At 42.9% G+C, this 140,626-nt stretch overlaps 15 protein-coding genes across 20 annotated transcripts; 9 read left to right on the forward strand and 6 right to left on the reverse strand.

Annotated features, from left to right (window-relative positions):
* The first annotated feature begins 6,591 nt into the window (after positions 1 to 6,591).
* Positions 6,592 to 27,192, forward strand: LOC129599163 (kelch-like protein diablo). 3 transcript variants are annotated; one of them, XR_008691888.1, is made up of 7 exons: positions 6,592 to 6,836; positions 24,223 to 24,590; positions 24,798 to 25,074; positions 25,137 to 25,410; positions 25,769 to 26,373; positions 26,440 to 26,535; positions 26,607 to 27,192. XR_008691888.1 is itself a non-coding variant. In XM_055497314.1 (4 exons), the coding sequence occupies exons 1-4, from the start codon at positions 6,822 to 6,824 to the stop codon at positions 25,302 to 25,304; spliced, it is 828 nt and encodes a 275-aa protein (XP_055353289.1). In that variant the 5' UTR covers positions 6,592 to 6,821; the 3' UTR covers positions 25,305 to 25,685. The 3 variants fall into 3 exon arrangements, 1 of the variants encoding a protein (XP_055353289.1); XR_008691889.1 differs by lacking the exon at positions 6,592 to 6,836 and having other exon boundaries at positions 24,581 to 24,697; XM_055497314.1 differs by lacking the exons at positions 25,769 to 26,373; positions 26,440 to 26,535; positions 26,607 to 27,192 and having other exon boundaries at positions 25,137 to 25,685.
* Positions 20,976 to 21,466, forward strand: LOC129599164 (histone-lysine N-methyltransferase SETMAR-like). The gene has a single exon (XM_055497315.1). It carries the CDS (start codon positions 21,005 to 21,007, stop codon positions 21,464 to 21,466), a length of 462 nt encoding a protein of 153 aa, XP_055353290.1. The 5' UTR covers positions 20,976 to 21,004.
* A 1,561-nt stretch (positions 27,193 to 28,753) lies between the features above and the next one.
* LOC129599166 (kelch-like protein 3) lies at positions 28,754 to 31,519 on the forward strand. Its single transcript, XM_055497316.1, has 6 exons — positions 28,754 to 29,201; positions 29,476 to 29,752; positions 29,847 to 30,120; positions 30,193 to 30,801; positions 30,887 to 30,982; positions 31,050 to 31,519. Exons 1-6 carry the CDS (start codon positions 28,951 to 28,953, stop codon positions 31,316 to 31,318), a joined length of 1,776 nt encoding a protein of 591 aa, XP_055353291.1. The 5' UTR covers positions 28,754 to 28,950; the 3' UTR covers positions 31,319 to 31,519.
* Positions 31,520 to 32,340: 821 nt separating this feature from the next.
* LOC129599167 (kelch-like protein 20) lies at positions 32,341 to 34,932 on the forward strand. Its single transcript, XM_055497317.1, has 6 exons — positions 32,341 to 32,821; positions 33,024 to 33,300; positions 33,377 to 33,647; positions 33,714 to 34,325; positions 34,392 to 34,487; positions 34,561 to 34,932. Exons 1-6 carry the CDS (start codon positions 32,574 to 32,576, stop codon positions 34,698 to 34,700), a joined length of 1,644 nt encoding a protein of 547 aa, XP_055353292.1. The 5' UTR covers positions 32,341 to 32,573; the 3' UTR covers positions 34,701 to 34,932.
* Positions 34,933 to 36,299: 1,367 nt separating this feature from the next.
* Positions 36,300 to 43,873, forward strand: LOC129599169 (kelch-like protein 21). Of its 3 annotated transcripts, none has more exons than XM_055497322.1 (6): positions 36,300 to 36,905; positions 37,010 to 37,286; positions 37,356 to 37,629; positions 37,813 to 37,908; positions 37,968 to 38,120; positions 43,149 to 43,873. In XM_055497322.1, exons 1-6 carry the CDS (start codon positions 36,613 to 36,615, stop codon positions 43,154 to 43,156), a joined length of 1,101 nt encoding a protein of 366 aa, XP_055353297.1. In that variant the 5' UTR covers positions 36,300 to 36,612; the 3' UTR covers positions 43,157 to 43,873. The 3 variants fall into 3 exon arrangements, with proteins under 3 accessions (XP_055353297.1, XP_055353296.1, XP_055353295.1); XM_055497321.1 differs by having other exon boundaries at positions 43,157 to 43,873; XM_055497320.1 differs by lacking the exon at positions 43,149 to 43,873 and having other exon boundaries at positions 37,968 to 38,384.
* Positions 43,874 to 44,178: 305 nt separating this feature from the next.
* LOC129599168 (uncharacterized) lies at positions 44,179 to 47,118 on the reverse strand. Its single transcript, XM_055497318.1, has 3 exons — positions 46,750 to 47,118; positions 45,202 to 46,038; positions 44,179 to 44,615 (listed from the first exon to the last, which is right to left on the reverse strand). The coding sequence occupies exons 1-3, from the start codon at positions 47,074 to 47,076 to the stop codon at positions 44,379 to 44,381; spliced, it is 1,401 nt and encodes a 466-aa protein (XP_055353293.1). The 5' UTR covers positions 47,077 to 47,118; the 3' UTR covers positions 44,179 to 44,378.
* Positions 47,119 to 48,355: 1,237 nt separating this feature from the next.
* LOC129599176 (E3 SUMO-protein ligase ZBED1-like) lies at positions 48,356 to 50,666 on the reverse strand. Its single transcript, XM_055497329.1, has 4 exons — positions 50,568 to 50,666; positions 49,891 to 50,427; positions 49,171 to 49,584; positions 48,356 to 49,006 (listed from the first exon to the last, which is right to left on the reverse strand). Exons 1-4 carry the CDS (start codon positions 50,664 to 50,666, stop codon positions 48,356 to 48,358), a joined length of 1,701 nt encoding a protein of 566 aa, XP_055353304.1.
* A 7,079-nt stretch (positions 50,667 to 57,745) lies between these two features.
* On the forward strand, positions 57,746 to 64,540 carry LOC129599170 (kelch-like protein 14). The gene is made up of 6 exons (XM_055497323.1): positions 57,746 to 58,184; positions 62,072 to 62,348; positions 62,713 to 62,986; positions 63,057 to 63,682; positions 63,762 to 63,857; positions 63,939 to 64,540. Exons 3-6 carry the CDS (start codon positions 62,982 to 62,984, stop codon positions 64,208 to 64,210), a joined length of 999 nt encoding a protein of 332 aa, XP_055353298.1. The 5' UTR covers positions 57,746 to 58,184; positions 62,072 to 62,348; positions 62,713 to 62,981; the 3' UTR covers positions 64,211 to 64,540.
* A 1,828-nt stretch (positions 64,541 to 66,368) lies between these two features.
* LOC129599162 (tereporin-Ca1-like) lies at positions 66,369 to 73,945 on the reverse strand. Its single transcript, XM_055497313.1, has 6 exons — positions 73,739 to 73,945; positions 72,910 to 73,144; positions 72,555 to 72,753; positions 72,224 to 72,279; positions 66,782 to 66,973; positions 66,369 to 66,721 (listed from the first exon to the last, which is right to left on the reverse strand). The coding sequence occupies exons 1-6, from the start codon at positions 73,748 to 73,750 to the stop codon at positions 66,597 to 66,599; spliced, it is 819 nt and encodes a 272-aa protein (XP_055353288.1). The 5' UTR covers positions 73,751 to 73,945; the 3' UTR covers positions 66,369 to 66,596.
* Positions 73,946 to 75,603: 1,658 nt separating this feature from the next.
* On the reverse strand, positions 75,604 to 77,294 carry LOC129599173 (uncharacterized). The gene is made up of 2 exons (XM_055497326.1): positions 76,734 to 77,294; positions 75,604 to 76,186 (listed from the first exon to the last, which is right to left on the reverse strand). Exons 1-2 carry the CDS (start codon positions 77,247 to 77,249, stop codon positions 75,923 to 75,925), a joined length of 780 nt encoding a protein of 259 aa, XP_055353301.1. The 5' UTR covers positions 77,250 to 77,294; the 3' UTR covers positions 75,604 to 75,922.
* On the reverse strand, positions 77,257 to 78,565 carry LOC129599177 (uncharacterized). The gene is made up of 3 exons (XM_055497330.1): positions 78,239 to 78,565; positions 77,326 to 77,569; positions 77,257 to 77,267 (listed from the first exon to the last, which is right to left on the reverse strand). The coding sequence occupies exons 1-3, from the start codon at positions 78,563 to 78,565 to the stop codon at positions 77,257 to 77,259; spliced, it is 582 nt and encodes a 193-aa protein (XP_055353305.1).
* A 5,763-nt stretch (positions 78,566 to 84,328) lies between these two features.
* LOC129599178 (uncharacterized) lies at positions 84,329 to 85,500 on the forward strand. Its single transcript, XM_055497331.1, has 2 exons — positions 84,329 to 84,742; positions 85,375 to 85,500. Exons 1-2 carry the CDS (start codon positions 84,329 to 84,331, stop codon positions 85,498 to 85,500), a joined length of 540 nt encoding a protein of 179 aa, XP_055353306.1.
* Positions 85,501 to 85,596: 96 nt separating this feature from the next.
* Positions 85,597 to 96,647, reverse strand: LOC129599148 (uncharacterized). Its single transcript, XM_055497292.1, has 6 exons — positions 96,340 to 96,647; positions 94,800 to 94,908; positions 89,542 to 89,637; positions 88,350 to 89,181; positions 86,033 to 88,056; positions 85,597 to 85,961 (listed from the first exon to the last, which is right to left on the reverse strand). Exons 1-5 carry the CDS (start codon positions 96,348 to 96,350, stop codon positions 86,057 to 86,059), a joined length of 3,048 nt encoding a protein of 1,015 aa, XP_055353267.1. The 5' UTR covers positions 96,351 to 96,647; the 3' UTR covers positions 85,597 to 85,961; positions 86,033 to 86,056.
* A 4,814-nt stretch (positions 96,648 to 101,461) lies between these two features.
* Positions 101,462 to 111,163, forward strand: LOC129599160 (A disintegrin and metalloproteinase with thrombospondin motifs like). 2 transcript variants are annotated; one of them, XM_055497309.1, is made up of 14 exons: positions 101,462 to 102,112; positions 103,653 to 104,018; positions 105,301 to 105,364; positions 106,272 to 106,576; positions 106,652 to 106,750; positions 107,313 to 107,691; positions 108,340 to 108,569; positions 108,845 to 108,916; positions 109,103 to 109,246; positions 109,327 to 109,342; positions 109,413 to 109,590; positions 109,782 to 110,073; positions 110,315 to 110,419; positions 110,477 to 111,163. In XM_055497309.1, the coding sequence occupies exons 2-14, from the start codon at positions 103,926 to 103,928 to the stop codon at positions 110,807 to 110,809; spliced, it is 2,310 nt and encodes a 769-aa protein (XP_055353284.1). In that variant the 5' UTR covers positions 101,462 to 102,112; positions 103,653 to 103,925; the 3' UTR covers positions 110,810 to 111,163. The 2 variants fall into 2 exon arrangements, with proteins under 2 accessions (XP_055353284.1, XP_055353286.1); XM_055497311.1 differs by lacking the exon at positions 101,462 to 102,112 and adding an exon at positions 102,977 to 103,209.
* Positions 111,164 to 115,540: 4,377 nt separating this feature from the next.
* On the forward strand, positions 115,541 to 117,079 carry LOC129599161 (A disintegrin and metalloproteinase with thrombospondin motifs 4-like). The gene is made up of 4 exons (XM_055497312.1): positions 115,541 to 115,656; positions 115,874 to 116,072; positions 116,339 to 116,443; positions 116,501 to 117,079. Exons 2-4 carry the CDS (start codon positions 115,920 to 115,922, stop codon positions 116,831 to 116,833), a joined length of 591 nt encoding a protein of 196 aa, XP_055353287.1. The 5' UTR covers positions 115,541 to 115,656; positions 115,874 to 115,919; the 3' UTR covers positions 116,834 to 117,079.
* Positions 117,080 to 140,626: the final 23,547 nt, after the last annotated feature.

Raw genomic sequence — 140,626 nt, forward strand, 5'->3', positions numbered from 1 at the left:
GGATTATAAAAGGCAGCATGCAAAATCACAACTCGCATGAACATGGTCTCTGTGTGTATTACTGCAGCAACGTTTACGTAATAATGAGTTAACGTTTACATCGTACAGGTATGCAGTACGTACTTTATTATGTACAAAATACTACACACATCTTGTTAAGCACTGAATTGTGTCTTAACCTTTAAAATGTGCCACTTGCAAATTACGCACAACATCGGCATAAGCAGGAGGCAGATCCGTATGCAGCTCGAACAGTTCACTGTACAGTGGCGGTACGTCCAGGTATACCGACGTCTGCCGGAGACGATTCAGCAGATATGAAGGGAACAAGGCCGTCCACATCCTCTGTTACTGCCACTATTGCATTTCCTGCGGCAGTACAACCTCTCCATGTTTTGGTGCGGGTTACATCTTCGATGCTTATCTTGTTCTGTACACGTCTGCAAGCTCTCAGACAGTACCGAGGAGCGTCCAAACGGTATCTATAACTTCCATGAAAAGGAGAGTTCCTTTTGTAATGAATCCGACGATGGTTTCTCCCTGGACACTAGCTATCGCGGCGCCGATAGACATGCACACGGTGTATATCGTGGACGTTACACGTTCTGGAGAGCATGGCTGCCGGTACCAGTTGCATTGCAAAGGTTGCGCGTGCTCATTAACCGGACCGGCTTGTACAAAGGGTTACAATAACATGCACATTATGACAAAAAGTCCGCATTCGCACCATTTGTGCTGAGGATACAAGGCTACAAGCCAATATTACAACAGCCACGGCTAATTTGAAGATTAATAAAAAAAATTACATACTAGATAATCGAGCCAGCATTCGCAATTGTCTAGTTTCAACCCTTCAGCCCCTTCATCGCCATTTTGTCTGTTAAACAGAATGCGCAGACCAAGTGGTACGTGAGTACGTAAAATCTCACGTAAAATGTTTTGTAGTTTACATTTTACGTGAGTACGTTGCTTTCTAAACCGTCGTATACGGCGCGTATTTTTTACGTTTCGTTGAAGTACACGTGGCCGAGATATCTCATTCTTTCGTCCGATAAGACGATATATGTTTACAAAAACAAACCACATATGTAGGCGGATTATTAGCGCGGCACATGTGTCAAAGTGTGACTGACTCGTTGACCATGGTTCCATACGATCGGCATTGTGTGTAGTGCAGCGCAGCACATATTATAATTACTCTGTATTTGTGCAAATATAAGCCGATTTCTTCCTTGTTGACACAAATTCGTTCCTGATAAGCTATCCTATTAGGATTGCTTATCAGGAACGGACAGGAACACCAAATTTGTTATAACAACTTTGGTGAATCAACAGAGTAGTCAGTCAATACAGATGCAAATGGGCGTACACGGAGAAGGAACTCAGTCAACAAGAATAACATGGTTACACAACCAACCCATTACGCCGTAAGGTGAGCTGAGAGTACAAAAAATGCCCAAGCCTTTCACAATGATCACATTTGCCTCTAGTGCACGCAAAATCTAATTAGGCAGTAGAGGGTTTTTTCACTCTTGCTAAATATGGCTTAGCCGCTCTTACTGGCTCGCACGGCCTAATGACTGCAGGCCAGAAAGAGCCGGTAAGACAAATACTTATTTATGAAAAATAACTGTTGCTGTGCAAAAATTATTTCCGGGAATTTTTGCGTGCCTGGGAAAGGAAAGAGCGCAGCTGCACATGATGCTTATAACTATAAGGAAGCAGTCCAGCTGCCCTTCTTTGCATCTCCCACTAAAAACACTGCTATCTTCAGCATCCGCTCATTTACCGTACGTTTCTCAGTACGGGATTTCTTTGTGTGACCTTTCTCCCCAATGATGATGATAAATGTGCGTATCTGTTTTATATTATGTGTGCTGTTAGTTCGCTCGTACAGTGGAATACTTGTTGGCAGTCTTGTTGAAGTATTCCATCTGGATACGGTGGAATATTTCAACAAGTCTGCCACGCTATCCGCGAAGAATTCCTGAAGCACTTCCGCTTCTGGAATGAGGAAATCATTCAGGTTCTTTGCCTGGTTCAGGTTCTCAGATCATTCAGGTTCTTCACCTCCACCTGGTTCTTCAGCTGAATGATTTCCGCTTTCCAGAAGCGGAAATCATTCAAGTGAAGAAAAAGGTGGAGGACAACAAAAAGTAGCTGTAATACCGGGGGCTAGAAGCCCTAATATATTAGGGCAGCAGCAGCTCCAGTCTCAGTCCCAGTACTGGTCAATATAATTATATTGACTAGTATCGGGACCGCGATTGGAGCTGCTGCGTCAGCCTTTAAGTTATGGCACAATGTCCACCAACGGAATGCGAATGCGCAGGGACACGAAGAACTAGAGTAATGTCATTAAATTATGTTTATTGTTGCATGGTAATGGTATACAGAAGTCGGTAATGCAGATTGCAGGAGCCCCTTCATCCACGGCAGCGGATCTGGTTTAGCCGGTGTTATGGCGCCGCTGCCGTGGATGAGCTCTAAAGCAGCTGCGCCGTGGATGAGGCTTGCTCTAGAGCAAGCACCGATAACTTCTTCTTATGATTAATATGCACTGTTGTCCTCTACTTCGATGCATGTAAAACAGTAAAAGTGATTACAAACAATGTTACAGGACAATAATTATAGAATATGTTACTTACTGTAATGTCATCATTACTACTCTAGTCGATATTGGTGTTTGGTAGCTCTATGCTAACGGCGACCTCGCTATAAAACAATTATAATAATTATAATAATGGTTGTATATAATTATTTACGCGAAATTCAAACATAAAGCTGTTGATGTGCAACAATATACAGGCAGGTGGGAATTTCGTGGATTTTGCTCCAAACCGGCGAGATTCGTAGTCTTGAGTTTTTGAAACAGACCATCTCTTTAGCAATTCAACGTGATTCAGTATAATGTTCCCGGGAAGGCGTTATTGTCATCCGCAATGACGATTGACGATAGCGGGTGTATCTACAAGTTTGGCGGCCACGACTTTTCTGACATATTTGTTACTAGAAAAAAACCGTCTCTTGGACTCTGCTTATTGTTTTAACCCACGCGACAAAACGATAAAAACGCTGCCGAAAATGCTGTCAAAGCTTCACGAATTATGCGTCGGCGTTGGTCCCGATGGGGTAATGTATGTCCTAGGTACGAAACTTAAAGTAACTGTAATATCGTCTAGCTATCGGTTTGACTAAAAATTTTTCTTTATTTTGCTTAGGTAGAACTGGTAAGGAGGGAGAAGTTTATGTTCGTTGTTTTGAGATCTACGATCCGAGAATCAACCCCCGGCAGACGAAAAGTGTATTACAGACGACTAATTTTCAAGTTGAACTTGACCGTATACTCCCACCATTCAGATGCAAAGCGATGGGCTGGGAGGACCGACCTCTGTCGACTGTTGATATTTAATGGGAAGCTCCATGTGTTCAGCCATCAAAAGAAGTACTGTATTATGATACAGCAGGAGGCCAGTGGGCCCGTTACGAAGGCGTAGAAGCGCCGTACGGTAGATGGTTGTGTTATGGACTAGTACAGCAACACATTGCCCATTTGTCCGCAAATGGGCGCAATTACCCAGCTCTTGTGTACACCTAAAGGGTGCCATAGGTTGCTCTTTAGTTTTTAGACCACTGGTAAATCTAAAAAAAATACGCGTAAGGACCTATGCCACGAAGGCGACCAGGTGTTTTCGGCTGTTAGCCAAGGTTTGTCCGTTATTTGTGCTAATGTGACCAGGAAATCGTGATATGATAGAGTGTATTTCTTCCTGTTTTTTATGGCTACGTTTTTCGGATACAAATATTTAAATAGTTAACAAAGAAGCCAGGAATCGTTTGGGATGGAGTACAGTACATCATTTACACATTTTTCTTTTGATAGTGTGCATAGTGATCTTGGTTGTCATTTGTCGGAAATGTTAAGCAGAACACATACAAATTAAAAACAGGAAAGTGTTGCTATCCAACACATTAGAGGTTATCACGACCGTTACGTCAGGAATTGGGTAGCGGGGAAAAAGCAAGCGATTTTAAAAATCAAGGGATACATTATGGTGACCTCGAGCAGCGACGGCTTTAAAAGCTCGTCCATAACTGAGATAACAGAAAAGAAAATAATGATATACGCTATGCGGCACGGTGCGAGTAATGTAGATCGATTAAGTTTTAGGGCTTTACTGGTCAAATCAAAAACGCAATGGATAAAGATGAAAAGAAACACATAAGACTATAACAGAAAAATTTCGTTTAGTTTATCTAGCCCTTCCATCGTGCCCAGCACTGAAGCCGCATTTCCCCGTTGAATTTCGATGGACAAACGCTGTCGCAGAAATTCGTGCGAGCGTGCTTCCCGGGTGTGCTGCTGCAGTCTTTTTCCCAGCTCTTTGATGATGGCGATCGCCGCAGGTCCCCACGGGCCCAGTGTTTCGAAAGCGATCGGGACGAATAGGTAGCGGCCGGTCAGATAGAAATATAGTCCTGATTTTTTTCCCTCTGCTTGCACGGCGGCCGCTCCCGCCGTGGTGGAAGTGGCTTCAACATGCGACAGCGCAACCGTGTCTACACATGTCACGTCCCATGCAAAACACAATCCGCGCTTCCAGGCAAATGTCGTGCAGCCATCCGGGCGGCGTTCGTTTGTGTGAGAGGTGCACGCGGCTCCAGTTTTGCAGGCACACTAGCGGATACAAAGGCCCTACAAATGATGCTATTTAAACCGCCGTGGCGCGGATGCCGTCCAGCGGAGAAAGCACACGATAACCCATGGTGCCCGTAACCACCAACGGGTTTGTGGCATTTGACGCAGTCGTGCGGTTCACAGATCGTGGCGCCGAGTCGGAGGCCGATGCTGGTCTTCCGTTCGTCGTCGCCCAGTAGATTGCCGATGTGAGCGGACGGCAAGGCGTTCAACCAAATTCCGAAGGTTACGCTTTAAGTTTACGCTTTAAAAGTTAGGTTTAACTAAAATGAAGTAAGGTGCCAGCGCGAGCGATTATTGGTATTTGAGTGGCTACTGCCAATTAAACTTTATGAAATGTGGTTATACTCGTAAATGAATTATTGAGCAAATAGAAAACTGTTGTAGTTCTGAACGGCCCGCGCTGAACCTTGGATTCGGATTCGGAGTTGGATTACTCAAACTTGGATTCGGATTCGGAGTTGGATTACTCAAACTTGGATTCGGATTACTCCAATTTGGACTTGGATTACTTAAATTGGTTACATAAGTTGGATTACACAACTTGGAATACTTGAACTGGAAAACTTGTTTTTGGGCTTGGATTACGTTTTCCTATACTGTTTCCTCGTGCTTATTCTTTTCCTCCTCTCAGGGTATGCTTAGGCTTCTTAGGTTTCTTAGGTTATGCTTAGGTTTCTTAGTTGGTAGGTTTCGTATATTTTTTAAGAAACCTAAGAATAACCTAGGAAACCTAAGAAACCTAAGAAGCCTAAGAATACCCTGAGAGAAGGATAAGAATAAGCACGAGAATACAGTATAGGAAAACGTAATCCAAGCCAAAAAATAAGTAGTCCAGTTTAAGAAATCCAAGTTAAGTATTCCAAGTTAAGTAATCTAGCTTATGTAATCCAAGTTAAGTAATCCAACTTATATAGTCCAAGTTAGGTAATCCAAGTCCAAGTTTGAGTAATCTGAATCCAAGTTTGAGTAATCCAACTCCGAATCCGAATCCAAGGTTCAGCGCGGGCCGTTCTGAACGTACTGCATTTATCTGGCCATGACTTATTGCACCGTAACTGTACCACTAGATCGATATCTTACAGTGTCGGTAACAAATTATTGCATGCGCCATCTTGTTTCCCGTAAAGTAGCTGTAGCAGGCAAAGGATGTTTCAGATAAATAATGTTACTCGCTGTTAATGTATCATTTTGCAAACTTTAAACTAGGAACTGACTGCTTAGCGAGCCAAAACAGTTCGTAGATCTACATGGATCCGGAAGAAACACCAGTTAAACATTCCTGAAAGGTCACGGTGCTTTGCCGCGGTCGGTTTTTTCTTCGGTTTCTAACATCTTAAGGTTTGTGGCAAGGCAGCTTGCGAGTCATAATCCCATACAAGCGGCATTATTGTTGTGTAATGCAGCACATATAGAGTGTCTGTACAAATATACGCCGGCGTCCGATTTCTCCGTTGTTGACATAAGTCTGTTCCTACATTCCTGGTAAGCTATCCTAACAAGTTCGTTGAACCTACAGAGTATTCAATCAATACAAGTACAGATGCAAGTGGGCCTAGACCGACAGAGGGAGAGCTCAGCCAACAAGAAAAACATGGTTAGACAACCAACCCATTACGCCGTAAGCTCAGCTGAGTACAAAAAATGTCCAAACGTTTCACAGTGATTACATTTGCCTCTGATGCACGCAAAACCTAATTAGGCAGTGGGCATTTTTTGCATTCTGACTAAATATTTGCCTTAGCCCCTCGCACGGCCTAATAAAAATTTACTCCAGGAGGAACCGGTTAAACTACGAAGTTTAACCGGTTCCTCCTGGAGTAAAGTTTTATTAGGCCGTGCGAGGGGCTATACGATGAAAAATAATTGTTTCTATGGAAGAAATTATTCCCGGGAATAATTTGGGAGCATGGGAAAGGAAGGAGCGCAGGCTGCAACTTGCTGCTTATAAAAAGCCGTCCAGCTGCGCTCATCTGCATCTTCCATTGAAAATCTGCAGCCTTACTGTCACAGCAGCCATTCTTTGACGATTTTCCCATCTTGAGATTCTTCTGGCTTATAGTTTTTCCTCAATACGGGATTTCTTTGCTTGTGATCTTACTCCAACGTTTTGTGCAGCACAATGGTGATAAGGAAGGTACGCCCCTGTTTCAATGTTATTTTTGCAGTTGGTCGGCTCGTGCATTGCGGAACAATCACTGGAAACGAAACTGCGATACTCCGCAGTATCGTTGTCCGTAATTGTTCCGCAGTGCAAGAGCCAACCGGCCACATTGATCCGGGAGGAATTTCTAAAGTAGTTAAGCTTCTAGAAAGCGGAGATGAGTCACCTGAAGCAGCAGGCAGAGAGCAACATAAATGAGGCGCTATTCTGGGGACTGATAGCCCTAATTTTGACAAACATCGGAACCGGTAGTGGAGCCACAGCTTTAACACTTACTCTGTGCTTTAACATTCATTCATTTCGCATTGCGGTGATAGAAATATCGCTGATACGTCTATCACCGGAATGCGAATAATCGAAATGCTCACGCCCACGACGATCCAGGGTAATGTCGTTAAAATAATGTTCATTTGTTGCATGGTGATGGTATAAGTCGGTAATGCAGACTGCAGGATCCGGCTCAGCACCGTCATCCGCGGCGCCAGAGCACCGGTTAAACCAGAGCACCGAGCTCCAGATCACTTCGTCTTAATTACTACTGTTAGTATTGTCCTCTGTGCATGCAAAACAGTAAAAGTGTTCATACCAAACACCAATCGACTAGTAATGATGACATTACAGTAAGTAATATATATTCTATAATTATTGTCCTGTAACATTGTTTATAATCACTTTTACTGTTTTACGTGGATAGAAGTAGAGGACAACGGTACATATTAAGAGACACTATAGTACGTAATATATTCTATAATTATTGTCCTGCAATCTTGTAGAATACTATGCTGATGGCGACCTCGCTATACAACAATTATATATTACAAGTATCGGTCGCGCTAGCGCGCGACCAGTTGTGTTCGAGGTATGGAAGAAAGAAAGAAAGAAAGAAATTACAAAATGTACATACTTCGCACAGCAATAAAACAGATTTTGAGAAATATTTTAAATGTAAAGCCTCAGCGAGGTCAGCTAAGAAAATATTTTCAACATGTAGAAATGCTGACAGCTTTCAAGCTTACCGGTTGAATTCGACCAGTTTTATAGAAATTGTCATCACCTCGTAATTTTTCTTTTTGTTTGTCTTTTTCACGTTTTTTATGTAACTTTATATTGCCGATCTAGCCAACTCAAAACTTCAGTTTTTTGGTACGACGGATGTAAATGGAAATTAACAGAATTAATGAAAACTGTGGGAAACAATTAACAGTTGCTCAAGTGTCAAGGTGACCTCGCAGGATTCATCTTTAGCTACTAATTGCAAGATTTTCAGCCACTCAGTCAAACTATTTAGTATAAAATAAAATACGTACATATTTATTAGATTTAGGGGTTGGTGAATACCCAAGCTACCAGCAGTATTAAAGAGAATCATAGGTCAATAAATACATGTACCCAAGCTACCACCAGTACTGCAGAGCAACGTAGGTTAGTGAATACCCAAACTACCACCAGTAGCACAAAGCCGCTACGTGAGTGAATACGGTAAACGGGTTGCGGGCCGGCTTTTAGATATTTAGAAATTTAGATATATAATAGAACAGATGCTTTAGCTCGTGAGATATTGAGATACTCAGATTTCTAGATATTTTTATAATTTCGAAACTCTGGAGACTCAAAAAATCAGAGGTAACGGCCCAGTGCAGCTGGGCCGAGCCGAAATATTTAGAAATATTTCAAAATTTTGGAAATGTAAAAGCTTTTGAGCCGACTTTGGAAAATTTATGGTTGAGGTATTCGAACGGATTTAAAAACATCTTAAAGTTCCAAGAATTTAAACAAATAAAATTATAAGTTTGATGTAATAAAAGTACTAAATAAATTATAAGTACTAAAATTATAAGTCAGTAAGTTAAGTAAGTAAGTAATAAACTATAATTAGCAAGTAATGTAATAAATTATAAGTTTTGATGTAATAAAATATAAGTTGTACCTTGAACGTAAAACTGCGTTACACGTGCAGCAGCAATTCTCCTACATTTAAAAATATGGGTTGCTAGATACAAAATATATACTCCCACAACCATGTATCTAGAACTTTCTAGGAGCTAACAACATTAATTTAGGTACTACAACGTACGTATCTATATTACTAAATTTAAGTACTACAACTTTCAAAAATTCATGATACGCCGGCGATTAAGTGATAAGTACTGTGGGTACTAGATACCGTACTACTACTTACTGCAACCTAGCAAAGTACTACTACACTGCTACATTTAAGTACAGTACTACTACCTTTAAGTACTAACAACATTTAAGTACTACAGCTTTTAAAAATGTTTTTAGACCTTCTTCAAAACTTGAGATTTTTTTAGAGATAAAGGTAGGAACGTTTGTGCGATGCTCTATTTTATAAAATTATCAACTTATTGAAAAAATCAATCCTGATTTAGGAGATAATTTTCGAAAAATAAGGACGTAAGGATATGTAATGTAACAAGTATCGGTCGCGCTAGCGCGCGACCAGTTGTGTTTGAGGTATGGAAGAATGAAAGAAATACAAAATATACTTCGTAAAGCAATAAAAAAGATTTTGAGAAATATTTCAAATATAAAACCCAGCGAGGCCAGCTACGAAAATATTTTAAACATTTGAAAATGCGGAATTTTTTCAAGCTTTCCGGTTAAATTCGACCATTTTCTGAAAACCGTGAAAGCCCCCGTAAGTTTTTCTTTTTCTCATGGTTCTTTATCGCGTTTTTAATGTAACTTTATATCACCGATCTAACGAACTGAAGACTTGAACTTTTTGGTACCACAGAAAATATTTTAACGATGATAAAATGGATTGAGTGGGGTTATATATCTGCACACGATGCCCATAAAATACCATTTTTTTAGCGCAGAATTAATGGAAACTTGCGGGGAACAGTTAACGGTCGCCCAAGGTGTCCTTGCAGGCTGCATCTGTAGATACTAATTGTAAGATTTTGTCAGCCATCAGTCAAGCTCTCTAGTATTTATTAAAATAAAATTAATATATGTTTATTAGATTTCGAGGTTAGTGAATGCCCAAGCTACCATCAGTACCACAGAGCCGCCATGTGATTGAATACGGTAAACGGGCCGCGGGCCGGCTTTTAGATATTTAAAGGCTTCGTCCCTTTTCTAAAGCGTATCTCGTTGCAATACAGCACCGTATCTAGTTTCGCTACAGTACAAAAATGGGACACTATTTGGTGCGCACCACCAAGATGCAGCACAGGCTACGCATATCGAAACTGGGCTCGCTCTCCGTTTCCTGTATCGAACCTTCAGCTTTGGCTCCGTATCGCTGTATTTGCGTCCCATCGCGTCGATCACATATCGCTTTGTTTACCAGTTTTTTTGTGCTCTCGTGGGTTGTTGGAAGAATTCTTGTGCTGCTTTTATGCCCTCATTCTAGTTAGTTCCTAGTCTGAATTGCAAAATGTTGTTCCCTGGATTGAAAGTTTTTGGCATCATTGTTCTTACTTTTTAGCTGGTGATGAGTCAGATCAGTCGCACCACCCGCGCAATTATTTGTTTTGGCCAGCATGCTGCAGTATAGTAATAGCGTTAGAGCAGCTACATAAGTACGTAGTACATACGGATCAAAATTTGCAAATTTAGATCTTCATTTTCCGAGCGCTCCTATTCAGTATTCAATGTGGTAAAGAATAGAAACTAATTTCGTATTCGAAAACACACTCGGTCTGAATAATGGTTTTTCGAAACCGTTGTTTTTCGAAACCATTCCACTTCTCTGTAGCCGCATGATGTTGTAGTACTTAATTGTAGTTATATGGTATTATTTTTTATTGTTTTGAGCTGGTCACATTTCCTGTTTCCAATTTTTTGTGCATTCAGTTGGGTTTTAAAATAATTAGAAATTTCATAAAATTTAAATAACTCACGAAAAGAAATCGTCACACAATGGCAATACTAAAAAATGCTTGCTCATCAACAAAAGATACCAGGAAAGCCACCTCTGAGGTGGCTTCGCGTACCGTATCGTTTTTCTTTGTACAAAGGCCATTTCAAAAGTTTCTTTCCTATTTTGCCTGCGTGCCATTTCAAGTGATATGCAAACGATATATTTTTTATTACGTAACATGTTCTCTGAGTTATCGAAGAAAAGAAAATTTTTAACTGTCGATGAAGAACTGCCCAGGTGAAAAATCATTTAGCCGGTGGTACTTCTGGCAGCCTAACCACTATCCTTCCAAAATTTCAGCTGTAATGTTGTCACTTCTCTCCTTCTCGATGGTTTTGAATAAAATTTATAATAGTCAAGGCTTACTATGTACTTGTTATTTTCATGATCATGAATCATTTCCGAACTTTCACAAATTAAAATAATAAAATTGTTTTTACAGACATCCGTTTTTTTTGGTTTTCCGCTTTCCTGCTATTCCAAACTTCCAAATCTTTTCCACAATAAAAACTGTATCCTTGACCCACCTCAGCACAGACTGGCTATGATTCAGTTTATCGCTAACCTGTTTGCAACAAATTGTTTTCCGGGTTTATTAATATTTTTGCCGTCTGGAAACTGGCAAGCCTCATGTTTTGACAACTGGTCACTAACACTTCCGATTTCCTTCTAAAAGCAGAAAGGGGCGAATCTTTTGATCTTAATTTGCACTGTAAAAGGAAGACTTCTGAACATAAAACCGTTTTGTGCTTCTTGAAGTTCGAACGGGAAAATGCTAAAATGTTACAATCTTGCGAGGAACCCGGAAGATAGGCTGCCAGACACCGCTGAAAGTCTTTTGGCGAATTTTCCCTTCCTCTTTGAACAGGACCAAGTTTAAATTTTTTAATAATCAGTTAGTAACTGGCATTAGTAAAAATATGGATGAAAAGGGCTAAGTGAGTTTGTGGGGTAGATAAAAAATAGGAAAGAAACTTTGGAATCGCCTTTGTATTTCAGGGTATGCGTAAAAGCGCGTAAAATTTTGGTTGATGTGAGACGCGGGGTTGGTACGGGTTCTGAGATGCGGTTCGCAGGATACCGTATCCGAGAGTTGTGGAAACGGGACGCCTTCGGATACGCAGCATACCCCGTCCCGAATCTTTGCACTGATAACCAGATACGCGAAGCGAGAACCGACATACCGTATCGCGTATCTCCTATTATGGGACGGTGGTGTCCTGTACCGTAGCTAGATTCGTTACAGATTGGGGACGAGGCCTAATATTTAGAAATTACATATAAATTAGACAATTAAGGGATTTGGCCCGGCACATAGTACCAAATTCGGGTACATACACGGGAACTTTCGCTGTCGCGCAATCCTATACACTTTTTTGCATGGCTAGGTATGTACCTAATATTCATAACGGCTCTCATACTCATACTCATAAGTCATAACCCTACTCCTTTAATTCCGAATCCATACTCATAACGGCCCACATAATCATAATCATACTTTGGTCCTACCGGTCATCAGATTAATTTATTCATAATTATAGCTCATATCTTAACCATTACTCATGCTGGTGTGTCAAAATGTAATATGCAATTACAACTATGTGTTCATGTAAGTCTACTCAACCGTCCGCTTTCATCCACTCGTAAAAATTATTTCATCTTAATTAGTAGCGAAAAAATATTTATTAGAAAATGGCTTCATTACAAAATGACTTCAGCAAACTTGAACTGAGTAACGAAAGCTAAGTAGTTTAATCTGCATATAAAAACTGAGCAAGAAAATCTACCATTGTCCACTTTCGTCCATTTTTTAAACTAGTGCTAATGATAAAAAAACCTGAAATGTTAATGGGCTTACTACGTAGCTTCCACCAAACAAAAAGTGAACGGGCTGTTAACTTTTCATTTCCACAAAACTAAATTTCGACAAAAGCATCGTGTACACTGTACAGCAATAGAACACAGGAAGAGTAATAACAGAGTTTAATTGTTGCTAGCCAGGATAAAAGCAGATATCAAAAAAAATTTTTAAAAAAATTCAAGAACGGTGCACAATTTGCGCAACAGCTATTACTACTTAGTGTCAATAATACGGTTTTTACGATTAATAAACAATATATAATGTTTTTACAAATAACATTAAGCGCAGTACCGCACTGGTATGAGTAGCGGTAAAGGTTTGAGTTATGATTATGAACAAAAATATGATAACCGGTAGGATCAAAGTATGATTATGATTATGAAAGCCGTTTTGAGTATGAATTCTGAATTAGGAATAGGGTTATGAGTATGAGGACCGTTATGAGAATTAGGGTTTGGGAGCGCGACAGCGAAGTTGCCGTGGATACATACAAATTTGGTGCTATGTGCCGGGCCAAACCCCTTAAGACCGCGAGATATTGAGGTACTCAGACATTTCTAGACATTTTTAAAAATTCGAAACTCTGGAGGCTCAGAAAATTAGAGGTATCGGTCGCGCTAGCGCGCGACCAGTTGTGTTTGAGGTATGGAAGTATGAAAGAAATACAAAATATACTTCGTATAGCAATAAAAAAAATTTTGAGGAATATTCCAAATATGAACCCAGCGAGGCCAGCTGCGGAAACATTTTAAACATGAAGAAATGCGGAATTTTTTCAAGCTTTCCGGTTAAATTCGACCATTTTCTGAAAACTGTAAAAGCCCCCGTAAGTTTTCCTTTTTTCATGGTTCTTTATCGCGTTTTTAATGTAACCTTATATTACAGATCTAACGAACTGAAAACTTGAATTTTTTGGTTCCACAGATAATATTTTTACGGTGATAAATGGATTGAGTGGGGTCATATACAGGTCGATCACACCAAGTGTGGGCAGTTGCAAAAAATAAATTAAAAATATTTCTGTAAGTCGTTTTATTGCTTTTTCGGCATATTTCTAATAAAATTTTTTTTTGCGAATCCAGCACCATCAAAACTAATATCTTTTAATGTGCTAGTATGCAGCCGAGCGGTGTTTTTGGGGAAGGGGCAGCGTCAGTTTTTTTATGGTTGTAACTACCCTTGGGAAAATCTCAGCGTTAAGATTGCTGCCTGGAGTTTTCTGGAAGTTATTGTACAGCCCCTAAGATGTTCGTTACGCGTTATTAGCAAAATCTTGCGTGATCAGTGGTCGAGGGGATCTCGAAGCAAAGGGCATCTCCCATAAACTTGTATGGTAGAAAGCACCTACCGAGAAATGTGGTTGCCTAGCGCAAGGAGCGGGGAATCTCAAACTAATAATTTCCATGAATTAGACATGGACTACCTGAGTTAATTTTGGGGTATCGACAAATATCTACAACACAGGAAAGGAGATATAAGTCCTGGACGAATGGAGAAAAAAATTAATGAAGCGATGACTAAAAAAAGTCATGACTGCTGGAGAAAGTGAGCGGATTGGAACGTCTCGAGCCTTTTGTTTTGATGAAAAGTTTTAAGCGGACAGTGAACACTTTCTCAACGTGATTTTGTCAAGAATGCACATTTGAGACACTCCATGGCTGCACTGAGACGGCGGAAGTGGGGTTGCCCACCCTTTTAACGGTGCCCGAACTGACTCTGCAAAAGTCAGGCGGGTTTGGTGAAACTCGGTTCATGGCAGGCATGTTTCGCAAGAGTATTGACTGGGCAACAGCCCAAACTTATCACTGTAGCGATAAGACGTCAACGAAAGCTCTAAACAAATTTAAAGTCGGAAGACTGCAACCACGGCCGATGGGTCAAGCCCCATTTGCAAGACGGTCGGAAACAATTTCGATATCACTGGGATTCGAAACACGTTCTCAACAGGGCGATTCAAGTGCAAAACATGTTAGACACATGCTGCAACCATGTTAAAATGAAATAATTATTTATTTGTTGACGGCTGACATTTTATAATTTTTTTGAAAAACTGCAAACACTTGGCGCGATCGACCTGTATCTGTACACGATGCCCATAAAATACCATTTTTCAGCGCAGAATTTATGGAAACTTGCGGGAGCAGTTAACGGTCGCCCAAGGTGTACTCGCAGGCTGCATCTTTAGATACTAATTATAAGATTTTTCAGCCATCAGTCAAGCTCTTCAGTATTTATTAAAATAAAATAAATACATGTTTATTAGATTTCGAGGTTAGTGAATGCCCAAGCTACCACCAGTATCACAGAGCCGCCATGTGAGTGAATACGGTAAACGGGCCGCGGGCCGGCTTTTAGATACTTAGAAATTACATATAAATACTTAGAAATACTAGAATAATATTAGAATTACTACATATAAATACTTAGTAATACTTATAAATTACATATAAATTATTAGACAATTAAGGGATTTGGCCCGGTACATAGTACCAAATTCGGGTAAATACACGGGAACTTCCGCTGTCGCGCAATCCTAAACACTTTTTTGCATGGCTAGCCAGGCTAGGTATGTACCTAATATTCATAACGGCTCTCATACTCATACTCATAATCCTACTTCTAATTCCGAATTCATACTCATAACGGCCCTTATAATCATAATCATACTTTGGTCCTACCGGTGATCATATTAATTTATTTATAATTATTGCTCATATCTTAACCATTACTCATGCTGGTGTGTCAAAAATGTAATATTCAATTACAACCATGTGTTCATGTAAGTCTACTCAACCGCCCGCTTTCGTCCACTCGTAAAAATTATTTCATCTGAATTAGTAGCGAAAAAATATTTATTAGAAAATGGCTTCATTACAAAATGGCTTCAGTAAACTTGAACTGAGTAACGAAAGCTAAGTAATTTAATCTGCATATAAAAACTGAGCTAGAAAATCTACCGTTGTCCACTTTCGTCCATTTTTTAAACTAGTGTTAATGAAAAAAAACCTGAAATGTTAATGGGCTTATTACGTAGCTTCCACCAAACAAAAAGTGAATGGGCCGTTAACTATTCATTTCCACAAAACTAAATTTCGACAAAAGCATCGTGCACACTGTAAAGCAATGGAACACAGGAACAGTAATAACGCAGTTTGCTACCCAGGACAAAAGCAGATATCAAAAAAAATTTTTTTTTAAAATTCAAGAACGGTGCACAATTTGCGCAACAGCTATTAAAACTTAGTGTCAATATTACGGTTTTTACGATTAATAAATACTATAATGCTTTTACTAATAACATTAAGCGCAGTAGCGCACTGGTATGAGTAGCGGTAAAGGTTTGAGTTATGAATATGAACAAAAATATGATAACCAGTAGGATCAAAGTATAATTATGATTATGAAAGCATTTTTGAGTAGGGATTCTGAATTAGAAATAGGGTTATGAGTACGAGGACCGTTATGAGGATTAGGGTTAAGGAGCGCGCGACAGCGCAAGTTGTCGTGGATATATAGTATATACAAATTTGGTGCTATGTAGTATGTACCGGGCCAAATCCCTTAAGACCGCGAGATACTGAGGTACTCCGACATTTCTAGACATTTTTAAAATTTCAAAACTCTGGAGGCTAAAAGTTGCCGTGGATACATACAATTGCTAGCCAGGACAAAAGCAGATATCAAAAAAAATTTTTAAAAAAATTCAAGAACGGTGCACAATTTGCGCAACAGCTATTACTACTTAGTGTCAATAATACGGTTTTTACGATTAATAAACAATATATAATGTTTTTACTAATAACATTAAGCGCAGTACCGCACTGGTATGAGTAGCGGTAAAGGTTTGAGTTATGATTATGAACAAAAATATGATAACCGGTAGGATCAAAGTATGAGTATGATTATGAAAGCCGTTTTGAGTATGAATTCTGAATTAGGAATAGGGTTATGAGTATGAGGACCGTTATGAGAATTAGGGTTTGGGAGCGCGACAGCGAAGTTGCCGTGGATACATACAAATTTGGTGCTATGTACCGGGCCAAACCCCTTAAGACCGCGAGATATTGAGGTACTCAGACATTTCTAGACATTTTTAAAAATTCGAAACTCTGGAGGCTCAGAAAATTAGAGGTAACGGCCCCGCTGCGCGGGGCCGAGTCGAAATATTTAGAAATTCTGGAAATGTAAAAGCTTTGAAGCCGACTTTGGAAAAATTAATAGTTATTTTGAGGTATTCGAACATGTTTTAAAAACATGGTAAAGGTTTCAAAAATTTAAGAAAGTTATAATTTTGATGGAATTGACAATTTAAATAACATACACAGATCTGTAGTTTAGGTTGCTAAGCTGCGAAACAGACTACAACAGTACTACAACAATACAGTACAGTACAGTACAGTACAGTACTACAACTGTAATACAGTACAGTATACAGTACTGTAATACAGCTTTTAATATTGTATTAATACGCTGGCGATGAAGTGATAGTAGTACTACATTTAATTGCTACAACTTGCGTACTGAGTACTGTAAAGTACTCATTCATTGCCAAAATAAGTAATTTAATTAGTAGTACAGTACCTTTAAGTACTAACAACATTTTAAGTACTGTACTGCAACATTTAAAAATTTTTTAAGAACTGCTTTAAAACTGATAATTTTTTTAAAGATAAAGGTAGGAACGTTTGTGTGATGCTCAATTTTATAAAAATAATAACTTTTTGAAAAGGTCAATGTTGATTTAGGAGATAATTTCCAAAACTAACAACTTTTAAGTACTAAAAACCCTTAAGTACTACAACTTTTAAAAATTTTATTTAGACTTTCTCCAAAACTTAAGATTTTTTAAAGATAATGGTAGGAACGTTTGTGTGATGCTGTATTTTATGAAATTAATAACTTCTTGAAAAAATCAATGTTCATTTAGGAGATAATTTCCAAAAAATAAGGACGTAAGGATATATGAATCTATTGATAACAAGTATCGGTCGCGCTAGCGCGCGACCAGTTGTGTTCAAGGTATGGAAGAATGAAAGAAATTACAAAATATACTTCGTACAGCTATAAAATATTTCAATTAGAAAACCCCATCGAGGCCAGCTACGAAAATATTTTAAACATGTAGAAATGCGGACAGCTTTCAAGCTTTCCGGTTAAAATCGATCAGTTTATGAAAACTGTAATAATCTCCGTAACTTTCTTTTTGTTTTTCTTTCTTATATTTTCAGTGTAACTTTATATTACTGATCTAGCCAACTCAAAACTTGAATTTTTGGTACGACAGATAGGGCAGTGTGCGCTAAGCTCCAAAACCGATTAAGAAACCGATCCGATGCTTTTTCATCCTGACTCAAGCGACCGCACCTCCCGAATGCGTCTATTGGACAATCCGAAACACTTGCGGTTGCACAAAATCTTAATCGCAACCGGTTGAGCAAAAGCGATTAAGAAATTTTCGGAATTTTCTTAATCGGTAAAAGTCTTAATCGCTTAGCGGTTATTCTGGGGTTATTTCGCTAGCAGTTACGATGTTTGACAGCCTAACTAGGGATACTGATCCGGGGTGCTTTTTGGGGGTCCATATTGCCGAATTTGCTATTTGACTCCTTAAAATTTTCGTATCGCTTGATTTTTTAATCAGTTTTGAGCACCTGTGATGTTAAATCGACTAATAAACCGATTAAAAACCCGAGCGATTAAGAAATTTTCTGGAGAAAATGTCTTAATAGGATTCGTAATCGCTACCGAAGATGCTTAGCGCACGTGCCCCATAGTATTTAAGCGGTGATAAAATGGATGGCGTGGGATCGGTGCCCATAAAACACCATTCAGCCGATATTTCGGCGCAGAATTAATGAAACTTTTGGGAAACAATAACTAGTTGCTCAACGTGACCTCGCAGACTGCATCTTTAGCTACTAACTGCTACATTTTCAGCCATTCAGCCAGCTGTTCAGCATTTATTAAAATAAATTAAATACATATTTATTAGATTTAGAGGTTAGTGAATACCCGAGCTGCCATCAGTATTACAAAGAAACGTAGGTTTGTGAGTGCCCAAGCTACCACCAAAACCACAGAGCCGCTACGTTAGTGAATACAGTAAACGGGCCGCGGGCCGGCTCTTAGATGTTTATGAATTAGATACTCGTATAATTTGGACACTTTAGACCGTGAGATATTGAGGTACTAAGATTTCCAGATATTTCAGCGCAGAATTAATGGAAACCTGTGGGAAACAATTAATAGTTGCTCAAAGTGACCTCGCAGACTGCATCTTTAGCTACTAACTGCAAGATTTTCAGCCATTCAGCCAGCTGTTCAGTATTTAATAAAATAAATCAAATACATATTTATTAGATTTAGAGGTTAGTGGATACCTAAGCTGCCGCCAGTATTACAAAGTAACGTAGGTCAGCGGATTCCCAAGCTACCACCAGTCACAGAGCCGCTACGTTAGTGAATACAGTAAACGGGCCGCGGGCCGGCTCTTAGACATTTGGGAATTAGATACTCGTATAAATTAGACACTTTAGACCGTGAGATATTGAGGTACTAAGTTTCCAGATACTTTTAAAATGTAGAAACTCTGGAGGCTAAAATATTTAGAGGTAACGGCCCCGCTGCGCGGGGCCGAGTCGAAATATTTAGAACTTCTTGGAATGTGAAAGCTTTAAAGCCGACTTTGGAAGAATTTATACTGTAGTTATTTTGAGGTAATCGAACGAATTTAAGAACGTCTTAAAGGTTTCAAGAATTAGAAAAAATAAAATTATGTTTGATGTAATTGGCAATTTCAAAAAACTATTGTTTAGGTTGCTAAGTTGCGAACTCTCTAGAAGCTAACAGCATTTCAGTACTACAACTTACGTACTTAGTACTACATTTAAGTACTAACAACATTTTAATACTACATTCATGAGTACGCCGGCGATTACGTGTAAGTACCACATTTAATTACAGTACTGTACTACAACCTAACCATAAGTAAAGTACTACTACACTGCCACATTTAAGTACTACAACGTGTAAGTACTAACAACCCTTAAGTACTACAACTTTTAAAAATTTTTTTAGAACTTCTCCAAAACTTAAGATTTTTTTAAAGATAGAGGTAGGAACGTTTATGCGATGCTCTATTTTATAAAATTAATAACTTATTGAAAAAATCAATATTGATTTAGGAGATAATTTCCAAAACTAACAACCTTTAAGTACCAACATCCCTTAAGTACTACAACTTTTAAAATTTTTTTAGACCCTCTCCAAAACTTAGGATTTTTTTAAACGTAAAGGTAGGAACGTTTGTGCGATGCTTTATTTTATAAAATTATCAACTTATTGAAAAAATCAATCTTCATTTAGGAGATAATTTCCAAAAAATGAGGACGTAAGGATATATGAATCTATTGATAATGACGGTTGTAGTTAACTACAAAGGACATACCAAAAGTAAGTTTCCCTATTTTATAACTTCCGATGGAAAACGGCCAGCTGTGAGTGTGATACATCAGTGTCGAGAATGGTCAGTGGTGTAATGACTCATACACTTTGGGCAAGCCTGCTACCCACTGGCTATTTATCGCATTTATTTTTCGCCAGTCACTGTTGCAAAGCCTCGCACTCGCATGTATTTCGACATGCCATTTACCAAAGAGCATATTCGGGCAGTTACAATGTACGACAAAAAGAGGTTGAACCGATCAGTCGGTCCGCGGCTCAAAATAACCTCGCAAGCGTCCAAGTTTTAGTGGTGGCGTGTCGTTGCGAGGTTATTTTGAACCGCGGACCGACTGATCGGTTCAACCTCTTTTTGTCGTACATTGTATATTTTCTGAATTTTGCCTCGGTAATGACTGTAACGTTTGTTTTGAAAAAATTAGTAAGGTTTTTGGACAGTGTTGTCCTTCGATACAGGCGGTTAGAACTTGGTATAGAAAGTTCCGTGATGGAAGAAAAATTGTGGAAGATGGACGACGCCTGGGAAGACCACGGACAGCGGTCAGTGCTGCAAACATTGCTCGTGTTCGCGACATCGTCCATCAAAATCCCCGAATAACCGTTTCCCAGATTATGTACGATCTGGGGATTGGAGCACACGCCGTGACGACCATCCTGCATGATCATCTGAATTTGAGAAAAATTGTGTCCAAATTTGTGCCTCACATGCTCACAGAAAGTCAGAAACGGGCTCGTGTTGATTTTTGTCGAGATCTGCTCAAGCGTTGTCGGAATCATCCTCAACGCTATTTATCTAACATCTTTACTGGGGACGAGACCTGGGTTTACCATTGGGATCCGCTTACGAAGCGACAGTCGAGGGAATAGACGGAGAGAGGGAAGAAGGGACCAGTGCAGGTACGCCGTGATCGCTACACTGAGAAGACCATGTTCTCTGTTTTCTTCAATGCCAGAGGCGTAATAAGCGTGACGCGTGTACCCGAAGGAAGGACAGTGACGGCCCAATTCTACGTTCGAAAATGTTTGCGCAAGACCCTGGCTAAGCTGCGTAAAGATGTCGGAAAGAAGAAAATGCGCCACCAGCTCCTGCATCACGATAATGCGAGGCCTCACACCGCATCACTGACTAAAATTTTTTTGAAATCACGGAAGGTTAAACTCTTTCCGCACCCCCCCTACAGTCCTGACCTCAGTCCGTGCGATTTTTATCTGTTCTGGAAAATGAAGGATTTGCTCAGAGGAAAGCACTATAAAAGTGCAACGGAAGCTGAAGCTGCCGTGAGAGGCGCTCTGCGAAGACTTTCAATTAACGGTTTTTCTGCTGTTTTCGATGATTGGTTAAGCCGGTGTGAAAAGTGTATTAAATATAAGGGTGATTACTTTGAATAAATAAATTATAAAAACTGGCCGATCATATATGGATCAGAAGATATAAAATAGGGAAACTTACTTTTGGTATGCCCTTTGTATTTACGCGAAATGGAAACATAAAGCTGTTAATGTTATAATGTACAACAATATATATGCAGGCAGCACGTGCGAATTTCGTGGTAGGAGTCCTAGGTCACGCAGCGCTGCGTTTGTTTACAACACGACTATTATCTGCGTCAGCGCTAGTAAAGAATACAATTATTTCTATTTCTCTAGTTAACTTAATTAATTAATAACAACATTAAAGCGGCATTCAAGCTAACATATGCTTTACGCGCGTCACATACCTGGGTGTGTACGAGTGAATCTTAAACGTACAGTATTAACATTTGAAACCGGATGAGCACTAATTAAACGGTTGAACACTAGCTACGGTTTCCCTCCGTGCTTTGATCGCCGCTGACCTGAATTGCAACACACTCGCAGTATGAAAAATCCTCTAATTAATATAAAAAATTTGTTAGTAAATATTAACCGGCTTAATTGACGGGTATGGAAAATTTTCCCAGCACACTGGAAGAATTTGCTTCGGAATGCGTGCTAATAGTGGAGATTATTAAACGCAACGGCCTTCCATACGTCGATATCAAGCTATATAGTATACTATTTAAAAAACCGTATACATAAATTGATGTACTATTTATATGTTTATATGAAATTAGTATTATTCTTATCTTTGTACTTGTGCACATAACAAACGGGATAATGCATTCAAGCCCGTATCTATATAGTGTATCGCCCATATATGAATGTTAATGACCTTTGCCCCGTATACGCACTACATATTATAATGTCCCATTACTTAATAATCATATCGATTTTAGCTTTGTACTTTACACGCATTCTCATGTACGTACGTGCTGCTTAATTTATAATGGCTACATGAGTCCATGGCTACAGCCTTAACGCACGTCCCAAGATCATGCGTGACACTAACGATTTCAGATGTTTTTTAATGTTTAAAAATTTGATGCTTTTAATTAGTGTAAACCTGCGCAGGCGATTTCTTATGTATGCTGGCCGAAGCCGAATAAAATCATGGACATTAATATGACAAAGTTGTACGCATGTGATTATTATAATAATTATTGTATGTTTGTGTACTACATATTGTGGATATACGCACTACAGCTGACAGAGTACAGTCGTACACAGGGTATAGCACCGTACTCTGTCAGCTGTAGCGTATAAAATAATGATGTATCCCTAGTCCCTACTACCCACTCCCCTATCCAGAGTTAAGTTGTGAAGCAAGCCGTAGCCGCTTTATCGATCGACATGGTCCCGTCAGTAATGTTCCTATCGCACGTACTGAACGGCTCGGAAGAATTTTATTCAGTGAACAATTTTTTTGTTATTAGTTATTTGCGCGTACGGTCCACATGCGGATGTAAAAATGCATCGAGTCACAGATTTATCCGTTATTTGGGTAATTTTCTTTAAGTGTGCAGAAAGCCGAACTCTTTTTGTTAAATGCAGCTGCAAGCCGTACAGACGCTCTTAAAAGCCCCCGTTCAGCAAAACTAAATCTGTATTTTCTGTACAAAGCCTTGTGCCTTCTCTGTTAACGGAAGTCAGTGAAATCTACATGTGCTAGTTCGAATCTTTCGCCTTCGAGTCTCCGGTCGCCTGCTCCCGATGTTCCTAACATCCGTTCTGACGTATGGTTCCGATGAGCAGATGATCAATCTAAACTAATCCGGTGTTTTCCCTTCCACCGTGCCATTCTGGCAGCTCAAAGCACCTGCTTCCGCTCTATGTTGGCGTTTGCAGATGAAAAAAGCGCACGAAAGAGCACATCCAGAGCCAGAATATTCCCCGTGAAATTCTAGACCAATGGATAAATAGCGATTGACGAGGCAGAAGTGTATGAACCATAAACCAAGCATAATAAAGACGTAACGAATATCCATCGTTAACGCCATTATTATGGTTGGTTTTTTGTGTTAATCCAGGAAAGCCAGCTACCAGATGGAATGCGAATTCAGACTGAAAAATTTGTAGTTTCGGTCTCTCGAATAAAGTAAGTCAGTAAAGAAGAAAATATTTTTTTCAAAATTTTAGTGACCATAGGTCAAGCCGACCATGTCGAAATAAATCGCATGGTAACCATGTTTGCACCGAATGTTATACATTACCTTTTATAGCAATTGACAACACACTCAGACAGAACATGTCAATAGCTCGACCGATAGATCTCAAGAAGCTCTTTGATACAGATGCACTGGTCATCGAGATAACCAGTGGTCAAGAAAACCTAAAACGCACAAAAACATTAATGTGAACCGGTATACATGAGATATTGCACGAAATGGTGAGCAACGTTGCCAAAAAAAGTTAAAGCCCATTTCTTTATGAAACAAGCACTATTAGTATGAGTTTGCATCATATTATGCAAGTTGTACACTAGTAGCGTGCAATGCGTGGACTGTTAATATGACAAAGCTACAATTATTCATTATGCATTCTGTAGTCCCTGTTTGATGTATCTACTCCACAGTGTACATAATTACAGAGTTGCAGAGCAAGCGTGGCCGCTTTGAAAAATATCGATCGCCACGGTTCCGTACCAGTAGATAACGCACAGACTGATCGGCCTGAAGGACATTATATGGATATTTGCTTGTTATAGCTCACGCGCTTACTCAGTTCCAGTAATAACATTTACATCGAATCTTTATTTGGGCAAATCGCCATTTTGGTAATTTTTTCAGTGTGAAAGGCCGAACTTATTCGTGCAGCATTACCAGCAACCGTACACCTTGCACCGATTGGTGGTACTTTGGCTTTCGATCAGAGTGCCAGTACATCCAAATAAATTAACAATGCCCATGGAGCCTATTAGCTCAAAACTTTCCTCTCCGAATTTTCTGCAACCTGATGCGGTTAGTCCAAACGTTCGTTCCGATGTGTCGCTCAGGGGAGCGGACGAACAGTCCAAACCAATCCAGTGGATTCCCTGCCACCGTGCCATTCTGGCGGCCAAAAGTACCTACTTCCGCTCCATGTTCGCGTCGCAGATGAAAGAATCTCATGAAGAACAGATCCAGCTGCAGGATATGCCTCATGACATCTTAGACCAGTAAGTGTCCATCGACCTGAAGAAATGAATTATAGCCAATGCTGCTTTGGCCAGTTCGGTTTTAAAAGAGCGTCCAATGAACTTTTTAAGCATCGGACTATATTTAGGTAAAATGTTAAACCTCGCGCTGCAAAAGCTAGTGTGAAAATTCATTTAAATTTTTAAACTGCCTATACGGATAATCACTGAGCGTGTTTATAATTACAGGGTTGTCCGGTACATATATACGGCAAAAATCTATTTGGATGCCAGCAATGTTCTTTTACTACTTGAATTTGCAATATTCCTCGATGTGTCCGAGATCGTCCGCGCATGTACAGAATTTTTAGAAGGCAACATGAACACCGGAAACTGGTTGACCGTGCAGCGCACGGCGGAATTCCTGTCCTGCCGCGATATAATCAAAATATGCAAAGAATTTGTCGTCAGGAATTTTTCAGCTGTTTCGCGATGTGATGATTTTCTACAGATTGGCGAATCTCAGGTGAAAGCGAAGACACAAAACAGGAATAAGTAATGGCGTCTAATAACAATGCAATCTTGCAGATGATCGAACTTATTGCTTCTGACGATTTGTATGCAAAGAGCGAAGACGAAGTGGCAGATGCTGTGATACGCTGGTTAAACAGAGATCCAGCTCAGCGGATTCTCTGCGTTGGCGAAATTCTACCGCTTATTCGAGCGCCGTTTCTGAGTGCTGAGCATGCCAAATAAGTTCGTAGCATCTACATGGATCCAGAAAAAGCGCCTGTTGAACAGTTCTAAAAGGTCACGGATGGTATAATCCGGCATACGCCATATCAACACCGCAGATCATACGGTGAGATTTTTTCATGCATACCGTACATGAAATACTGACATTGCTCAGATTCCGACATTCGGGTATCTTCCAGCGCCTATGTAGGTTTTTTGTGCATTATGCACAGTAGAAACAACTGGTAACGTGTGTCATCACGATCCGGAGCTTATCTACGCTCTGAATGGTCAAAACAACTATACCGCACGTATTCGAGATACCGCGCTGCAGAGCTCCGTTTTTTAACATACCCGTTCTTATCTCTATGAATCATAGCTTATGCACCATGGTGCGCTGCACTGGCCGTATTCCAGCCAACAGAGAAAGATGTCTGACTCTTCGTAATTACGGTATTTAGGATGTACCGTTTGCTGCTTTGTAGAGCCGATCTTACTTGCTGTGGGTGGCGATTACAGACCAAAATGCGTTCATCGTTTTAATCCAGTTACCAAGGAATGATTTCTCGTGCGAATGCTGCCTCCATCGCAGAAAAAGCAAACCGGAAATTTACCAGTTATCGTCTCACCGAGTGGTAGTGTACTTATCTACGAACTGATATATGATGATGCCATCGCCCGTAGCTGCGTGTGGCGGTATGATTCCGATTCGGACCAATGGGAGCGCTTGACCCCGCTGCCCGTCGGACGGTGCGAGGGTCCGCTAGTGGCCAGTGAAAAGGTGTATGTCCTTGTTAGTGGCGACCGATCGCAGACCTTCGTATGCTATAATGAAAATTCCAAGGAAAGGGAGATAATGGAAACGGAAACGTCTTATTGTCATCGGCGATGACGGTAGATGATAACGGTTGTATTTATACGTTTGGCGGCCATGACCTTTCGTATAAGGTTCATAAGGAAGGGCGTCTTTCGGACGACGCTTATTGCTTCAATCCGCGCCACAAGACGATAAAAACGTTGCCGAAAATGCCGTCCAAACGATACCAAAGCTGTGTCGCTGTTAGTCCCGATGGCCTGATATATGTCATTGGTATAAGACGTAGACTTTTTACTCCCGGCTTTTTAATAATACTGTGTTTGATTTTGGTTTGTTTAGGTGGAATAGGTTCGGAGCATAAACGAAAGTTTAAAGAGTTCTTTGTGGACTGTTTTGAGGCGTACAATCCGAGGACCAATCAATGGCAGGCAAAACGTGAGTTGTGCACTTTCATCGATGATCGGTCGAATATGGCGTTGAGCTTGACAGCACACTGAATTATTTAGATGCAAAGCCATTGGCTGTATCATCCGACTGCTCTCGGTTGCTTACGTTTGATGGGAGGATCCATCTATTCAGGAATATAATAACGTAATACGATGCAATCCAGGACAGCTGGGTCCATTTCGCAAGCCGTACCCCGCCGATCGGTAAATGTTTTGGTTACGGGTTGGTTCCACAACATGTTGTCCAGAAATGGATGCTGCAACCCGGCTCATGTGTGCACCTGAAGTGTCCCAGGGGTTGCTCAGAAAACCATTCTTAGTTCCAAACAGTTACCGGTAATTGTGCCAACGTAGGCGCAGCATGGCGACCAGCTGCGTTCGGTTTTCAGCCAAGTTTTGTCTGTGAATTGTGTGTCTGGCCCAGTCTGGGAATGGTCTCTTCCAGACTTTTTTGTAGCTACTTTTTCTGCTGTAAATACAGATACGAGTATAGTATATAAACCAAAAATCGTTTGGAATTTGGTATATGTCATGATGTTCAGGATCTTAATGTTCAGGATTCACCTGCTTGTTTTCTTTCACTGCTTTCGAAAATGGTTTGCGTAGTCATCCAAACAACCACAAAGTATTTCAAATTTTGATGCTGGAAAATCAGCATTTATTGGTTTCTTAAACCCACGTTTCTTCGAATACGCTGATGTCGCGACCTGACTTCGGGTCTGTCATTTACCGAACGACAAAGTAGTCATTTGGTATTCCTGAGATTCATAATAAAAACAATGAATATTAGAAAAACGCTATCTGTACTTATACGTGTGATTTATTGATAACGTCCCTTTGTCGATTGTTTGTGTTCTGCAGTTTTGTGTTGTGAGCCGCACCTCACTGTGTCTTACGCAGGCGCTGCACTGTTGAAGGTCGTGATGTCGGTCGGTCGAAACGTGATGTCGGTCGGTTGAAACGGGCAAGCCTGTATATGATGTATGGCAGACGTAGTCTGTCTATATATTATATAGTATCCAGCGTGTAATTGAAAGGTCAGAAAGATTCTCTCTAACTGAAAGGTCAGAATGATTCTGTCTGCACTCAGCTTTTGCGTCTGCCTATCCTCTAACGGCGAAAAGATGGAAAGCTAAAGGTTAGCCTGGTCCTGCCTGTTCAGCTGCCGAACCTCTGTCAGATTCCCTTTGGCGTCGCAAAAAACACAATAAAAAAATTTCAATTTTTTTCCCGCAGTTTTTTCTAATCAATCCCCGCGACTGCGCAAGGTTTCCGTAGGAAACGTTCCGAAGGAGTTTTTCTTTTAGAACGCACAGGAGCAATCTTGAGAGTCATTTGCCGTAGGCATTCAGTAGAGTATACAGATGAATAATCTACTGAACGCATACGCCTAATTTACGTAGCAACAGTTTTGTCTGTTAAATTTAATTCTGTTGGCAAGCAAAAAAATTAGCAGAGGTTATTTACTACGTAAAATATTAAACAATTGTCTGCATTTGCTAATCGTTAGCAAACAGCATGCACTGACCATCAGAACCGAAACTGGGCAGTCCTGAAAAGCCAGTGATACCGAGAGTCGAAGGATAACCTCACGCGCGCAGCGATGGCAGACAGTATTTTGTTCATTTTATTCAGGCAATAGCCAATTAACATAACAAACAAGCCCGCGATGATAGGCACTAATAAAAAGACAGGTTCATACATTAAAGAAACAACCATAATCGTTGCTGTCATTTCCAACTTTCAATGTGCCCAGACAGTATTTTTCAAAATCTGTTCCGTAACTGGATTGCGATAACGGATGTACAAGTAAACTTCGCATCATGATGTTAATATATTTGATGGTTGAATTTTTTTATGGTCTACGAGTAACGATCAACTTTGCAACCGTCAACGTATTCCGATAGACGCACAAATGGCAGCAGTGGAACTTTTATGTGCTTCCAAAATTAACATCAAAATTTGCCTTATAACAGGGTAAAGTGACATAGACTACATGTACCGTTTATATACTGTACGAATGCCGAAGCACATGTACTCCACCGTAGAGTTGTTACAAACGAGCCGTGGCCGCTCTGAGAATTATCGATCCGTTTATAATATTTCCTGTGGGTAATATATCAGTCGTGATCCGCCTGCAAGATGTTAGGTCAACGTTGTTTGTATGTAATTCAAATACAACTAGTACACGCGCTACGGATGTGCAATTATGTGGATTTTATCTGTATGAAATCACGTTATCTTTCCGTTAAGTTATTCAGTTCGGCTTTCCCAATCTGCAAATCGCCCAACTAAAATTATTAATTTTTGTGCTACTACAGGACTGCTACTACATGACAAGCCTTGTACCGTCTTTTTATTAAAATTCTAGTATAGCAACCTGTATGAATTTCGGAACGTTGATATGGAACCTTTCAACTCAGAATCTCGATCTTCGAGTTCCTTGCAACCTGTTGTGTATGCCGCAAACGTTAGTTCTGATGTATCGCTGCGAGGAGCGGATGATCAGTCCAAACCAATCCAGTGGATTCCCTGTCACCGTGCTGTTCTGGCAGCTCAGAGTACTTACTTCCGCTCTATGTTCGCTTCGCAGATGAAAGAAGCGCATGAAAAGCAGATCCAGCTCAAGGATATCCCCCACGAGATCTTAGACCAGTAAGTAGATATCCAAAGAAAGAAAACATCAAGTGTTGCTTTGGTGTAAGGGAACGGACCACGTGGATTCTCTATTTGCACCAGTACTAAGATGTTGCGCAAAAGATTTAATAAATACGGCCGTAGTTTGCCACGCTGCATTTACAATTATTAATTTACTCATTTTAACCATAAATTATAAAAATCCGCCACTGCAAAGGCTCGTGTAAAAGTAAATTTCAGTGTATTTTTTAAAGCAGCTTAAAAGATTCTCACTGTGTGTGGTTGTTCGCAGGATTGTCCGGTACATGTATTCCTCCAGAATCTCTTTGGAAGCCAACTACGTTTTGTTACTGTTGGAATCTGCATTATTCCTTGAAGTGATCGAAATCGTCGGTGAATGCCAGAAATTTTTAAAGAATATCATGAATACCGGAAATTGGTTGACTATACAACGCACGGCGGAATTCCTTTCATGCAGCGACTTAATAAACATCTGCGACGAATTTGTGGTCAAGAATTTTTCAGCTCTTTCTAAGTGTGACGATTTTTTAGAGATTAACGAATCGAAGGTGAGCGATCGACCTATACTAGTTACTGCTTCTATCCATACTCAACAGAATCGTATTCAAGCGTAATATTTCACCATAATTCATTATTCTGCAGATGGTGGAACTTATTGCATCGGACGATTTGTACGCGGAGAGCGAGGACGAAGTAGCGGACGCCGTGATTCGCTGGTTGAATAGTAATCCGGATCAACGGCTATCTCACACCGGCGAGATTTTGCCACTGATTCGAGCGCCCTTTTTGAGTGCGGAACGATACAAATTAATTCGTAGCATCTATATGGATCCAGACCAGGTATCTGTTGAACAGTTCCGAAAGGTCACAGATGACATAATCCAACACACGCCGTATCAGCACCGTAAATCATACAGTAAGTCTAAATTTCCGCACGCACAGATACTCTGTTCGCCACGATCGGTGTTCTACGGTTAAGTCTTTGCAGAGCCGATCCTGGTAGGCGTTGGCGGGGAACAGAGACCAAAGTTTGTTTACCGTTTCGAACCAAGTATCGAGCAATGGATCCCAGTGCGCCTTCTGCCGCAATCACCGAAAAGCAGATCTGCTTATTTACCGATTGTCGCAACGTTAAGCGGCAGTGTCCGTATTTTCGATCTGATTCACGGTGATGGCACAGCGCGCAGCTGTGTGTGGCGCTTTGAATCCGATACGGACCAATGGGAGCGATTGGCCCCGCTGCCCGTCGGACGGTGCGAGGGTCCGCTGGTGGTCAACGAAAAGGTTTATGTCCTTGTTAGCGGTGACGAATCGCAGAGCTTCCTGTGCTATAATGAACACTCCAAAGAATGGGACAAATGCGCGACGGTTCCCAAGATTTCCCTGTCATCCGCGATGACGGTACACGATAGCGGTTGCATCTACATGTTTGGCGGCCACGACGTGTCGTACAAGGTTGACAAAAAAGGCCGTCTCGCGGACTCCGCGTACTGCTTCAATCCACGCGACAAGACCGTCAAATCGTTGGCAAAAATGCCGACAAAACGATACAACAGCAGCGCTGGTGTTGGTCCCGATGGGCTGATCTATGTCATGGGTACGGATATATGGCACTGATTGATTCTACTACCGGTTCTTGCGTAATTGATTTTTACTGTCTTTTTCTCCGTCCGCATTTTTAGGTGGAATAGGTGCTGAGCATAAGCGCAGGTTCCGCGAATTCTTTGTCGACTGTCTGGAGGTGTATGATCCGAAAACTAACGAATGGGAGATGAAGGGTGCGTGTCACACACTACCGCTGCATTTGACGCCCAGAATGAAAATGTAAACACTTTAATTGTGCAGATGTGGAGAAATATGATATACCGTTTAGTGCGGCTCGAATGTTTGAGTTCAACGGGAAGCTCCACTGTGTTGGTGGATGTCAATCAATGGCTTACTATGATGCACCTCGGGACCGATGGATGTCCGTCGATGGCAATTTACCGCACCAACTGAGTGGATGTTCCGGTTATGCGGCAATTCCACAACACATTGTCCGGAAATGGACGCAACAACCCGGGTCGTGTGCGCACCTGAAGTGTTCTAGCGGTTGCTCAGAAGATCACTGGTAGTTCGCAAAGAAATTAAACTTGTAAGAAGTTATGCGGACTCAACGACCAGATGTTGTCGGCTGTCGACCAAATGTGTTCCATAATTTGTATAAGGGATTTCTTACTTTTTTTCTTCCTTTTGTTGTATAGTGGCTACTTTCTATCACAGTAGCAAAATAGGTGTTTATATGACTTTTAGAAGACGAGGATTTATGTGGTAGTCGTGGTCATGGTTATGCGGTAGTCACGATTGTCGAGATAGCGAGAAGCGAATAAAGATCTGGCTTCACGACGTGATAGTAAGGAAAACTCCTCCTGCGTTTTTTAAACTTATTTGCTCCAGAAACAGATTGATATTTGAACGAATAATAGTATACATTTTGGTAGAACGTTAACAGTACTGCGATGTGACGCTATTTGAGAAAATCCAAGCAAAACACCAGACAAACTGACAAACTCTAAACTTTTAATTCGCTTCAATATATATTCGATGGCTGCTCATTTTAAGGTCGACGATGACGTTGCGCTACATTTCAACCAGACACCTGTGTGGCGGTAGAGATACTTCCAAATTTAATAACAGTATTTCACGCCGGCTGTTGCATTTACTTTTGCGCTGACCATTATAATTTACACGCTTTCCAGTTCTCGTGGAGTTTGGGATTCGTAGCCGCTACTAGAGGGCTACATAGATTATAATAGTGAGCAGTCATATTTATATTGTCATAACAATGCGCGCGCGACTGATGGGCAAATCATCGGGGTTAATGAAAAAAAAAATAAGATTTGTATGTATGTAGTTGTAGCGCTGTACATTGTATCTGTACAAGTGGTAAATACAAGCTGCCGGTTTACTCGGTTATTGGGCTATAAATAAACGTACATATGCGCAGCCGTAACGCATGTACCGATTCCACTTCACAGCACAGTCAATAAGCTTTAGCCGCTCTAAGGCATCGATCCACAGGGTTCCGTGTATGTATTAACACAAATGATGTTCCACAGGGAAGATATTACGAGAACATTTAACTTGTTAAAATTTATGTGCGAGTATTCGGAGTCTGTATCCACATTTTTACTGAACCAAGAGAATTTATCTATCTGTTTTTAAATACCATTTTTCTCAATGTGCAAGGAGCGTGGCCTGTTACGTGGAATATGTTGTGGAACGTACAACAATCGCGAGCTTTACACGAATGCTGTTAGTTAGCGTTCCAGTTTAGCAAATAAAATCGGTCATTCTACATGAACTTTTGCTTCCCGCTTTACGACGTCAATGGATTCTGTTACCTCTAAAATGTCGTTTTCCCGTTCCTTGTCTCCTGTTTTAGATGTTCTAAACAGTTCGGACGTGTTGCTCAGAGGAGCGGACGGCCAGTCCAAACCAAACGAGTGGATTCCCTGCCACCGTGCCATTCTGGCGGCTCGAAGTACCTACTTCCGCTCCATGTTTGCTTCGCAGATGAAAGAATCGCATGAAGAACAAATCCAGCTCAAGGATATCCCTCATGAAATTTTAGAGCGGTGAGTAAATACCGGATAGAGATACAAGTCGGGTGGTTTAGTGAGATACACCTATGATATAGAAACCATATACGTGCTTATGATGACAATGACGAATTCTGTAGCGAGCTGCGAAACAGTGAAAACTATGAAAAAAAGCTTGCGTAAAATTCCACTATCCAAACGCGCACATTTAATAGTCACTGAGCGGTTTCATTTCCAGAATTGTTCAGTATATGTACACTACGCAAATCTCTTTGGACGCCAACAATGTCCTGTTACTGCTGGAATCGGCATTATTCCTCGATGTGACCGAGATCGTCAGCGCGTGTACGGAATTTTTGCACCGCAACATAAGCATCGAAAACTGGTTGCCCGTACAACACACGGCGGAATTCCTCTCCTGCAGCGATTTAATTAAAATCTGCGACGAATTTCTGGTCAAGAATTTTTCAGCTGTTTTAAACTGCGACGATTTTCTAGAGATTAGCGAATCAAAGGTAAGTATCGTACGATCATGTTCTTCAATGCGCAAAAGCGTAGTACTTCTTTGTGGAACGAGTTGTAATTTTACAGATGAGGGAACTGATTGCGCTGGACGATTTGTACGTGAAGAGTGAGGACGAAGTGGCGGATGCCGTCATTCGCTGGCTGAACAAGGATCCAGCTCGAATGCGCAGCATCGGCGAAATTCTACCCCTTGTTCGAGCGCCGTTTTTAAGTGCTGAAAAATTCCAGTTAGTTCGCAACATCTGTATGAATCCAGAAAGAGCCTGTGTGGAAGATTTTCGGAAGGTTACGGACGGGATAATCCACCGCACGCCATATCAACACCGCGAATCGTACAGTACGCTGGGCGCTCGTATCTGTACACGAAAATATATCGCGACGATCACCGTTAACGTTTTTGTAGAGCCGATCCTGGTTGCTGTTGGCGGTGATCACCGGCTAAAGTGTGTCTACCGCTTTGATCCGACTACCAAGAAATGGATTCCGGTGCGACTTCTGCCTCAGTCGCCCAAAAACACATGCGGCGATTTACCAATTGTCGTCACTTCGAGCGGTCGTACACGGATACACGATTTGATATACGACGAAGCTATCGCACGCAGCTGTGTGTGGCGGTACGATTCCGATACGGACCAATGGGAACGCTTGACCCCGCTGCCCGTGGGGCGGTGCGAAGGTCCGCTAGTGGGCAATGAGAAGGTGTATGTCCTTGTTAGCGGCGACCCATCGCAGTGCTTCATGTGCTATAATGAAACTTCCAAAGAATGGGAGACAGTGGCCGCTGTGCCTGGGAAGGTGCTACTGTCATCCGCGCTGACAGTTGACTATAACGGGTGTATATTCAAGTTTGGCGGGCACGACGTGTCTTATAAGGTTGACAAAAAAGGTCGTCTCTCGGGCGCTGCTTATTGTTTCAATCCACGCGACAAGACGGTCAAAGTGTTGAGAAAAATGCCGACGAAACGCTACAAATGCAGTGTCGGCGTTGGTCCCGATGGGCTGATATATGTTGCTGGTACGAAACTCAAAGTTTTGTTTTGATTATTCGTTGTTAAATGTGGTTTTCCAATGGTGTTTTTAGGTGGCATAAGTAGAAACCGTAAGCATAAATCTGATGAATTCCTTGTCGACTATTTTGAGGTCTACGACCCGAAAACCAACCAATGGCAGAGAAAGCGTGAGTTGTGTTCTTCTACATTTGAATCTGATGTTAAATCTGAAGTTATTTGCAGTTTCCATTATATTTTCAGATGCAGAGAAATGGGGTGTAACGTCTGACAGTGCGCGGTTGTTTACATTGAACGGAAACTCCATCTGCTGCCGGCTGCCACCTATCCAATGGTTTACTATGATGCAGCTCAGGACAAATGGACTGAAGCTGGAGGCGTGACCCCTGCATTAGGTCAATGTTATGGCTGTGCGCTGATTCCACAACATATCATCCGGAAATGGATGCAACAACCCGGCTCGTGTGTGGGGTTAGAATGTGCCGGTACTCGCGCATTGCAGGCACAGATGTATCTCGATAGCTATTTGTACGATCTCATACGTACTAAGTCCAATGATTTCGACTTCCAGCCCATATACCCACAGATGTCTTCCTGCTTTTTGTACGGTCAAAACTCGACCTTTTAAAATAGAAATGTGTGTTATTGTTGGTTAATTGTCATATGGTGTAGCAATTAAGCTGCAGAGCTTTGTTTTAAAAGCCGGATTTTGTATATAAAGTGGTTGTACAAAATTATATTGCTCCTTGTCGGTTAAACGTTCTGCAGTATGCGGTACTATTCTAATCATAGTTTCACAACTGAATATGAGAATCCAATAATTAGTTCGTTCCTTAATGTTCTTTAGTGATGTACAGTCAAAAACAACAGCATCGCAGGCGCGTCCCTAATGAATAGGTTTTTTGCAAGTTAAAAGTTTTATTGTGCTGCATCAAGATGATTTATCGCAGCAGCTCCCCCTGAGAAGTGATTCCACATTTACGCGGTGCATCCGATCGTCTTGTTCTCGCTGAAATCCGGTGTCTTGCCGAAGAAGCAAGTCCTAGAATGCATAAAATAATCAAATCTTGGCACGACACGAGATAAGGTGAGCAGGCGTCTTTTTAATAAATTTCACGGCTATAATCGTATATAAATTTTAATTTGAATTATAGTTGTTTTTGCTTGAATTGCTTCCATTTTCAGAACGAAAAAGCCTCGCCAACTTCGCGGGAAGGCTAACGAACACTGCTCGGTATTCGGAATATCCTATCACGGCCATGTACAGTGTACATGGCATTGAGCGGAATTTCCGAATGCCGAGAGTGTACAGTAGCCAGTGCACTACAGCCCACTTTCCCCATTATACGAAGCCTATGGCATGCCACCTCGGTTTTTGAGGTGGACGTGTACAGTACATGTGTTCTATCTTTAATGTTAAGTGACTTTTATTGATGAGCGTTACATGTGTTACATTTATAACTTTGCATTAATGTGAAAACATTTTAATGTTTACAATTAATGGCTGCGCCTGCATAGGCATCATCATTTTAGGAATGTCGATGCACAGTATGCACTAGTGTTACTTTTCAGTCGTATTAAATATGGAATAATAATATATAGAATAGTAGTAATAATTATGTACTGACAGTATGTACAATACTGCGCGTGCATTGCCTGCACAACTTGCGTGCGGTGTTATAATAGTCTATGATCTATTAATACTCGATTATTCGTACAAGAATTTATGTAAGCTGTTCATGCGGCGTTGCTCATGTGTCCCTCCTCCAATGTGCGCATTATCAAACAAGCCGTGGCCGTTCTGTTGGTAAAATTAATATCGATCCAAACAACCGTACACAATAAAGCTGTACAGCGTACACACATCCATCCTGATCCGCCTGCAGCTTCTTATGGGAACATGTGCTTGTTATTATGCGGTTTATACCCATACTCATAGACATGTGCACAGCTTGCGTATTTATTACATCAGTATCGCACACTGAATACGCGACCTAAAATTCTGAATAATTTTGGTTGTTTCGTTAATGTTCAATTCAGTCATTAAATTTAATAGTGTCTACCAGCGCTGAGTTTTTTATAATGTATGGCAATAAAAGTTTCGAGTATTGTACGTGTATGCTGCGGGAATAATCTGTATCGCAGTTATTTGGACCAGTTTCCTTACAATATGCAACCTGCCTGCCTAACTTACATATTTGCGTTGCCTTTTCAACAACGGCCAGTCTTGCACAACCGTTTGCAATTAAAATCCCCGTTTAGCAACATTCGTTCTGTACTTCATAGTGTTCATACATGATTTTTTTGCACTGGGAAATGGCAGCCAAACCTGCTATCTGCAGGTCCGAACAGCCGTCTCATAGTTTCTTGCCGCCTACTCAGAACGTTTTATATATCAGTTCAGATGTGGCGATCAGAGGAGCAGACGATCAAAATCATCAGACCAATCCAGTACAGTGGATTTCCTGCCGCCGCGCCATTCTGGCGGCTCGAAGCAGCTACTTCCGTTCCATGTTTACTTCGCAGATGAAAGAGGCACACGAAAAACAGATTTACCTCAAGAACATTCCGCACAAAATTCTTCACCAGTGAGTACCATATGTAGTGTATGTACAGTCTGGATTTCGCAGCATTGAATTTTATTTTCCTTTCAAGCCGCAGATCCTTACTTATTAAATGCGCTTAATTGCAGGATTATCCAGTATACGTACTATGGTAAAATCTCTTTGGACGCCGATAATGTTCTGCTACTCCTGGAATCAGCACTATTTCTCGGTGTGCTCGAATTAGTCAACGCATGTAAAGAATTTTTGAAGCGTAACATGAACGCCCGGAATTGGTTGACCGTGCAGCAAGCGGCGGAATTCCTGTCATGGAGCGATGTAGTGCAACTTTGTGAAGAGTTTGTCGTCAAGAATTTTTCCACTGTTTCGCGATGCGATGATTTCTTAAAGATTAGCGATTCCAAGGTGAGTACCACATTTACAGCCAAAGCACAGAAGGCCCTCTTTTTAAATCCGTAAGTTGTCAATTTGTAGATGATGGAATTTGTTGCATCGGATGATTTATTTGTGAAGTGCGAGGACGAAGTAGCGGATGCTGTGATTCGCTGGTTGAATAGCGATCCAGATCAGCGAATGCGCAACGTCGGCGAATTTTTACCGCTGGTTCGAGCGCCGTTCTTGAGTGCTGAACGCTCCAAATTAATTCGTGGCATTTATATAGATCCAGAGAAAGTACCAATTGAACAATTTCGAATGATTACGGACGGTATAATACAACACACGCCATATAAACACCGCAAATCATACAGTAAGTTTAGCCGAAAATGTCGACAAAACGATATAACTGCAGCGCCGGTGTGGGTCCCGACGGACTGATACACGTCATTGGTACGGAACGAGACTGTTCGAATTTATTTTTTCAAAGCAATACTTTTTTATTGAATAATAATTAAACTTAATTAGATTTTACCGTTCTGGACGCTTACTTTAGGGGGGAGTATAGCGCAAAATGTCCCCGAGTTACCGGAAGTCTTTGTCGGCTGTCATGAGGCCTACAATCCGAGAACAAACCAGTGGCTAAGAAAATGTGAGTCGTAAGCTTGTAAGACTGAATTGGACGTTGAAGTTGAAAGCTTTCTTGTTTAGTTGCAAATAACTGGGATATTGAGTCTGGTTCTGCTCGACTGTTTACATTCGATGGAAAACTTCACCTAGTGCCTGGTGGATGCGGTGCAATGAAGTATTACGATGCAATCAGGGACCGATGGATAGAAGTCGCAAGACAGACACCCCAACTCGGTAGATCTTCCGGTTGTGCGCTAGTGCCACATCATGTTGTCCGAAAATGGATGCAGCAGATAGGCTCATGTGTAGATTTGGACGGTTCTAGTGTTTGAGAGAATGAAAATGGCAGTCCGCAATAAATACTTGTATCGTCTGTACACTCTGAAGGGACCAATCGTTTTGTCCAGCTTAATTCGTTCGTATGATTTAATTATGGGCATGCCACTAAGAGTTCTGCCTTTTTTGCGGTACGCCGGAGATTGACCGTTATTGGCATACAGTGCGGTGGCGTTCTTTTGGAGCTCAGCTTTACGACCCTAGGCGGCCTGGTGTACATTAATAATTTCTTTCCGAGTTATTGCTCTTTGGTACTGGAAAGCTCACAAACTCAGCACGCAGCAAGCACAAATACTGTGCACGCAAACTCAGCTTTAATTTACGTAAACAGGCACTAACAATCGATTTGATGTTTCGTTAGTTACTTAATGTTTTTGGCAGCGGAATGTGGGGCCGCTGCAGGTCGTTTGCCTGACTGCTAGTAGGACTGAACGTCCTCATAGCGGACACTGAAAAGAACTGCCGTTTATATCATAATGATACAGAAGCATAGTCTATTACGCAGTACAAGCCCGGCAATTTATTTCTGGCGTAAAGGTTTAGCGAGAAATACGTGTAGACGTTAATAGTTTAGTTATCTGGCGCCATTTGAGAGATTCCAAGCAAACTCCCCATAACCTCTAAAGTTTTTACTTCGCTCCAATTATATTAATTCTAATGGCTGCTTATTTTAAGGTCAACGTTACGCTGCATTTCAACAAAAAATTCGTGTCAGTGTGGCAGTGGAGAGAGTGTCAGGAGCTTTGAAAATTGATTTATTAACAGTATTTCGCGCCTCCTCGATCCAGCATTTTGCGCTGACCATTGCGATTTACACGCGTGTCGATGCTCGTCGAGTTGGCACTGAGCGTCAGTTCGGCACCTTTAGACTGAATACGCTAACATATTGTCGTAATAACGAGCGCGCGATTAATATTCAAATCATCGGGCTTATTGAAAACAATATTATTGAGATTTACCGGTATATGTGTACAGCAGTATTGGAATATTAAAAAATGTACAAGTACATGCTCAGCCTTAGCGCAAGTATCCCTCCCCAGGCCAAGGTCAAAAGAGGAAGGAATAAATAAAGGAAGGAATGTTTTTCGGTCAAAAAGAGGAAGGAATAATTAAAGGAAGGAATGTTTTTTTGGTGAAAACAGGAAAAAATGTCGATGGTCAAAAAGGAAGGAAATTTTTTGTGTGGTGAAAAACTCTAACGTAAGTCATAGTAAGCAGAAATGGCACAACGGTTTTTGAAAATCTTCTGGGATAGCGAAGAACACGGAATGCAGAATTGCAGGCTGCCTCTTTCAGAAATACTACTGTAAATTCTGTTTCTAATTTCTAAAAAATCGCCGGTACTGGTACTGCAGAACGGTTTTCGAAAGTATGATTGTATTCTCGTATAAGCACATTTGAGCGCCGCGTTTTACAGTGTAAAAATTTGTATTAAGAGGTGTTGTACATCCAGACTCCATAGATTACAATAGTAATTAACAATAATACAATAGTAGTTAACCATGTCACTAATTAGTAAAGTAATGATTACAATACAGTACTCCTATAATAATTAGTAATAATTCTAGCATCATACTACTGACCAGGGAACATTTCGCGGCTATAATTCAGAAAAATCTCGATTTTTGCAGAATGGTAGAAAAAAATATGTAGGATGCATAAAAAATTTATTTTGGGTGCAATGGCCAAAGGGCTTGGCCAAAACAAAATTTAAAAGTTAATTCTACACTGTGCTGTAGACTGGACAATGCACCGCATCATACGTTATACCGCTATCGAATAATTTTTACGAGGACATATAAAGGAGCAGATATCGACCCATTTCCTAAAAAAAGTCAGTGTAAACTGGCTGTACCATCTCCAGAAGCGGTGAACAATGATTACTCACCATAAGCTAGTAGATACCGGGTGGCCGAACAAAAGATACCGAGCACAGATACGGTAAAAGTCAAACTAACCTCGTACAGATTGTTCGATAGCGGTATACGTACGATGCGGTGCGTTGCCCTTAGGCTACAGCAGAGTGTAGAATTAACTTTCAAATTTTGTTTTGGCCACGCCCATTGGCCATGGTACCCAAAATAAATTTTTTATGCATCCTACATATTTTTTCTACTTTTCTGAAAAAACGAGATTTTTCTGAATTTATAGCCGCGAAATGTTCCCTGGTGAGTATTATTAGTATTATTCTAGTATTATTCCTCTGTAGTATTAGCTAACTACTATATTATTTTGTTGATTAAATCCTTATCATGAGTACTTCCACGCAATCTAGTTAAAATAATTGCTACAATAATTATTATGATTGCTCATTAACAAGGTGGTCGTAGCGTTTTGTAGCAGTTGCATGAGAATGAGGTTTATGACCAAGTGAACTTTTTGTTTCTGCTACCATGCATAATGCGTCACAAGATTGCTTTAAAAATGACTGCTAGTTACCTAATATAATTAATTAATTAGTATCAATATTTAGCTAATTAACTGGCGAACGGTGTGTTTAATAAATTAAAATTAGCTGTCAGCTTAGTAAATACTCTTACGATGGACTGAACTGGGACCGGTAACTTTTCACTGGGACTGCACTTTAAAGTTTAAAGATTAAACGGTAAAGAGCAGTAACCTTTGGCGCTTTCCGATTAGTCCGCTCGATGCAAATAATTATAATGATGTCTTCCTTGATAATTGATACGGCCATTTCCTATTCACAATAGTTCGGCTCATGCTGAAACGTGTAAAAATCATTAAAAGATAAACTCATGTACAGACTGTATCTGTGAAGCAAGCAGAAAAAAACTGAACTTTCAACTTCGTGAGATACCAAATCCATACATAGTTGCACGCCATTGATGCATCGCATATTTGCATCGAGCGGGCTATTCGGGAAGCACCAAAGCGTACTATAGTACTGACTACTGACCCTTACGGTTTAACGTGCAGTCTGTACATTATTAACGTGAAAAGTGCTGGTCACAGTTCAGTACCTCATACGAGTATTTACCAAGCTCATAACGAGTATCTGTATTTACAAGTATTTGTCAAGCTCACATTTCAGTTTAATAGATTAGCCGTTCGTCAGTTAATCAGCCAAACGTTGGAACTAATTAATTAATTAATTAACAAGTAATTTACTTTTACGCCAACAGTATCATGTGACGGATGATAGTAGAAACTTCACCTGGTCAGAAACCTTATGCACTTGTAACTGCTAGCTACAAGACGCTGCGACAATTTTGTTAATTTTGTTTGTTTGTTTACTCAGCAGTCTCAGTCTCAGTCTCAGCTTAACGCCTACAACGATCAGGAATATCCTGCATAAGGTAGCATCTGTATACTACCGTTAAAGAATGTGCTGCCGCAGCGACAGCTCAGAAAACACAAACAAAAGAAAACCATTATGAAATATGCGGTAATAAGTGTCAGAGCAAGCATTTAAGATCTTTATGAATAAAATGAGCAATCGTAATTATAGTAATTACCTTAATTAGCTTGCGTGGAAGTGCGCAAGTTAAGCAGTTAGTCAATAAAATAATATGATAGTTAGCTAATAATTAATGGAATAATAGTACTGTAGAATTATTAATTAATAATATAACAGTGCATTAATATAATTATTACTGTGCTCGTACTAATAAGTGACATTGATAAGTAATATTATATTGTTGTTAATTATATTGTAATTTACGGAACCTGGATGTGTACTTCATACAAACTATTTCACTGTAAAGCGCGGCGCTGAAATGAGCTTATACGGGAATACATATTTGGAAAAACCATTATGTATTCGCAGTACCAGCGACTTTCAGAAGCAAATTTACTATAATCATAGTGTTTCAGAAAAATCCATTAAACCGACAGTCTGCATATTGTGTTCTTTCGCTATCTCAGAAAAGTTTTTCAAAAACCATTGTGCCATTTCTGCTTCCTATGAACCACGTTTGCGTTTTTAACCACACAAAATTTCCTTCCTTTTTTGACCATCGAAATTTCCTCCCTCTATTTGACTACAAAAGTTCCTTTCTTTAAAAATTCCTTCCTCTTTTTGACCTCAAAGATTTCCTTCCTTTAGAAATTCCTTCCTCTTTTTGACCAAAAAAATTTCCTTCCCTTATTTATTCCTCCCTCTTTTTGACCTTGGCCGATCCCCACGCCACAGCACAGTTATTAAGCTTTAGCCGCTCTCAGACTGATATTGATTCACAGGGTCCCTGTTTTGCATGTGAAGATTTAGCTTGTTAAAATTTTTATGCGAGTACAAAGTTTTATGCGAGTACTCAGAGTCTGTACCTCTATCCACATTTATAGCGAATCAGCCGAATTTGTTAATCTCGTTCTATATATGCCATTTTTCCCAATCTACAAGGAAATCATATAAGAAACACGATTTGTTCACGTTGAATCCTGCAAAAACACCGAATCATCATCTGCCGAAGAACGTAGGGACACCAATGTGCCCAACAGCCCAAGTGCAATTGCGTTCTGTTTTCCTCCGACGTGAACACTTACCAACTGAGCGCGTTTAATCACCAGATTTTTCAGTACATGTTACTCCAGTAAAATCTCTTTGGACAATGGATACCAACAATGTCCTGTTACTGCTGATCGCTGGAAACTGCATTATTCCTCGATGTGCCGAGATCGTCAGCGCGTGCACAGAATTTTCAGAGGGCAACATATGCAACGCAAACAAGAACCCTGTCTGGGGTGGTACGGGCAACTTGCCCGTACACACATGACGGAATTCCTGTTCTGCAGCGATGTAATTAATATCTGCCATTAATTTTTTGTGAAAAGTTTTTCCACGGTGTAAAGGTGATGATTTTCTAGAGATTAGCGAATCTGAAGTTACAGTAGTAAGTATAGTACGAGCATTTGCTTCAAGGCACAAGAGTGTAGTACTTTTTTGTTAGACGAATATTAATTTTGCAGATTGCTAGGTGCTGGTTGCGCTGGACAATTTGCACGTGAAGAGCGAGGAAGCGGCGCTTGGCGTTGTTCGCTGGTTGAACAGAGATCCAAATAGGCGACTGCGTCACATCGACGAAATTGGATCCTACGGTCAAGAAACGGATCCTTTTCCTCATCATGGGATCCATTTCTCGGACACGGACGACTGTTTTACCAACAAACGACTCTGTTGCTGGCCACCACAAAGCAAATCAGAATATTACGATTAGTCCATTGGCGTTTTAGTCGGTTACAGCTGTGCCGTTCAGTTATACGAATCAGGGTCTGAACGCGCGATATCGATCGCATCATTCCCAGGAAAACTCACCAGCTTTAGGTAATTAGCAGAACTTCCCCGGCGGGTATTTGAGTCATATATTCACAACGGCCTTAGAGCAATTTTGGCCAAATGGGAGAGGAATGGACGAAATGAAATTCCGAAAAGATAACATAGACCGCTGCACAGGAAACAACTTCGTGTGAGCGAAGCAGTTTTGCACATAAGTAATGGAAAGACTGTTTTACCAACAAACGAAGCTTCCCCGTTTTTGTAATTGTAAAATAACAGTTTTTCAATAATAGTACAACTTTCGAATAGACCGCGGTATCAACGCTTTACCGGCGCTTACGGAGATGGACAATTCAAATGGAAATGCAATTTAAATTCAATTCTGACACAAAGCAAATGCACTTTACCTGATATTTGCAAAACCATCATTGACATTTTTATTTTATATTATATTATTCAAGACTTTCAAGTTAAGCTTGAAATCGTAAACAAATGCCGCGAACCGGGTCTCTGTTCAGATCATCTTCTTGGTTGTATTACCTTACTAATAAAAACATATCCAGATAGGCTACAAATCGCTTTGGCACCTGGTTTCGAACTTACAAAATCCCCCTAGTTTTACGAAAACCTGTTACCAGTGACCAGTGTAGTCTATGAGTTGGATTTCATGAGTGGAAATGAAACTAAGTTATTACATTTAACAACGATCACTATTTCCTTGCTCTGTTGAGAAATCAAGAACCAGTGGGTGATCAACTGGTGGAAACATACATGCAGACTGCACTCGATTACTCTGCAGTGACTGCAGAGTAATCGAAATATGAAAACAATCAAGGTACAAAATTACCGGAACAAGTAGCATACAGAGTACTTTCCGTTGGCCATATTCCCGATGAATAGAAAAGCGAAAAAAGAACAGTTTTTTATCGCCAAGATACGGATAACAATGGTTCATTGCTCGGCATCATCGAACGGCATAGTTGTGCGATGTCGTCCTGGGCGGATTCTGGACCCCAGTTCTGCATGAAGCGCCATAAGGCGGACAGGCAGAAGCGGTTCAATTGGTCCACGCTCACACCGGCCACACTGTCCAGTGTCCACGCGTGATTTCGGTAGCACGCTGAAGGACGCGGATCACCGGCTTGATAATCCCGTAGAATCTGCCAAACAATGCTCAGCAGTTTACACACATACCGGTATAACCAGCGCACTGCTGCGCTGCACTTGTCACTACCGGGTGACCCGGCATTCCGCCGGCGAAAATCCGTCAACCATCACGTCAACCATCACTTCGAACAGACACGATGTCAACCCGTCATGACGTCGAACTAGCGTTCAGCTAAACAAACTCGGTTTTCTAAGGCTTTCTTCGGTTTTCTTAGATTTTATAATTTTCTTAGGTTTCTTTAGCTTTCTTAATTTTGTTAGTTTCTTAGGTTTTCTTGAATTTCTTAACTTTCTTAGGTTTTTTTAGCCGTCGCCCTCCGAGGCGCCGGTCGACGCAGTGCAGTCGACGTTGTGTCGATCGACGAAGTGTTAGTCGACGAAATGGCGGTCAGCCGCAGTACAGTGTTTACGGTTAAATTCGGCGCGGTACATAGGCACCAGGTTTACTTATACCAACCATATTGCGATTGGATATAAACGGCAGTTAATAGTGATTGTTGAGTTAGCCTTTGCCATCCGTTTGTATCGATGGCAGTGGCTGTACTGTCGCCTGTACATGACAATACTGCTGCACTGTACCTCCATCACTTTCCTGGCTTTCCTTTCACTGTCGATCCGCGTGGCAAATGCCTGGGCCATGCAGTGCACATCCAACGGCAGTCCCTCGCAGTGCAGATGCTGCTCCAGCAACTTGACCACGTCCATCGCGTCGACCTGGCCCGCCATGACAACGACGGCGGGAATGCGGAACTCGATCAACGGCTGGCCTCTCTTGTTCAACACTTCCAAGGCAAACTTATCCAGAATCAAACGCTGGTAACCGGACGCCAGCTTGTCCAGCATCGTGGTCACGTCGGTGCACAGCGCGCTCAGTGTCCACGGATTGCCGATGCTGGCCTCCATGAGTTCGATGGAGCGCCGCGACAGGATTAAAAGGTCCAGCCGGATGCCGGCGACGCCGAGAAAGATATTCAACAGGTTCACCGCTTCCTCGGTCTCCCGCATCGTCCAGTGGGTGCACACATGCGCGCCGGTATCCCGGATGCAGACGGTGCGAATGGCGGGGGTGATATGTTTGATGAGGCAGCCGTACATGCCGTAGTTACCGCCCCACTGCGGCGTGAACGATAGATAGGCGGGTTCCTGCTGCCGCACGACACGCACCACCCGACACAGCTCCGGCGACATCGATAGGCGGTCCCACAGGTGACAGATGCGGCGGCAGCGCACACGGTCGACGGTGTCCAGAGACTGGAAGATTTCCGTCAGCACGGGCAACGGCAACGCCAAGCCGGGTCCCTCTACCGTCAGCGGTTGCAGCCGCTGCGGCTCCACAGATGATGCGTCGGTTTTCTCGGATAAGTGACGGTAATATGTATATGGATAACTTGTTTTACCCTTTTCGAATTCATCCGCCTAGGGCAAAATCAATTAAAAACTATCGCTGAAATACCATCCCAAACAGTTACACGGAGAAGTTTGTGAATGATTTCGAGGACGATACACAAGCGTATAAGTATTCATAGAAGTGAACCGCTTGCCAATTGGTCCGCACTTCGAAAAGTTAATATTTTTTTATTAATAAAAGCGATCATTTCTAAATTTTTGGTGGCGACTAGGAATTAGGATATCGAATCGCACCAGAGAGGAATTTTGTAATAATAAAAACGATTACTTCAAAAATTTCGTTACGATTAGAAATTAGGATCTGTCGTGTACGTTGCTTTCCTAGCAACTACTGTTTTACTTCTTACTTCTTTCTGCTGTACTTTCTGTCATTCTACCTGCTGCGCAGTTGCTGTACACATCATTAATTATGTAGTATTAATTAACTATTAAAGTATTACTTATACAATACTTCACAGGATCTATGGGTGATTAATTTAGGAAAACGTATTCGTAAAGTGGGACAAAAAGGCGAAGTGTTTGAAAAACTGTTCACAGTTCATTCACCCTTGTTCATGGTTTGGAAGTTCTCCTTAATGTTCTAAATTACGAGAATTACCACCCGAATGATGTTCATTATGCAAGATTTCACGATTTGGGAGTGTTCACAAACGAAAGTTTCTCAGATTGCCCTAAAGCGTATATGTAGTCACCAGTAGTAGTCACTAACATAAGACTTACCACATCTTCATCCTCCAAAAGCGCACCGCTTCTCTTTCGCACGTAGTACATCCTCCGACCAAGCACCTTGACAAATCGCAGGTGCAGCGCTCGTTCCACTGGTCCGAGCAGCACCGCCGAGGTGGACCGCGGCAGCGACCAGTAACCATGCGGTACACTGCACGTCTGCATGACGTAGTCCCCCGCAGCAACGAGCGCTCGCGGTACTGTGTCCCTCGGCGGATCGCGAACCTGTAGCCGCGGCAGCAGTTCGCGACGACGCTTTCCGCCCATCACGCACTCCACCAACGCCATCTCGTGCAGCTGCTGGAACCGGGACAGCATCATGGTCCCCGGATACCATCTCCACGGTCGACCGGGGAGGTCGCGCAGCACCTCCACGGGCTGCCGGCTGGCCTGCGCGCGCCGTGCTACCTAGGTTTGGAGCACAGCTAAAGACCGTCCCGTATTCCACCAGTATCGCCCGCTGCGTCGGACATCCGAAGTTGACGATCAGACGCGGCGGAGTGCTGCCGTTGTTGTCTTCCAGACTGATGACATGGGCGTCTGTAGGACGCCGTCAATCTCCACATCCACGGCGTTCTAGTTGTACAGAAAGTGTTCAGGACTGGAATACAGGTACATTTTTATCTGGCTGACTAGGAAACAGAAAATTATTTGTGTGCTGTGACAAGGGGTTGAAAGACTGTTCCGTAAGTACTTTTCTCCAACAACGTCAAGAAAGAGAAACGTTACATATTTGTAAAATGAGCCACAGCGCCAAATCGGAAAGCATCGTTTGCTGATTGCTCATACTTTAATCACGCATCGTGATCGTAAGCCAACGACAGAAAGCCGCTCTGTAACCATGGACTGTGCGCCATGACTTACGTCTCAGCTTCGACTTTCATTAATTTGAGTTGCGTCAGGCGGAAACTCGTGGGCCCGTGGCCTCCTTTTCATAACTGCCTACGTAACTGCTATTTCTCGAAGTGGTCACTTACTTTATCGTTTAACCTTATGCCAGTCTTTGCACCCACAATCCGTTTTCCAAAAATTTGTTTGCTGAATGACATTTTTGTAACCCGTTCCAAGCATTAATTTGAATAATCTTTGTGACTCTTGTCTTGCACAATACATTTAATTTTAATTCGATACGATAATCGTCAACAAATGTCAATCGAAATATGGGAAAGTAGAATATAATGCAAAACTGTGTTGATGACACTTTACTCTGATCTGCTATAGTAACAATATGCAAATCAGCGAGCACCACTCAACAAAAACAAATCTAATGAAGAATTTCTCCCAGTTGACATGAGAAGGGACTGTGCACAGTAGGCACCAGACTTGGCCCATTTCTCAATTTCTCACCTTCACCTCACCTCCATCTGCCTTTTATTTTCCCCACCTCAGCCCACCTCCAGCCGCGCAAAATCTCATCCCGGCTCACCTAACGTACCCCATTTTCACCCCCACTTTTCATTTTTTTAAAAACTTTTAAAAGTGCTCGATTTGAGTGCTAAATGCAGAATTTTACTTAAATGCGGATGACCTATTGTGCATTTGACCTAACAAAGAAGTGTATCTTACATCTACGCTGTATCTGCAGACATTTTATTACCGGCTACCGAGAAATCTCATCACTGGTTCGCTTATCACCACGCTGCTTTAGATCACGATTCAGACTGCAAAACAATAGTGTTTCGAAATTGTAATCCGTCGTACGAAGTCTACGTTCAGAAAGCAAGTATCCGGCGACACTAAAAATCCGCTCCACTCCTGCTGTCGTTGCGGGAGCGCACAGTATTTGTTGAGCAATCCGGGATAAACGTTTGTATTTATCAGCTTTAGATTTCCAGTAGACAAGAGGATTCACTTCGACGCCGAAAGACTGATCGATTTCGCACATATACATCTCATACTCTGCAATCACGCTGAGGACTTGACCGGCAGAAGTTTGTAAAGTTGCAGATAATTTCGGCTTTTTCAAAACGGAGAACAGGTTTGACGATGTTGACGGCAGTGGCACAGGCTCTTCCACAGGCGAAATATTCAAGTTCACTCGCTCCATCATGCCAATCACTACCGCTTTCATCTCGGTCGCCGTTAACGTCCCAAACCCACAATCGCACAGTTCAGCTTTATAATTCGGATCCAGGAATAATGCCGCAATATAAACACTGTCACTTTCAGTATTACAGAATCGAGTATTAACTTCGGTGAGTAGATCGCGAGCATACAACTTCAGCAGGCTAGCCGGATTATCAGCATATGTCTGAAAGTAAATTAGATAAAAATTAAAATAGTTAGAGCGTATTCCATGAAATAAAAATACACTGTTTTTATAATAGTAGTACTAATACATGAAGTTACACAGTGTACGAACTACGAACAGTATTTATGATTTACGTCATGTATTATTTAACCATTGTGAATTACCTGAAGATTTCTGCGCAGAAGGTAAACGGCCGGAATAACTTGACATACGGTGGGATAACTCGCGCTCTGCAGTTTAAGAAACAACTGCTCAAATGTGCTCGTCACGTTGATAAAATCTTGCAGAATTCGCACATCTTCAGTAGTGAGTCGGTGCTTTTCTTTAAATATCAGTCCATCTTTTTCCCAGTTGTACTTCACTGCAACCTGAACCATCTTGTAGTTAGTGTTCCACCGGGTAACGCAGCGGCTGGTGAATTCACGTCCAAAGACTTTCACAATCTGCTCCGTTTGCTGCGGAGACTTCTTCGCGGAACTAACGATCTTTGCGAGTTTCTCAATTACGGCGTTCAACTTTCCACAATTTTTTACTGGGTTTTTCAAACACAGCTGCATGGTATGGGCGACACATCGCAACTGCAAATAATTAAAATATCCCTGTTACGCAATACACAGTACAGCGACAAACTACAAAGTAATAAGTATTAACTATTAACTACTACTTAACTACTACATCTTAGTATTAACTATTAAGTATCAAGTTCCCCTTCTCGGTAACGTATTAAAACTGCTATTTATTTGATAGTTTTTACACAGCAAAATTTCGCTGTACATCAGCGTTTCAGTTTCAGCAGATACGTTCCGTTTTAGCATTAACTAAACACTCGTACGCTTCTATTTAATTACGATTCCGTTTCCTCTAATTTACACTGGTTTCTGTACCTGAATCGATCTACCGTTGATAACACACTCTTGCTCTAGCAGACCGCATACATCCTTCGCTAAAGTGGAATCCGAATCCAAATCCTCGGGACTAAGGTAGTCGATATCGTGCTCCTCATTGCCTACTGCTTCAATGGGACCATCGTCCGTATTATTCTCATCACAGAACCCTTCCATAAAACCAGGCATCCAGTCTTCAAAAGCTTTTACAACGTTGCCACCATTATCAGTGCCCACGTAAATCACTTTTTTTCGAATATTAAATTTCTCCAGTATTTCAATCACCAGTTTGAAAATTTCCTCCGCTCCGTGTTTTCCTTCAAAGCGCGTGCACGCAAGTAAATGATTCCGCAAGTTCCACGACGAGTCAATAAAATGAACAGTCACGCCCAGGTAGCCGCGCTGTTTCTTGCTACTCCAGATATCGCAGTTGATGGCCACAAAATCGACGAACTCTAGCTCTTTCTTCAGCAGATCCACGTATACGCGATCGTATTCCGGTATCATATGGCGAGCAATGTATTTTCGTGTTGGCCACTATAAAATAAATGAAACTTCATTAGAAACTACAAGTCACCAATACACAATTATTGTTGCGCATTACAGCACGTAAAGCAGTAGAACAACAATATCCCCAGCCGTTTACATCTCGTATTGTAATTATACCTATTACTCACATGTAGTCGTTCGTCGAAATTCTTCACCAGCCTGTCCCAGCACGGATTTGTAATGGCGTTCACAGAAATCAGGGTAGAAAAAGGCAGTCCGCCACACATTCTCGTTTAGAAGTCGTTGCTGGCGGTGGTCGTTACTGTACGGCGTGACTTTCTTTTCTACGCACTTGAGACTGTCGATCTTTGGTTGCGCTAAGTCAGACGTGGATTTCCCATGAGCAGTTATAAAATCTTCTACAACCTAAAGCAAAAAGTATAAGATATTCCACTAGTTTACGGGCATTTCGTTTGCTGTACCAAAGTGTTTAACTTTCTTGCGATATTAATGCAGAAAGTTATGACAGAACGTCATGTAAAGCACAGTACTCGTACAAAAATTACGCACGTTACGAAATTTTTATGGAAAGATTGAAAAATGACATCTAAAACGGTTTACTTACTGGCTCCCGTGCGTGATGAGAAACAACGTGGATCCTAAACTTTCCGTACGATTCAAAGTCCTTAACAATCTTCCCTTTGGCCTTCTTGCAGAACTTGCATTTCGCGCTGTGCAGCTGCCCCGTTCGTGAGTTTCTTGTTTCTTTTATGGACGAATGGCCTTCGTAAAGATGCAGGTAGAACAGCTTCGGGGATATAGTATCAGCCAGCGGATGGGATTTTTTGGAATTCGCAGGTTTCTTCGGATCTCCTTCGTCATCGGAGCTCAGCAGTTCCACAGTGTCTGTCGATTTGGACATGCTCCGTGCTGCCAGATGATCGCACGAAACTGGTAGCGGTCGGCGGAGGTTTCAGAAATGTGGATTTAAGTAAGAACAATCATTTCTCTTCCAAATGACAAGTTACGAAACTAATCTATATCACCCAGAAATCACAGTCCAAAGCTGCAGTTCTGAAACTGCAGCTTGCTTTGTGAGGTGCTCGGCCTCGCACTGCACCGAATATACTCAACCACTGACACAGTGCCAGTGCCATTGGAACAGCTGCTTCGAGCGGGCTTACGAAATATCAGTGTTCGATCGCATACCAGTGTAAAGTTGTAAACGTTGTCTTGACTGAGTGGATTTGTTAAGATTTCACACTTGGAATTGGAATTTCTGTTAGCGTATTCGTTAATTCTTACGCCGGAAACAAATTGATTAACTGCTGATAATAATTACAATTTTATTTTATTACGAAGCAACCCAGCCCATTCTCAGCCCATTTCCATAAAAGATTTTCATCCCATTTTTTAAAAATTCAGCCCATCTCACCTCATCTACGGCTCTTTCCCACCTCATCCTCATCTTCACCTAAAAGATGAGGTGGGCTGGGAAAAATGGGAAAAATTTTCACCTCACCTGAAAGATGGGCCAAGTCTGGTAGGCACACTCATAGGGAGTCCTAGCCATAATCTCCAAAGTCCAAACTTAACCGTTGAAACAAGAAACAAGTTGAACAACTCTCGCCCGTCCTCAAAATCAAGTTCTTACCAATTTTCCTTAAGAAGACAACTGAGCCATCAAAATAAGTGTCAAATGTCTCACATGTAATGAGGACAAAATTACATCGATCAGTAAGCATGTACTTTCCCATCTTGACGGTGAATGTGTCGCATGACTAAGTCCTCCCCTAGGGCACCCTATGAGCCCTATATGAAAAGGTCAGCGATGACCTGGACCTATGTGTACCTATGGTGAACGACTAGGCAGCACCTGTGTGACCATGACCTTTATTCGGTAAAACGCTTGCCCACTAGGGCCACTACAACTACTCTATAGCTAAGCAGCTAGGCTGCTGCTGAAGAACGGACTGACTGGCTGGCAGTCGGAAGGCCTCCGTATATATGAGGATGGCCGGCTAGGAGGGGGTGGGGCTTTTGTGGTGACTGGCTCGATGACGGCGGTATGACAGGAAGTGACGTAAGGGTAATGTCATATGATGTAATCGACCGCTGACTGACCTTGACGGTATGACGCATGTCGTGACTCCGTCACAAATGCAAGTTCGACGGCGGCGCCCGCACACTTTGAGGTTGCATCGATGTACGAATACGCCATCGTATACCTGCATATCACGTCCCAAACTAGCGGTTGTCCGCGGTTCGCGTAGCTCCATCTGGCCGCTTTCCGTTTTCTCTCAAAAAATTCCACTGGCTCTGGTCTCTGGATACGATTCAATGCCGGCATTGCATAAAGTTCGCAATATTATATCGTTAATACCGTTATGCCGAAACACACACTTTACTTGAAACACACAATCATTATGGGTGCTTAAGCCTTGCACTTCAAATTGAACCTGATCAGTTCTTTTACATCCGAGAGTTCAAGTTTAACTTAAGAACCTATGTGATAATATTATCACATAGGTTCAATATTATCACACACTCCGTGACATAAAGCGTAACATTAATGTTACGCTTTATGTCACGGAGTGCATTCCGCGTAGGTATGATTTACGCTTTATGGAGGCCAAAGTATTTGGGCCTAGGTGAAAATTCACGGGCTGACGGGGTTCATGGTGAACTATTACCGTAAATAAATTTATCGGTCACAGTTTTAGACCGGGGAATAATATACTGACGCCAGGATATAGGAGTTGGGAATGATCTACTATTGCACACATGGTTGTTTGAATATCTTAGTTGGCTACATACGGATGTCAAAATCTGCTTTTTGCGCAGCTGATTATAATTCATTAGGGATCGGGTGGTCTTAACCCTTAACAGAGAAAATGAATTGTGCATGTGCAGAGTCCGTGAGTCACCTTGTCGGACTGCATAGTCAATTTGGCAGACAGCATTGTGTCTCTATTTTTGGAACCGTTTTGAGAAAACTGTATGACCTATTGCACCTGCGGTGAGAAAAATTAACCACACGATACGATGGTGAGCTAACACATAACATTTACGTAGAATCTCTCATTCTCTTATTTCAGTTCCTTTCAAAGCCCCTCTTGAAATCTGAGCTACTTAGTCTGATAGAGTGCAGAGGCGTTCGTTAAGCAGATGAAATGCGCACGAACATCAGGCATATAAATTAGATTCTGCAGCCCGAAAACTGCAGCCCGAAAACTCGCAGTGCATAGTAACTGAAATTTGTACATTTCTCAGAAAGAATCTGAATTGTGCGTTCGCAATTCTGAAGGTCCTGCTACTTTCTATTTCCGCGCAGAGGTTACAATGCTATCGAATAACAGTTCTGGAAATTTTTTTACCTTTGACAACTTATCATTGCTGTTGAAAAACATCTCTAACCAGACGAGTACGGATCACGGCTCATCGGCAACACTGATCAGTATGACAACCGCCACGCTGATCCTAAATTTCGGTGTTCTGATCTTGCTGATTAAGGAGAAGGCTCTCCGTACTCCGTTCAATGTGTACGTGATTGTCTTACTGTGCAGCAACATTCTGTATGTCGGGTTAAACAACATCACGATGATTATGACGCCGGTGGGACATTGGTGGATTGGCGATGGAGCGTGTACGGTACAGTTGTACTGCCGGTACATTGTGATCACCATCATCACCCACAGTCACGTGCTGATCAGCATTAACCGCGCCTGGGCACTGTACTGGCCGGTGTCGTACAAAAACAACCACACTTCTACTGTCGCGTGGCTGCTGTGTTTCGGAATGGTGGTCTATGTCCATGTCTGCCAGCTGCCTGGACTTATCATGGACGCACTGTACTACCGTATTCCAGTTCAGGTAAATAATATTTCGTTTGTTTTGCGGTACATTCACAGTTCGAAGAGACGTTGTGCGGTTTTTCGACAGAAGTTTATTTTTTGTCTTAGACTTCTAAAATTTGCCGGATGAATAGACAAGCGCAGCTGACCTTTGCCATGTTCTCGTCCATCTGGGTGTTCGATATACCCAAGATCTTCATTCCGATCTGTTACCCATTCCTGCTATGGAAATTCTTGCGAAGAAGCAACGCCATTCGCGGCCGCCAGGCAACTGTCACCCAAACCGAGCTGCCTCGCCGACGCGACCATGTGACGCGACCTTTCATCCTGCTGACTTTCATTACAGGTAGTGCAGCAGTCTGCTGGATACCAATCATGGTTTATTATTTCATTGTGGATTATGTGGGCACGATGCGATCACATCGACTGGAAACAGCGCTAATACTTCTCTATTCCGTTGAACCTATACTGGATCCCGTGTTTTTCATTTTAAGTATCAGCAATTTGTACGATCATGTTGCTGTATTGTGGAGAACCCGAGTTACCAGAATCCATCGCATCGGGAGGGCAACAAATACCGTGGAACTTTTCAGCGTTTAATTATGAAGTAAACTATTCATTATTTGCACATGAAGTTTGGTGTTATTGCGTTCTGACACCACGTGCAGAACATATCATGCACATTCTGTGGAACTCAGTGGAAGTAACCGGCTAAATTGGCGTAATTCTTGTTAACCAAAAAATAGTAAAGACCTCAACCATACTGGCCGATGTACGAAAACAAATGCTGACTGCTTTGATGGAATATGTTTTACCGAATGAAGTTATTGATGGCGGTACGCAGTTAATTATGTATATCGGCATATAAAAAAACTGAACTAGCGGTCAATAACACAGAAAAAGCCAGCAAAATTTTATTATTTCACAGTAGCAAAAATGAACTATCTATAGAGTAGAAAAATAGCACAATAGCTTGATATACGAGTACGTACGTACTGTATATGAACAACTGAAGCTGACGTTACATGTGCAGAAGTTTTCCCGGAGTAAGAAAAGCGAATGGACGATAAGTCTATGATGCGCTGGAAATCTGGAATTCGTTCACATTGAAGTAAACAGTTTGTAATAGGGTCTGTCCGTTTTTATATGGCTGTAGACATTCTTGATGACTGGAAGTACACAAGTTCTAGCGAAGGATGTAGCGTTCGCCTTACCGCATGCAATATCTAGCAGCGATTTTAATAATGTGGGTGCCGTTTAACGAAATTTCCCATAGCCGTCCACAATCTGTTGGGCCATCCTTTTCTGCTATAACAGAGGCAGCCATAAGTCGGCTGTCCGTGATGATCTCAGCGAGGGAGGGCGGTCAGATGAAGATCCTGTCTGTTGAGGAAATTCCGAAAAATGGCGATGGAGCGGAATCGAACCGCTGGCTACCGAGTGAGATCCACGTAGCACAGCCACTGTGCCATCGCCGCTGTTGGCGAAGATCAAGATATTTGTGCTTGAGCTTGAGCCAACCAGGTAGGCGGCGGATGGGCGGCTGCTGTGTGTAAAGAGGATTCTCCTCTTACACTGCCATCCGGTGAAGGCGGTCTTCTTGGCGCTGGCTCCGCGGGTGGTTGTGCCCGGGTTGTGGCGATGGATATTGCTCTTGCGGACCTCCGTAACCGTAAGGATAATAAGTGTCGGTATGGTGGGGAGCAGAGTAAGAAGGAGGTTGCCGATTACGATTAGGCGGCGCCTCCCGCCAGGGGTTGTTTGAATGGTATTCATGCCGGTAATCATGACTGTTATGAAACTCCTGCATGGCTTTGTAGTTGTACTGTGTATACCTGATGTTTTACCCATACTTGGGTGCATACAGCGTTTCCTGGCTTCGTACTTGCTGCTTACGAACACCTTGGATCATTTCCACAAAATTCTGAATCTTCTTGCCATTAATTGGCAGATTGTACAGTGACTGGATAGCGTCCATAATGTTTTTGGCCGTAATGTGGTGGTCTTTGTCGCTTCCCTGCATGGATTTTTCGAGAAGCTGCTTCTCCTCCCGGTATCCTTGTAGCATTTTCTCGTATCCTTGGAGACCCTCTCTGCCACAACCTGGAGCAATTTTCTCCTTTTCCGCCCCGATCAAGTAGTGTAGGTACTCCTCCATGGCGCCATTTAACAGAATCATGGCGTTATTTTTTAAATAGCAGCCAAATGTTGCGAATTTCCTTCTTATCATAGGCCAGGTCTTGTTTCCGCTGGTTGAGTTCTTTCAGAAAGATCCCCACCGCATTGAGCTCGCCGTCTTTCTGATGTAATACATAATTTTTGCACTCTCTGGTCCATTTCATTCACTACTGCATTTCGTACTAGATGTGCATATGATTTTCCCATGAACATCGTTCACAAAACAGTCCGCCCGACGCTACCATAGCTTGACATTTCTGCAGTCCTGGATTCGGATATTGCTTCTGTTGACTCCCTTGCAGAAGACAATGCTCATGACACCACGTAATGTAATCCACCTTCTTGTACATGATTTGGATTCGACGTTGAACTTGACAGTAAACTTTGGCTTTTCAAATGGAAAGCGTTGGTCTGGAGCGTCCGACTCTTCTCGATTGCTAACGTTTAATGGAAAACTTCATCTGTTCAGCCACATATATGTAATGGTGTACTACGATGCAGCGCGGGACAGTTGGCTCCATTACGCAAGCCGAGAGCCACCGTTCGACAAATGTTTCGGTTATGGGCTAGTTCCACAACCTGTTGTCGGCAAATGGATGCAACAACCCGGCTCATGCGCGCACCTGAAGTGTGAGAGAGGATCAGGGGTTGCTCAGAAGACCATTGGTAGTTTTGAAAAAAAATTGTTTGTAGTGATTTGTGTGTACGGGAATGGTGAGAAGATTTCTCCTAAACCTTTTTGTAGCTTATTTTTTCGATACAAATAATTTGGGCAAATTTGATTGTTCATCTGCCGCAAACGCTCAGTATGTAGAGCATACAATTACAAATAAACCAGTCAAACGGAAGAAGCTGATGCTATCTAAAATATCAGAAGTAAAGCAACTGTATACAGAGTTATACTCGTACCGCGTGTTACCGCATTTCTTAGGTAGCGAGTTACACTTTAGAGTAACGTTAAACCTCAATGAATCGAAAAGAACTCGCGGTAATCTAAACGATTAAAAACAACAGCCCCCGTGTCACTTTCCAGGTTTGAAATAGACTACTGGTATTAATGCACTTGTAACGTTTATGTACTAGTAGCACATGTACTAGTAGCCGTAGCACACGTACTCCACCGTAGAGTTGTTATAGACGAGCCGTGGCCGCTCTGAGAATTATCGATCCGTTCACAATATTTCCTGTAGTTAATCTAACAATGTGAATCCTGATCCGCCTGCAAGATGTTAGGTCGGCTTGTGCTGGTGTACTTCTATAATTCATAATTTTTTATGCAACTACTAAACGCGCTACGGATGTGTATTTATGCGCAATTTCGTTTGTATCAAATCACGTTATCTTTCTGTTAAGTTATTCAGTTCGGTTTCACAGTCTGTAAATCGCCCAACTGATATTGTTAGTTTTTGTGCGATACCAACTACAGGGCGGCAAAGTCCTGTACCGTCATTAGATTAAAATTCTAGTGTAGGTTGCTCGATTAAATCTACTTCTGTACGAAGTTTTGCTTCCGAACGCCACTATGGAGCCTTTCAACTCAGAATCTCCATCTTCGAGTTCCTTGCAACCTGCTGTGTATGCAGCAACCGTTAGTTCTGATGTATCGCTCCGAGGAGCGGACGATCAGTCTAAACCCATCCAGTGGATTCCCTGCCATCGTGCTGTTCTGGCAGCTCAGAGCACTTACTTCCGCTCTATGTTCGCTTCGCAAATGAAGGAAGCGAATGAAAAGCAGATTCAGCTCAAGGATATCCCCCATGAAATCTTAGACCAGTCAGTATAATACAAGTATATGTCCATAGAGAGAAAACAGAAAGTGTTGCTTTAATGTAAGAGAACGGACCACGTGGCATGTAGCCGGCAGAACTGTTAACATGTTAACGGTTAACGCATTAACACGTTTGCCGGGCGAGGATGTTAACGTTAACATTCCCGCCGGGCCCAGATGTTAACGACCGAAATCGTACACGTTGTAGATGGATTTAATGATTCATGTTATGGATACAAATCCTACAATGTATGTAATAATAATTACCTATAGAAGTATCGAATTTAATTATTAATTTTTAGCTATCCTTTAAAAAACGTTTCTGCAAGAAACGTTTTTTAAAGGGTCGTAAAACAGGGTTTGCAAAATTGCGGGCGGAAGGGGTCTAAAACGGAAAGAAAAACGCATGACTGAGGTGCCTGATGCGAAACCACCTCTCAACTGTGGGAACAAGAAGATAACATAACAAATAGTACAGGAGTAGCGGTACCTGGCTTATGTTTTGACTAACCGTTTTCAGTTATAACTAAAATTTTTCAAAAACACATCATCGGTTTTTGTTAATCAGTATTTAACGATTTAAACTAAAGGTCTGTTTTGACTCAAAATTTCTACACCTTCTTTTTGCTTATAATTTACTTACCAATGCGCCTGTCTGCGCTCGGCTGCTGAACTTGTTGGGCAGACAGACAGCCAGCAAACAGGCTGCAGCACACATGCTGAGGCGCTGTATATTCAAGTAAAACAGACCTTCGACGGCTCGTCAGTGGTATCAAATTACACCGTTAACATTCTAGCCGGGCCACTGGGCCAGAATGTTAACGCCTTAACATGGGTCTTATTTTCCAGTTCAAGTCTTTTACTTCGAAACGTGTTTTCTTTTTACAAATGCTGTCTGAAGAATCGTGTAAACACCATTGTTGTGCAATTAATGCCATGCAAATTCACTAATTAACTAATTTGTGAGAATTACTATCGCATCTAATGAGAATTACTATCGCATCTAATAAGCACTAACATCCCTGCCGGTACGTGTGTTAGCGTTAACATCGCCCGCCCGGCAGCAATGGTAATGTTTGGTTAATGTGATAACGCTTGATAACAGCCGCAATTACGTACGTATAAGCAAATTCAGTGGCTGTGAATATATGTATGTACCATACACCTGATGTTTGCCATGGTTTGTCATGCCCGGCACTTGCCGCACAAAAGCACAGAAACATCATGCAAGATTCGCTGGCAAAATAATGCAAAAGTTTCTTCCCGCCAAAAGTGGTACCAAATTTGGGTACATGCACGAAAGCATTCACTTTCGCGTACTTCCAAAATTCACAAACTGTGCCATAAGGCACAGTTCTTATGACATTTATGTAGCAGAGTGATTTGTGTACATTGGCTTGTTTGCGCACGCGAATTACGGTTAGAAAATTATGGCTGAAAGAAAATTCCAAAAGTTTAAACCCGGTTAGGTGCGCGAGTATGGAAAATCTCGTTATGGACAGATTATCTTCGAATTTTGCGCAAAAGGTCATATAAAGCTCAATCTTGTTTGAACACGAACGAATTTTGAGGAACTTCGGGGTTTTTACGATTTTAAAAGAAGGTGAAATGCCAAAGTTTTTTGTGAATGTACGCGAATTAGGTACTATGTACCGGTTACTTAAGTAAAATAAAAATCGTTGAATGAAATGTCGAATTGTATGTAGGGTGCACAATCAGTCTGCGCAGGTAAGAACAAGCTCGCCGGGCTAGAATGTAAACGGCGTTAACATTTGGGCCCGGCGGGAATGTTAAGTAAATAGTTTATAGTTAATTGTACAGCTATGTTTCGAATCATGTGTTTCACGATTTTTAATTTTGTATACATATATGCTGAATGTTGATTTTACAGTTTTTTGTAGATCATTTGAAGCACTGCATCATAGTCAACACTGCATTAAATTATTATCGTAAAAAGTAAATATCCGGCATTCCAGTCAAAACCGCTTGTTAACGCCCGGTTAACATTTGAGCCTGCAAATGTTATAACGCCGTTAACATTTGAGCCGGCACATCTTATAGCGCCGTCAACATTTGAGCCTGCACATGCTATAACGCCGTTAACATTTCAGCCGGCACATGTTATAACGCCGTTAACATTTCAGCCGGCATGCGTTATAACGCCTTTAACATTTCAGCCGGCATGCGTTATAACGCCTTTAACATTTCAGCCGGCACATGCTATAACGCCGTTAACATTTCAGCCGGCACATGTTATAACGCCGTTAACATTTCAGCCGGCACGCGTTATAACGGCTTAAGAGATATGGCCCGGTACATGGCACAAAATACGTGTACATGCACGAAAACTCAGTTTTGGACATTCCGATATACTCCATTGCTTTGTTTAATGACATCCTGTGGCCAGATGATATGTATTAACAGGTGTCAAAACAGTTTTGGCGCGTGCAGCGCGCAACATCCGGTTCGGGAGCTATAGCTTTTATAAAAATCCAAAAGGTTTAAGTGCACTGAGGCGAACCAAAGTCCCATTATGGACCGATCCCCTTCAAATCTTCCACGTATAATTGCACATAACCATGAAGATCGTTATACGGATCCAGACATCCACGATTTTTTTCGAATTTTAAGATGAATTTATGAATTTTCGAAATTTAGTTTAGAAGTTGAAAAACATGCTAGAACAGTGGATCGGTATAAGAACGATTTTCATGGTTATGCGCATTTACATGCAAAGTTTAAAGAAGATTGGTCCATAGTGACTTTTGGTATACCGGAATGCATTTAAACTTTTTGGAATTTTGTTACCATTATACCTCAAAACCGGATGCTGCACGTGCAAACGGATTTCACACCTACGTATACAATTCGTTTGGCTGCAAAATACTATGAATAAAATAATACAAAAAATGTGTGGGGTGTGTGCAGCAGCGAAAGTTCCCGTGGATGTACAGAAATTTGCTGCTATGTACCGGGCCAAATCCCTTAACTTTCCAGCCCGGTGAGCTTTTTGATGCTTTCTTTAATCAAAATTAATAGTTCGTGTTCACCACCTTCCCCAATAATCTATTAACAGTTGCTCTTTGCGCTGTGTTTACAAGAAGGTTATAATTATATCAAAAACTCTTAGCAAAACCAACCAATGTGCTCACGATAACGCCGGTATTGGTAAAATCAAAACTGTCTACAATTAAATTTAAAACGCTCAGCGTTATATCATGTTTGCTATACGTAGTTGATGTCTTTGCGCCATAAAAAGATTTCAGAAAGGATTTTTTTAGATTTTTGACAAATGACCGACATAGATTCAGACTGCATGTTGACAATTTACGTATTGCTACAACTATTACAGCTTTTACCATAAGTATGGACTGTATAATAATTATTAAGGAGCCGCACGTAATGTTTACTGTATCTACTTTCTTCCACCCTATAATACACAAACAAGCTAAGTATTTTTATTACTATCCCAGGGAATAGGAGCAGCCAACTCTTACGATCCACGGCCCGTAAATTGCGATTACTGTAGTTTGTTACGGAGATTGAACGAACAGCTTGCATGATTATTTTCTGCGTTAACATTTGGGCCCGGCTGGAATGTTAACGTTAACATTCTCGCCCGGCTCACATGTTAATGCGTTAACCGTTAACATGTTAACTGTTTTGCCGGCTACACATGTAGATTCTCTATTGGCAATTTTTTACCAGTGCTTAAAATGTCGCGCAAAAGATTGAATAAATACGGCAGTAGTTTGTCTGGCTGTAAACTGTATTCTAATTAATTTACTAACTTCAAAAATAAATAATAAAAATCGGGCGCTGCAAAATTTCACTGTATTTTTTAAGCAGCTTACAGGGATTCTTACTACTCCGTATGCGTGTTGGTTCACAGGATTGTCCGGCACATGTATTCGTCAAAAATCTCTTTGGATGCCAACAACGTTTTGTTGCTCCTGGAATCTGCATTATTCCTTGATGTGATTGAAATCGTCGGTGCGTGCCAGGAATTTTTAAAGCGCAACTTGAACACCGGAAACTGGTTAACTATACATCGCACGGCGGAATTCCTGTCTTGCAGCGACTTAATAAAAATCTGCGATGAATTTATGGTCAAGAATTTTTCAGCTGTTTCGAAGTGTGACGATTTTCTAGAAATTAACGAAACTCAGGTGAGTGCAATCTTTACTAATCACTGTTTCGGTTTTCCTCATATTTCGGTCACTTCAAGTATACGTTTTCATATGTCGGCGGGTGCAATGTGAACAAACCGTTCGCAGGTGAAAGTTTCAGGAATTTCAAAACCGTTTTGTCAGAAGACAAGCCTTCCCTTATTTTGTTGTGATGACAACCAACCAGTGAAAAGCGAATCGAAAGCACGTTGTGCAGTAAGCAGCTATTCTTGTAGCGTGACCGGTGACCAAAATATGAAACCGTATGCTTGAAGTGGCCGAAATATGAGAAAAATCGAATTAACCAGATTCCAACAAAATCGTTTTCCAGCGAAATGTTTCTCTACAATAAATTATTCAACAGATGATGGAACTTATTGCATCAGACGATTTGTTCGTGAAGAGCGAGGACGAAGTAGCAGATGCCGTGATTCGCTGGTTGAATAACAATTCAGCTCAACGGTTACATCACATTGGCGAGATTTTGCCGCTGGTTCGAACGCCCTTTCTAAGTGCTGAGCGACACAAATTAATTCATGGCATCTATATGAATCCAGAACAGGTATCCCGTGAACAGTTCCGAAAGGTCACAGACGGCATAATCCAACACACGCCGTATCAGCACCGTAAATCATGCAGTAAGCCTTAACCTGCGAACAGACTGCGTACTCGATACGGCTGCTTAGACTAACGTTTCCGTCTGTGCAGAGCCGGTCTTGGTAGCCATTGGCGGGGAACAGAGGCTGAAGTTCGTCTACCGTTTCGAACCAAGTACCGAGAAATGGATCCCAGTGCGCCTGCTGCCTCAGTCGCCGAAAAGTCAATCTGCATATCTACCCATTGTCGTAACGTCCAGCGTATTTTCGATCCAGGTAGTGTGCGTATTTTCGATCTGATTCACGATGATGGCATCGCTCGTAGCTGTGTATGGCAGTATGATTCCGATACGGACCAATGGGAGCGCTTGACTCCGCTGCCCGACGGACGGTGCGAGGGTCCGTTAGTGGCCAATGAAAAGACTTATGTTCTTGTTAGCGGTGACGAATCGCAGAGCTTCCTGTGCTATAATGAACACTCCAAAGAATGGGACAAATGCGCGACGGTTCCCGGCAAGATTTGCCTGTCTTCCGCGATGACGGTACACGATAATGGCTGCATCTACATGTTTGGCGGCCACGACGTATCTTATAAGGTGGACAAAAAAGGCCGTCACTCGGGCTCCGCTTACTGTTTCAATACACGCGACAAGACGATTAAACCGTTGGCAAAAATGCCGACAAAGCGATACAACTGCAGTGCCGGTGTGGGCCCCAATGGGCTGATATATGTCATGGGTACACATATAAGGCACTGATTAGATTTTAAATAACTAAATTAATATTGTCTTTTTAATTTCTCCATCCGTATGTTCAGGTGGAATTGCTGCTGAGCACAAGCGCGGGTTCCGCGAAATTTTTGTCTACTGTTTGGAGGTTTATGATCCGAAAACTAACGAATGGGAGGTAGAGGGTGAGTGTAACGTTACTCATCTTTCCGTTGTTTTCGACGCCGAAAATGACAATGTAAGCACTAAGCACTTTAATTGTGCAGATGTGGAGAAATATGATATAACGTTTAGCGCGGCTCGAATGTTTACGTTCGGTGGAAAGCTGCACTGTGTGCCTGGGGGGTGTCAGTCAATGGCACACTATGATGCACTGCGGGACCGATGGATGTCCGTCAAAAGCGATTTACCGCACCAATTGAGTGGGTGCTCCGGTTATGCGGTAATTCCACAACACATTGTGCGGAAATGGACGCAACAACCCGGTTCCTGTGCGCACTTGGAGTGTGCTAGCGGTTGCTCAGAAGAGCACTGGTAGTGGCAGTTCTCAAAGAAATTTAGACCTGTAAGAAGTTATGCAGACTGATGCGACTGGATGCTGTCGGCTGCGCCGATTAGATGTGTTCCATAATTTGAATAAGGGATAAGTAAGAAAGTTTCTGATAAGTAAGACGTTGGGAGTATTTGGCCCCGCTTTCAGTGAATTGTTGCATTTCATGGGCCGTAAAATTCGAGACTTAACTGGAGAAGCACGTTCTACTGCTTTCATTAAGCAACGTTTTAGTCTCGCCGTTGTAAAAGGAAATGCTACGGCTGTTTTGAGCACGTTACCTTTTAACCCACGAGAAGATCGAGATTTTGGTTGTTTTTTTAATGTTTAAATTTTAACTATTAAGTAGTGTACCGGCGCTTGCAGTTATTGTTATCGTGGTGGCTATTGCCCATTAAAGATCAGCTATAGATACAGGACTGTAAAGAAAGTTTCTTCCTATTGTAGTGCAGTGGCTGTGCTCTACCACAGCGCGTACCAAATTATGTTTGTATGACCTTAGAAGACGAGGATGTATGTGATTATCGTGGTCGTGGTTATGCGGTAGTCTGTAGTCTCGATTGTCGAGGTTAGCGAGAAGCAATAAAGATCTGGCTGGCTTCACGACGTGACAGTAAGAAAATTTCTTCCTGCGCTTTTAGCTAATTTACTCCGGAAACAAATTGGTATGGGAACGAATAATCGTTTGCGGTTTGGTGCAGCCGGCCCAACCAGGTGATCGATGTTTGTGGCGTGATAGACAGTAAAACGCTGTACCATAAGCAGCTCAACGGCCCTCAAAGCCAAACACAAAATTCTTCTGCTGGTGTGTTGCTCAAAACAGGAAAAGGTCAAATGCACGGAAACACACTCACAATTTAAGGCCCGCAATTCTGCTTCATTAATAAACACGCAATGCAACCCTGATTAACCTTCAACACGTAAGACGGATGAGAACCGGATAAAACCAAATCATTTGTGAACTCCAACGTCGCACCATTTTATTTTAAAGCATATTAATCAGCGATTTAACGGTAGATTACCAGATACGTCCGCATGGTGGTTGTTGTAGGCTTTAATAGCCACAAAAATAACCACAGCGTAACCGCATCCACACAAGTTGACAGTTGTTTCGCTCGCTCAAATTGTTTTTGCCTTTCGGCTCAGTCCGACCACGGGAATGTTTACGAATTTCTGCCGGTTGTTTTTTTTAACTTTGATCTGACAATGAAGCTTTGCTTACAGAAGTCACGCTGGCTTCTTCAGTAACTGGTTCTGACACCTCACACCTGATTTTTAACAGTTTCTGCAGACCTTCAAATTTTAAGACGTAATTATAATCTGATTGTGTTTAACAGCAGCACTTCCAGCCGGCTCTTGCATTTGATATTGCGCTGACTATTACAATTTGCACGCGTTTCAGTGTTCCTGAGTTTGTAACACTCGGCATCGTATCCGCTACTAAACAGTTACGTAGATTATAATAGCAGTAATTGGCGCTCACATATTGTCGTAATAATGAGCGCGCGATTAACACTCAAATCAACGGGCTTATTGGAAAAAATCAAGTTTTTATATGTACGAGTTGTCTGCAGTACAATAGTCAAGCTTGCTAATGCTCATGCGATTGTTTTTCTTCGTAGATTACTGTAGCGGCTCGATCAAGTGCATTTTCTTCGGATATTACAGCGGTCAGCGTGGCACCACGTTTTGGTGTACGAGATGAGCACATGCAGCGTGTACTGCTCATGCGTTTTGCAAGCATGACAGTGCACTCGCTGCACATGCTGATTTCATACACAGACTGTGTGCATGCTCATATGATCAGCACGTATATGTGAATTAACATGCTCATGTGTGAGCAAAAAGGCTCATGTATGGATTTGGACTGTTCGACTGAGTAGTGCTTGCAACAACGCACCAGTCCGTTCGCAACGAAGTATTTGAACTTTTCATGCCCTCTACAATGACCAAATGTTTTGGCTCATGTAGATTATGACGTAATAATATTATTAATGGTTTTGAGCCTTGTTTGTAGCGATTTGACGATTGATGGTCAGTTTCATGCGGTACGTACAGATGCAACAGTCCATGTCAATGTAAGTCGAGCATTCGATGTTATAACGATCACGATTAACGTCATTCAAAATTTACTTTTTGATCTCATGCAATGGGGCACTGGCTTAAAGCAGTTCTTCTGCCGGAGTACTAGAGAACCGCGTATTTAACAGGTCAACGGACAGCAAGAGTAGAACCGCGGGTTATGTCATAATTCCTACGAATTAATAGTGGCGTTGGGACAAGAAACATACAGAAATACAGATACGGGCAGTAGATTCCGCTAGGGTGCCACCGTCACTAGGCAGCAAATTCTCCATCCACTGTAACTTCGTTGTTAGAAAACCTTTGGCTTCCCGAAACAATCGGCTTCACGGTGTCCAGCACCTCCGCAAAGTGCACAAGCCTGCCTATCGTCTCCATAGAGATCCCAACGGAAACTGTCTCGACCACTGTTTCTCTCTGCAGCAATGCATCTGAGTAGTGCTACCAGCGTTTCTGTTATGGTACGCTGGAACCCACCATAGTTGCCACGATGGAAACCGCGTCCGCGATGGCTGCGGCCGGGCGTTGTGGTCGAAGCAGACATACTTTGCTGCAGTTTTATCTGACGTTGAACTTCCTTTTGTACAGCAGCCTGGAACGCTTCACGTGTCGTGTTGTTTTCAGATGCAGTGGCTTTTTTCTGCATGCTCACTTCTGTAGGGACTTGCGCTAAAATAAGCCATATTCTGGTCAAGAACTATTGTCACTAGGATTTTGGCCAAGATTAAACCACTTTTATTGGGCCAGGGTCAAAAAGAGGGAGGAATTTTGAGAGGGAGGAATTTCTGCGTGGTCAAAAAGAGGGAGGAATTTTTGAAGCGAGGGAGGGAGGAATTTTGAAATGGTCAAAAAGAGGGAGGAATTTTTTCGAAGTTCAAATGAAGTACTCGGAGACCTCGAACCCGGGTCCCCGAGGTCGCCACCGAGATTTCCTTACCAAGAGGAATCGCTTGGCTCGCCCTCGTGCCTAATTCAAGACATGTTGAGGGTTCGATGAAACAGAAGCACCAGTGACCTTTAGGTCGCCACGTGACCTTTGGGTCGCCACCGATTTTCATAGTGATTCCTATACATTTTGACATGCTGAGTCGAACTGAAGTACTCGGGGACCTCGAACTGGGTCCCGAGGTCGTTATTACGACATGTACCACATATACACAGTTTGCTGTGCTGGGTCGAACTGAAGTTCTGGGGGTTCTCGGACCCACGTCCCCCAAGTCGCCACCACGATTTATATTTTATATGCATAGTTTGATGTGCTTTATCAAGCCACTGCTGGGGGACGTAGAAACCGGGAATATTTCTAAAAATTTTTAATTGTTTCTAAATATTTTCACTAATATTTCTTATTATATTTCTACATATTCCTAAATATATTTTTAAATATTCTAGACATTTTTCGACATATCCTTAACTATATTTCAACATATTTTTTGATAGTTATAAATATACTTCTATCTGTAATTATGTCTTAACACATTATGAATATACTTTTGATTATTTTAGAATTAAGTTTTCTGATATTTCTGTACAGATGCATATCTCCACAAATTCGAAATATTTCTCAATATTTAGAAATATTTTCAATATTTCCAACTATTTCTCAATATTTTGGATGTCTCCAAGTACGGGCTAATGCTTTATAAGTATTACCGTTTTACGACTAGTAAGTACAAGATAACAACTAAATGAGAAGCACAACATCTAAACCACAGCAACAGGAAATAACGGACAGGTGCTAAGTCATCCTTTGTATCGTGACTTTCGTGATATGTCAATAATCTCGTGATATGCAAATATAATACAATTTCTAAATACTTTTAACTATTTGGTAATTTTTCTCAATATTTCTAAATATTTTTTTCAATATTTCCTATGATTTCTGTGAATATTTTTCATAATATTTCTACATTTTTCTAAATTTTAGATATTAAATATATTTCTAGATATCTTTGAATATACTTAGTGGTATTTTTCGATACGTTCAAATATATTTAATTATTTCTTGATACATTTCTGCATATATTTTGAAGATTCTAAATACTTTTTTTAATTATTTATCGCATTTCTACATATATTTTTTAATAATTCTACCTCAATAGCTCTACCAGTTTGTATCACGTAAACCGTAAACGTAAAATTTCTGATTACAGTGTTTGAGTAGATCTGAAAAATAAAATACCGTAAATTTTAAACTGTTTAATAAAACAAGGTTATTGAAAACTGGCATTTTACTTTAAAATACCTAAATATTTAAGTATCAAAATACTTAACATGCAGAATTTTATTTAACTGGAACCTCTACGTTTTTGTCCCTGCTGATTATGTTCTAATCAAATTGCTTTATGTAATGCTACTGTAGAGTTAAATCCGAACAGTACTTTCAAATCAATTTTCTTAACGGTTACCGCAAGCTTTGGATCATAAATTCATATTATAATTTGATATAATCTTTTATATTTAATCTTTGTTTGGATTCTAAAATTGTAGTTGGAATGCGACGTCTTGCTAGGACGGCATTAAATATTTGAAACAGTGATTTTTTAAAGCAAATCTACAATGCATTTCCTTTATCTGCGGATGACACATTGCAACTCAACGACACAAGACACAATGTTTCATAACGAGACTTTTTGATGTACCGGTTTGTTTCAAAACGTTCGCGCTAATTTAATGTACGGATGACCTATAATTTTCACAATGTTTTTAAATTACTTTAAAGAATTATGGAAAAACGACTGACATCTCCTTGTATAACTTCAGTACACAGCATCATCAAAGTTTTGTTGTCGGAATTTGCATACATCGTACTTTCTTCCCAGCATCGCGTGTTTCTAATTTAATTTGACTATAGTGTTTTGCTGCAGGGACGACGTATATATTCGTACACACAGTACGACTGCCCTGTAGACGATTACGTCGTCACGCCGTTGGCCATCACGGATATGGGCCAGAAGTGTGTTCTGTTCGTTATGCATGGCTGGCATTTCGGTTGTTAGCAGAGCCAGAGACTCCGCATATTTTTCGTATATTTTTCAATGCATGCAGCATCTGTGGTATATTGTGCACACCCCGAATAAAACGTTCATTTTATTCCTCGTGTTTGTCTCGCATTCGTTCCTTATAGCGGGATCAGACTTGGGCGAATTTTTGCGGAGCGGGAAATTCTCCGCCGTTTCCGCCCCTCCTAGCTTTTTTAAAGGACGGGAGCGGGCGGAAGTTTTGGGTTTGGAGGGGCGGGGCGGGGAGGAAAAAGTGTGAGCGGGCGGGAGCGGTATTATTTCCAAGGCGGACGGAGATCAAGCATAGAACAAAATTTAGGATCGTTTACCGAAAGATTCATATTTTTTTTATAGAATTTCTAACGCTTTTGCAGCGAATTTTTTTTATAGAATTTCTAACGCTTTTGCAGCGAAATCGGTTGCTGGCTTCGCGCTCCACGCGAAAATTGAATTTCTGAAGAAGAGAAAACATGAACACTGTTTTCAAAACCACATCTACGTACATCTAAAAATGTGGTTTCTCCCATAAACGGAAGAAACATAAAAAGCACCGAAAAAACTTATGCACATATTTCATGATATGTATTTGGCGGGGGGGGGTAACGGAAGATTAAGCAATGGCGGGCGGAAGTGCAAAATTTTTTGTTGCGGCGGGGCGGAGCGGGGCGGAAAATTTTTAGTAAGAGCGGGAAAGCGGAAAGCGGAGATCTTGAAGGCGGCGCAAGTCTAATCAAGGTACGTAGGTCTACTACGTATTTTTTGCATTACTAATGATTATTGAATAACCCAGATGCTGAATTATAATCCAAAAAATAATACAAAATTAATTTTAATTTCTGTTTTGAACATTGACTGCATAGTGCTTTCAAAATAATTGTTTTCAAGTCTACCAGAAAAGTTTTGGAATCCATTCGAAAGTGCAAATTTAAATTTAAATTGAAAGTGTAAATAAAAATTTTTTAAACAAAATTTCAGTAAAAATGATTTTTCTTTAGGCAGTAATTGGCAGGTTAATAGAAATAATATAATATCCGTTTGAAAATTCATGAATTACTTTAAAATTTCGGATTTTTAAAATACAAAATAATTAAGCAGCCAGAAAAATTTTAAAATTTGTGTTTCATTCGATTCGACTGAGATTTATCTCATGTTTTATTCAGCACTTAACAGAGGCAGTTAAGTTGTGTTGCGAATCGCTTTTCATCATTGTGTAAGTCATCCTGTGCAGATGGATGTACAGATATACGAAAGTCGAAATATATAGGAAGATAAATTTATTGGAACTAATGTATCCGTGTTTTGAGCAAAATTGTCGTTAACCAAATTAATGCCTCAGATAATATTCGTTCTGAGTTTTGGCTATTGTACCCGACCAGTGCTGAAGTGGATTTCGGGTAACTACTTAGATTTAACTTTAGATACTGTGCTTTCTTTTGGATTTCAGATGGTAGTATCTGTTGGTAAATCGAGATTAGGCCCATTACTTACTTCGAACTAAGGCATTTTGAGATAATTAAATCTACACATCTCAGGTAATCTGGCATCTGTTTTGAACTGTTCAGATGTCTTGATATTTGTTGAGGCACGGACCTTGAAATTCTGGTGTTCCAAGACTCAGTTAACTATGTAGCTGTTAAGTTGTTTTGCTGTTTAATAGGTTTTTAAAATTTAATACGTCTTTAAAAAATTTAGAATTAATTAGATTAGAAATTGTAGAGATATGTACAGAAAGATCAAAAAACGCAATTTTAGAATAATCAGAAATATATAGAAATCTTGAAAATTAAATAGTGGTCTGTAGGAAGGTGATAACTGACTACCGTACTAACTGTACTAACGAACCAACTCAGACACATCCGCAGTTGTTCATTCAGTGATGTGCACAAGATGTTCAAAGATGTTCTGTGCAACACTCGCTTATATAGCACAGTTGGTAACTTAACACCCATACATTAGTCAGCACTTCACCCAGAAGTCTGATCATCATTAGGGATAGGTGTACTGAGTGGACGTTATGCTCACTGATCAGCTATGAAGATAGTACAGTCATAGATCAGTTACGGATTACGCACACGTAACACATTTCCAATTCTAACAAGAAATGTGTTAAAACAGAACAGAGTAGATTCGAAGGACGCGGTTCCGAGGCCCCGGAGCACTTCAACAGCAATCAGTGCATATATGCTATATACCGTGGTGGCGACCTCAAGACCCGGTTTCGATGGTCCCCGAGTACTTCAGTTCGTGTCAGCCCATCAATTTATGCATATAAAATGTATATCGTGGTGGCGACTTGGGGGACGCGGGTCCGAGAACTCAGCACTTCAGTTCGACTCAGCACAGCAAACTGTGTATATGTGGTACATGTCGTAATAACGACCTCGGGACCCAGTTCGAGGTCCCCGAGTACTTCAGTTCGATTCAGCATGTCAAACTGTATAGGAATCACTATGAAAATCGGTGGCGACCCAAAGGTCACGTGGCGACCTAAAGGTCACTGGTGCTTCTGTTTCATCGAACCCTCAACATGTCTTGAATTAGGCACGAAGGCGAGCCAAGCGATTCCTCCTGATAAGGGAATCTCGGTGGCGACCTCGGGGACCCGGGTTCGAGGTCCCCGAGTACTTCCGTTCGACTCAGCCCTTCAGACTGTGTATATAATGAGAGAATCTTGGGGGCGACTTCGGAGACCTGGGTTCGAGGGCACTAAGTACTTCATTTGAACTTCAAAAAAATTCCTCCCTCTTTTTGACCATTTCAAAATTCCTCCCTCCCTCGCTTCAAAAATTCCTCCCTCTTTTTGACCACGCAGAAATTCCTCCCTCTCAAAATTCCTCCCTCTTTTTGACCCTGGCCCTTTTATGGTCTGGATCCGATGCTTCAATATCCACCACGATATCCGCTTTATGCGTTGTACCCATTATGCCGGCTATTTCGATCCCCTTGCTGAAGAATTGCAACGAATCGACACTTCTACAGATAAAAAGTTTTTATAGCTTTTTAAGTTTCTTCAATCCGGATCATTTGGTTGACAGGGACTGTTGCTGAATATTTGAAGCGGTTGGTGCAAACTAGCAATAGTTTAGTGCAGGATGCACAACGTTAATTTCATGCCTGCACCCGGTATTTGCGTACACGTGCCTAAAATACGTAACGGAAGCCTGTAGACTTTTTTTCCCGTGATAGACTTTTCCAGTCGGTCGATATCTTTATTTGCTGGTTGTAATGCAATTCTTTGAATAACTTACCTATAAAATTCCTTTCTTTTAAAATATTTTTCGGCGTTGTAGTACATGTCATTGAAGGTACTTGCTGAATGTCGGCCGTTTTCGCACACACCCAGTGCAAGGCAGTTGCTGTGAGACATCTGATTGTACGGGACCGACCACATGACGACAATAGACGCGGTCGTTCCTTCGATGTTCCATGAAACCGTTTCCGATGTACCTGAAACGTTTGCCTGGCCTCAATTAACTTTCTGTAAATTTCAGTAGCGGTTTATGTTATAGCGAAAACCAGACATATAACCCGGGTTAGGTAGACGGTATTGTCTCCAGTGTTTTGCACACGAAAAGACGGTGAGTAATTATGACGCCGTTTTACCGGTTGGCGAATAACCACTTTTATGCATCCTCATAATGCCGCACTGTCCCGGTTGAACAACATTGATCACGGATTCAATGTGACCATAGTTAGGCAGACAGCGTTCCAGTCGGAGAACACATTTCGTATGATTGTTCAACCGGATGGTAGCCGCCACATCGTAAGGTGACTGGCTGGCGCTCACCCAAAGCGGATCTCCGCTAGCGCTGAAGCTACTGAAACACGATTCTCCTGTCTGAAAATACATTATGCACTGTAGTTGTTATCCAAAAACCACCCTGCAACACACAACGGCTGAACCGCGTAAGGTGCTTCTCGGGCTTAACAAATCCGATCGCAATCACATGCTGCGCTTGCTATACCAGCGGCAAAAGCTTGTATAATTAAAATTCCTCATCGCTCATTCCGTTGTTTTGCTGCTCAGTTCCACATTGTAACAAGTTTGCTGCTGTTCATATGATTGCTTCCGGGCAGATGCATAATGTTATTAGCCCACAATTGCGCAGTAGTTGCAAGTATGCTCAATCGTTACTTACTATCTGAATGAGTAGCAAGCACCACGACTTATTATAAATTCCTAAAAAGGTTTACGCGTTCTAACTACAAACAGTTCTAGTTACAAACAGAGTTCAAGCGGATACGGTGTTCTAAATGTTGTTTTCCGCTTTAGCATCTTTATTCCTAAAAACTCAGCTCGGCAACCAATTCAGTTTTTTTAAGCAGTTTCTCTACTGGCTAGAAGTTTTGGTTAATGCCAGCAGAATTGCATACATCGACACGAGACATAATACAGTTATTATTTGCACCTTACGGGAAAAACAGGACTTACCGCGTTCCACATTTAAAATAAGTGGTAGGATAGGTGACAATTTCAAAAGGATACATAAACAATTTAGACTTAACACAATAGCTGCACAGAGACAACACCTACAGCTGTTCGATGCGTGGTGACACTGTAGCATAATAATACATCGTTATAGGATTGCAAAATGCAACCTGAGACCACTTGCAAAACACCTATTGTTGCAGTCGGCCCATGCTGACTGGCCGTTTCCGCACGCTTACAGCTCTTGAGAACGGCTGTATTGCTTAGTCTGTTGATGTTTATTTCGCTACGTCTGTATTTACTTCATTTCTGTCCGAGTACGTACGTACTTTACCGGATTGCTTATATACAATGTAGGACTAAATGGTCGCATAGCCCCATACCCAGCATTCTGTACGCAAGCGGTGCAGTGCACTTGTACGAAACGGATATTTTGAACTCAGTCGTACACTGCACTGCGCTGCATTCGTGCTGAATGTGGAGATGTTGGGTATGCGACCATTTTGTCCTAAGCTGTATTATCAGTTTTAAGGCAACTACCGGGGCTAATAATGGTATTACTGCAACAAAAAATGCTATCACAGGGCGCTTTATTTGTCTGCTGGATTGATGACGGGAAGACTGTTGATAACATGACACACGGCTTGCAGGGAACTTAAATGTTGTGCTGCAAACTAGTTTGATTGCAGGTCTTTGGGATTACCGGATCGACAAAGATCGCCGGTACATTGGAATGCGGGAGACAATTCTGAATCTCTGATCAAGCGAAAAAATGAGCTGAATTGCTGAACTCTTTCAAATCACAGCTTGTTTTCACGAAGGCCTATTAGAGATAGTTATGAGTAAATTGTTTGTTTATGACCTATTACAGTAAAACCTGTGACTTTGAACACTCGCGTAAATTGAACACGGGTGTACAATGAACGGTCATTACGGAACCGGCGCGTCTCGTAGACTATAACACAGGCGGGACCTCGCGTATATTGAACATCTCTCTAAAGTGAACATTGAACAAATTAGGTGGAACGGAGCTAATTATTTACTAATATTTAGCCCTTTCGAAAATGAACAAAGCGCCAGAATCTGGTTTTGGGAGCAAAAAAAAACACAAGAAAAGCGCTCAACGGACCAGATTTCATAGCAATTCGCTTGTTCCAACCTTAACACCACACGGTTTTTGATTTGTTATTCGCGAAAAAAGCATAAAAAAGGCTTGGTAAGGGGGTTGTCCCCATTGAGGCGGCGTCCGTTCGCCCTCAGGAGCAGCTTTAGTGCACAGAACCACTGCCCCCAGGGGAGGGCCCCTTGGGGCAGCTGTTCTGTACATTGAACAGGCGTCTACATTGAACGAAAAAATTGGGACCGCAGGTGTTCAATGTACGCAGATTTTACTGTAGTGATAGTTCATGTTTGTGACCTATTAGCGATACCTGAATCACAAATTTAATAAGTTTTTACTCGCACCAACGATCGCTTCGTGCTTGCTAGGCTGAAAATGTAAAACAAGCGGCTGCTCAACTGGAGAAAACCACGCAGATTAATCGAAATACGAAAAAATCAAGGCACAAAATCACCGGAACAAGTGGCATACCTTCCGCTGGCCATATTTCCGATCCATTGAAATGCGAAACAGTGATAAAGGAAAGAGTCTCAAACTAGACCAAACCAGACAACGAAGCAGTCTAAACAAAAAACGAATAAAAGCGGAGCTTATACAAAACTAACACCGAGCTAAGGCTACGATAAGCGGGTTCCTCGAGGTCTTCATTTGATATCTGTACAGACAACCGTTCGCCTAAATTTGTACAAGCTTGTCCCGTAATTTCTATCGAAAAGAATGAACAACTCTTCTCGAACGATTAAATTTTGTATTCAATAGCCTGGAAAATAAGGTATGTAACAAAAAATACACCGCTTGCGTATCAGCTAGAATGGCAAACAGGTAAAATAGGGAAAAAAACTTTTGGAAAGCCCTTTGTAATTTAGATCGGTATTTGGCGTGCATCAGTCTGCCAAATGCATGTAAAGGGTAAAATCAGTGGCGTACCGCCGTAGTAAATGGCGTTTGGCCTAACCCGTGGCCGTGTATTTGTATTACTGTATTTAGTCGCTATTGATGCGATTACTGTTCTGCTCTTGATGGTACTTAGTAAACGCATCAGCAATCTTCACCATTTCTTCCACTTTCTACTCCTCGACGACGTCCTCGGACTGACAGTTGCTTGATTCGTTGCCGTTAGGTTCATTGCTGGGCATCATCGAATGGTATAGTTGAGCGATGTCGTCCTGGGCGGATTCTGGACCCCAGTTCTGCATGAAGCGCCATAAGGCGGACAGGCAGAAACGGTTCAGCTGGTCCACGTTCACGCCGGCCACATTGCCCAGTGTCCACACGTGATTTCGGTAACACGCTGAAGGACGCGGGTCACCGGCTTGATAATCCCGTAGAATCTGCCAAACAATGCTCAGCTTCCACGCACATAAATACTGTACTGCTACACTGCACTTGTCACTACAGGGTGACCCAGCATTTCGTTGACGAAAATTCGTCAACCGTCACTTCGTCGAACAGACACAATGTCGTACCTGTCACGATGTCGAACTTGCGTTTAGCTAAACCATCTCGGTTTCTTTAGTTTTCTTAAGCTTCTTAGGTTTCTTAGTTTTCCTAATCGTCGCCCTCGTGACGGTTGACGCAGTGCAGTCGACGCGTTGTGTCGATCGATGAAGTGTTCAGTCGATATTGTGGCGATCGACGAAACGTTAGTCGACGAAATGCTGGTGAGCCGCAGTACAGTACGTATGGCTAAATTGGGCGCGTTACATAAGCATCGTGTTTACTTTATACCATCATATTGCGGTTCGGTATGAACTTTATACCTAACCGCAGTATGATGTTATAAAGTAACTATAAACGGCAGTTATTAGAAACTGCTAGATCAGCCTTTGCCATCGGTTGGTATCGATGGCTATGTATGACAACACTGCTGCACTGTACCTCCATCACTTTCCTGGCTTTCCTTTCACTGTCGATCCGCGTGGCAAATGCCTGGGCCATGCAGTGCACATCCAACGGCAGTCCCTCGCAGTGCAGATGCTGCTCCAGCAACTTGACCACGTCCATCGCGTCGACCTGGCCCGCCATGACAACGACGGCGGGAATGCGGAACTCGATCAACGGCTGGCCTCTCTTGTTCAACACTTCCAAGGCAAACTTATCCAGAATCAAACGCTGGTAACCGGACGCCAGCTTGTCCAGCATCGTGGTCACGTCGGTGCACAGCGCGCTCAGTGTCCACGGATTGCCGATGCTGGCCTCCATGAGTTCGATGGAGCGCCGCGACAGGATTAAAAGGTCCAGCCGGATGCCGGCGACGCCGAGAAAGATATTCAACAGGTTCACCGCTTCCTCGGTCTCCCGCATCGTCCAGTGGGTGCACACATGCGCGCCGGTATCCCGGATGCAGACGGTGCGAATGGCGGGGGTGATATGTTTGATGAGGCAGCCGTACATGCCGTAGTTACCGCCCCACTGCGGCGTGAACGATAGATAGGCGGGTTCCTGCTGCCGCACGACACGCACCACCGACACAGCTCCGGCGACATCGATAGGCGGTCCCACAGGTGACAGATGCGGCGGCAGCGCACACGGTCGACGGTGTCCAGAGACTGGAAGATTTCCGTCAGCACGGGCAACGGCAACGCCAAGCCGGGTCCCTCTACCGTCAGCGGTTGCAGCCGCTGCGGCTCCACAGATGATGCGTCGGTTTTCTCGGATAAGTGACGGTAATATGTATATGGATAACTTGTTTTACCCTTTTCGAATTCATCCGCCTAGGGCAAAATCAATTAAAAACTATCGCTGAAATACCATCCCAAACAGTTACACGGAGAAGTTTGTGAATGATTACGAGGACAATAAACAAGCGTTTAAGTATCAAGTATTAGAGAAGTAAACCGCTAGCCATTTGGTCCGTGCTTCGAAAAGTTTTTTTAGTGATAAAAGCGATAATTTTTAAATTTTTGGTGGCGATTAGAAATTAGGATATCGAATCGAACCCGAGCGGAATTTTGTAATAATAAAAACGATTACCGTAAAACCCGATATTAACCCCCCCCCCGAAATTAACGCCCCGTGCGGTTTTAAACGCCCCCTCCCGAGGCTCTCGAAAAAATAAACGCCCAGGGCGTTAATATCGGATTTTACGGTATTTCAAAAATTTCGTTACGATTAGAAATTAGGATCTATGGGTAATCAATTTACGAAAACGTAAAGTGGGACAAAAAGGCGAAGTGTTTGAAAACTGTTCACAGTTCATTCACCTTTGTTCATGGTTTGGAAGTCCCCCCAGTGTTATAAATAATAAATTACGAGAATTACCACCCGAATGATGTTCATGACGCAAGATTTCACGATTTGGGAGTGTTTACAAACGAAAGTTTCTCATATTGCCTTTAAGCGTATGTGTAGTCACCAGTAGTAGTCACTAACATAAGACTTACCACATCTTCATCCTCCAAAAGCGCACCGCTTCTCTTTCGCACGTAGTACATCCTCCGACCAAGCACCTTGACAAATCGCAGGTGCAGCGCTCGTTCCACTGGTCCGAGCAGCACCGCCGAGGTGGACCGCGGCAGCGACCAGTAACCATGCGGTACACTGCACGTCTGCATGACGTAGTCCCCCGCTGCAACGAGCGCTCGCGGTACTGTGTCCCTCGGCGGATCGCGAACCTGTAGCCGCGGCAGCAGTTCGCGACGACGCTTTCCGCCCATCACGCACTCCACCAACGCCATCTCGTGCAGCTGCTGGAACCGGGACAGCATCATGGTCCCCGGATACCATCTCCACGGTCGACCGGGGAGGTCGCGCAGCAGCACCTCCACGGGCTGGCCTGCACGTGCCGTGCTGACTAGATTCGGGGGACAGCTGAAGACGGTCCCGTATTCCACCAATACAGCTCGCTGCGTCGGACATCCGAAATCGACGATCAGACGCGCAGTGCTGCCGTTGTGGTCCTCCAGGCCGATGACATGGCCGTGCTGTAGGACGCCGTCAAACTCCACATCCACGGCGTTCCAGTTGTACAGAAAGTGTTCAGGATTGGAGTACAGGTACATTTTTATCTGGCTGACTAGGAAACAGAAAATAATGCGTGTGCTATGATAAGAGTTGAAAGAATATTCCGTAAGTACTTTGCTGCCCAACAACGTTCAGAAAGAAAAAAAGCAATTTTGTAAAATGAGTCAACGCCAAATCGGGAACCATCGTTGTGCGCTGCTTTTATTTAATCATGCATCGTGAACTTATGCCAGCGACAGAAAGCCGCTCTCTAACCATGGACTGTGCGTTCATTTTTGCGTTGCGGCAGGCGCGAACTCATGGCTTCCTTTCCATAATTGCATACGTATTAACTGGTGTTTCTCGAAGTGGCTGCTTACTTTATCGGGCCTACTTTGGCCCAGCTTACTTACTTTATCAAGCTGCTTATCATCTTATGCAGGTTTACACAAAAAATTTTGTTTGCAGGAACATCAGGTGTCACGGGTGGATATATGATCCCCGTATGTTTCTACTACCGGAAAAACACAGGACTTCCTACTTTTGTACACTTTATTAATAAAACAAATGGCTAATCATAAAAAGATACAAAAATAGCAAAAAATGGAAGGAAGAAACACTGAACTATCATTTTCCATTTCCGTCTGCACGCTTCATCCAGTCAGCGCGGTAACCGCCACCCGGTGCTCTCACGTATATGAGCGTGCGTGACACAACCCCCGCCCCTGAGAAGGGCTGCCCTCAGCCCTTTGGGCATGTCAAAACCAAACAACCATGAATCAATACTAATACAGGAAATAAGCCTTAAAACAACAGTACGTCGGCTCGTTATAGTAAACAAAAGCAAAACAAAAGTTATAGTAGACAAAAGAACAATAACAGACAAGAGACTACTTCTCCTCGGTATCCGGCGAAATGCCTCCGCTGGCATTTTCACCCCGTTCAGCATCCTCCCATGCCGCGTACTCCATCACATCCAGCCCCTCAAGGACGTCCCGATCTTCATCCACGCTAGCCGGAATGGCAGGTTCCACCATTTGTTCGCCAGCTTTTCGGGACCATCAACCACGCGCAAGGACTGAGCGGTCGTGTCAACCACTAGAGTGCCGCCAGCGTCTTCTCGATCATGCTGCTGACTCGGTGGAACCCAGGCCGGCGGCAACGGGGCATCCGCCCGTGCCGCTGGAATCCACCCCGAAGGAATGTGGTATCCCAGTCGAGCAGCTAGTTCTCCAACCGTTTCCCCGGTGTAGGCGTGGGGAAGACTTAAACGGCAGTGAATCGCCCGTTTCAATACGGTGTGGTTGTACCGTAGAAAAGCCGTAAGGCTTTTTCGCAGTTGGAAAAACCGCCGGGCGACGATGTAAAAGGTTTAAGAGCTGGCCCCGCTGCTCTTCTGACAGCTCTGATTTAATCCGTAAAGATTCAAGAGTTTCATTAAACTCTTTGTCCTCCTCCGCTGTATACGTGGTGGTCACGCCACTTCGAACTTCCGCTTCCGCAGTGGTTTCATCTTCATACCACTCGATTGTGCCGACCATTTTCGCAATGTCCGAGCTGTGGTTCATAATATAGTAAGAAAGCGTCCTTTCTTCACTGTCACTACTGCGTTAGGCATTTGAAGGTGAGTAGCCGCTGACGCTACTGCGCTGGGAAAAAACACGTACGTGCCATCCTCTGGCGCACGGTTTACTTTGAATTCAGCTATAACGCTGGACTTAGCCGGTACGGTGACCGACTGCAGTGCATATGCTTTCCAGAATTGTGGACGGCCGATGCGTGTAGTTTGCAGTTCCTCCGCTTCGGCGACACCTACAAAAGGGAGGCCCGTCTCACAAGTAGCCGGCTCTCCATCGTTACTTGATGTCGCCAGAAAATCCGCTGACACTGCAGGGACCGACGGGCGTTGCTGGTTGTGGATGCTCGAGACCGTTGAGTCGCCGCGCAGCGCCGTTTGTGCAAAGTCCCTTCTATCGACCGGTGCCGGGGCTGTTACCGGGATGGAGTGAAAGTTAAGGGACAATGGCTTTCCTCGCAGAAAATCCATTCCAAGTAGCACATTACTCCTTTCGCCGCCATCCTGCACGTATAGCGAATGGGTGTGCTCTTGCCCATTTATATGGATTTTGGCTCGACAAAACCAGGCGTCAAGCGGGAGGCGTCCGCCTGTAATGCCCACCACGCATATACCCTTGTGATACGATGGAAGCGGCCAGTATTGTATGCCGTTACTGTCGCAGCACTTCCACGAGACGATGGATATGTCAGCTCCGGTATCCAAAAGGGCAGTTGCGGGCACCCCGTTGATATGAATCCCAACAGTGAGGCCCGATGCAACCTTTGGAAGGTGATCCGTGGTGACGTCCGCCACAGATACATGGGGCTGTTTGGGAGTCGGGTGACGCCCACTTTGCTGTTCACGCCACTGCTGTCGTCTCGCTGCTTGGTGTTGCTGTATTGCCGGAGGCAGTTTAGGAAATGGTACATTATACCATTCACAAGACGTGCTGTAATGACCGTGATTTCCACATATTCAGCACGTTAAATCCGCACGGCCGCTTTCCAAAATCGGAGTGGCTGGCGCTGTGGGGCGCGATGATTGGCTTCCGTGGTCTGTAGTGTCGGGCTTAATTGCTGCCTGGCCGATGTTCGTTGATGCGGGAGGGCTGTGGCGCAGTTCTCGTCTTGGCGGCCTCTGCTCTGTGAAGGACACGGACCGCGGACCCTTATCAAAGAGTTTACCGCCCGCATCGGAAACTCTTTGGTCTGTTATACGCTTACAGTTTCGCGCCACTGTAAGGAATCCCGCGGCATTCTGTGGCATCATTGTCGCAACTAATGTATAAAGGTCCTGATGACCTGAAACGTTGTCGACGGAAGCGAATTATGATAAGCGCCGGGAGACACTTGCGTTAATGGCGCATAACCCGCCTGCGAGAGCATGGGCGCTATTCCTGCCTGGTTAGCCCACGGCTGAGGAAAAGCGTACTGCTGCAGCGGTTGACCCGCGTAATGAGCCTGCGGAGGGGCAGCCGCTTGTCGGATTGGGTGTCCTTGGTATACCGGCATGAAGCTAAGATCGCCCGGTCAGCCTAGAGGCGCTGGAGGTTGTTGCAGCAGAGGATGCAAAGGCGCCGGTGGGCACTGGATTACGTTTCCAGGAACTTGGGAAAAACTGGTACCGCCAGTGGTGGTGGTGAATGATGGGTGCCGACGGGTGGTTGAGTTCGGGTGGTGAGTGATGGGTGCCGACTGGTATGCCGGGTTAGTCATTGGAAAGGGGACCAGGTGGTTCGAATAAAAAGAGCCTGTGGAGCAGCCCATGTTTTGCACTGGTCGCCCTTGAAGAGGCAATTCCTCTCTTGGAGGCTGGACATGCCGCGGATGGTCGTACACTTGGACGGGGGCCCGACTTGGTTCGCTGTATCGGTGTACTGCGTGTCCCGGGTCGACTGCGGAACTCTGCCCCGTAATTACGAATGGGAGGGCGGGGCGACTGTCTTTTATCTCTCGCAGCGCGTCAGCCAGATGTCTCGTCCTCCAGTCAACCCGCACGGGTATTTCGGGCGATGGATCGGCCGACGGGACACCGGGAAGTACCGAGAACCATGGCGGCTGGTTCCGGAGGTGGAAGCCGGGCGATCGTCTACCCGATGGCCCGAGCGAAGCGAGTGATCACCCGCTAGCGGCAGGTGTGAGGATGGAGCATCCCGCGGCCGCATAGTGACTGAGTGGCTGGCATCGGCCGGCAATCCGTCATCACTGGGCCAATGTTCCTCAATCGGGGACAGGTTTACCGCTTGGCTACCTTCAAATCTTTGCAAATTACGCAATGATCTGTTGGGTGTACTGTGGGAAGGGTCGCAAAAACCCTTTGACTGCGCTGCTAAAGCCGGAAAGCCATGTGGGTCTTCGAGGTTTTTGTGAAAATTTTCGCGGTTCGTGGGGTCGCCAGCAGGCAGCAAAGGAACGGGATGATCAATCCCGTTAGTAACGGAAGAGAGGTGCTCCTCTCTGGACGTTACGTACCTCTGATCCTCTGGTTGGTAGGGAATTCCGCTGCGTAACGACATCTTCGTCGATGCCGGTAAAAACTCAAATTATCCGGCCGCTAAGCGTGGTACGCAATCGGCCGCAAACCGGAAAAGTGGTGATTACAAACAGGAGCGCCACGTGTCACGGGTGGATATATGATGCCCCGCTAATTCCTATGTTTCTACTACCGGAAAAACACAGGACTTCCTACTTTTGTACACTTTATTAATAAAACAAATGGCTAATCATAAAAAGATACAAAAATAGCAAAAATGGAAGGAAGAACACTGAACTATCATTTTCCATTTCCGTCTGCACGCTTCATCCAGTCAGCGCGGTAACCGCCACCCGGTGCTCTCACGTATATGAGCGTGCGTGACACAGGATTAAGTGTCTGTAACCCGTTCCAAGCAGTTAGTTGAATAGTCCTGTGAATCTCGTCTTGCACAATACGTTTTATTCAATTCGGTACGATAATCGTCAATATATGGGAAATTAGAATAGAAGGCAAAACGGTGTTCATGACACTTTACTTGGAACACAAAATCACTATGGGTAGCCTCGCCCATCGAACTGAACCTCTCTTTTACATCCGAGAGTTTAACTTAAGAACCTATTTGGTAATTTACTTTTATGGCAAGAGTACATTCGACAAAGATTTCGGCTAGATTTACGCTTTTATGAAGGCCCAGATATTTGGGTCTAGATGAAAACTTAAGGTGTAGATAGGGACACAAGTTTCTCATGCTACTGTAAACAAAGGTAGCGGCACACAGTTTTTGACCGGGGGATAATTTTCTGGCCCAGTATATTGGAGCTGGGAGTACTGTTTCAACATGGTCGTCCGGGCATGTTGGTGGGCTACATAGGCATACTAAAATCTGCTTTTGCGTAGGTATCATAATTCATTCAGGATCGGGTGATCTTAACATAGAAAATGAGCTGTGCATCTGCGGAGTCAGTGAGTCACCTTGACAGATGGCATTGGCCATTTGGCAGACAGCATTGTGTCTCTATTTGTGGAACCGTTTTGATAAAACTGTATGACCTATTGTACCTGCCGTTAGAAAAATTAACTACACGATACAATGGTGAGCCAGCGCACTGCATGACATTTGCGTAGAAAGGTCCATCTCTTATTTCTCTTCCTTTCAAAGCCCCTCTCTTGAAATCGGAGCTACTTAGTCAGATTCAGTGCAGGGGCGTTCGTTAAGCAGATGAAATGCGCACGAACATCAGACATATAAATTAAATTCTGCAGCCCGAAAACTCGCAATGCATAGTAACTGAAATTTATACATTTCTATAAGAGAGAATCTGAATTGTGCGTTCGCAATTCTGAAGGTCCTGCTGCTTCCTTTTTCCGCGCAGAGGTTACAATGCTATCGAACAAAAGTTCTGGAAATTTTTTTAACTTTGACAACTCTTCATTGCTTTTGAAAAACATTTCGAACCAGACTAGTACGGACCACGGCTCATCGGCAACACTGATCAGTATGACAGCCGCCCCGCTGATCCTGAACTGCGGAGTTCTGATCTTGCTGATTAAGGAGAAGGCTCTGCGTACTCCGTTCAATGTGTACGTGATTGTTTTATTATGCAGCAACATTCTGTATGTTGGGATAAACAACATCACGATGATTATGACGCCGGTGGGACATTGGTGGATTGGCGATGGAGCGTGTACGGTTCAGTTGTACTGCCGGTACATTGTCATCACCGTCATCACCCACAGTCACGTGCTGATCAGCATTAACCGCGCCTGGGCGCTGTACTGGCCGGTGTCGTACAAAAACAATCACACTTCTACCGTGGCCTGGCTGCTGTGTTTCGGGATGGTTGTCTATGTCCATGTCTGTCAGCTGCCTGGACTCGTGATGGACGCGCTGTACTACCGTATGCCAGTTCAGGTAAACATTTCGTTTGTTTTGCGGTACATTCACAGTTCGAAGAAACGTGGTACGGTTTTTCGACAGAAGTTTATTTTCTGCCTTAGATTTCAAAAATTTGCCGGATGAATACACAAGCACAGCTGACCTTTGCCATGTTCTCGTCCATCTGGGTGTTCGATATACCCAAGCTCTTTATTCCGGTCTGTTACCCATTCCTGCTATGGAAATTCTTGCGAAGAAGCAACGCCATTCGCGGCCGCCAGGCAATTGCCACCCAAACCGAGTTGCCTCGCCGACGCGACCTTGTGACGCGACCTTTCATTCTGCTGACTTTCATTACAGGGAGTGCCGCAGTCTGCTGGATACCAATCATGATTTATTATTTCATTGCGGATTATGTGGGAACGATGCGATCACATCGACTGGAAACAGCGCTTATACTTCTCTATTCCGTTCAACCTTTACTGGATCCCGTGTTTTTCATTTTAAGTATCAGCAATTTGTACAATCATGTTGCTGTTTTGTGGAGAACCCGAGTTACTAGGATCCGTCGCGTCGGGAGGGCAACCAATACCTTGGAAGTTTTCAGCGTTTAAGTTATGCAGTAAACAATCCATTATTGTGCATGGAGTTTCATGTTTTTTCTTCAGACACCACATGTAGAAAATGTCATGCACATTTCTGTGGAAGTAACCGGCAAAATGGCGGATAACGAAGGTCACGACCAAAATGGCCGGTGTGCGCAAATAAATGCTGGTTCTGTCTTGGTGGAATAAGCTGACTTTACCAAATAAAGTCACAGTACTTGTTTTGGCGGTGTGCTGATAAACTTGTCCGTCAGCTTAATTTATACAAAATTGAACTACCGGTCAATTACACAAAATTTTGTTACGAAAGATTTTAGATTTTGTTTTGTTAATTACACAAGATTTCACTAGCCAGCCATAAACCATTTGTTATTTCACAGTAGCCGAAATGAACTATCCTGTAGGGTAGAAAGAATACCACAATAACTAGATGCACGTACTGTATATGAACAATTTTTTTATGCTGACAATTGTGCTGACAATTTCCTTATTGTTGCATGTGTGTTCCCGGACATCGAAAAGCGAGCGTACGATAATGGGATAACTATGATGCGGTGGATTTGCATTTACGTGGTGTAAACGATTTTGTGGATGATCCTGCTCGTTTTCAGAGCTGTAGACATTTTCTTGGGAGGGCATGCTGGAGGCGCCTACACGGGATAAAAGTGTGATGAACATTGCCTGCACCAAGTCCACAATTCCTTGCCGAGGTTCTCCTTACCGTATGCCATACCGAGCAGCGATTTTAATGAGGCGGGTGCCCTTTAACGAAATTCCCCACAGCCGTCCACAATCTGGTTGGCCATCCAATTCTGCCATCCGGTGAAGGCGGTCGTCTTTGCGCTGGTCCCGTGGGTGGTTGTGGTGGTGGATATTGCTCTTGCGGACCTCCGTAACCATAAGGATAATAGGTGTCGGTATGGTGTGGAGCGGAGTAAGAAGGAGGTTGCCGATTACGATAGGGCGGCGCCTCTCGCCAGGGATTATTGGACTGGTAATCGTGCCGGTAATCATGGAACTCTTGCATGGCTTTGTACTGTGTATACCTGACATGTCGTCCATATTTCGGTGCATACAACGTTTCCTGACTTCGTACTTGCTGCTTACGAACACCCTGGATCATCTCCACAAAATTCTGAATCTTCTTCCCGTTAATGGGCAAATTGTACAGCGACTGGATAGCGCCCATAATGTTGTTGGCCGTAATTGGGTGGTCTTTGTCGCTTCCTTGCATGGATTCTTCCAGAAGCTGCTTCTCCTCCCGGTATCCTTGTAACATTCTCTCGTATCCTTCGAGACCATCTCGGCCACAGCCTAGAGCAATTTTCTCCTTTTCCGCCCCGATTAAGTAGTGCAGATATTCTTCCATGGCGTCATTGTACGGAATCATGGCGTTCTTTTTCAAAAAGCAGCCGAATTTCGCAGCTACCTTGCGGATTTCCTTCTCTTCATAGGCCAGGTCTTGTTTCCGCTGATTGAGTTCTTTCAGAAAGATTCCCACCGCATTGAGCTCGCCGTCCTTCTGATGCAACAATTTCTGCACTCTTTGGTCCATTTCATTCACTAGCACCTCCTGCATTTCGTACGAGATGTGCATATGCTTGTCCCAAGAACATCTGCAGCGTTCACAAGACAGTCCGCCTGATTTCATCATAGCTTGGCACTTCTGCAGTCCTGGATTCGGGTATTGCTCCTGCTGAATCCCTTGCAGAAGACAGTGCTCATGACACCGAGTAATATAATCCACCTTCTTGCCGACCACTCGTATACAGGACCGAGACGCGCAAACCGTTCGCGGGTACCCTAACGGCTTCGTCACTAGATCGATGACCGGCACGTAGAGCTGCTGGCTAAGCTGCGCTTTGGTATATTGCGCTTCACGGATTTCTTCTGCTTTTTCATCAGCCAGTTTCAAGTTTAACTGAATGTTCTTCGTGATTTGCGCTAGCGGTTCGGTGAAGGACAGTATCATCCGCCGCGCTTCGTTAAGAGACAGCGTGTTTTGCAGCGCATGCGGTTTTCTGGTCGACACGTGTTGCAGTAAACGTTCAGTCTCTTCCACAGATTTCTCCCAGCTCTTGAAGAAATTCTGGGTCTCCGTTTCGTCGAATTGTATCCCGGATTTCAGAGCGGCCATAAAACGGACCGCCTCACTATCGACACTGTATACCGTACTCTGGTTCAACGGAATGTCCACACCTTGTGACTCTTTTATCAGCTTTTGCAGAATCGGAAAGGTGTCGCCCGGTCGGTAGAAGGTGGACCGCGCATTGGTAAAGACAAACACGATATTGTGACAGGCGTCACGGTGCAAATGCGACAACAGCTCCTTGATGCAGAAACGAAACATGACCGTCAGACGCGAATTGTTCGGTTTCAGTAAGATACAGATTCCGTGAATGTTCTCGAAATTGGACAGATGCTGCATAATGAACTGGAAGTTTCGTTTATCCTGTTCCGTGCCACGAGTATCTCCGATCCCCGGTGTATCGATGAGCCGGACAATCATTCCTCCGCGTCGGATGGCGTAGCTTTTAGGCAGCTGGGTAGCTGACTGGCCAATAACATCGTTCTCGTTATCGCTGGAACCCATGGAAACAACCTTTTGCTCAAAATCTTTGTCCATTGTTGTGAAACGCGTCGGGATCAAATAAATCGGATCGGCTAAGGCTTCGTTCAGTGCGGAATAGGTCAAAAAGTTCGCGAAGCCGTTGATCCATGTTGACTTTCCCACACCGGTTTCTCCTACAAGTTCACACAAGAAAATTACCAGTAATTCCGTCTCAAAAATATCTCAAAATGACTCTTCTGGTCAGTAATCTTGATGTACTTGTAAAGTAAACTGGCTCGGCACAAGAAACTTTCGCTTTCACGGAACGTGAAATAATTCTACCCATAATTCATTTACACCTGATTCCATGCAGTGTTACAAAAAGAACTGATCGCAATCACAAATTCCCAAAAAATAATGTGGAAGCTCTACCAGTCCACTTCTCATAAGGTTACCGTTAAATATAAATAAACGTGTGAGTACTAACCGAGAACAAGTATATTCAGTTCCTTATATGGTTGAACTTCTTTCAACACCCACGTCAGATCGTTCTGTTCGAATCCCGTGTACTCCCATCCATGCTTGCGAAGACCACACCGGAATACAAAGGCTTCTACCGGCGTCTTCCCGCAAGTGCAGTAGAAATGACCGTCAAATCCATACTCCAAAATTTGCTCGCAGCTGGTGCATTTCCATTCAAACCGTTTCGTCATGGGACAGCATGCGAAAGGCTTGGATCCGGGACAGGGCAATTCAGCGAGTCCACACTTTTTTGGTTTTTCCGATCGCACCGGTACCACCAGGGCTTTAGCAGTAGGAGAAGGAATGTCCTCTTGATCACCATCCACAATTTGCGCCAGGATATCTCCACATTCTAATTGACCGTATCGAAAGTATTGCAGTGTCGTCTGCTCACTATCCGTCTCATTCGCTTTTCGTTTCAAGGATGGATCGACATAGACAAACAACCATTCGTTCGAATCACCAACTTTCGCCCGTGTATCCAGCATTTCGAGAAATATCCCTTTCGCAGTGGCAAATTTTTCCGGGTAGTCTGTGCGAGCTTTGTCACTTGTTGTCAGAATACAGGCGTTTGCAGCTTTTTTGATATCGCTCATCGTTTCTTTCGAAATTCCCTCCAGAACCCATACTGATCGCGACAGCAGTGCGTTCATTAGTTCTTGGTCCGATTCGGTTGCGTAAGCGCCCTCCACTTTGGAATCTAATTCGACCAATGTTTGCGTGGACAAGCGAATGCTGTTTTCCGCCATTTGATCAGCCAGTAAGGTCATCGTGGGTGTGACGGAAGTATCGATTTTCTAGTGAAATAATGATACCATACAGACACTGTACTCCTAATGTTTGCTGTGAGTATCTACCGTAATTATCGAATTTGAAGACCCTCCCGTAATTAGGGCCCATCCTAAGGTCGTTCGAAAGTCATAAGCCCCCCCCCCCCGAAATAGAGGCCCATGGGCTTAATCAAATACCGCAAAGCCCATATTAAAAAATGCCAAAAAGCTGGTTTGAAAAATTGCAGCCCCCCTAAATACAAGCCCATGCCCGTAACTGGAGCCCACCCCGTGGTTCATTTGAAATATTTGTAACCCTGGGCTTCTAATTCGATAATTACGGTATCTGAATCCAATACATCCAGCGATTAGTGCAAACTTCCTTACCATATTATCATTCGCAAATCCCGTAGCTCCATCGGTGGCTTGTGGAACTTCACTATTTTCTTTCCAGCTGTTGTCTGAGGCTTCTTGCTTCATAGACTAAAAATTTTTAATTAGTGTAGGAAGTAGGAACAACCTTTAGTCTAGTTGAGCGTGTACATAATACAGATTCTTATTTTAGCGTCTTTCTAATTAATTACGTCTCAATTTGCGTGATAAAGCATCTAATTTCCGAGCACATCTAGTTACCGTTTACGAAGTGGCTATTTTGCCGCAGTGTTTGCGGCTAAATAGCCAGTAGGCTATTTTGCCGCACTAGGGTGGGCGAAATAGCTTGTTGGCTATTTTACCGCACACTGCGTTAAAATAGCTGCTCAGCTATTTTTCCGCACTATGGTCGGCAAAATAGTCAGCTGGCTATTTTGCCACACCATTATTGCAGCCTGTCCCGCCGCGCACCTCAAGCGCAAGTGCCGGAAGCTCTATAAAACAGCGCTACTACTAAAGGTGAATTTCTACTCACATTACGCCATTTTAAATTATACAGGAATCGATAGAGAATTCATTTCTCTATCTACTGATGTGAATCAAGCTTTTATGAAAAAATTGTACACCGTTACCTATTTTAAAAACTATGATCGAGCAGAAACCTTTTACAAGGTTTTAATACTGCGCAGAAGAGGAGACATCTCTGTTCTGGCGGGATGGCAAGTTTGCCGACCACAAGCCACGAAATTATCAGCGGCAGCAAATGTTTGTACAAGAACCGGAAGATACGCGCGCTATCATAAATGATCAGGTAGAACAATGAAATTTATTGCCCTGTTTTCATCTCCATCTCCATTCACCACTGGCGCTGAGTGTCAGAGAGTCATTCCTGCTCAGCTGAAACAATACGTGACCCGAAGAGGCCGGGGCACAACAGGATGCGCAGCACTCGCACCAAGAATAGGCCTGCTGTCCAGCCTGATCTATACCGTTCACAAAAAAGTCATTTTCTCAAAATAGCAAATGTGGGGCAAATAATTCGGTGTTTTATCCGACTCCAAGTTTGATCGTTCCATCACATGGAGTAAATTCCCATACACATTCTGAACCAAAATGAAGCTGGTCAGATCTAAAATGACCAAGTTATAAGAGTTTAGAATTTTCGAAAATTCATTGGATCTTTGTTTTTTAAGATATCATCACCATAATGGTTCAGAATGTTCTTTAGATATAGATTTACCATAATGGTAAATTTTGTAGGAGTCGGATAGATAGGTGAATTATTTGACGCGTCCGAGTTTTTAAACTTTTTCCGGTGATAGTACAGCAGCCAGTTATTGCGCGCACATTTTGAGTTTAAATCGGAGAAGTTCAATGTTTTGAGCACCAAAAGCAGTAACGTACACTATGGAACTGTTTACGAGTCCGCAGTGGCGTTTTTGTTCTCGCAAGAGGGGTGCAAACGAGTAGAAACTCAGCTTAAAACAGCGTCCAGAGGTCCAGAGGTTCTCCCGGAGTTCTTCTTCGGTAAAGCCGGGTTATCCTCCGGCAATGTCGGTTTCCGGACCGGGAGAAGTTGGGTTAGTCACCGTTGACTTGCGTTATAAAATCGTCCTCTGGGACCGTGTAGTCGTTCTTCTGGTTGATGTCCGGCGTAAGTGTCCATGACACCCTGTGGGGGTGACACCAAGTCGTTCCAGTTTCGCGAAGCCGCGGCACTAGTTGATGCCTGGTGCAACATTCCGTCCCTGAAGAAAGCAGTTTACTGTGGCACCTATTGGGCGCTCAAGACCGGATTGAGGTTTCACAGGGTTCACCGCATTTTCGCCCAAAGAGCAAGGTTACCCCGGGCTCAGCTTTAATTGGCTCGGAGGAGGCTTTGTTCTGGCCTTCTGGGCGCCTTTGTAACTGTCAGATGGTTTAATCGGGTAGGTTAGTTCCTGGTCCTCAGGTTTTGTCCGTCGGGTCTGAACCGGTTTGCTATTCTGCTCTTCGCCTTGCCGTAGCTAAAAAAAATCGTCTCCATACCGCACTTTTCAGTGGCTTCCATCCTTGTCCATAGGAAGCCATGGGTTGTCGGAAAATACTCTTCGGCTTTTTCTTTACTGATGCCGATACCTCTAGCATCGGGATGGACTTTATCAACTATGACGGTTCGGGAACTAATGGGTTCTGGGCTTGTATTACCTTAACGGCGCTCTGTCCTGCACCGGTTCGATCTTGACAGGTTTGATGGTTTTCGCCAGTTTAACCGTACACATACTCTGCTGACTGCCTCTGGCATCGGGAAAGAGGTTACCATCCGATTGGAAGGATTTAAAGTCCGGTCGGCTGATTGTTCTGTCGTGGCCTACGTTTCTGCGCAACAAATCGGTTATGCTGGTGACCCACGGGACGGCTTGGGTTATGGCCTGCTCAATGGAATGTTTAGTAGCGCTCGGGCATTGCCGTTGGCGGGTTCCCTTCCAGGGGCCCGTGCGAGGCACCATGTCCGCGGTTATGCAGACGATTCATCCAAGGCTTTACCGGGAGACCCTTCCGCGGTTTTGACCAGAATTCTGTCCGGTGTTAACATGGTGAAGGGCCCAGAAGGTATAATTGCGTCCTGGGAAATCGTCCTGGGAAACCACGACGTCTGGTTGCCTTGACGATGTTTATGGCCACTTTGGTTTGGTCGAACCGGCGTCGCCATCGGCACCGGCTGGTCAGACGACGTTGACGGCAGGCGAGCCGCGAGTCACGGCGACGTCGGTGGCGTCGATCGATCTGGTGGCCTTATGATCACCCGGCACCCCCGCACCGTTATTGCTATCAGGCAACAGGACTCCATTTTGGGTACCGTGTTGTTCAGTTAAGATATTCTTATCATGTTGAGACGCACCAAAGCCTGTTTGAATTACCCTAGAGGATCTCTTCCTGTGCCGGGAACGGCACAGCCGGGAACGGCACAGCCGGGAACGGCACAGCCGGGAACGGCACAGCCGGGAACGGCACAGCCGGGAACGGCACAGCCGGGAACGGCACAGCCGGGAACGGCACAGCCGGGAACGGCACAACCGGAACGGCACAGCCGGGAACGGCACAGCCGGGAACGGCACAGCCGGGAACGGCACAGCCGGGAACGGCACAGCCGGAACGGCACAGCCGGGAACGGCACAGCCGGAACGGCACAGCCGGGAACGGCACAGCCGGGAACGGCACAGCCGGGAACGGCACAGCCGCGAACGGCACAGCCGGGAACGGCACAGCCGGGAACGGCACAGCCGGGAACGGCACAGCCGGGAACGGCACAGCCGGGAACGGCACAGCCGGGAACGGCACAGCCGGGAACGGCACAGCCGGGAACGGCACAGCCGGGAACGGCACAGCCGGGAACGGCACAGCCGGGAACGGCACAGCCGGAAACGGCACAGCCGGGAACGGCACAGCCGGGAACGGCACAGCCGGGAACGGCACAGCCGGAACGGCACAGCCGGGAACGGCACAGCCGGGAACGGCACAGCCGGGAACGGCACAGCCGGGAACGGCACAGCCGGGAACGGCACAGCCGGGAACGGCACAGCCGGGAACGGCACAGCCGGGAACGGCACAGCCGGGAACGGCACAGCCGGGAACGGCACAGCCGGGAACGGCACAGCCCGACTGGCCGAAATCCTCAGCCCGGTTGTATTCAATGCTGAAGTAGCTGCGGCTAGCCCAGCAGCATGAGCGCTCACCGCTGGAGACAGTTCGCCGTCACCACTGAAACTCTCTTCTTCGTGCCGAAGACGCAGAGAAGGGGCTTGTGATCAGTACACAGGGTAAACTCGCGCGGACAACTTGACCCTTCTGGAACAAGAGCTGGTACTCGCAGTACTTGGACCAAGGCCAGGGAACTCCCGTCTTCAGGTGGGGGTGGAAAGGGGCACACGTCCCGGAAAGGTCGCGGACGAACTTCCCGTAGTGGTTGACCAACCCCAGGAACGCGCGGTGTTCACTGATATCGGTCGGACGGGGCATTTCCTGGATAGCCTTCACTCGATCTTGGGAGATTTGGCGACCTTTGTGGCCCACCACGAACCCCAAGTACTCCAGGCAATCCTGCAGGAAGTGGCACTTGCTCCGTTTGAGCGTGGAACCGTGCTCGTCCAGACGCTAGAGAGCTCAGTGGCTTAGATTGTATGTACGTTTAGATGGATAGCGCAGCAATACCCGTACGTACAAGAGGTGCAGAACTATAGTCCGCTACAATCTGAATCGTCGATAGCAAAAAAAAGGGATTGTGTGATGTTACGCAAAATTTTCATAACTAAATGCGATACACCATCGAAGGTGCAGATAATTTATACATGGAATTTCCTGTGGTTAAAGTTGTACTGTATTTACACAAGTTTAAAAGTCACAAAAAAGTCCGGGTGCGCGCAGAATATCCGACGGCTTTCTGAACTTCAAAGAAGCCGCGCACTATTATTTACGGCTTCCGCCATTTTGGTGGCTTTTAAACTTGTGTAAATACAGTAGTATTTTGATAGATGTTCAATCGAGCACTCCTATCGTGTATTCTCAGCTGAAAATGAAAAACTATTAGGATATTTTTCGGACACCTAATAATAACATCAGTGCAGTAAGATTCTTACAAATTGGGATTGTCACAAAGAATCACGAAATTATGCGACTGTTTGCTAGTCGGATTGAACGGTTGTAGGAGTCAGACTGTGCGTGCAGCCAACCATTCACTCCTGCAAACAATCTGCAACAGCCCACAATCCTACAATCCGCAAAAGAATCGACGACTGTAACGGACTAATATATGTGCGTGCGCTGGCGCTGGGTACACCGGGAATAGCACACAGTCGTGAGTGCGTCTCACACTGTCGCTGTTGCCGCCTTTCCTTAAAGGGTTCTAAATTGATATTACTGCGGTATGATGTCCAGTTTCCAGTTCTTGGTTCCATCAATACTGCGCATAAAGAAGACTTCGGACAATACCGTACAGGCGACAAAGGGTGTTTTGGTTCTCTGACTTGTTTAATACCTCGTTAGTCGTTACAGTGTGGCAAAATAGCCAACGAGCTATTTTAACGCAGTGCGCGGTAAAATAGCCAATAAGCTATTTCGCTTACCATAGTGCGGCAAAATAGCCAACTGGCTATTCCGGCGCAGTGTGCGGCAAAATAGCCTGAGGGCTATTCAGACCCTTATTGTTATACTGCGGCAAAATAGCCATAGCCTAAAGTTTAAGAACTCTTATACACTGTATTTGGCAGACACGAGACATACGCAATAAAACGTACAGCAGTCGTCACGGTTGAGTCGCATTCTGAAACCGGACGAGTCCTAATTATTCTTTCATCACCATCCTCGATTAGATCGAATTCCGATGAGGATGAGGATTTTCTAGAGCTGAAAGAAAATAAAATTACCGTTACCAGATACCAGTCTTTACATTTGGGCAGATACGAACTCAACAAGTTGGTCTAGTCCGTGGAGACGGTGAACGGTAATATGTAGCGCTTATGAGAAACCGATATGATGGTTATTATTTTGTACGCAGTAATACCCGCTGTGGAATGGAACAAAATTAATAATAAACATTAGTCTCAATTAAACCTTTGCTTTACTCGAGGGGAACCCGGAGAACGTTCCCTTCGCGCTGCTTTTTTGCATGCACGCTGTGGTTTAACTAACAAGATTCGTCGCTATGTACGATATTTAGTCGCCAGAAGTTTACCCGATTGTTTATATTTTATTTGTTTATTGCCAATTTTATTAAGCTGAATAAAACGAACAAACAAACAAAATGCAGGCAAATAATCCATTCAGTGCTAAGTAAAATGAGAATCTAGCTTGGGAATTTGAACCTGGCTAATACCAGTGGTGAAGATCCTTAAGCAGATTTAAGCAAAAACCACTCAAAAGATAGTAGAAAAGGAAGAATATCAAGCAAAAGAACTGCGCTACGAAAAACAGCAAGAGACGGCTTCTACAAATGTCGTTCCCGGCCTGAATTATTTGGCTGATATAACTAGGCCTGGCTCCGATTACGTACGTAATACGAACTACATTCGCCAAATCATTCAGCAACCAAAAATTTTAAACAGATATATTTTTGCTTACGGAGTTTAGCTAAATTTGCCCATTTTTACAATTAGTTGCAATCAATAGAATTAAAGAATGAAGGCACATGCGTAATACATCGGCTGTAGAGGTACGAGTACTGTACAGTATTTGTGCAATAAACCGGTGCAACGAACACCATCCTTATTAATTAATAACGTTATCACCGATGAAATTATAGATTAGCAAATAAGACTCTCTACGTACAATTAGTGCACCACCTACCACGCACATAATGCGATGGAAAAATTATTATGCAACAATTACTTCACAGAAAATACTGTAATAAAGAAACAACTTTCCAAAAACATTTGAGACTGGTATTAGCAGATTGCCGATATATGGATACCGATAATGTACAATACTGTACCTGCGATAACTCAAACGTTTATGCAGTTATTAGTTGCTTACGACGTAGCCCGGTCGTTTTACAATAACCAAAAATTAATACGTAAGTTATTCAAAACAGTATTACAGATATTTGATGATTCGTCGATATACATGCTTCACAGTTAACACTATACCACAATTAGCAGAAAATTATTGCAGAGCATCAACAGCCAGAGGTAGGTCTGCACTGCACAACCTAACGGTTGCACTTTTTGCCAGTGCACAGTTAATGTGCTTTTTTTTAAAACACAGTAAAAATTAAAAGTGAATGTTATACCCGTAGACTCGTATTTACGAACTACACTATTATAGTTACAAGCTACGTACCGGGCGGCCATGTGTAAGTCGTTGAATTTTGAGTAACAACAAAGGATAACAAAGCAATTAAAACCTGAAGAATGAACAAGTGATACCGGCAGTACAGTAATTAATGTTGTATTATTTTAAAATTGTAGAAGCTGATACTGTGCTGAGACTGTAGAATGCTGTGGGTAGTACAGAAAACATTATTATAATGGACGCGGAAATTTGCGGTGAAACGCTCCAGACGACCTGAACGTGCCGACAGCACACATTTTTCCAGACTGATACTGCAGCCGACATTGTTTGGAGGGGGTGGAAGGAGGAAACTGCAAGTTTTCGCTCTATAAACTTCTTGTTTACGTTTGCAACTTGTAAGTGCCATGTACCGACAACAATATGACTGCACGTACCATTTGGTCTGTAAGTACGATTTGTCGGCTTTGTTGCATGGCTCGCTTTAGTACAACAATAATCAACACTGTTTTGCAAGTGCCATCTGACACCAGTAGGCACTAGGCAGCAACGCTAACTACGGTCGGTAGCTGGATTTGTTAACATTCTTTGGTTATCAAATGCGCGCCCAACCCATGAATTATCACGGTGCCAGTTGAAATCTGATTAAGCTGCTTTCTAGTTTCTAGTTCTTCCGTAGTTTTACCATTTACGACAGTGGAGGCACAAAATAAATGCAGTACTCGTATGCAGAAAATGTTGCAAATTCTTAATGCCGCATCATTTCACTAAATATACGTAACAGGTTAAATTTGAAACCGCCAGTTTTTCGCAGGGAACTGGCACCAAATCTGAGAGCGCAGCTTTGACTGGTTATATCTGAGTTGAATGCATAAGACCTAGCCAAAAAATACGATGAAAATTAATAGTGTTTTCCAAACTCAAAACTTCATTTCACAAACGCAGAAACTTTATCCCAATCGTGGTATTGTATTATAACTGCTGACACTTTTCTGCAACTTGAAAGATGTTTTTGTGTGGCGTACTACGCAAGCGATTCTTGTGGGTCATAAATTTATGCGGTCTGCATCATCAGTCACATACATATTGCTCAGATTCAGACATTCGGGTATCTTCCAACGCCTATGTAGGTTTTTTGTGCATAATGCGCAGTAGATAACGACGGGTAACGTGTGTCATCACGATCCAGAGCTTATCTGCGCTCCGAATGGTCAAAACAACTATACCGCACGTATTCAAGATACCGCGCTGCACAGCTCCGTTTTCTAACATACCCGTCCTTGTCTCTATGAATCATAACTTATGCACCATAGTGCGCTGCACTGGCCGTATACCAGCCAACAGAGAAAGATGTCTGAATTTTCGTATTGATAAGCATGACGCGCGTGCTTGAAATGGATACATCGCAAGGTACGGTTCGGTTATTGGAAGCAAAACGCTTTTCAAGTTTTACTGAAGTTTACAAAGGATGCCAAACATAGGTATATCAAACATCCGCAAATTTGAGCTGTATACAGATAGATAGTACATATTTTCGTTAACTACTGTCTAATGTTATGAGTATTTCAAAGTTATTGTGGGGTTTCAGCTGTATTTTCCGTTGTACTCTTTCACTGCAAAGTTACGAATTTGAAATTTCGTAAAACCACATGCTGCAATCAGCCAGTACGGCGTGCTCTAAGTACCGAAGAAATGTACCGAGGACGCATTTTTTACTACATTTATTAAATATAAAAATTTTAAAATATACAGTACATACAATTTTTTAATTTTTTTAAAATTTTTTTAAGACTTTTGGAACACAAACTTCTGATACGCATACGTACTTTCTGAATTGTCACCACGAGAAATCGCTCGCTGCAATACAACTACTGTACATTAGATTTAGTTCTTACTATTTTACTGGCAGTAGCCTGTAGCCACAGAAATAACAAAAACTGCAAGCGCTGGGACGTATCTGTACACTATATTTTGCGAACAAAAAAATTTTTAGCGAAAGCGTTTCTACCGCGAAAACGGAAAAGCCTCGAAGCCGTCATCTTGGGCAGCTATCAGGAGCCCTGTTCCTTAACCAGCTGCCGGCACGCCGGTAGCCATTACACTTGCCAAATCTTTCAGGCATTGCCATCCATAATGCCATGACTCATTCTGATCTACGTTTACAAAAAGTTAACATATCGAAAATCCGAATACGGTATGCAACGACTTTAAAATTTCACTATTATTACCCAACATGGGAACTTCTTTTTAGAGGCCTACCTAAAGGATTCCTACCTAAAGCAAGCCAGGAAGGTGTAAAATTTATTATTATCTGGGCTTACTCAATTTCGATGAGAGTTCCTAGTTCAAAGCTCGGCAGAACATGAGTCGGCTTGTTGCGCTTTGACAATATTGAGTATTCCGTTTAGAAATCGTCAGCTGATGTGAGTTTTAAAAAAGCGTTAACATAATGCTTATGCTAATGTTTTACAAATGATTAACAGTGCGATATTTCTTAGACTACGTAGTGCTTGTAATTCGGTGTACCGCAAATGCCTGCCCATATTTCCGGTACTATGTATGGTACTTTCAGTACGCTTCGATTCGCTCCTCTGGCGCAGTCACGCATGTTCCACCACACCACTGAGCAGCTAAAAACAGCCTGGTTTCCGGCTGCACTGTCACTAACGGTAAGACGTATAAAGCACGCCCTACACCTTCTACAAAGTTAACTACGATTTAGTAATGTCGTTCCAGGTGGACTGGGAGTACAGATTTCATCGTGGGCTTTAAACCCGTTACTGTCAAAAATTTTATTGCAGGAAATACCGTACACGGATACCGTCGCAAACCGCACATCATGCCGTCCATATCCAATCAGCAAACACTTTAAAGCCAGTAACGGTTTTTCACACCAAGACATCTTCCAGAAAGCGATAAAGCGCCTTGAAAAGATAACTGATGGATCGAAGATCCTTACCCATATGAACATTCGACAACTACAGGGCTTACTGTTTAGATCAGATAGCATAAACAGATTTGTATTACACTATTACTTAAAAGTTAAAAGTACACTAAAACACCTTTGTTGAAAAATGTATGTTTTGTTTTTCTGTTTCATGATTGTCTAAGGATTCAGTTAGGGCAGATCCGTAGATAATAATTAAGCGTTCCAGTAAATTCAGAACGTAGCCCAACTCTACCGACTGTGTGTGGTTGGTCGTTGTCGTGGAGCGACTTCCATAATTGTTCACTGGACTTTCCGTCCACAACGGATCTCAGCGGATCGCATATCGATCAGTGTTGTCTCAATAATTCACCATAATTGTGACTGACTGTTCCGGAACAGCCTACCATGAGGGTAGCACGATGCAACGGACTGATCGAAGGTTGATCCAATTGTATCTGAACATGGTTTCAGTTTTGGCTGTTCTTTCCTGCTTACGGGGCGATCTAATGCGATCTGGTCACACAATGATCCTGTGCTTTTCGATTCTGTTAATCGTTCGTGACCTCGCATCCTTTTCGAACCGTCACTATCGTTTGCTCCCTCGAGGCGCTATAGTGCTACATTATATCTATATTATCATTTTGTCTAAAGATTTTTTACAACTAATAGCATGATTTTATCATGTACAGCACCCGAAGTCGATAACTGATCAGTTAGTGACACATATCCAGCCATGAGTGGCAAGTAGTCAACAAATTTTGTAAATCGGCAATGTTTTAAGCTGCTACTGTAATACCGTAGAGGGTTATACATTTTAAGCAGCTGTGGGATGCGTCCATCAATCGGCATAACGCCTTACATTGTCACCTGTCAGTATCGGATTGCATTGTGATTAAGAAAAGATGTAATTGAAGAGCGACAGTACATAATGGCCGCCGCCGGTTTACATCTTTACATCTCTACACAGGGGAGAGCGGAGTGCGGTGCCGAACTTGTGCGATGTGTGAGCAAATTGTCGAGTGAGGCTCTTCAACGAGCGGTTAAGTAGTTGATTACACCGGCGATTGTTTATCCATTTTCTTCGCTTTAAAACACACATCACACAGACACACACATCATTTGACAATCTGAGCAGTGAGCATAAACAAGTGCAGCGCTGCGCACCCCCGCTCGTACAAGCACTACCATTAGGTAGCGTTATATGCAGCGTCCACCGGTGCATATTGTTATGAAGAGCGCCATACGGGTTCTCCTTGCTATTGACCCGTTAAGCACTTGCAAATTCCATTTAGTTAGTTTTCCGATCCAATCAGCTGTAGGTTTAAACGATTCGTTTAGCCGCGAAATTTCGCCGTTCGAAGGAAAAGCACTTGGCGGAGAGATGACCATTGGTCAAGGAAAATCATAATAACGAACTTGCCTAATGATAAACAGAAGTACTCTAACATGAATGTTTTCGCCGGGCTCCTTAATTAAAGCACTTCTTTACGACTGAAAAATTTGCTTGTCTTTTTTATAAAAAGGTGCCAGTTTTTTATATATGCACACAAATATTCGCTCAGAAATTCTGTGTTTTTAAAATCGGGAAAACATTTCGGTAAAAGCTCAACCGACGTAAAAATGAGATAATTATTTTATTTCATCTGTTGGGAAAAAACGAACAAGTTTTTGAAAAATGACGTTACTGCTTTTAAAAAATAATTTATTATTTCTGCTGCTGTAAAAAAAAATTGACATAATTATTTCTCCGCCGGAACCTGGAAGTTCAGACATCGGACGCCAGTGATCCGCTGCACACCCTATAATGACCAACGAACGCAATTAATTCGCCGCTAATTTCGAGTGCACACACACACACACACACTACCGGCCTATATATCCGCGTAACCAAATTTCTGTATCGAATAGCACCTCAACACAAATCCTCCTTTAAAGTTCAGAAGACACCGGCACGGCACTCGGAGATTGCAATTAGCGTCGTCGGATATTATTTAAAGCATCAATCGGCATAATTCTAGCGTCTCTCTTCCGGCAGCGTGACAGTATTTGACGGCTTGTTGAAAGCGCAGGTACTAAAGCCGATCGCGCGTCCGGCATCGATAGCCAATCAGCGCGTCCATCCAATGACCAGCGGTGTATATCGCATCGACGGACAAGTCGCTCTCTCTCTCCTTACCATCACTCTGGCCGTCCGCGCTATTATACTCGAACCAACTTAGCCATGCTCTAAATACATAGCACCATCTTCCGGCGTCTGTCTTCATTTCAGTGTAATTTATCGCGTGTAATTAGACGGTGCAGTGAGGTACTCGTCGCTCCCGTTATTCCAATTCTTTCGCTTCCGGGAAACTGGATCGTGGCGCGGACCGGTTGTGTATTAATCGCGCTGTGCAGACAACCCGGTTTGATACGCAGTAGTACGCGCGCCATTGGATTGGCTAGACGGTGATTTGTTTATGTTGCGTTGCAGAATGATGACCTGACCGGATTAAACGCGGCAACCGCTACACTAGCGGCTAGTACACCATTCGATGTTGTTTTAATTTGTAGTGTACACACAGACGCTCACACCGTGTCATGTCCTGATTAAACCGGTTGCACAGATACTCTTTTTTAAACTGCCGGAACATTTGCATTAACCGTGAGCGCTGTGCGCTGTGTGTGGATGCTGGTACGTCGGCGATTGCTGGGAAATTTGGTGCTCCCTTGTTTTTCCGGAAGATTGGCGCATCATCGCGGTGGAGTGGTATTGATTTATCATCAATCAACGTCATTTTGATCGCTTAATCAACCGGAAATATTTTGTTGCTCATTATTCTCGAATTTGGAAGGAAATTTCGGAATATTTTGGAATATGGAACTGAAAGGAATTTTTATATGATTATTTTTCTCCAGGTAGTCGACAGTTTGTAGTCGACAACGCAAGCATTTTTTAAAAAAAATCGTCTTTGTTATTTCTCATTAATTTATTTTTATTGGTATCCGTTTAATTGCAATAATTGGTTTTACTTGCATGGTAATAATTGAAGCAGTAATTATCGCACTGTTTTTTGAAAATTAAATGGAGCTATCTTGACTTAATAATTTGGTAGTTAATATGATTTTTGAAAAATTGCGTTCATTAATACAGTACACGAAATTCTGGCGACACAGTTCTGTATGAATTAAATAAACTACCAAAAATTTGCTGAACATTTCAAATATACTCGTATAATTTTTCTAACTTATAAAAGAAAATTTAATTTTTTTCCCGCGGACATTTCCCGTAGATTAGCCCAATGTACATAATAATAATAAATCCATTTGCTCTTCCGGATTAGCGGGATGCCGTTTGACCGCTTTAGGCGGCACTGCCGGGGGTGAGTATCTCGTTAATACCCGTGCGTCCAAAAACTTCCGATACACTTAGCACACACACGTATAATTGGCCCGGCTTAATCATAATTTCCATCCGCGTGTGATGCTGTGTGTGTACGTTGGTCAATATAGCCAAATTGACTACACCACCCACGCTCTAAAATGTAGAACAGGGCGTATATTTGACTGTGTATCAAGGTGGTAATGCGAATAATATACAAAAATCATTTCCCCATCCGCTGTGTTTGTACACTATATATTATAACGCGCTGTTAGCCGTGTACAAATATCCAGCGCCGTGTAGTCTCTCAGAGTCAGGTCAATGAGCGAAACAGCATCAGCTATAAAACTCAAATAATTTATTTCCAATCTGGATAATCTCTTTTCTCTCTGTGTGCCGGGTGTTCGAGCAGCGGCAGAAGCCAAATTTGAATTTTTATGATTTTTAAAAGATTACCCCAGTCCATCTGGTGTTCTTCGAGAAACCGGTAATTTTGTCTGTCGGTTTTCTTTGGATTTTAGCAGTGCTTGGGCCTTGGAATCTGTGCTAGTTTGTGCCCGCATTTTCTCAGTAATTCTTATCATCCGTTGGCCGTATCGAGTTTTAGGAAAATTACCAATCTACATTTTTTACGGTACGTTAAACAGGCTCTAAAAATTATAACATTTAGCATTTTTATTTTATAAGCCATCTGACTTTTTCCAGTTAGCGAAATTTGTCGCTGATCTTGTTTCCAGCAAATCAAACGGTTAATTTAGTTGGATAAATTTATCAGGGGTTTTAAATGAATGGTGCTAATCGCATAACATGTGAGCTTTCTCATTTGCAAAGTAAAATTGGCCTTTTTTTAAACGGAGTCTTCTTCTCGGCGCTGAATTTTTCCAGAGTTTTGTACATTTTTTGTTCGTTTTTTAGAGAGAGAATTACTGTGTAATACTAGTAATTTCCCCCGTGAAAATAGGCATATGTTATTGTAGCAAATGTGGTTATTCTTATATATACTCTTATATAAGCTTTTATACATGTATTTGTAAAAATAACTGTCTGGATTATTTTTATATGTATAAATGTTTGCAGGTGAAGATGTCCTGAAGCGCCGCACACTACCGGCACTCCGCTGACCAGTGTCCCTCCCTCGCACCGGGCAGCATGTTCCTCGCGCGAGCGTCACTCTTCCGGCGTGCGCGGCACTAGTGCCCATATAGCCGGCGCTCGCTCGTCTCGCTGCTCATTCTTACCGCTCGATCGGCATATTTACCCAGGACGTCCGCGGCCAATTCACGGTTGTTCCTTGCCAATCTCGCCTCCATACACCCCGACCCCGACCGGCGTCCGTCGCTTTTCTCTACAATGTCCTACCGGAAGTTCCGCCGCAAGACTGACCGCTGTGACGTCATCGTCGCACTTCTTCTCCTCATCGCCGGATTCCCCATCAACGCTGAGGTACGATTAAATTGTTTCGAAAATAAATTGTTTAAAGGTAAAAACAGCTAGAGAGAACAGGTTGGGTCGTTTGTCAAGAAAAAGATGCGTGCAGTGCTGGCCTGATTTTGAGGGAAAAAACGTTCCGAGGTGGATGTTGTTGGTTGTGTGTATGAGAGAGATTTGATAGGGGATACGGCTCATTGCGCAGTGTGAATGCCGTTGACTGACCGACTGACTGGATTACTTAATTATCGGTTCGGAACCATGGTGCTCTGCAGCTGAGAAATCTACCGGTGTAGGCAAATGTATGCGTGGAACAGCCATGTTCATTGTTTTACTTTTCAGTTTAGAAGTCTTTACCGTTTAAACCGGCATCCTTGATCATCGCCCTGAATTCATAAAATCCCACGCATTCATATATGCGCGCAAATTTTTATACGATCATGTATTATTCTTATGATTAATTTTATCTTTAGTTTGTTGCACCGGATGACAGCCATAATTTTCCAATTTAAAATGAGAAAAAATTAAAAAACTTATATCAGATCTTATTAAAAAAATAAAAGACAATAATAGACTGTAATTAATTTCCGGAATGCAACAAAAAATTTATAAATATTAGTTCACTAAGCATTACTTTAATAAAAATATCGAATCTGGAAAATAAAAAAAAGCTGACTGTGACTGCATTGCAAGACATTTATTTGCGATAAAGCAGAATTTAAAATTTTCATGCAGCTAATAAACAGGTTGTTTAATTTTAATAGCAAGAAAAATTAATTTGTTAGGTGTTTTAATTATTTTCGAATTGTGTATGGTTCAGTTATACTTGATAAAATATATTTAATAAGAAAACGGTTGGGCATTTATCGCTGTTTAACGCTGAGCTAATAATCCAAAGTCTAAATCGGTAACATTCAAGTGGTGCGCAGGTGCAAAGGCATATATCGACTTCCTACCCTTAGCCCTGACCAGGTAGCACCATTAATTTCCCGTTGATAACCAGCTTATAATGCGCTAAATTACCCTGTATACTTTATATATGTGTACATATACATTACACAGTAGTAGTCAAAAGTCAGACACATACTTCGCCATCGCCGGCACGCCCTTCTTTCAAACTCTACTTTCTTGGGCATTTTTTCCATTGGAAGCCATTTCCGTTGGACGTGCGAGGCAGCGTTGTATAATAAGCGGCCTTAATAAAAGGTGTCAACTGCCGTGACGCGATTAGCCGCGGCTGGTGTGTAATAACGTGTTATAACGTATTACTGACGCTGCTGTTGTGTGTATTGTGCAGATCCACAAGCGCATGACGCCGGAGCATTTACGGGAGATATTCTACGTTGACCATGCGCATCAAGGTATGTAAGTGCTCCCCATGGACCACAATGGCGCCGGCCAGTCAGGGATAATTGCCGGTTATGAATGATTCCTTTGAAAAACGTTTAACGAGATCTGCAGCAAAAAGCTGGGCAGTGATTTCAGTCCGGTTTTGAATCCATATTGCTGAACTCATCAGAAATGCCAGTTATACACGTATCGATCTAGTCATACTGTAAAAAATATAATATATAATATATATATTATATAATATTTATATATAAAATATATATGAATATAATATTATCTATTATTGTAAAAATAAAAAAATATATTATAAAAACAATATTATCTAGGCTTAAATTAATTTATGATTTTGTCTATTTTTATTTTCTATTTTTACGAGGTATATCGTTAGTTTTGCAGCAGCTTTGGGTTTGAAGAAAATTTAAAAACATTCAGATTTTGAAAGCATCGAGTATTTATTATTTTGCTAGGTTAATTACGTACTACTTTACAATAATATTTCAAAATACACGCAATTTTGAAAGTTTTCCATGAGCTCTTTTTCGGCATTTTGAGAAAAAACGAAAAAAGTTAAAGCAATCGAGATACAAAGCAGTTTTATTTATTTTAACTGCGCATGTTAGTGCAGCTGATTTTCAATAAATCGGCCGACAACTTGCGCCGTTGTTCTACAACTGTTCATGCGTCAGAACCGGCGTGCTGCATTTAGCGTGTCGGTTGCAGTACTTATTTTCTTAATCAAATAAATAAAAATACATAAGGTAGAAAGCAATAATAATACCGGCATATTTAAGAGGGACTACGTGAAGCGGGCTAAAATTCAGAATAATTCATACGGATAAAATTTAAAACCTAAATGCGCTCAGCAAACTTCAAAATCAATTAAACGGGCGATTTATTTGATTTATGTTATTTCTGCAGTGCCAAACTACGTGGTCGCCCCGGTGCACATCGATAACCATGACTTTCACCGTTTCAAACGGTCCACCGCCGACACCGTCGATCCGACAACCGACACGCCGCCCGCCTCGAACAGTAGTTCCTTCGATACGCCGGCCAACATCATCCAACTGCAGAACAGTCTGAAGCTCATCCTAGAAGCCTTTAACGAGAAATTCCATTTGAATCTGAAGAAGGCGCTACAGCTGCCGGCCACCCGACCACCTAAGGTGTTCTACGCCGACATGATCAACGGCGCACCGGTGCTGCAGGATGCCACACCGGAAGTAAGCGCGATGACCTTTGCAAACTGGGTTATATATACCAGATTGCTGAGTATAATTGGGAATAATGTTTTGCAGTTATCGTTGGCCTCGTTGCAAGATGCGTTGTACCAGGATATTGATAATATGGCTGCGTTGAGTATACGGACGTCCAAGGATAAAAATGATCTGCTACTTGTAAGGATTACCGATGCGCGTCGAAAATTTCAATAGGGAAATTGCGTCGAAAATTTCGATAGAGAGAACCTTATTGCTAACTTTTTCAAAACATATTCGATTTCCCATTTATATATATATATAAAAGTGATATAATTATTTTAAAATATTTAAAAAAACAATATTAAATTTATTTGCTGAATTTTATTCGCAATGATTTAAGAAAATAATAACTCTTTTGTGTATTACAAAGCCCGGCTGCCATGTTATCGTTTAAATTTTCTTCTCAACTAAGCACGACATACACAAATTTTATGGGCCAAAAATTGCGCTTAGTCCGAACGCGTTTTCTTGAATAATCATTAGCTTCACGTAACTTCACGCAACGCACTGACTAAATAAAATATTGCGTATTTTACGCTTGAAAAATATTGAGTTTAAATTCAAAAACATTATATTCAAATTTAAAAATAATAAATTCTAATTGAACTTTATATAAATTAGGAAATTCCAGTGCGTATTGAATTACTTTCCAACGGGTCTCCTTAATTTTCTGAGCTTGAAAAAATTTTACAACTTTCAGGACGGTGTCCTGGGCGACGAGTACGTAATCAAAGCCATCCCGAAAGAGCTGAAATTCGTCATTGCCGTCGACACCGCCGACGGGGCCTTCATCGGCGACGATCCCGATGACCGAGCCAACCTGAACGCCTCCAGCAGTACGACACCGCATTCCCTGGTGAATCTAACTACTGAGGAAGCCGGCAGTCAGAGCAACAGCACGGCGGAAACACTGCGCCGGCAGGACGATGCGGCATCCGCGGTGGACGCATTTACGACACACTACCACATTGTCTACAAACGGGCCACGAAGGATAAGAGTCCGAAACACGGCGACACGGTCATGAGCGAGGATGGGTTTATGATGAGCGAAAGCGAGAACCATCCCATTAGCGACTACGGTAAGCATTGACTTTACTATGGTTGCCGGTAAAAATATATACATTTTTGGCTTTATTATAAGCGCATTATAGACGTAAGAATAATCCTGTATTAATATCAGAGTTTTGGTCATTGATTTGAATTTGATTGAATTTTATCTGTATTTAGTATTCTTTATTTTTATGTACTATAATATTTATCGATTTTCGGTCTTCAGATCTTTCCATTTTTTTAGTAACATTTCTTAACAACATTATCTTTTTTTTGCCCATACTTTTACTTTTTTGTAAATATTTTTGCAAATTCCAGTTCTTTGCCTGAAACCACGCTTTCTTATAAACAGTAATGTTTTAAAAACATGTTACACTTGTAACTACGTGAAAAACATAATTACAAAATTGAAAGTATTAAAAATAATATAAAAAGTGTTGTTTTAAGCAAGATAATAGTTACTTTGAGTTTCCATTACTGTTAGCTTCATTCAGAATATTGCTGAGGCTGTGAGGCAGCGTTCTACGGAATAAAGTAAAATTTTTAATGCAACAACTGCAACGCGAGTAATTGATTTCGCTGAAGAATTACTTAATCAATTGCTGGTTACCCAACGCGGCGTCAAACTAGCCAGTAGCCACCGCAATCAGTGCGTAAAAAAGCCGGCATGTTTACAGCGCTGTTGTCGGAGTCGCTGTTTGTGGAATTACCGGCGGATCCGTACAGCGCGGCGGTGAACAGTAAATCAAGCGCGAAATCACTGCAGCGGCAGCGTTCGAAGCGCGCTCCATTTGGCGGCATGACGGTCTGGCCGGAAGTGCTGGTCTTGGTCGATTATGCCACCTTCAATCTGCACGGCGGCAACGAGAAGCGCATTACCAGCTACTTTGCTACCTTCTGGAACGCGGTAATTAAACCACTCTAACCAACCACCGTTTAAAACGAGCGTAATTACATCGAAAGAACCGGCTCAAGAACTGTTGTTGTGAGCGCATAATTTTGGTTAATTACTCGAAAACAACTGGATTGCGTAAAATCCGAGCGGAATCCTAAACAACTGTTTACGCAAACGGGAAAAACCAAAGCCGACAGTATTATATAACGGCCATTGCTAACAAATACTAATAATTTTCATATGCGATATGCGATTTGCGAATTAACCGAAGTGTTTTTTCCTTGAAGGTGGACCTGCGCTATCGTGTACTATCCGCTCCGGAAATTCACTTGCAATTATCGGGAATAATTATCAGCAGAGTACGTACCTTGGTGACCTTTTTAGACGTCATTTTTTTGCATTTGTACCGGTTTTTTTTATCTATTGATAAAGTTACTTATTATGGGCTCGATTTGACGACAAATGACCATCGTTCGGGCAAGCGCTTTATATGTTGTACAAAATTAATAGTATTTTATTAACAGAACGCTTTGCACTGATATTAGAATCCGGGATTTATGCCGTACATCGAGGAGAACCGTATGCCCAGTCCCGATGACGATTCCTTCGATTCCAAACAGGCACTATCCGATATGGCCAAGTATCTCTTCCAGCAGCAGGATATGTTACCCAAATTTGATTTAGCCATGGTAAGCCGTTGCAGTCAATTCTGTTTTCAGTACACACAGTTCCTTGTGCGTACACTGACGCTGTACAATCTTCTTTGTAGGTCATCACAAAATTAGGTAAGCATGCGCCACTGTTTAAGCGTTGATTGGTTAGTTTGGTTAACCGGCATTTCGTGGGTTCATGAAGATATGTGCCGGCGGAAGGACGACGAAGGACCTTGCGTCCGCGGTACCGCCGGATTTGCTTATGTGGGCGGAGCGTGTCACGTTGATGAGAGCCGACAAAAGCTGAATAAAGCCGGGATTGTGGAGGATAGCGGCGGTTTCAGCGGCGTAATTGTGGCCGCCCACGAAGTCGGTCATTTGTAAGTTGACAATTTTCTTCTCGCCTTCCCAAAATACTATGAATATTTTGCCATTGGGTGGCGATTTTTTTTAATATTACAAAACTCGGTATTCGAACAAGCGGCATGGCAATTGTGGGTTTTACGTCAGAACTACAACGTTTATATTACATTCTCGCATGTTTACTGTAATTTACTGCTTACTTCTATAGGTTGGGATGTGTTCATGACGGCACAGCGGCGCCCTCGTATCTGGGCGGGCCGGGCGCGGAAGCCTGCAGCTGGTACGATGGCTACATTATGAGCGATCTGCGCCACAACGTCAACGGCTTCAAATGGTCATCCTGCTCCATGGCCCAGTTTAAGCATTTTCTCTCGCGTCCACAAGCCGCCTGCTTGTTCGATGCACCAATGCCAGGACTGCGGTTGGGCAGCTCGCTCCCGGGGAAAATAATCCCGCTGGACTGGCAATGTCGGCTTGACCGCGGCACCACGGCCTGTTTTGTACGGACTACCTTATTTAAAACTTCTACATGCGATCCCTAACAAATAGCGCGCAGTTAGACTTTTCTCAGAAGCACTAATTATAAAACATTTAACTAAATTAAAACACTGGTTTCCGCAATGTATTTGACAATTAACGTTAGTCTGACCTTTTACAATATAAACAGTGTATTTTACTTTTACAAAACTACGTTTAATGGACTTTAAAATAATTTTGCAATCTTGGTGCTGTATTTTGCAGAAAGACTCCAGGGTGTGTACCCAACTATACTGCCACGACAAGGACACCGGTTACTGTATTGCCTTCCGTCCGGCCGCGGAAGGCTCGCCATGTGGAACCGGAAAGGTAACTGCACATTGGTATAAAGGCGATGAATATTCTTAGCACTTTTGGCCGTTACAGAATTGTCGCGATGGCGTGTGCGTCACCGATGACTCCGCGGAAGCAGGCAGCGCCGGTTCCGATTTCAACGGACTAGGCGCCTCCGGTCCGCCCTTCCCGGGAGCCCCGCCCCCACCCCCCAGCGACACGCCACCAGGCCCGGTGCTGAACAGCCAAAGTATGGAGCGCGAAGAGGTGTGCGAAGGCGACGTACCCGGAGTGCGGGTCAGTGGAATGCCGTGTAAGGAGTTCCTGCGCGTCACCGGCACGACGTACTGTGATCACCGGGATATCCTGCGCTACTGCTGTAACGCGCGCCGCATCTTCTGCCCGCGACTACGCGACGCAGTTTGACTTTTTAAGGAACGGACAGTCTGGAAAGCGAACTGGTGTGGAATCTCAGCCGAGCGATGCGTGCGCAACGGCATTAGTTCTTTTTGTTACGCCTGTGATAATGGATAGTACTTAACCGGCATTTTTATCTTGGGTCGATCGGTGTATACATGGGTTTCACGATGTTAACTACTCTGCTCTCCTGATTTGTAAAACGGTTTGTGCAAGATTTGTGGCACAGTGCCACCTGATCATGTAATGCGGGACGGGAAAGTAACTACCAATAATTATGTAGAGAAAGGTCGTGCGAAACAGCATAGTGTAATACTGCGCCGACAGCCTTTACTTTGCTAAAGAAAGTTTGTTGTACGTTAATCCAGAATGTGGATGATTAACGGAAGGTGTGTGGGTCAGTGCGCGGTAAATTACGTAAACGACTATGACGATCCCTATAGTTTTTATGATTTACTGGAGTACCGGGAATGTGGGAAACTAGCGCACAGCGGCGCAATGTCCGGGATACAGGAACATGCGGCTGTAAAATGGCGCTGCAGTCAGTGTAATTGCTTTCATTTGGAGAATGTCTCTAATTCTCTGTACGTAGATGTACAAATTCAGCACGGCATTACTTGTTTTGTGACTTGCGGAGACGATTTCTCATAGTCGCACTATATGACTGTAGCCTTTTATCGATTCCTGGATGCGATCCTTTGCGGTCGCACAAAGAAGCTACACCGGGATGAGACCGTTGATGTTGATAGCATTCAAACAGTACAGAATTTGTAGTAGAATGTGCGTAGAATATTCAATATTGCCGCTATAAAGGCGGACTGCAGCTGCAGTATTTGTTCAGAAATGACATCTATGCATGCCTAATACGAAAAAGGGTCCCCAAGAAAATTTTATGAACAACTCCTGCGCCCTGCATTATTTCACTACGAGCGCTTCTTCACTACGAGCGCTACGAGTAGCTGGCAGTGATTGAATATTATCCATGGAATCCATTGAAACTTTGGTTACTTTTGACTGTTACGCAGCCGCTGCTATTACGAACGCAGGCACTGGAGGACCAGAATAACTGCTTTATGGAACTGCTGAAATGCACATTTCAACAGTTCGGTAATTCGGTCAATTCAGTTCCACGACTGCATTCCCAAGAATCGGTTGTGTGGCATTTGTCAGTACAACTGCAGCTGTTAAACGCAGAAAAACGCAACACAACCGCAGAAAAACGCAACACAACCGATTTATGGAACGAACGATCGACGTTAGTGGACAGTCAACGAGCTGGCGCGTCAGTTGTGATGTTGCCGTTGTACCGGTTATCGCCACGACGCTCGGCAGCGTAGCCGTGTATATTGCCAGGCTGGATATCAGAAGTACGGCTTAATGATTTGATAATTCTGCTTCTAATTTCCATTCTGACACACAACACGGACGGACTGAGCGTCCCCGCCGCCTCAGCCAATGGTCGTAAAATCGTCCAGACCGCAGCCACGTGCACGGCGACGAACGAATCCCCCAACAGCAAACGGTCGTCGTCCGTTATTTTTGCCCAACCTAATGAAGCTCAGGAAAGGGTAATGCCTACAATCTACCTCCGTCGCCGAAAGGGTAACAATTTTGGCCATTATAACCCGTTATGGTTATGTCACTTGACGTAGTAAAAACAGACTGCTGGTGTGGTAATTACACAATTAATTATTATTATTTTCATTGTTACTGTTATTAAGTAGTGCTTAGATTTTCCTCTGCTGCAGAATAGTATTTATATCTGCTGTAACTGTTATCCATCGTCGACCATCGATTCATGCAAAGCCTAAAATTCAATGGCGTTACTTTTGACAAGCTTGCATTTCAGAGAGACTGGTATTATTTCTTAATTTTGGATTAGCACCTCTTCGTATTTCGAATACTGGAAAAATTATTGCGGCCCGAGATGCAGCTGTATCGATTGAAAACAGGTGCCGGCTCTAATCAGGTTACTCGATTTGCAATAAGCGTGAAAGTTATTCCATGTTAATCCAGAAGATCGATGAATTCAACGAAAGGTGTGCGCACCACTGTGTGTTATACCTGTTACTGTCATTATTTTGCTGGAGGACCGGAAAGTTGGAAACTAGCGCACCGGCACAGCGGTGGAATTGCCGGGCGCCACCCGCGGTGGAATTGCCGGCGGTGGAATTGCCGGATGGAAATGTGCGCCAGCGCTGCGGTCAGTTTCATTTCTCATACTTGCAGTGTCCGAAAAAGAAGTATCTGTACGGGTACAGCACCAGCACGGTAAGACTTTTTTCTGCGACAACATGCGGCAACTTCTCATAATCGGATTATAGGTAACCAACCTTCTATCGATCTTTTGCAGCTGTACACCAGAACCAATAGCCGGATCATGGTTTCTAATTACTGCAGTATTTACTTCGGTTTATAGCATTCCAGCAGTGAGTATGCTGTTTCCGATTGAAGGTGTAATATAACTGCGGCATCTGCGCTGGTTTTGTATACATTTGGATTGTTTTAGTACACATGATATTATTTTGTTATTTTTGTATAATCATTATAACAAAATACCGGCCATTCCACAAGTGGAATATCATTTATTTTCTTTGAACGATCGATATGATTAGCAAATTCCGCGTTGTGCTTTTTACTACTCAGCGGAATGGCGTTTCGTGAGATTCGAGCGTTAGAGAAGCCACAACACGAGCTGACCATACAGAACTCTGCAGAAGTGACGTTAATTATCAAATGTTACTGTGCTACATTACTATTGTTATCACAATCCAGTTGCAACCGTCATAATGAAATAATTGAGATCTACGGCACATTGTAAGCAATCGTGTTCCAAGAAGAGAAAAAGAACGTACCACAAAGACTGTACACTTTCATCCGAATGCCGTTTAAGGTAAGATAATTAGTTAAACAAAACTGATATACGCCTTTTGGACGTACCATTCATTAACATTGCGGTCAGGCAGTGCCCAGCATTCTACAATCGTCGGCAAACGCTTGGTGTCACGTGCCATGTATACTGTTAACGTTGAGACACACGGCGTTCCTTGTGCTTTGTCAGCTAGTATCACGCAGCGCCCCGTATCCGCAAACTTGACGACTCCATATGGAAAGTTCTTGGAATCAAAGAGCTGCTTCAGGTAATGCTCGAGATTCTCTGGCATCATGGCAAACTTTCCATCAAACTTCCACATGAAGTACGACTTCCGGAAGAACAAGCTACAGCTACAGTCAGGGTGTGCGCTGCAGGTGATGGATGCCTCCGAGAACGTAGAGGTCACATTCTGCAGCCGGCCAACGGAGACCTCCGCCGCTCTGGGTCGTGTCTGTAGTCTGTAATGCTTTAGGAGAAACATTTCGTCGTGATAGTAGTGGAAACACCGTACCACTCCAGCGGCCAGCGTGGTAACGTTGTGTATGGACAAATAATGGCTGCTGTTATCCTCGTGTCGGGCATAGTTAAAGGTCGTGAAAGCCGGCAACGTGTGGTCAGTATAAATCGTGACGTTCTGATGCCTCCAGATAATATGTTGCGCACCAGCGTCCGTTCCTCGCGTAGGAGGATTACAGGAAAATACAGCCGATCGGCCAACGGTTGTGCGAACAATGCTGGGATCTAGTGGCGGCAGGTTGGGCATTGGTAAGACGATGATGTCGTCTTGCATTTGCTGCTCGGCAGATAAGACTAACTGCTCAATCCCACCAACTGCAATTAAGTAATATGATGGCCGGGCGCGGAAGCGTGTAGCTGGTACGACGGCTACATTATATAAAATTCGCAAAGTTCAAACGCGGACTTACAACGTTTTTTAACCTTGACATACAGACATCGAACGCAAAACCGCGCCCGTTTACACGTCTTGCATGTATGTATGTACGGGCTAAACTCGACCGCATGCGCAAAACTGTCATGACATACGGACTGACATTATGCGTGCAGACATTATGCTTCTAAATTGTATCACCACATTTGAATTTCTAAAAATATAGCCTGTTGAAACAAGATGCGCTTGAGTATCGCTGCTGCGTAAAATTCTTTTCCGCTAAAATAAATAAAAAGACTGCGGTTAACAAAACTTCTGGGTAGCCAGATCAAAGCGGGAACCCGCCACATGGTTAAGCATGTATACAATCTTCTTTCGTAAAATACAGATGAAAAATCAGAATTACATTTATGCGACCAACAGATCATTCGACTCATACTTTGCTAATTAACATGATATCAAAAATTAATTTCTGACTTACGATGGAAGGCTGTCCAGCAATATTAGTCGAAGTCGGGTATTAAATTAGATTAAGAAATCAAGCACAGAACGGGGTTTATTGTAAACAGCACCAGCAGCTGGGTAGCCAGCGCGCAGGGTTCCCTGCGATACGACGGCAGTTCTACTTCTACATGACAAGTATACCACAAATTGTTAGAGACAGCCACAAGGATTTGCGAACCTTTTGGCAAGTCGGAATCAATTTGTAATACGCTAGTCAATGGGATCAAAAGTAAATTGAGCAATAACCAAGCAACAAGTAATCAGTAAACAGGGGCGCACATGGCCCAACACATCTTGCGCAGTCCAATCTGGATTCCCAGAATGCAGGCATCCCTGCACTATACAGTAGATGCATCAGTAATGCCGAAAAAGTTATCAGTTTTTACAATTTTAATTTCAAAAACAAACAAGAAGGCAAGAACCAAAAACTCAAAAGATATAAAGCCATATCATTTTATCGTTTAACCGTCGCCGTAAGCTCAAAGTATAGAGAAACAATCACGTGGTTTGGAATTTTGCTATTGGCGGTGGGCAGCCTCGATCCAACTCCAAATGCAGACCCACCAATGAAGATCGCAAAAATACGAAGTTTGCAAGTCGCTGGGCGTCGCTTAGACCCGTTACAAGGTACGCCCATGTTGGTAACGGTTTTCGTCGACGCCCACCGACAGACATCGAGCGAAAAGCGACTTACAACGAAGCCCAGCCAATTGAGACTTGGTACGCCTATTTCTCGCTTCGATGTAAGTCGCAGATGCTCGATGTAAGTCCGCGTTTTGACTCTGCGCATCTTTTCTATTATGAGTTATCTGCGCCACAACGTCAACGGCTTCGAATGGTCATCCTGCTCCATGGCGCAGTTCAAGCACTTCCTCTCCCGTCCACAGGCCGCCTGTTTCTTTGATGCACCCATGCCAGGACTGCGGTTGGGCAGCTCGCTCCCGGGGAAAATAATCCCGCTGGACTGGCAGTGCCAACTGGATCGCGGCACCACGGCCTGTTTTGTACGAACTACTTATTCAAAATTTCTACATGCCATCATTTGAAAATTGCGTGCAGTTTTTAATTTGTCCTCAACAAACACTATTTATTAAACATTTTGTTAAATTAAAATACCGATTTCCGCCGCAGTGTACAACTTGACGATTATCTTTAGTCTGAGTTTTCGACAATATAAACACTGCATTTAAATTTACATGTTACTAATTTTATATTTAATTTTACAAACAGCATGTTACTAATTTTACATTGTCGCTGCTTTATTTTGCAGAAAGATTCCCGGGTTTGCACTCAGCTATACTGTCACGACAAGGACACCGGTTACTGCATCGCCTTCCGTCCGGCCGCGGAAGGCTCGCCATGTGGAACCGGAAAGGTAACTGCACTTTTTTTAACGACCATCAATCCAACTAACATTTGTGACCTTTTGCAGAATTGTCGTGATGGCGTGTGCGTCACCGATGACTCTGCGGAAGCAGGCAGCGCCGGTTCCGATTTCAACGGACTAGGTGCCTCTGGTCCACCCTTCCCCGGAGCCCCGCCCCCACCCACCAGTGACACGCCACCAGGCCCGGCGTTGAACAGCCAAAGTATGGAGCGCGAAGAGGTGTGCGAAGGCGACGTACCCGGAGTGCGGGTCAGCGGAATGCCGTGTAAGGAGTTCCTGCGCGTCACCGGCACGACGTACTGTGATCACCGGGATATTCTGCGCTACTGCTGCAACGCGCGCCGCATCTTCTGCCCGCGATTGCGCGACACACTCTAACTGGAAGGAACGGACGCGGTGATCCAGTTCTGAACAGCGAACTGGTGTCTGGTGTGGAATCTCAGCCGAGCGACGCGTGCGCAACGGCGATAGTTCTTTTTGTTAAGCCTGTGATAATGAGTAGTACTTAACCGGCATTTTGTCTGGGGTAGATCGATGACGGCGTATACTAGCATGGGTTTTACGATGTTTATTACTCTGCGCTCATGATATTTTATAAACCGTTTTGGGGTACGATTTGTCACGCAGTGTCACCTGATAATCTGATGCGGGACGGGATGTAATTAAGACTAACTGCTTGGAGAACGATCGTGCAAAAACTCCGGAAACAATGCGCACAGCGGCATAGTTGTTAGGAAACTGCTGCACGTGAGCGCGGCAACCAGTGCAATTGCCCTCGTTAGGAGGAATTCTGCAACGGACGTACAGCACGCAAACATTTTTTTAACCTCAGGCAACAATTTCTCATTGTCGGCCTAAGTCGGAAGTATATTATAATTACAATTCCTACTCCGCCGTTTTCTTTCCCCAACATCTCCTCCTAGGCTCCTACACCGTTCGACGTAGATTTTTCGACGATAGCTTAAAAAAAGTCTAAATTCCTGTAGGGTGGCAAGACGACTTTTGTTTACTGCTGTTTTCAGTTTCAAATTTACGAAACTTTTGCGGAACGAATTTCGCTTATTGGCTGAATCAGAAACTACTAACGTCGAATAGGCGGAATGAGTTATTATTGCGAAAAAAATACCATGGCAACATCTACAGTAGGAAATACCAACATATTATTAGAAAGTGCTATTACAGTAATAACGAAGGGCGGAAACAATAAACACATTGCGAATCCGACATGTTCGTTCAGATTATACGAGTATCTTTGCATTTGCCAGTTCGCATGAAACAGCATTTACAAAAACGTAGCATCGAACGGTTGTTTTCTAAAAGCGATTTAAAACACCCAAAAGTTTCGCCCAAAAACATTTATTAGTTTAAATTATAGCTATCGATGACAAAGAAATCCTATAAACAAGCAATCAGTTCCTGTTTCTCGGTAATTTTTGAGAACATTATGTCTGCTAGACAATCTGGCATACGGACATTTCGGTAGAATAATTAGTATCCTAACTAATGCGGCACTAGAAACAAGTTTTCGGCAACACTTTAGGTCATGCCGAGTTGTTCGTATGCCGAAAGAGGAGTGTGGCAACAATTTTTTAAAAAGGTCACGTCAACAATTTTTAGTACACTTACTGTACTACTTAACAATAAAATCGTGGAAAATATGATAACGGCAATATGGAAAAAAAATTTCAGCAAAAGATTGATAAACACCAGCGTTAAATCTGTTAAAAACCTTCGATAAGCTGAGCACTATTTAATCCTTTAAATATTCGATGAAAATTCGTAAAAAACGCTGCTGCATCCTTTTTTAGAAGATGCTTCCAGGCGGAGAATTCTGCATTCAGTTATCAATATAAATATTTTTCGAATAAATTTTTTCGAATATATGTTGAGGGATGCCTTAATTAAGGACATTATCTTAGAAGCTGAAATAAACTTTGATTTTCATTAGCAAAAAACGAGCACAAACAGTAATAAGAAATGAAAGTATTAATAATTAATAAACAACAATAATAATGACAATAAGTTTACAGTGTTAGGTGTACTTATATTGCCGAAAGAAATCGCTTTGTGGCCAACACGCAGTAGCGTTAAGGGATTTGGCCCGGTACAGAGCACTAAACTCGTGTACATTGGCGGGAACTTTCGCTGTCGCGCACTCCTAAACACTTTTTTGCATTGCTTTATATTTTGTATCAAGAGAATTGTATACGTAGTTGTGAAATCCGTTTGCGCGCAACATCCGGTTGCGGAGTTATGAGGGCAACAAAATTCAAAAGTTTAAATGCATTCAGGTGTACCAAAGTCTCATTATGGACCGATCCTTTCAATTTGTACTAAATGCATACATAACATGAAGATTGTTTTGACGGATCGACAATTTTTTTTCGAATTTTAAAATGAATTTCAAAAATTTTAAAATTTATTTTAAAATCTAAAAATAATCCTAGAAGTCTGGTTCCGTACCAAAACAATCTTCATGGTAATGTGCATTTACGTGCAAAATTTCAAGGGGATCGGTCCATAATGAGACTTTTGGTACACCTGAATGCATTTAAACTTTTTTGAATTTTGTTACCCTCATAACTCCACAACCGAATGTTGCGCGCGCAAACGGATTTCACAACTACGTATACAATTCTTTTGGCTACAAAATACCATAAAGCAATGCAAAAAAGTATTTGGGAGTGCGCGACAGCGAAGGTTCCCCTGGATGTACACGAATTTGGTGCTATGTACCGGGCCAAATCCCTTAAGCCAACGCCAAAACTACGAAAATGTGTTTCAAGCGCCGTTTTTGTTTTGTTTTCAAGAACTTGCTATTGTTTTAAAAATTTTGAACTTTTTAGGATACACGTAAGAAACAGGTGTTCGCCAAACTGTAACAGTACCTTCTTTAGGCAATCATCTATTTGCACGGATATACTGTGGTTGTTGTTATTTCATCATTGTTGTAATCGTAAAAATAAGACTAAGCCAAAAAAATGTTCTAGCAAATTAAATAACGGTTATTGTTTACAATAATTACGCCTGTTGCGGTAAAAATAGTTCGTCCAGTATGGATGTTTTAAAGATTGATTTTTTGATTCTAAATATTTTAGACATTTCTTCGCTAGGAGTATTCAGTTTTCTGATCTCTACAGTTTCTACAAATTCTACGTTTTGCAAGCCGAGGCCGGAGGCCGAGGATTGCCTTGTATATATACATTATTACCTAAACTTTATCGATCTCGGATGCATTCAACCTTTCTCGGCCATAGACGACCGTGAATCTTACTGCTGCACTACTCTGTACTCTGTATTTCCAAACTACAGTGATTCTCCATCGTTCCGCGGTTGTCATCTAAAATGCCGCTGCGCAGGCCGGCTCGTCATTCTTAAATGGGCACTTTTTAAAAGGATACGATATACAAACTACACGATTATCGTTGTTTTATTTCTGTTCCTCGTGCGCGAATCACAAAGTTGACCTTAGAAACTCTTATCCATTCCCCAGCTTCTTAACATGAGTTATCACGTCGAAAATCCCAGTGCTGCCATTAATGCGATGGAAGGTTATACAAAATGTAATTCCACCTTTTTGCCTGTGCTCATTTTGCTACAATCACTGAATCGGGAAGACATGGAAGCGGAGGATTTCATTACTCGCGTAGAGAAAGAGCTTCGACACGAAGAGGAACGTTTTCTACCTTTTGTAGAAAACGTTCCTCTTCGTGTCGAAGCTCTTTCTCTGCGCGAGTACTTAATGAAATCCTCCGCTTCAAGGTGACAAGGAAGTCGAGAACGATGCCGCCAATGGCAGCACCAAAATGTGAGGCGCTGTCTTCAGCCTTAGCACTATAAGTGCTCTCCAGTCTCCATGCTGCCCATAATCGTCTTTGTAATGCGCTCTTCCTAGCTTTCCATTGAGTTGTCCACATGAAGCATTACAAAAAAAAGGTAATGCTTCATGTGAAAAACTCAATGAAAGGCACGTTACTTCTTCAGGGTACTGCTGGTCGGTGGTAATTATGTACAACAGACTGGAAGTATAGTGAACATGTACGTATAACGTGCGCTAGTAGCAGAAAACATTCCAAATTAAACAAGCATGATGGCTGGTTATCTTACTTCCGGCTTCACGCAAGACGAGACGGAAATTGTGGACGATTAGTCATAAGCCCTTAATTTACAGTACAGTATTTTGTAGATAACGATGGAAAGGACGAAACTGCCGAGCAATCGGTAATTAAAACAATACATTTGTACATCAGACGAAGTTTGCTCTCCTCTTGCTCCGATTTTCAAAATCCAACAAAAGTGCAGATAAATCGAGGCACAAAATGTCCAGTATATCAGTCGTTCAATGAAAATGATATGCCACTTGTGGAATAGCCGGTTTTCTGATATAATAATTATAGCAAAACTCCGGCGATTCCGCAGGTAGTTTTCGTGTTGGTATCGTGTGTATTAGAACAAGTCAAATGTGTGCAAATCCAGCGTAGATGCCGCAGTTATACTAGTATTTCACCTTCAAGTGGCACTGCGCTACTCACTGCTGGAATACTATAATTATACCGATGTAAATACTGCAGTAATCAGAAACCGTCCGGCCATTGGTTTTATTATAAAGCTGCAAAAGATCAATATACCGCAAAGTTCCCTGTAATCCGACTATGAGAAGTTGCCGCATGTTGTCGCCGGAAAACATCATACCATGCTGGTGCAATACCTCCGTTTAGTACACTATCCAAATGAAGGCAATTAAACTGACTGCAGCGCTGCCGCACATCGCCATTTCCCGGCAGTTGTGCCGGTGCGCTAGTTTCCCGCATTCCGGTGCTCCAATAGTCCATCATAAAAACTTTCAGATTCTTATACGCGTTTGGGTTACCGTAAAACCCGATATTAACGCCCTGGGCCTTTATTTTTTCGAGAGCTTCGGGAGGGGGCGCTTAAAACCGCAGGGGGCGTTTATTACGGGGGGGCGTCTAATATTTCAATTGAATAACACGCTCATGATATCTAAGTTTTAACGAGATTTATATTTGTGGATATTAAAGGAATAATTTAGAAACCAAGACATTTGCTAGAAAATCATGGTTTAACGGGTGTTTTAATTAAGAAGATGTACCATTTAGACTGTAACGACCACGCTCAAAAAAAGGGCGCCGCCGCAACTTATTAGGCGCCCCGGGGCGATAATTTCGGGGGAACTTTTATTATTTCGAGAGCTTTGGGAGGGGGCGTTTAAAACCGCACGGGGCGTTAATTTCGGGGGGGGGGGCGTTAATATCGGGTTTTACGGTATATAGCGCGCACTAGAACGCACACCTTTCCCTAATCATCGATCTTTTAGACTAATACAGGACAACTTTCTAGTAAGCAATATATAGAGCCTACCGCAGATCGAGGAACTGCGAGCGCTGGCCTAGAGCCGACCACTGTTTTACAACCGATAAAGCTGCATCTTTGATCGCTCTTACCCTGTATTTTTAAGTATTCGAAACATACAAGTAGATGCGATCCGAAATTACGATTAGTACCATTTTCCATAAAATGCATGATTATCAAAAATAAAGCTACTCATAGTGAATTACACACAGACTGCACACCGATCGACGGATTTCTTGCTTGCAGCTAGAGCCAAAACAGTTTTGATTTTGAAGAAAACAACAATATTTAAGCACTACAGATACTTAAAGATGATAATAAATAATAATAATAATCAATCATGTAAGGATTACACTGTCTTTACTACGGTTGCAAGTGGCATAATTAATTGAAATGACCAATATTGTTACCATTTCGGTGACGGACGGGGATGGTAGGAAGTGCCCAATCCTGAGCTTTATTAGGTGGACGAGAAAATAACGTTCGTCGTTTGTTGGCCGTTGGACGATGATCGTTCGTTGCTGTGGCTGCGGACTGGATGTTTCTTTAACCATTGGATGTGGAGGGGGTGATGCTCAGCCCGTCCGTGCTTAGTGCCCGACTGGAAATCAGAAGCAGAAATAAAAAATTATTTGTACCCCACATTTTCATTGTTTTTTAATCATAATATCAGTGTATTATTTTGGTATTGTTTTGAGATATGAGAATAAATTAAGAGATCCTGGCAAAACGGGAATGTTTCAACATTGCAAGTACGGTTTTTTTCGTGTTTGATGTGATGCCTGTTTCTGTTGACTAGGATGCGAAAAAGACGGTACCGCAGCGCCCTCGTACCTGGGATTGCCGGGCGCAAAAGCGTGCAATTGGTACGGGGGAGAGAGATATCGTGCAAAATTTCTTGTTGTGTGTGGTACATATCTATCTACTTATGCCGATTGCATAACAAATGTTTTTCTTACGGTTACAATTTTACAAATGACACGACGGTTTAAATTACACTAAACCACATTATCTGTAACTGTTATGATTCATACACTTGCTTTCCCGCAAAATTTTTGAACAGCACAATGTGTGGAAAAAAGCTGGGAAAATCGGCCAGTCGGTCCGCTTAAAAAATTATTAATTAAATCAGTTAACAGCGTGTAATAGGATTATGCACTCAAATAGCCAGCAGGAGAAATCCTGATTGTGGGAAAAGTTAAGCAGCAGTAAATAAACAAACAAACAAAGCACTGAATGCGATCATAGAAGCACTTATTTCCACAATTTCACTATATGCGTGAAAGTGACCGTTACACAAACTATCTGCATTTTAACCATACATTTTACCTTCCCTCTCACTGCGTTAACTAGACGAATAAAAGCAAACAACAAGAAAAGCATGGCACAAAAATGAATCAATGTCAGTACGTCGTCACAATCCAGTTGAACCGTCATAATATTATATGAAATATCAAATTAAGAGCTACGGCACATTGTCAACAATCGCGTTCCAAGAAGAGAAGAAGAATGGGTACATAGACTGTACACCTTAATCTGGAGGCCACTGGCGGTATAAAACAATCAATCAAACAAAGCCGCCTTCTGGACGTACCATTCATTAATACTGCGGTCAGGCTGTGCCCAACATGCTTCCAGCGTCGGCAAGCGCTTGATCTCACGTGGCATGTGCACCGAAAATGTCGAGACACACGGCGTTCCTTGTGCTTTGCCAGCTAGCAACACGCATCGCATATCGTCCGGTATCCCCAAACTTGACTCCATATGGAAAGTTCCTGGAATCAAAGAGCTGCTTCAGGTAATGCTCGAGATCCTCTGGCATAATGGCAAACTTTCCATCAAACTTCCAGATAAAGTACGACTTTCTGAAGAACAAGCTACAGCTACAGTCAGTGTGTGCGCTGCAGGTTGTCGTGTGAAGGGACTCGGTACGGTTTAATGTACGAGACTGACCACTTCCCTGCCACGACTCAGTCGGTAGAGCAGCTCTTAAATCAATTGTTACAGTAAGAATGGATCGAATAATCAGGAACACGAAGATCAGGAATCCCTAAGCGATTGTGCTGAATACTCCTAACTTCCGGTCGTAGATGTGCAGGTCAATAAGATACGAGCATACGTGCTAACCACGCTATAATCCGTAATTAATTACGAACGTTGGCCAACACTGAAGATGCTTTATCTCACCAACTCACAACCACATAAACAACGCAAGGAAAGTTAAAAGCAAGTTGCCAGTCTAGTGTGAACTGTGTGATCAAGACTGATGCCGTTATCACAGGAAGCACGATCTTATATAGACTTCTAGGAGCAAGAGATATATCGCTATCAAGATGAGAACAGGCGAATCACAGATAGCAGTAACTGAACAACCGCAGTGACGTAGGTGAAGGTGTACAGTAATTATAGGTAAGAACGTACGTACTAGCATCTATACACGTCACCCCCACAAACGGTTTTTTGCTCTTGCAAATGTAAACAAATCCATCCCGTCCATCCTGTGGGATTGTGCGACGCTCCATCCTGATCAATCTCCGCGTACAAGGCAACTCCAGATTGCAACAGCAGACAATGTCATAATACTCGTACATCTAACTAATCAAAATTTCGCACAGCTCAAGATAAAAATTAATTTCAAGTGCATAATAGCTGAAGTATTGAATTACCTAAGTAAAACTAATAGCTACTAAATAGAAAGAAACGTATGACTTGAAATAATTATGAAATACGGACCTTTCTGAATAATTTAGTTGACACTGTGGTATTCTGTAGAATGTTGTTTATACGAGCGTAGCTGCTTGGGCGCAGTAGAATCAGTGCTGGGACGCTGCCGAGTGCAATTTTGCAGTAGCATGATCTGTGGAAACGGCATTCCCGTGAACTATATTAGTATCCCGATACTTTTAGCCTCGTTATTACTGCAGACTGGGCTTCTGCGCAGCGCTAAAGGAACGATGGTATAAGTCGACTTCGCTGTGTCGGCCTTCTGCATTCTGTACTGTATCTGTACAATGTACTGTATTCGCTCGCACATCTTGAACCACAGAGTGTGTGTACGGGAAAAACGCGCATTCAATATACACACTCTAACCGGGCGAAATGCGCGATTCGCGATTTGATAAATTTCTGATGTCTTTGCAACATCTGCTGTGGAGAACTTCTTGAATATTAAAAAGTTAGAGCTCTAAGAATTTTTTAACCATGTTTATGCTCGAAAGCAGCCATTAACATACAGCTTTGCCGTAAGCACGAGTTACAAACTGATTTGTTGTGGTTTTGGGGTACCCTGGAGGGATGGGTACGTTCAGCGTCAATATTCTTGATGGCGATGAACCACAGACAATTCGAGCTTTCAGCTACAGAACCTTTTTTTCCAGAGTGAACTGTCATTTAAATGAAAAGTCTTGATTTATTGGATAAATTCACAAGAAGAACTGTTCATCTTGAAACCAAATGAGCAATATTTCGTAGTCGTGCATTTGCCCGGTTAGAGTGTGTATATTGAATGCGTGTTTTCCCGTACACACACTCTGTGGTTCAAGATGTGCGAGCGAATACAGTAACTGTGCAGTGTGCACCCTGTCGCCGCGCAACCGGGACTGTTACTCGCATCAGTCATAAGGAACCAAAGGGCTGAACGATAGAGAAAGCAAGCAAGTGGAATACTTACTTTATTTCAGTGCCGAACTAGCAAAACTGCCGAAAGTAAATTTGTAACAGTTAGCAGATCATTATACCTGTTTAGCTACAGTTGTACAGCACATGTTGTGCACAACCAAGCGTGTACCCGGATCCCGAGACAAAGAGTCGTAAACAGAAACACGGCTTATTTATTGCAACTATGTTGACAGTCAAACAATTTCAGATGCAGTTCAATACGTAAATTCAAACTTTTTTAATTAGTGTCTTTCGGCGCAGGCTTTTTTGTTACGTTTAATTGGCTATTGCCTGAATAAAATAATCATACGTACTATGGTGCCAACTGCCAGCACTTTGTCACAAAAAAGTGCAGATTTCACTTGGCTCAACGGTTGTAATATTGCACCACAATGCAGCTAGTGAAGAGCTCAGTCATTGCGAACAAACGTTATTGCGAATTTCACTTGTCACGTGCAGAGAAGGATAGACAATTATCACTTCAACTAAATGTACAGTACATTTATTGCGGCAAAAACGAACTATTTAAATAAAGCTAATATACGCCTTTTGGATGTACCACTCATTAATATTCCGGTCAGGCTGAGCCCAACATTCAACGAGTGTTGGTGAACGCTTCATGTTACGTTCCATAAACACGGTAAATGTCGAATTACACGGGTTCGAGCTCCTTCTTTTCCTCAGCAAACGACCAGCAACGCCCGTTGCTCTCGAATTTGCTAATTCCATAAGGATACGACTTTGAATCAAAGAACTGCTCCAGATAATGAGTAAGATTCTCTCTAGGGAGAATCTGTTTATTGGCCTACACGGATAGCCACTCTCCTCTCAGCCGGCCACCGGTCATCGGTGGCGCGTATATAAAGAGCGCAGCATACCGGCAACTTCCAGTTGCATGCAGCAGCAGCAAGCAGTTTTGAATATTTTCTAGTTCAGCAGTGTTTCTCTCATATTATCATTATGGCGGAAACTATTGAATCGCTCAAGACGCACTTCACCAAGGAAGGCCTTGTTGCTCGGCTGCAGCAAATGGGCATCCTCGACCTCAGTGGCACCAAGGAGGAGCTGGCGGAACGTGTCCTTCAAAATATGGCAGAACGGCAGCAATTCACCCAGGAGATGAGTGGGAAAGCCTTGCAGTCCCAACCGACCAGCACGCAATCCAAACCGGATGTCCCGTTTGCGGACAGTGGCCTCAGCGCAGACCGTGCAAGCATTGCAGCAGCAGGGATTCCAGTCAATGGAAGAGTTATCTTCCTTGTGGGAATCGAAGCGGACATCAAGCAGTATGTCACCCATGGCCGGGACCAGTGCATCCTGCGCAAGAAACTCTTTTCAAAGGTCATCGTCATCGACGCAACGCCAGCGGCGCCACCGCAGCAGAAGGAAAGCGTGCTCAAGCGCTTGGGATACCAGACCGCGGCAAGACGCCTTGACCTTTCGGACGCAGACGGAGAAGATGATCCAGAAGAGTCACCTCGCCGCAAGCGACGCAGCAAGCCACGGCCTACCACTTCCGGCCATAGCGATTCGGGTGAGTCTGACGATAGTGGTGACGAGAAAATTTACTGAAAAATCTTTCGGTCAGGGCACGAGATTTACCTAGAGCGCATGAATTGGTCTATCCGAGAGGGTGTAATAAAAAAGAAGAAAAATTTGGAAGCAAAAGATTTGAGTTGTAATGAGTTATTTCTTGGTAACATGCGGGTAGCAGTGCAGTTGGCGCAGGACAAAACCGGCAAATACGCAGACACGTTGCATGAATTCCTGCAGTACATGGAGTTCTTGGCTGGCAGGCGATGCCGGTATGAGGATGAGGCGATTGTCTTGTTCGACGATGAATTTCGCAGTTTCGCAGATATTTATAAATACTCGCTGGCAGACAAGCATGAGCAGTTTGCGATTGCAGATAATCGCTTAAATGCCGACACACGACGGCAGGACGCATATCGCCGGTTTACTGTATTCGCTCGCACATCTTGAACCACAGAGTGTGTGTACGGGAAAAACGCGCATTCAATATACACACTCTAACCGGGCGAAATGCGCGATTCGCGATTTGATAAATTTCTGATGTCTTTGCAACATCTGCTGTGGAGAACTTCTTGAATATTAAAAAAAGTTAGAGCTCTAAGAATTTTTAACCATGTTTATGCTCGAAAGCAGCCATTAACATACAGCTTTGCCGTAAGCACGAGTTACAAACTGATTTGTTGTGGTTTTTGGGGTACCCCTGGAGGGGGATGGGTACGTTCAGCGTCAATATTCTTGATGGCGATGAACCACAGACAATTCGAGCTTTCAGCTACAGAACCTTTTTTTCCAGAGTGAACTGTCATTTAAATGAAAAGTCTTGATTTATTGGATAAATTCACAAGAAGAACTGTTCATCTTGAAACCAAATGAGCAATATTTCGTAGTCGTGCATTTTGCCCGGTTAGAGTGTGTATATTGAATGCGTGTTTTTCCCGTACACACACTCTGTGGTTCAAGATGTGCGAGCGAATACAGTAACTGTGCAGTGTGCACCCTGTCGCCGCGCAACCGGGACTGTTACTCGCATCAGTCATAAGGAACCAAAGGGCTGAACGATAGAGAAAGCAAGAAGCAAGTGGAATACTTACTTTATTTCAGTGCCGAACTAGCAAAACTGCCGAAAGTAAATTTGTAACAGTTAGCAGATCATTATACCTGTTTAGCTACAGTTGTACAGCACATGTTGTGCACAACCAAGCGTGTACCCGGATCCCGAGACAAAGAGTCGTAAACAGAAACACGGCTTATTTATTGCAACTATGTTGACAGTCAAACAATTTCCAGATGCAGTTCAATACGTAAATTCAAACTTTTAATTAGTGTCTTTCGGCGCAGGCTTTTTGTTACGTTTAATTGGCTATTGCCTGAATAAAATAATCATACGTACTATGGTGCCAACTGCCAGCACTTTGTCACAAAAAAGTGCAGATTTCACTTGGCTCAACGGTTAGCCAATATTGCACCACAATGCAGCTAGTGAAGAGCTCAGTCATTGCGAACAAACGTTATTGCGAATTTCACTTGTCACGTGCAGAGAAGGATAGACAATTATCACTTCCAACTAAATGTACAGTACATTTATTGCGGCAAAAACGAACTATTTAAATAAAGCTAATATACGCCTTTTGGATGTACCACTCATTAATATTCCGGTCAGGCTGAGCCCAACATTCAACGAGTGTTGGTGAACGCTTCATGTTACGTTCCATAAACACGGTAAATGTCGAATTACACGGGGTTCGAGCTCCTTCTTTTTCCTCAGCAAACGACCAGCAACGCCCGTTGCTCTCGAATTTGCTAATTCCATAAGGATACGACTTTGAATCAAAGAACTGCTCCAGATAATGAGTAAGATTCTCTCTAGGGAGAATCTGTTTATTATTGGCCTACACGGATAGCCACTCCTCCTCTCAGCCGGCCACCGGTCATCGGTGGCGCGTATATAAAGAGCGCAGCATACCGGCAACTTCCAGTTGCATGCAGCAGCAGCAAGCAGTTTTTGAATATTTTCTAGTTCAGCAGTGTTTCTCTCATATTATCATTATGGCGGAAACTATTGAATCGCTCAAGACGCACTTCACCAAGGAAGGCCTTGTTGCTCGGCTGCAGCAAATGGGCATCCTCGACCTCAGTGGCACCAAGGAGGAGCTGGCGGAACGTGTCCTTCAAAATATGGCAGAACGGCAGCAATTCACCCAGGAGATGAGTGGGAAAGCCTTGCAGTCCCAACCGACCAGCACGCAATCCAAACCGGATGTCCCGTTTGCGGACAGTGGCCTCTCAGCGCAGACCGTGCAAGCATTGCAGCAGCAGGGATTCCAGTCAATGGAAGAGTTATCTTCCTTGTGGGAATCAGAAGCGGACATCAAGCAGTATGTCACCCATGGCCGGGACCAGTGCATCCTGCGCAAGAAACTCTTTTCAAAGGTCATCGTCATCGACGCAACGCCAGCGGCGCCACCGCAGCAGAAGGAAAGCGTGCTCAAGCGCTTGGGATACCAGACCGCGGCAAGACGCCTTGACCTTTCGGACGCAGACGGAGAAGATGATCCAGAAGAGTCACCTCGCCGCAAGCGACGCAGCAAGCCACGGCCTACCACTTCCGGCCATAGCGATTCGGGTGAGTCTGACGATAGTGGTGACGAGAAAATTTACTGAAAAATCTTTCGGTCAGGGCACGAGATTTACCTAGAGCGCATGAATTGGTCTATCCGAGAGGGTGTAATAAAAGAAGAAAAATTTGGAAGCAAAAGATTTGAGTTGTAATGAGTTATTTCTTGGTAACATGCGGGTAGCAGTGCAGTTGGCGCAGGACAAAACCGGCAAATACGCAGACACGTTGCATGAATTCCTGCAGTACATGGAGTTCTTGGCTGGCAGGCGATGCCGGTATGAGGATGAGGCGATTGTCTTGTTCGACGATGAATTTCGCAGTTTCGCAGATATTTATAAATACTCGCTGGCAGACAAGCATGAGCAGTTTGCGATTGCAGATAATCGCTTAAATGCCGACACACGACGGCAGGACGCATATCGCCGGTTTAATCAACCGGCGCGGGCATTCGCAACTCAACCGGATACGCAGTCACGCAGTCGCCGGGCGGTTACACCCACGCGCCCTTTCGTGTCCAGGCAGTATGCCTTGACTGGAACCGGAACAGTTGCCAGCGCAATAACTGCAAATACGACCATAATTGCGGATACTGCGGTGCAAAACAACACCGCGCTCCAAACTGCCCCGGCAACGGCGCCGGTGGCAGCCGCATCGGGAACAACAACGGCGGACGCTAAGAGCGGCAGCAGTGCAGTGGGCAGTTTAAAGGAAGTGGGCTGTAATATGCAATATCAAAATTCTTCTGTTAATTATACTAATAATACCAGTACACGGGGTAATATTTTGCAGTTTGTTATTGATAATGACCTTTTATTGCGAAGCAGTTTAACGCGATGTTTTTCGGTGTGGCTTGATGAATTTTTACATGATTCAGATGCAGTGTTTCTGTTAAGCGGCATCTCTGCCGGTTTCCTATTGTTTCCGATATAAATGCAGTTTCGCAGTCCGAATGTCCTAATTATCGCAGCGCATTGAATTCTGACACGAAACCTCTACTTGATAAACTTTTCCGAGAAGAATTAAACGCAGGCAGAATTTCGCAACAACAAGTCAAACCGTTCAGAGTGCAAGCAATAGGCGCAGTAGCCAAATCTGGGTCAGCTGTCCCTCGTCCTATTACGGACTGTTCTCGTCCCTTCAGCAATGCATTGAATGACTACATTGAGCCAGACCATTTTCGATTTGAGACCATTGAGGACGTAATCTTACTCAGCAGTGCAGGCAGCTTCTTCGCGGTAGTTGATATTAAATCAGCTTACAGACATGTGCCAGTTTTGCCTTCTCACAGGCAGTTGCAGGGCTTCAAATGGGGATTTGGCAGTGACCCAGAAGTCTATTATGTAGAAAATTTTCTTTGCTTTGGCCTGGCAAACGCACCTGCGATATTTCAGCGAATCTCAAGTGCGATCGCGAGAAAGTTGCGGCGGCTTGGTTACAAATGTGTATGTTATTTGGACGATTTCTTGTTAATAGCGGATTCCTTCGAACAATGTGCGGCAGCGCAGCAGGCATTAATTGCTCTGTTGATACGGCTGGGCTTTGCAGTAAAATGGGAGAAAGTCGTCAGCCCAACAAGAAGAGTTCAGTTTCTGGGGCTAATAATCGACTCTTCCACGCAATCAGTGGTTTTACCACAAGAAAAGCTTGTCAGCCTTGCAAAAATGGCAATGCAGTTTTCGCAGCGTAAAAAAAGTTAGTAAGCGCGAATTACAGTGTCTTGTGGGACACATGTCGTTCGCATCGCGCGCAATCCTCGGAGCACGGACTTTTACCCGGTATTTTATCGATGTTATGCAAAAGCTTAAGGCTCCATCCCATTTGGCAAAAATTACGAAGGCTTTGCAGTACGAATTACAGTGGTGGAGCGGATTCGCAGCGGCAGTTAATGGCCAGGTGCAGTGGCCGGCAGTTTATGGAGCTAGGCAAAAGGTCACCATTGCCACCGATGCGTCATTCGGCGGCTTTGGAGCAAGCATGGAAACCGCATGGTTAGCAGGCAGCTGGGACTCGTCATACGTCCTACCTGGTAGATTGCAGCATATGGCAGGCAGTTGGCTTCCGTCGCCAGCAGTGGACGGCGCATTGAAAGATAATATTAATTATCTTGAGCTTATCGCAGCATGCATCGCAGTTTTGGTATGGGCACCATACCTCGCAGGCAAGCATATTGTGGTCGCCTCCGACAACAGCGCCACGGTTGCGTTTTTAACGCGCGGAACTACCAAAAATATTTCCGCACTGCAGTGGTTGAAGATTCTGTTTTATGCGTCATTACGCTATGACCTTTACGTAACCGCAGTTCATCTTCCGGGAGTAACAAACGTAGCGGCCGATGCCTTGAGCCGTTTAACACTGGATGTCACAAACGCGGATAAATTCAGGTCTGTATTTCGCAGTTTTCCCGGAGCGCCGTTACCGGCAATCGCAGGACAAGCATACCCGCTTGATGGATCTGGAGAAACGGCTGAAAAGTTTGCGGCAGTCTGCCACAGCCAGTTCATCGCAGAAAACAAGGAAGGCGCAGTGGAGCCGGTACATGAAATTCTGCGCGGCGTATAACCTGGAAGCATTACCGGCGTTGGTACATACCGTCAGTTTGTATATAGCAGAGCTTGCACGCAGTTTGCAGCATACAACGATCCAGAATTATGTCAGCAGTTTAATTTCTCTTCACCATGAGCACAACATGGTGGCACCAGATCTCACGCATTTTGCAGTAAAGGAAGCATTGGCAGGCGTTCAGCGTCTCCGCGAGGAGTTGCCGAACAAGCGAGCAGCAGTAGATGCGGACCTGTTGTTAACTATCCACAAGCATTTGCATGCAGTGCAGGCAGCGCGCAGGAAGGCCTTCTGGGCCGCTTGCTTATTGGCATTCTTTTCTTTATTGCGGGCATCTAATTTGTTTTGTTCGTTCAGAAAGAGCAGTACGCATGTTAAAGTTTTGAATGTCCGGCGCATCGAGATGGGGCTACAAGTATCAGCGCCAGCGCTAAAAAGCAACCGCTACAAGGGCGCGGAAGTACATGTAGTTGTTCCTAAATTGGGCAGCAGCAGTGTACTGTGTCCAGTAAGCGCAGTGGAAGTATTGTTAGCGACAACGAAAGCGAAAGGAAATGACCCGCTTCTATCGTACCGGTCAGCCGGGCAGATGGTGGCAATGACGTCTCACGTGTTCAACCGTTGTTTAAAGCAAACGCTGGCAGATGCCGGAATCGACGGCAGTAAGTTATCCACGCATTCCTTCCGGCGAGGTGGTGCCACAGCAGCAGCCAAATTCGGAGCATCGGCAGCGGTAATTAAAGCGCAAGGCAACTGGCGCAGCAGCTGTTATGAGAAATATGTCAGTTTGGATAATCGCAGACGAGAGGAATTCGCACAATGTATGGCAGCAGTCGGATCGCGAGAGTGATTTTAGGGGTTTGGAGGCGTACCTGCCCTGTGCAGGCGTTCTTTTGAAGTTTGTGCTATGCTTTTGTTGGTTGCAGTGCAGCTGTTTGTTCGTTTCCGGTGGACAAATTCGTCCACCAGGGATTTTGTTATTAAAATCCACCCCCCCATGCGCGGCAACGTTTTATCGATATAGTACATTGGAGTTAGGCACAATAATGCCGGAGATTACTCGACATCTTGGCAAACTTTCCGTCAAATTTCCAGATAAAATACGGCCCGTCAGACAACCAACTACAGTCAACGTAGGCAGAGCAGGTTAAAGCAGCCTCGGAATACGGCGTGGTCACATTACGCAACTGGCCGACGAAGACGTCCGCCGCTCGGGGTCGTGTCTGCAACTTGTAATGCTTTAAAAGAAACATTTCGTCGTGGTAATGATGGAGACACAGTACGGATCCCGCGGCCAGCGGCGTAATGTTGTGTACGGATAAGTAATGGCTACCGTTATCCTCATATCGGTTGTAGTTGAACGGCGTGGAACCCGGCACCGTGTGGTCAGTGTACACCGTGATGTTCTGGTGTCGCCAGATGATTTTCTGTGCAACATTGTCCTCTTCTGGAGTAGGAGCATTACAGGAGAATACGGCTGTTCTGCCCACAGTTGTGCGGATAATGTTGGGATCGAGTGGCGACAGATGGGGCATTGGTAGGAGAATGATATCGTCTTTGATTTGCAAATTAATTAATATTAGTAGGAAGAGTTTACACGTCTTTTCCACTAGTGTTCTGTTTTTCCGTTTTTAGTGATTTTATTCATTTATGGCGATGAGCACACTCGATCACATTTTCCGTATTCCGTCACAGAACGAGTGATTCTGTTCCAAGCCGGTTTTTATAGCCTGTATACAAAGCGTTCGAGTACACATGTGGCATGGTGAACTATTCGTGAAAGGACAGGATTTTCCGCTTTTTAGCGGGTCTTGGATTTAAGCCATATTTAAATATGGGATGGAGCAACCAATGGTTTATGATTGCGTCGTTTCTGCATGGTGCGGTTTAAGCCGTACAAGGATATTGATTATTGACCCTTGGTTTCATCGTCCCTTATAATGGCTGGACAGCAAAAGGATTAAGTAACGTCTTTAACGGGAAGTGTCATTCGTAAAGTGAACTGCACCACGAAGGTTCTTAGATTCTTAATTAATTTAAATTATTTCAATTGGAACCGTAGCAGATACAAGTACTACGTTTCTGGTTCCGGTAGCGACCTGGCACGCGACAAGAGTTTGCAGGGAAAACGGGGTTCGAAATCAATTGTTTTGCTATCGGACGAAATATGGGTATAAGTGCCCTCGTTTTGTCATAATTTTGTGTGCGGCATGTCGCTTACCGCGAGAGACACTACAAGCAGAGACGGAGGGCGGGATCACTATCCACCAGCACACCACAAGGCAGTAATTCCAAAATGAAATAGCAGACACTGTCATAATACATCTAACTAATCCCAGCTGTCAGATCACGCACAGTTCAATGCAAAACTTTATGTGCTTAACAGCTTACATATCGAAGCATTTGATAACAATAATATCTACTTAACAGAAAGGAAAGTTCGGACTTGAAATAGTTATAAGATGTTCAGTGAGTCTGGACCTTCTTAAATATATTGTTGTCACTGTGATACTCTATATGAAGTGGTCCATTATGATTGCTTGGGCGTATGTAAGTGTTGTGACGCTGCCGCGCGTAGTGTGGTAGTATACTTCTGCAGAAACTACGTTAATGTACATTGTTATTATATGAATACTAACTAAGTAACAAGGGTCCTCGACACTTTGCCGATGTAACCAATTTTCTCCCGTTCCACACATCCAATCTGCACCCTCTAAAGTGCTACAGAATCCTCTCAGTGTCGAGAGTGTTCCTGCATCATAAATTTTCTGGAAAGCTCAATCCCCACAGTCCAGTGGTCACTCAAAAGCTTGTTACCATGGTGGCCATTATCTTAACATGGGCTTTATTATATGAATACTAACTACGTAATTATATGAATACTAACTACGTAACCAGGGTCCTCGACAATTTGCCGATGTAACCAATTTTCTCCCGTTCCACACATCCCATCTGCACGCTCTAAAGTGCTACAGAATCCTCTCAGTGTCGAGAGTGTTCCTGCATCATCAGTTTTTTGTAAAGCCCAATCCCCACAGTCCAGTGGTCACTCAAAAGCTTGTTACCATGGTGGCCATTAGCTGTACACGGGCTGGTTGTAAATCCCAAGATTATATTACAATTATTGTTATTAAATTGAATTGTCATTGAAATTAGCCAACTGCGAATAAGCAGAATAACAGATTTTGCTCATGCCTGTTTATTTTGTTCGTGCCTCCTTAATGTAATAAACATCGTGACACCATTTTTTACATATGCAATTAACCTTTTTACATGCTCGAAATCTTAAGACATTATTCATCCGTGCTGGGCTTGTACATTAATAATTTTCAGTTATACTGGGATACTTTTTAGCCTCGTCATTACTACAGACTGTTCTGTTCGTCTGCACAGTGCTGATGCAATGATGGTAAGATTGCCGCACTCCGCATCAGTGTCGGCGTTCTGCAATAAAAACATATCTGTCAATGTACCTGTGCGCCGTGTCGCCGTGCAACTGGGATTGTTGCTCGTACCAGTCACACGTTAATCGGGGTTGTCTGCTCTTGATGTAATAATGACAATAATCAGAATAATAACAGTTAACCAAAGGGTTGCACGCTAGGGAAATCATGAAGCTAGTTGCAAATTTTTTATTCAGCACACGGTTACTTCCAGTGATTTATCACAGTAAAAAGGTCATTATCCTTGCAACTTGTTTAACTACCGTTGTACAGCACTGTAGTGCGCAACCAGCCTCGTATCAAAATCCCGGCGCAGTTGTTACTTTTAAAATCCTTTTACAGTCCTAGACTCCTAGTCGCAGCTTCTTTCTGAATACACGGTAACACGGCTGAACCCGTCGTTAAATGCTAGACAAGATGGTTGCAGCCGCCGGCCGATTTTGAAGCTTCGTTTTTCTTAGAACCTGATGTCTAAAGGTTCGCATTCATAGCCATAATTTTGGAATCGACAAATCTTGTTTAGGAAAAACCAAAAAAATTGTCGGGAAGAATGATGAATGGTTATAATCAACCACATATTATACACTTTAGGTAAAATTTAAGTCCGTATAATATCGTACGGTTAACAGGCAATTTGCGGGGTAGCTGATGACATGTGCCGACATTAAGACAACAGTCTAAAAAACGTACAATTACAGAGGATTTGTGTGAAATTGGATAAATATGTACTCCGGTAACTTTCTACGCGAGGATAAGATTGACTTAATAATTAATTTAAACTATCAGCATATGATAATGGTATTCTTACAGCTAATCTTCGAAATTACATTATTTTTAATTTTTTGCATTGCCGAACGGTTCCCTGGTTTTTACGTGTCTGAACATCTGCATGGTGTGCAATCGCAGCCCCACGATGCATGCGCAGCGACATTAGTTCTTTTATAAAATACTTAGGTAACCGACATTTTTATCTTGGGTACATCGGTTTACACACGGGTTTTACGATGTTTACTACTCTGTACTGATTTATTTATATACTCGTATAAACTATGCTTTATAAACTGTGTTGTGCACGCTTTATGGCGCAGCCTCACTTGGCCATTTGACCCGAAACGAGGTGGGCACTTAATTGCGCACGATTGCATGGAGAAAGGTCGTGCAGAATCTCGGACATTACCGTTCATATTGCACTTTACCAGTTCTGCTATTTTGACGCAGTTCTTTATAATTTTTCTGAATTAATCACCCCTGGTCCCCTGTTGACGCAATGTTATGACCGCGTAAGGAGCGATCATGCGCTGTTTTCCAGAAAACGAAAATCCCTATTTGTACCCATGTACTTGAAAAGGTCAAATGGCCACCATTTGTATTTTTACGGTTAGGCGCTGATTAGACAAATACAAACATGAAAATCATTGAAAACATGAAGATCAACGAAGAAACAGGGCTTATGCCAAAATAACGTTGCCGAAACGTTCCGCACGATCAGTGTTGCGCAAAGTTTGTTTTGCTGTTGCCCGTGTATCGATAAATCTATAAATTATGTCATGGAGACCGCACATTGAAGTTACACCGGGTTGGCCAGGTAACTGGCCCAGGTGCCACTTATTGCATATTTTAACGTTGACCGCATTCAAGCAGTAGCATCATGTAGAGCCTAAGAGCACATCAACAACAGTTGGATGAAATGCAGTCAGCGGCATACGCTGAATTTGTTTGTCGTACATTTATTCCAGACGAAGAGCCTTGACGAAGAGAATCAAATCAAACTTTATTTGATTGGTCAGTCTGTGCGGAATGATGAGTCACAGCTGGCTAGTGTTTTTCGGTGTTTAACGGGGTGATGCGAGACTGTAAGATTGGACGCTGATCAGTGGGTGATTGAGTAACTTCCTGAATTCTAATAAATTGGTCCATGGGCAACCTGTCGATCGATCGTTCGTCTTGACCTGTCGTTTCTCATCCTCACATTTCCCTTCATCCAGAGAGAACAGTAAGATCTATCCTGATTGCTGTGAGCTGTAATTGTCTTGAGATTAGACCACCAACATCGGTCTGTTTAGCGGCGTGGCGCGGCGTGTAGCCAACCCACAGTAAACGGGAGCACACCGTCAGGCTTCCCTTGTATGGCGCTTCCTGTCTACAAGGATCGCAAAGAACCTCCTTCGGAACCCAACGTAGAGAGGGATTGGACCTTGGTGCAGCACCGTAGCGTGAAACGTATGCGCAGTGGTTTCCCCGACGTAGAGAGAAGTGCAGTTGCGGATCATCAGCAGTACTCTGGATCAGAAGCCGTAGCGTACAGAATATCGTGGGCAGACTACAAACGTTGGAAGCAACGCGAACAGGAACGAAAGGGTAAGCACTATTATCCCTGAATCGTTAATCCAAAGATCGTAAGGTTTTGGAGCAGGATTTAATTGTGAAGACCTTCGTATCGAAGAATCATTTCACTCGTATTGACGGCTGATATTTTAACGTAGTGCAGTATCCTGTATCTCTATACTCGTATGAATTCTAAAGCAATCGTGTGAAATGTTATGAACGTTTCTGGTTAAAATTCGTATGAATATTATCGCGATATATTCGACATTGAGGCATTTTATGAAAGTTCGTAGAAGGCAGAATTTTCACCTTTTGTATGGATTTTCCGAAACGTGCCTAGACGTGCAGAATTTACATGTGAGCTTGAGATTGTAGATCGTGATAAGCGTGCGCCGGCATGTCGACCACTGAACCGACAGCGCGAGGCAGCGCTGATAGAACAAAAGATGAGGAACTGGAAGAAGAGCGCAGACAGATCGTAGAGTTGTTGACTCAAGTGAAACGGGCGAAAGTTAACGAAATTGCCAGTAAAATTAATGCAGTATTAAAAGTAACGATGAATAATAATGAAGCAGTAGAGCATATTGCTAATTACTGTATTCAAAATGGAGTTTCGTATGAAGATTTAAAGACGACTGCAGATATTAAAGAGTCGGATTATTGGCGTAGAGGTAAAAAGCCTGAAGAAGTTGGAAACGTATTGGGCACTGAACGTGCAGATGATAATATGCAGTCAGAGTGTGATCGTATTGCGAATCAACTTAGAAGTAATTTAGCGGAAGCAGATCTGGCAGCAGTTTCGAAATTACTTAAGTTTAAAGATGCAGAGGTCGCAGAAAATTTTAATGATTTGCAAAATCGTTTGATACGGTTGGAAAGAGAAAATTTGCACTTGAGAAATAGGACTATCAATATAGAAGATGAGGAGACTGAAGTACACGGCAATGTAGCTGATAATTTAGATAAGTATGAACCTGTTAATAATGAACGTACTCAGACCGAAGAAAATATCGCCAATTCGCAGAACGTAACAAGTACAGACATCAATTCGTTAATTTTGGCATTAAATTCATATGTTATTAATAACAACAGCCGAAATGTAACGAAAGATCATACGATTGAGAAATTTAAAAACAAATCGAATTACAGCATAAAGGCATTTTTCCAGCAGTTTGACCGCGTAGCAGATAATTTAAGCTGGTCATCAGCGAAGCGTATCAGCATGTTACCAACGTATTTGGAAGAAGGTCCGCGTAAATTTTTCGAAAGTATGTGGTCAACAAATAGCAGAAAATCATATGCGGAATGGAAGCATATTATGTGTTTACGTTATCTGCCTGAAGATTATAAGCAGGTAAAGCGTATGGAGCTAGCACAGAAAGTATTAAAGCCTGGTGATAATGTGGAGGAATTTTTCGATGAAATGTTAGATCTTATGCAGGAAATCAATCCTAATATGGCCGAGGAAGATAAGATTGCTGAAATACGTAGAGCTATTGACAGTAATGTCGAGTATCGTAAGCTCCTAGCAGTAGCTAAAGTGAATACAATTCCGGAAATGCGTAGAGTTTTAAGTAACTTGGCACGTATTGACCAGTCGGAAATGAAAAAAACTGTGCAAGTGAGTACGGCACAGGCAGTTAATGCGTATGAATACAGGCGAGACAGAAGTAGATCTTTTGATAAATTTAGATCTTTTCGGGAACGCAGTGGTAGTCGCGATCGTAATGACTTCCGTAACAATCAGTACAGTAATAACCGATACAGTAATAATAGCAGGAATACGTATGCAAATCGGGATGCCCGTACTGATAATCGTTATAATAATAACCGTGATACCGTAATGATTTTCGTTATGGCAATCGCGATTCACGTACGTATGAGAATCCTAGCAGAAATGAAAGACGGAACCGGGATGAGCGAGGACGCAGTGGTAGTCGCGATCGTGGTGACCGATTTCGCCGGGATTTTTCCCGTGGTCGTAGTGGAAGTCGAGATCGTGATGTGAATCGCAACAGAGAACGTAATGATAATCGTAGAATTTCTCGTTCTCGCAGCCCTGGACAACGTGATTTACCAATTACCCAGTGGAAGTTCAGTCGTAATGAGATAGATTTCTCATCGTATAGATTGAATAACGGATTGTATTTCTGTCCGAAGTGCTTTGACTATCGGCATGGGTTTCGTATGTGTCCGTTTATTAAGAGCCGTAGAGATCTAGAGTCAATCTTACCGAAGTGTCCAGAGGACAAAAAGCGTGAGTTGCAGCGAGCATATGAAGATGAAGTAGAAAAAGGAAATCAGAACGATAATTTCTGGGCGTCAGCGGAGGGAAAAGACTGTCGCCATACGTAAACGGGGGTCCGTATGGCCGAGTAAACAGAAAGCCTCCTGTAGACCGTATTGTGTCACTGAGTGGTACCATACCGCTGAAACGTAGTGAGCTGAGTGCTAATGTACACGGTGGACCGGCATCATGCAAACCAGCGAAGGTAAGCGTGATTATAAACGGACAGGAAATAGAAGCACTCATAGATACGGGTGCAAGTACTAGCATAATGAGTTATCCTATGATGTTAGATTTAAAATTGCAACGTATTGAAGCACCGGAAGGGCAGCAGCTGAGATTTACTACTATTAGCAGTGACGTAAAAGAAAGTAAGCCGT

This window comes from Paramacrobiotus metropolitanus, unplaced genomic scaffold, assembly GCF_019649055.1.
Source record: "Paramacrobiotus metropolitanus isolate TYO unplaced genomic scaffold, Prichtersi_v1.0 Parri_scaffold0000139, whole genome shotgun sequence".
Lineage (NCBI taxonomy): Eukaryota > Metazoa > Tardigrada > Eutardigrada > Parachela > Macrobiotidae > Paramacrobiotus > Paramacrobiotus metropolitanus.

Bases quoted from the DNA above. Each gene is read 5' to 3' on its own strand.
- LOC129599164 (XM_055497315.1), top strand. From the start codon at position 21,005: ATGTTCTCTGTTTTCTTCAATGCCAGAGGCGTAATAAGCGTGACGCGT.
- LOC129599170 (XM_055497323.1), top strand. The intron at 63,683-63,761 runs GTACACATATAA...CCGTATGTTCAG, and splicing joins TGGGCTGATATATGTCATGG to GTGGAATTGCTGCTGAGCAC. The intron at 63,858-63,938 runs GTGAGTGTAACG...TTAATTGTGCAG, and splicing joins TAACGAATGGGAGGTAGAGG to ATGTGGAGAAATATGATATA.
- LOC129599178 (XM_055497331.1), top strand. From the start codon at position 84,329: ATGACAGCCGCCCCGCTGATCCTGAACTGCGGAGTTCTGATCTTGCTG. The intron at 84,743-85,374 runs GTAAACATTTCG...TTTTTTCTTCAG, and splicing joins ACTACCGTATGCCAGTTCAG to ACACCACATGTAGAAAATGT.
- LOC129599160 (XM_055497309.1), top strand. From the start codon at position 103,926: ATGTCCTACCGGAAGTTCCGCCGCAAGACTGACCGCTGTGACGTCATC. The intron at 108,917-109,102 runs GTACGTACCTTG...CACTGATATTAG, and splicing joins CGGGAATAATTATCAGCAGA to AATCCGGGATTTATGCCGTA. The intron at 110,420-110,476 runs GTAACTGCACAT...TGGCCGTTACAG, and splicing joins CGCCATGTGGAACCGGAAAG to AATTGTCGCGATGGCGTGTG.
- LOC129599177 (XM_055497330.1), bottom strand. From the start codon at position 78,565: ATGATGCTGTCCCGGTTCCAGCAGCTGCACGAGATGGCGTTGGTGGAG. The intron at 77,570-78,238 runs GTAAGTCTTATG...ATTTTGCCCTAG, and splicing joins TTTTGGAGGATGAAGATGTG to GCGGATGAATTCGAAAAGGG.
- LOC129599169 (XM_055497320.1), top strand. From the start codon at position 36,613: ATGATTTTTTTGCACTGGGAAATGGCAGCCAAACCTGCTATCTGCAGG. The intron at 37,630-37,812 runs GTAAGTTTAGCC...CGCTTACTTTAG, and splicing joins TAAACACCGCAAATCATACA to GGGGGAGTATAGCGCAAAAT. The intron at 37,909-37,967 runs GTGAGTCGTAAG...TTTCTTGTTTAG, and splicing joins AAACCAGTGGCTAAGAAAAT to TTGCAAATAACTGGGATATT.
- LOC129599148 (XM_055497292.1), bottom strand. The intron at 89,638-94,799 runs GTACGTTTTATT...AAAAATTTTTAG, and splicing joins ACTCAACCGTGACGACTGCT to TCTATGAAGCAAGAAGCCTC. The intron at 89,182-89,541 runs GTAAGGAAGTTT...TTATTTCACTAG, and splicing joins GATTTGCGAATGATAATATG to AAAATCGATACTTCCGTCAC.
- LOC129599162 (XM_055497313.1), bottom strand. The intron at 72,754-72,909 runs GTAAAACGGCGT...CAAACGTTTCAG, and splicing joins AAGTGGTTATTCGCCAACCG to GTACATCGGAAACGGTTTCA. The intron at 66,974-72,223 runs GTACAACGCATA...GGCTTATTTTAG, and splicing joins CGAAATAGCCGGCATAATGG to CGCAAGTCCCTACAGAAGTG.
- LOC129599173 (XM_055497326.1), bottom strand. From the start codon at position 77,249: ATGTACGGCTGCCTCATCAAACATATCACCCCCGCCATTCGCACCGTC. The intron at 76,187-76,733 runs GTACAGTGCAGC...ATTGTTTGGCAG, and splicing joins AAGCCAGGAAAGTGATGGAG to ATTCTACGGGATTATCAAGC.
- LOC129599167 (XM_055497317.1), top strand. From the start codon at position 32,574: ATGGATTCTGTTACCTCTAAAATGTCGTTTTCCCGTTCCTTGTCTCCT. The intron at 33,301-33,376 runs GTAAGTATCGTA...GTAATTTTACAG, and splicing joins TAGAGATTAGCGAATCAAAG to ATGAGGGAACTGATTGCGCT. The intron at 33,648-33,713 runs GTACGCTGGGCG...ACGTTTTTGTAG, and splicing joins TCAACACCGCGAATCGTACA to AGCCGATCCTGGTTGCTGTT.
- LOC129599163 (XM_055497314.1), top strand. The intron at 24,591-24,797 runs GTAAGTGTCCAT...TTATAATTACAG, and splicing joins CCTCATGACATCTTAGACCA to GGTTGTCCGGTACATATATA. The intron at 25,075-25,136 runs GTGAAAGCGAAG...GCAATCTTGCAG, and splicing joins TACAGATTGGCGAATCTCAG to ATGATCGAACTTATTGCTTC.
- LOC129599176 (XM_055497329.1), bottom strand. From the start codon at position 50,666: ATGTGTGGCGGACTGCCTTTTTCTACCCTGATTTCTGTGAACGCCATT. The intron at 50,428-50,567 runs GTGAGTAATAGG...TTTATTTTATAG, and splicing joins ATTTCGACGAACGACTACAT to TGGCCAACACGAAAATACAT. The intron at 49,585-49,890 runs GTACAGAAACCA...AATTATTTGCAG, and splicing joins TCAACGGTAGATCGATTCAG to TTGCGATGTGTCGCCCATAC.
- LOC129599161 (XM_055497312.1), top strand. From the start codon at position 115,920: ATGGCGCAGTTCAAGCACTTCCTCTCCCGTCCACAGGCCGCCTGTTTC. The intron at 116,073-116,338 runs GTACGAACTACT...TTTATTTTGCAG, and splicing joins GCGGCACCACGGCCTGTTTT to AAAGATTCCCGGGTTTGCAC. The intron at 116,444-116,500 runs GTAACTGCACTT...GACCTTTTGCAG, and splicing joins CGCCATGTGGAACCGGAAAG to AATTGTCGTGATGGCGTGTG.
- LOC129599168 (XM_055497318.1), bottom strand. From the start codon at position 47,076: ATGATGCTGTCCCGGTTCCAGCAGCTGCACGAGATGGCGTTGGTGGAG. The intron at 46,039-46,749 runs GTAAGTCTTATG...ATTTTGCCCTAG, and splicing joins TTTTGGAGGATGAAGATGTG to GCGGATGAATTCGAAAAGGG. The intron at 44,616-45,201 runs GTACAGTGCAGC...ATTGTTTGGCAG, and splicing joins AAGCCAGGAAAGTGATGGAG to ATTCTACGGGATTATCAAGC.
- LOC129599166 (XM_055497316.1), top strand. From the start codon at position 28,951: ATGGAACCTTTCAACTCAGAATCTCGATCTTCGAGTTCCTTGCAACCT. The intron at 29,202-29,475 runs GTAAGTAGATAT...GGTTGTTCGCAG, and splicing joins CCCCACGAGATCTTAGACCA to GATTGTCCGGTACATGTATT. The intron at 30,121-30,192 runs GTAAGTCTAAAT...AAGTCTTTGCAG, and splicing joins TCAGCACCGTAAATCATACA to AGCCGATCCTGGTAGGCGTT.